The 144,179-nt window shown below is 34.2% G+C and overlaps 8 protein-coding genes and 1 pseudogene across 10 annotated transcripts; 3 read left to right on the plus strand and 6 right to left on the minus strand.

Moving 5' to 3' along the window:
• Positions 1 to 15,938: 15,938 nt before the first annotated feature.
• Positions 15,939 to 17,160, minus strand: LOC114381557. The gene is made up of 4 exons (XM_028340831.1): positions 16,905 to 17,160; positions 16,679 to 16,764; positions 16,196 to 16,588; positions 15,939 to 16,103 (listed from the first exon to the last, which is right to left on the minus strand). The coding sequence occupies exons 1-4, from the start codon at positions 17,158 to 17,160 to the stop codon at positions 15,939 to 15,941; spliced, it is 900 nt and encodes a 299-aa protein (XP_028196632.1).
• A 5,547-nt stretch (positions 17,161 to 22,707) lies between these two features.
• LOC114380766 (aldehyde dehydrogenase family 3 member H1-like) lies at positions 22,708 to 29,378 on the plus strand. 2 transcript variants are annotated; one of them, XM_028339807.1, is made up of 10 exons: positions 22,708 to 23,084; positions 25,170 to 25,238; positions 25,316 to 25,412; positions 25,526 to 25,732; positions 27,260 to 27,375; positions 27,477 to 27,581; positions 27,660 to 27,832; positions 27,934 to 28,024; positions 28,368 to 28,517; positions 28,946 to 29,378. In XM_028339807.1, the coding sequence occupies exons 1-10, from the start codon at positions 22,833 to 22,835 to the stop codon at positions 29,174 to 29,176; spliced, it is 1,491 nt and encodes a 496-aa protein (XP_028195608.1). In that variant the 5' UTR covers positions 22,708 to 22,832; the 3' UTR covers positions 29,177 to 29,378. The 2 variants fall into 2 exon arrangements, with proteins under 2 accessions (XP_028195608.1, XP_028195609.1); XM_028339808.1 differs by lacking the exon at positions 22,708 to 23,084 and adding an exon at positions 23,525 to 23,569.
• A 12,945-nt stretch (positions 29,379 to 42,323) lies between these two features.
• Positions 42,324 to 46,210, plus strand: LOC114381154 (aspartic proteinase Asp1-like). Its single transcript, XM_028340339.1, has 9 exons — positions 42,324 to 42,709; positions 43,294 to 43,411; positions 43,503 to 43,729; positions 44,193 to 44,426; positions 44,533 to 44,671; positions 44,786 to 44,980; positions 45,062 to 45,134; positions 45,302 to 45,389; positions 45,475 to 46,210. Exons 1-9 carry the CDS (start codon positions 42,525 to 42,527, stop codon positions 45,578 to 45,580), a joined length of 1,365 nt encoding a protein of 454 aa, XP_028196140.1. The 5' UTR covers positions 42,324 to 42,524; the 3' UTR covers positions 45,581 to 46,210.
• LOC114381153 (kinesin-like protein KIN-7C, mitochondrial) lies at positions 45,609 to 76,982 on the minus strand. Of its 2 annotated transcripts, XM_028340337.1 has the most exons (26): positions 76,574 to 76,982; positions 76,304 to 76,401; positions 72,490 to 72,579; positions 70,824 to 70,876; positions 69,896 to 69,961; positions 69,766 to 69,819; positions 68,817 to 68,876; positions 65,845 to 65,923; positions 65,504 to 65,571; positions 65,050 to 65,112; positions 64,841 to 64,945; positions 56,683 to 56,787; positions 56,472 to 56,579; positions 56,239 to 56,385; positions 55,849 to 56,031; positions 55,487 to 55,657; positions 54,969 to 55,205; positions 54,712 to 54,852; positions 54,507 to 54,623; positions 49,310 to 49,360; positions 49,168 to 49,215; positions 48,854 to 49,096; positions 47,965 to 48,696; positions 46,601 to 46,690; positions 46,007 to 46,073; positions 45,609 to 45,922 (listed from the first exon to the last, which is right to left on the minus strand). In XM_028340337.1, the coding sequence occupies exons 1-25, from the start codon at positions 76,828 to 76,830 to the stop codon at positions 46,053 to 46,055; spliced, it is 3,387 nt and encodes a 1,128-aa protein (XP_028196138.1). In that variant the 5' UTR covers positions 76,831 to 76,982; the 3' UTR covers positions 45,609 to 45,922; positions 46,007 to 46,052. The 2 variants fall into 2 exon arrangements, with proteins under 2 accessions (XP_028196138.1, XP_028196139.1); XM_028340338.1 differs by lacking the exons at positions 48,854 to 49,096; positions 49,168 to 49,215; positions 49,310 to 49,360.
• Positions 76,983 to 93,899: 16,917 nt separating this feature from the next.
• On the minus strand, positions 93,900 to 104,790 carry LOC114382467 (protein CELLULOSE SYNTHASE INTERACTIVE 3-like). Its single transcript, XM_028341913.1, has 8 exons — positions 104,637 to 104,790; positions 104,260 to 104,525; positions 103,612 to 103,708; positions 100,320 to 103,389; positions 96,877 to 99,421; positions 95,476 to 95,930; positions 95,020 to 95,136; positions 93,900 to 94,623 (listed from the first exon to the last, which is right to left on the minus strand). The coding sequence occupies exons 3-8, from the start codon at positions 103,668 to 103,670 to the stop codon at positions 94,462 to 94,464; spliced, it is 6,408 nt and encodes a 2,135-aa protein (XP_028197714.1). The 5' UTR covers positions 103,671 to 103,708; positions 104,260 to 104,525; positions 104,637 to 104,790; the 3' UTR covers positions 93,900 to 94,461.
• Positions 104,791 to 119,850: 15,060 nt separating this feature from the next.
• On the plus strand, positions 119,851 to 125,722 carry LOC114381558 (annotated as a pseudogene).
• Positions 125,723 to 130,514: 4,792 nt separating this feature from the next.
• Positions 130,515 to 131,877, minus strand: LOC114381559 (protein MAIN-LIKE 1-like). Its single transcript, XM_028340832.1, has 3 exons — positions 131,653 to 131,877; positions 130,869 to 131,539; positions 130,515 to 130,776 (listed from the first exon to the last, which is right to left on the minus strand). Exons 1-3 carry the CDS (start codon positions 131,875 to 131,877, stop codon positions 130,515 to 130,517), a joined length of 1,158 nt encoding a protein of 385 aa, XP_028196633.1.
• A 6,994-nt stretch (positions 131,878 to 138,871) lies between these two features.
• LOC114381560 lies at positions 138,872 to 139,489 on the minus strand. Its single transcript, XM_028340833.1, has one exon. The coding sequence runs from the start codon at positions 139,487 to 139,489 to the stop codon at positions 138,872 to 138,874; it is 618 nt and encodes a 205-aa protein (XP_028196634.1).
• Positions 139,490 to 141,772: 2,283 nt separating this feature from the next.
• Positions 141,773 to 143,581, minus strand: LOC114382543 (NAC domain-containing protein 2-like). Its single transcript, XM_028342041.1, has 3 exons — positions 143,320 to 143,581; positions 142,795 to 143,069; positions 141,773 to 142,441 (listed from the first exon to the last, which is right to left on the minus strand). The coding sequence occupies exons 1-3, from the start codon at positions 143,483 to 143,485 to the stop codon at positions 142,076 to 142,078; spliced, it is 807 nt and encodes a 268-aa protein (XP_028197842.1). The 5' UTR covers positions 143,486 to 143,581; the 3' UTR covers positions 141,773 to 142,075.
• Positions 143,582 to 144,179: the final 598 nt, after the last annotated feature.

Below are 144,179 nucleotides of genomic sequence, written 5' to 3' on the forward strand. Positions count from 1 at the left end.
GTGCGACTTCCATTCCGTACACCAACGAAAATGGAGTTGCCCTAGTTGATGTGCGCACTGAGGTTCAGTAATCATGCAACATGAAAGGGAGCATCTTGTGCCAATCTTTGTATGACATAATCATCTTCTGAATGATCTTCTTGATTTTCTTGTTGGCCGCCTCAACTGCCCCATTCATCTTGGGCCTGTAAGGCATGGAATTGTGGTGTTGGATTTTGAAATCCTCACACATTTCCTTCATCATCTTGTTATTCAGGTTGGTGGAATTGTCTGTGATAATTTTCCTGGGCAACCCATATCGGTAGATTATCTCCTTCTTGATGAATCTAACCACTACGCTCCTCGTCATGCTGGAGTATGAAGCAGCTTAAACCCATTTGGTGAAGTAGTCGATCGTAACCAAGATGAAGCGATGTTCGTTCGAAGCCCTGGGCTCAATGGCTCCGATCACATCTATCCACCATATAGAGAAGGGCTAGGGCACTGCCAATACGTTCAAAGGCATGGGCGGAGCATTGACATTGTTCGTGAATGCCTGGCACTTGTGGCATTTTCTCACATGGATGCAAAAATCGTTTTCCATAGTGAGCCAGTAATAGCCTACCCTTAAAATCTTCTTGGTCATGGCATGCCCATTAGCATGCATCCCAAAGGATCCTTCATGCACCTCCATGAGCATTTGCTCGACTTCCTTGGCGTCTACACATCAGAGCAAAACCATATCATGATGTCATTTGTACAGGATACCTCCGCTTAAAAAGAAACTGACCGTTAACCTCCGCAAAGTCCTCTTGTCATTGTCAGAAGCCCTCTGTGGATACTCCTTATACTCTACGTACCACTTGATGTCAAAGTACCATGGCTTACCGTCTTGCTCCTCTTCTATCAAGCATTAATGCGCAGGCTTGCCTCAACATCTGAACTCAATGTACGACAAGTCTCCATGTAGGGTTAGCTGAAACATGCATGCTAGAATGGCAAGTGCATCAGCCATCTGATTTTCGTCTCTGGGAACATGATGGAAGGAGACATCGTCGAAGAACTTGGCCAGTTTCTTGATGTAGGCCTGTTAGGGTATCAATTTGTGATCCCTAGTTTCCCATTTTCCCCTCAGCTGGTGAATTACCAAGGCCAAGTCTCCATACACTTTGAGCAATTTGACGTTAAAGTCAATTGCCGCTTGGATTCTGAGGGCGCATGCCTCGTATGTAGCCATATTATTCGTGCAATCGAAACCCAATCTTGCCATAAAGGGGATTCATTGATTGTCGGGAGAGACCAAAGCCGCCCCAACCCCATGGCCTAGGGCACTTGGACACGCCGTCGAACCACACAATCCACTTATCCATGTCCTCATCCTTCACCTCTTCCTCGAACAGGGCCATGATGTCCTCATCTGGAAACTCCAGATGCATGGGCTGGTAGTCATTGAGGGGTTGTTGAGCTAGATAGTCCGCCAAGGCGCTTCCTTTTATCACCTTTTGAGTGACATAAACAATGTCAAACTCAGACAACAGAACCTGCCATCGAGCGATCCGTTCGGTGAGACAGGGTTTCTCAAAAACGTACTTGATTGGGTCCATCTTGGATACCAACCAGTTAGTGTGGCTTAGCATGTACTGCCTTAGACGATGGGCCACCCATACCAAGGCACAAAACGTCTTTTCAAGAAGAGAGTAATTCATCTCACAGGCAGTGAACTTTTTGCTCAAGTAGTAGACGACCCATTCTCTTTTTCTGAAATCATCATGTTGTCCTAGCATACACCTCATTGACTCATCCAACATGGTCATGTATAGGATAAGGGGTCTCCCGGGCATCGATGGCATAAGTACAGGAGGATTCATAAGGCATTGCTTGATCCTTCTGAATGCCACTTGACAGTCGTCGTTCCATCGAACGGACTGGTTCTTGTGCAAGAGTTTAAAGAGAGGCTCACAGGTAGTGGTGAGTTGCGATGTGAACCTTGCTATATAATTCAGGTGCCCCAAGAATCCTCGGACCTGCTTTTCAGTGCGTGGTTCAGGAATTTCAAGGATGGCTTTCACCTTGTCGGGATCCACTTCTATCCCCTTCTAACTTACGATGAAGCCGAGTAACTTTCCCAACTTGACCCCGAAGGTGCACTTGCCGGGATTCAATTTGAGTTGGTACTTACACAGTCTTTCAAACAGCTTCCGCAAGTTTACAAGGTGTTCCTCCTCGGTTCTAGACTTGGTAATCATATCATCCACGTAGACTTCAATTTCCTTATGCATCATATCATGGAATAATGCTACCATAACCCGTTGGTAGGTTGCCCCGGCATTCTTGAGTCTAAAGGACATCACCTTATAATAGAATGTTCCCCACAAGGTGACAAACATAGTCTTCTCTATGTCCTTCGGCGCCATCCTTATCAGATTGTACCCTGAGAACCCGTCCATGAAGGAAAACAAAGCGAATTCGGCTGTGTTATCTACAAGGACATCAATGTGTGGCAAAGGAAAGTTATCCTTTGGACTGGCTCGGTTTAGGTCCCGATAGTCCACACACATTCATACCTTCCCATCCTTCTTAGGGACTGGCACGATCTTGGCCACCCATTCGGGGTATCGAGCCACAGCCAAAAAGCCAACGTCAAACTGCTTTTTCACCTCTTCTTTAATCCTTAAGGACATTTCGGGCTTCATTCTTCTTATCTTTTGTTTTACCGGGGAACAACTGGGATTCAGCGGTAACCGATGTTGTACAATGTCAAGATTCAAACCGGGCATATGTTGGTATGACCAAGTGAAGATGTCTTGGTAGCTTTGTAGCAAAACCACCAATTCATCTCAAACCGGTGTAGTCATGCCAGTACCAACCTTTACCTCTTTCCTTTCTTCGCCAACACCCAAGTTCACGATTTCCGTCTCTTCTTCGTGTGGCTTCATCTCTCGGTCTTCCTGAGCGACCATCCTTTCTAGCTCCGGGGAAAACCCCATATCTTCATCTTCTCCATCCTCGGCTTGGCTTGCTATTCGTTCAAAATCAACGTCAAGGTCCTCGGTATTAGTACCTTCACAGGACTCATCGTTGGATCGGTACCGTTTAATCGCAATAGAAATAAACATGCAAATGAATGAGAAGGGGTGAAGGTGCAAGAACAAATGAAGGAAAGATCTTATATTATATATCTTGATAGGAAAAAGACATAACGCCCTAACAGGGAGAAAACCCCCACAGCCTAGGCCCAGCTGCAGGGTTAAAATTAACGAATTACATTATGTCCGCCAAGGAAACTTTGGGTTGTTCAACAACTTGCCAGTTTCCTAATTGGAAATCAGGAAGGCACAACTGTACCCAGTTTGAACGCTCTTGGGGGGCTTTGTCATGTATCATGGCAACTTGCTCTTCGCACCTCCAGCTCGCACTCACAAAGCTCTTGCTGACGTGACATGGAGGGGCCTCTTTCGCTTGTGGCCTTTTCTGTTGGCCCATGCCCCTGCTTCTCCTCTCTAGGGCGCTTCTTCTTACATCAGCATGCATGGGCCTATAGCCTAGCCCAAACCTTCCGTGGTTTTCCTTGAATTCCACCAAGTTGGCCACATCGTTGTTGCTCTTTCCTAAGCCCATTCCGAGCTTATATCCATGCCCTAACATCACACGGGCTACCATCATCGCAGCGTCGGACATGCGGGTCGCATTGGGAGGGATTCCATCAAAGCGTTGCACACTACCTCAAAGGATTGAAAAGCCGTCTCCAAGGATTCTTCCGCAGCTTCAACATACAACATAGAAGAAGGGCAGCTTACTAGAATATCCTTCTCCCCCGAGATGATGACCAAGTGCCCCTCTTCCACGAACTTCAGCTTTTGATGGAGCATTGAAGGGACCACCCCAACCGAGTGAATCCACGGCCAGCCTAAAAGACAGTTGTAGGTTGGATTAATGTCCATCACCTAGAAGGTAATCTGGCAAGTGTGGGATCCAATTTGAACTGGGAGATCAATCTCCCCTATAACATTTTTGCGGGTGCCATCAAAAGCCTGTTCTATCATGGAGCTCAGTCTTAGATGTGACACGTTGAAAGGCAGCTTGTTCAATGTACTCTTAGGCATGACATTAAGTGATGAGCGGTTGTCGATGAGTACCTTAGTCATAATATGGTCCATACACTTGATGGACACGTGTAGGGCCCTATTGTGTCCCTGCCCTTCGACAGGGATCTCCTCCTCAACAAAGGTGAGGTAGCTATTAGTCGTGATATTGCTGATAATGTTATCTTGGGCCACGTGGGCCTCATTCAAAACTTTAACCAGCAACGCCCGGTGAGGTTCAGAACTCATGAGCAGCTCTAACAGACATACCCTAGTTAAGGTCTTGTTGAGTTTCTCAATCACTTTGAACTCACTCTGTTGAATGATCGGGAGGAACTCGTTGGCTTCTTCCATGGACACTTTCTTTCCGCTGAAGCCTCCTCCTTTCTCAGCAAATCTCCCGACCAGGACATCCTCGTTCAGAGTGGGGCTCGCTTCGTTGGTCTCTTCTGCGACCACCTTCGCTTTTCCTTTGGCATCCGTGGGTCACACGAATGGGTCAGGCGCCGCAAAGATGCAACCGCTACGAGTCACACCACTTAGGCTGGTGATGTTGGTAACTTTGACAGAAGGTAGGTCAATGCTAGTGGCCTCCTCTTTCTTTTCACTTGGCTTCTGAGAGGCGTATCTCCACGGGACCGCCTTGTTGCTTCTATAAGGGAACGAAATAGGTCTACTACCCGGGATAGGTCGAGAACCTCGGGGTTTCTGGGAGACCACATCCCTGGTGAAGTGTATCACCAAAGGCTTGGGTTTAGCGGGGCTTTCTTTGTCCGCTAATTGCATGCACACGTTTTGTTCTCCCTTGTTCTCTTCACTGATCTCAAACCGGCCTTGGTCCATCATTTGCTGTAACAACTCCTCCACCGTTGAACATGTTTCCATGTCATGTGATGCATCCGGATGCATCAAACAGGGGTCCCCTTTGTGCCCATCAAAGGAAACCATGCCCGCCTCTTGCAATGCTTCAAAGATAAACCTTCTTGAGGTTACTACGTCCTTCATTTGCTTTGGCCTCTCTAGCCCACGCGCCTCTATTGCATTTACCACCGATCCCCCATGATTGGCAAGCAGATTTGTCTTCACATTCAGGCCATCTTCTTGGAATGTTAGCCATCCCGCGTCAATCAAGCTTTGGACCTTATGCTTGAGGGCCATGCACTGCTCGATCGAATGCCCGGAGTACCTCCGTGATACGCGCAGGTCGCGTCGGGGTTGTACCACCTCGGGAAAGGAGACTGGTAGATTCTTCTGTGGGTTACCACTGCCAACTAGTTGGCGATTAAGGATGGAAACAAGTTCCCGTATGACATCGGAGTTAGTGCAAACTCTAAAAGCTTCTTCACTAGAGGGATCCTCCCCGAATTGGAACTTGTGCCAAGATTGAAATCGCCGACGAGACGAGGCCTTGCAGGAGCGGGGGCTTAAGCGGGGGCTCTTTGTGGTGGGGCAGATGTCCTTTGCTGGACGGGTGCCGAGTTGAAGGGGTTTTCCGTGTGGGCCAAAAAGCTCAGATGGTATTGGGCATACTGATGAGTATTGTGAGGGGTTAATTGGGGTTTTGGCTAAGCAGAAGCCGAGGTTACGGCGTGAGCATCCCCTTCTTTCCTCTTTGCCCCAGTCAGCCTAGATCTTCTATTGCTTGTGCTGGTAGGGGCGACGTAGTCGAACTTCCCCTTTTTTAGGCCTACCTCAATCCTCTCGCCCGCGAATACTAGATCCGCAAAGCTAAAGGGCATGTAGCCTACTAACTTCTCATAGTAGAACACTGGGAGAGTTTCTACTATCATGGTGATCATCTCCCTTTCCATCATGGGAGGTGCTACCTGAGCCGCCAAATCCTCCATCTCTAGGCGTACTCTTTGCAAGATTCATGCTCCTTTTTGCATATGTTCTGGAGCTACATTCTATCTGGAGCCATATCAGCATTGTACTGATATTGCCTAACGAAGGAAACCATTCGGTCCTTCCAAGAATGAATCCGGGAGGGTTCCAAGCTAGTGTACCATGTGTTCGCCGCCCCGGCTAAGCTGTCTTGGAAAAAATGCATGAGCAACTTCTCATCCCTTGAATACGCCCCCATCTTTCAGCAATACATTTTTAGATAATTTTTGGGGCAAGTGGTCCCTTTGTATCTGTCGAAATCTAGTACCTTGAATTTGGGAGAGATGACATCCGGTACTAAACATAAATCGGTCATATCAACAAAAAAGTAATCACCAGACGCTTCGACCGCTCTTAATCTCTCCTCAGTGAGATTAAGTTTTCCTTTTCCTTCCACTATCGGTGGTGGTCCCCCTACGTAGAAATGTAGTGGTTGTATCGAGCGGGGTTGAGAGGCTCCCACAGTATTAGGCTGAGGCATAGCGTGGAACGCTGGTCCCTTGGTGGAGAATGGGGGGTACAAGTCGACGTCAAGTTAGGCATGCTCCCGAGGCTCTTCGCGGGCGACCCCTATAGGCTGGGGAAGCTAACCTTCGAAGGTTATGGGAACGGCATGATCCACGTTCTCATGCATGGTGGGCGGTGTGAAATTGGGGGGTAAGCCATAGGGGTAGGCATTTATGTTATACCCTAGATGCGGGCCACCAGTGCTCCCCAATATCTCTCCTCCTTGTCCCCCCATGTTTGGGGCAGGTTGATATGCTTGATTCGTGGCAAACGAAAGATTAGGGTCTGCCTCGGTGGCGGCAGTCGTGGCCGCGTTACTTTCTATCAATCTTTTCATGCTTAGCATGGCTTCCATCATGGAAGCCATTTGGTCTTTCAAGGCCACCATATCGTCCTTCATCTGTTCTTGCACCTCGTCTATGTCACCCATGACTCTAGTCTTAGACCGGGTTCGATAGGGGTGCCTTAGAGCGCGTTTAGTTATGGTGTTACTTCCTAGAGGAACAAAATGCGGTGAGTAATGTGACAAAAAACTAAACATGAATGCATGCTAAAGATAAGTTGTCGAAGTATTGGATTCACACAGAGTTTTAAACACACAGGATTAAATAAACCTCATTTTATTAGGGAACAAAAAGGGTTTATCTAATCAAAATCAAAGCGACAATACAATTGCCTTAGCGGCTCCTAATTATGTGGGCCATTAGATCAATCATGTGTTAGCAATAATTGAGGAGCCCGTGAACCTCCTCGGGAGTCGAGTACACATTCGCCATTGCCTTGGCCTTGGCTAACAGTCGGGAAAGCTCTTGACTCCCATTCAAAGTAAAGGCAAACCTGTCCATCCACATCATTGCTTCTCTGTGCAAAGAATCGATCACCCTTTCCCTTGCTTCCCTTTCCGCTTGCAGGACTGATACCTTAGCATACTCGTCCTCTAGCCTTTGCTCATGAGTCGCTGCTAGGCTTAGCTTTTCCTTGTACTGGTCGATGATGGCCAACATATTTTCTTCGGTCTTGCTTAACTGCTTGGACAAGCTTCTCTTCGACCTTTGGCAAGCCTTTAACTCGTCTTTCAAGATCATGCCTTTGACGAACGATTGATCCTTTCGTCTCTTTGGAGCTTAAGCTCACTGCTGCTGCCCCATAAAGCTCCTCGGAACTTGTTTTAGCCATGTTCTTCCTTTCGGGCCCTCTTGGTTTCTCGTTCTAGGGCTTCGGCGGTGGCCATATTGATGTCCCTTAGTTCATCATACTATTTCCAAACTTTGATGGCCATTGATTTGAACTTCTCTTTGACTACTTGGGCTTTTTCAAGTTCCGCCTTTAGGGTTTGCACTTCCTCACTCTCCTCCAGAGTTTTAGCCTCTTCCTCTCTTGCAGCCTTCAGCTTTGGGAGCCAACCCAACTCTTATGTTCGGACTATCAGCCACTTATGATAGTCGTTGGTGATCCCGTTGCTACTTCCCCTAAGCTCCTTATCTTTACTTTGTACTGCACCTCATGCCTTGCGGACTCCTTGAAGTACTCTCGCATTGGGGTCACTAAAACCCCGGGCGATGAAAGGCGTGATGCTTTCCTCCAATGGCGCTCCTCTCATGGGGTAGCTGAGTTGTCTTATGGCGAGGACGGGATTATAATTGATACAACCCCTTTTTCCCATCAAGGGAACATTTGGAAATCCTTCGCATGAGAACAAAACCCTGATTCTTCCTTCTTTCCAACAAGGGAACCAATTAATGGATGCCCCTACCATGCTAGCCAAGAGTTGCTCCTAGTTTGCCTTTCCTTTCTCGGTGCATAAGCGGTTACCTTTCAGTGGATAGGTGGGCTTACTTTCTTGGTGAAAAAGGTGCAAGACAAGCCACACATATAGAGTCGGTGTACAACAAATAATTCTTGCGCCGCTCTTTTCGCATCTTCGGTCGAACGTGTCATAGACATCGGCCAAAATAACAATGACCGGGCTTTCCTTGCTATGGTGATAAGCAAGGAAGGCATCAATTGCGGCTAGGTCCACTAATCCCTCCATATTTGGAAAAAGGACGACACCAAATATCAATAGTGCGAAGGCATCAATAAACGAGGCCCATTCCCCTTGATCTGCCAATGTCTTCGTCTTTCCCTCCAAATGTTTCCTTGGTATTCCGACTACCTCGTTCCTATTTTGCTTCAAATGGTCCAACTCTTGTACCATGATCTTACCTACCTTGGCTACTCTTGCCATGGAGGGATAGAACCCCAAAAAGAGATATGGCTTTCTTCCTCCCAATGGACATCCTAGGATTTCTTCAAGTTCTTCCACAGTCAGTACTAGCTAGAAGCCCCCAAACTTGAAGCACCTTAGGGACTGATCATAATAATGAGTAAGGGATGTAATTTCTTACGCGGAGACTTCTACCATAGCTAGGTCCCAAATCTTCCCATAGGTCTTGCAGAAGGCTTGACGTTGGAGCTGACCCATCAACTGCCCCAATTCTCGCAAACTGGTGACCTCTAAGCTTTTGATTTTGACTTGATAGAATCTTCTCTTAAGCAGAGGTGTTTGATTTGATCCCATTTTTACTAGAATGAAAAGTTCTATGAAATCAATACTTCGATATCCTATCATGGAGGAAATAGGATGAATGCATGAAGGGACGTTTATGCTATGCATGACACAAATGCATTTTACAGACACGAGAACCCAAAAGATCATCTTTTCTTACTTGCAACATTTGGCAGCACGGTGCCCCATGTATGCATTTAAGAAGGTGATACGGACCTTCCGACTTCCTGTGACAAAATGACGAGACCAAATGCAATGCGTGACGATGCAATACAGATATAAACGCGTAAAAGCACATGGTTGATAGCACAAAAGAGGAACGTACAAGCATGGCAATATCAGCAAACAAACATACAGCAGAGACGCACATGAGCATGACATTAAAAAGGTATGCATGACAATGTTAAGGAAAACAAACATGCAGCATGTCCGTTTCGTACCCCTATTTCAGGAACCTAAATGGGAGGAACTAAAAGGCATTTTAGTGATAATTCCCAAGGCGGTTATATTTAGCTTTCAATGGTTTCTAGAAATATTGTTCCCTTTGATATCAACATTGTGGCAGTAAGGACTATCAGCAACAACATATCATCAAAGAGAAAAACTCTAGATGAGGTTTCACTATCATCAAGCAAGTCAGAGACTTAGCATGACCATAGATTCACCTTCGCTTCCTATGTTCCCACAGACCCAGGTATAGGGCCCTTAACAACTCACCGTGCGTGTGAAAAAGTGTAGGTGTTTGTGTGCATCAAATGAATAAATCTTTATCTCATGCATACATTAAAAAAGAAACACTAAAAGCATCAAAGAGTTATATACAAGAACACAAGGGAAATAAAGGGAAATCAACAAAAGGGGAAGTCATGATAAAACATTACACAAGATTAAATGGCCTAACTCTCTAAAAACAATCCCCAGTGAAGTTGCCAACTATCGCAATCTACCCTTCGGCGGGAGGGCGACGCGAGGCTCATGGGTGTGTCTTCCAAGGAGGGAAAACACGCGAAGTCGCCACCAACGTTTATTTGAGGAAAACATCCGAAAAAATCAAAAGCGGGTCTACAAACTTTAAGAAGAAAAAAAAGGTTCAGGATTGTTTTTACGTATGGGGAAAGTATTAGCACCCCACACGTCCGTCACAAGGGATGATAGCCTTTAATAAAATGTACAAAATCATGAATTTCAATTTTACTTTATTTTCCCTTTTTTATGTTTTTTATCTTTTTGGGGTCGACAAAAGCGGGGCTTTTGCTCCTACGTATCATCAATTGCGATGAGGAACTCAGACCTATGTAGTTCTTTGAAAAAAGCAAGAAAATTACGTGAGGTGTTGATTTTAGACTTTTAAAAGGTTCATTTTAACCATTAAAAGTAAAAAGGACCATTTAAGGCGTTGGACCTTGAAACGGTTTCAAATGACCATTTTACGGGCAAAAGCTTGATTTGTGAGTTGATTTTAGCTTTAGTTTCACTTAGCTATTTCTCAACTCATTAAAAGAAAACTTTCAAAGTAAATGTCCGGTTGAAACTTATTTATTTTTTTATTAACTGAGGTTACAACATGAACGATTGGTCGAATTTTATTTTAACGATGATTAAACGAGATTACAACACAAATGATCGGTTGAAATTCATTTTAACATTAATTAATTGAGGTTACGGCTTAAACGATCGGTCAAAACTCGCTTAAAACGAAGAAAAAGAATACCGAAAGTAGACAAGATGAAGATGAAAACATACAAAGCAAGAATGGACCCCTAAGGGTGCATAAAATGAATTCAAAGCTTCGAAATCAAAAATTAACCGGTTGAAGATCGACGAACGATGAAGAACGGAAGAAAGATTGTTCATGGAATTGGTCACAAAAATATTACGAAAGCGTTACGAAAGCGTTACGGAAGCGTTATGGTAGGCGCCAAAATAAGGGAGGAGCTTGCCGCCCAAGTGAGCTCAGCTCGCCCAGGCGAGCTGGTGGCTTAGTTCAGAAGCAACCTTGCTCGCCTTAGGCGAGCTGAGCTCGCCCATGTGAGCTGGTTGCTTCTCCCCTAAGTTATCCAGTGGGCCCAGGTGGGCCCAAGGGCTGAGGAATGTTCCAGAATGGACCATTTTGCCCCTACATCGAGTTCCTTGCCCATTTCTTTCTGAAACATTGCGAAACCCTATGGATCGTGTAGTGATCGCTGTTAAGCAGCTCAACTCGGCTGGAAAAAATCCCTATGTTGACAAAAATTGCACCCATTCTGAGTATCTTGCTCATTTCTTTTCATAACGTCACGAAACCTTACGGATTGCGTAGCAATTGATGTTAAGCAGCTCAACTTGGTCGGCGAAACTTCGCATGTTGACAAACAGTTGTCCCCGGACGAAATTAGGGTATGACAAAATGCAATGCATGAATATGATGAATGATAAATGCAGGAATGATATGTCCATTACGATGCCATGAAGAGATGCATGATGCGATCAAGGAACAAGCCAGAGTGAGTTTGCTATGTACCCCCTAATTTAGGAACCTAATGGAAAAGATCCAAAAGTCCACTTATAGTGATAACTCCCAAGGGTACTTTCGTGTAACTTTATTGGTCTCTAGAGATATCATCCTCTTAGATAATACACTATGGCGATAGGGACTGTTAGCGACAATGCATCACCAAAAGAGGAAAACTCTAGATGAGGTTTCCCTGTTATCAAGCGAGTCGGAGACCCAGCATGACCATAGATTGACCTCCACTCCTTATGGCTCACATAGACTCGGGTATAAGGCCTAATATCTCAACGTGTGTGTGAAGTGTAGGTGTCTATGTGTGCATAGAAAAAATATTTCTAACTATGAATGTAATAGATAGGTAGACACACACCAAACACAACAACATAGCAAAGGTTATATACAAATATGGACAAAGCAAAAGATAAAAGGGAAAAGGGAAAATAAATAAAGAAAAAGTCACGATAAAAACATTGCACACTGATTGAATGACCTAACTCTCTAACAATTCCCCAGTGGAGTCACCAACTGTCGCAACCTACCCTTCGACGGGAGGGCGAGGCGAAACAAAATGGTGTGTCTCTTATCATGATGAAAACGCATAGAGTCTCCACCAACGTTTATTCGAGAAAAACGTTAGAAAAACCAAAAAGACGAAGGTCTGCGAATTTTTAGAATAAGGGTTCGTGAGTTGTTTATGCACGGGGAAGGTATTAACACCCCACGTGCCAGTCACAAGGGATGACAACCTTTAATCGAGTGTGCAAAACATGACTTCAAAATTATGTATTTTCCCTTTTTATGTTTATTATTTTTTGGGGGTCGACAAGGGTGTTGCCCTTGCTCCTATGTATCCTCAGGTACGATGAGGAATTCAGACCAACGTAGTTCTTTAAGTCTGAATGTTTATGTGTTACATTGATTTTATGTTTTTTTGAAAGATTGATTTTAATTATGAACAAAAGTCGTTTAAGGCGTTGGACCTTGAGATGATGTTTTAAGCTTTGAAAAAAAAGTGAGGAGAGTCGTTAAGGCATTGGACCTTGAAACGACCTCAAGTGATGTTTGATGAAAAACAAAGAGAATTGTTAAGGCGTTGGACCTTGAAATAATCTCAAGCAATATTTGATGAAATGAAGAAGTTTATGAGTTGGTTTTATTTTGGTTTTGCTTATTAACCTTCAATCCTTTTCTAAGATAACTTGCGACACTAATGATCGATTAAACTTACTTTACAAGAAGAAAATGGGATTTCTGATGCTAGAAGAAGGAGATGAAGATGCACAAAACAAAAAAGGACCCCTAAGGATGCATAAATCACATTCAAATCCTTAAAACAAAAACTAACCAGATGACGAATGAAGAACGATATAGAAGTCGATTACGGTCACAATTCGGTAGTGCCTCGACCTCGTTTTTCCCCTCTTTCTTCTTCTTCTCTCTGATTTCTCTCAATGCTAGACCTTGGAACCCCTTACTTAGCCTTCCTCATGCCTATTTATAGCAAAAGATGGCATTAGGGGTCATGGCAGCTCGCGCCAGGCGAGCTATTGCTTCATCCTGAAGTAACCTTGCTCACCCAGGCGAGCTGGTTACTTCACCCTTAAGCTATTTGGGGGCCCAGGCGAGCTAGAGGCTAGCTTGGGCGAGCCAGGGTTCAGAAAAAACTTAGAATGACCCTTTTGCCCTCCCTTTTGGGTATTTTTCGCATTCTTGATCAAAACATCGAATGATCATCTGTTTCGCACTGTAGCTGGCGTTCAACACCGTAAGTCAACTAGTAAGGATCAAAAGATCAACAAACGATAGTCCCCGAGCGAAATTAGGATATGACACCTTCCAATAATGAGGTTGTCGTGAGTGGGCAACCAATTCTTTGTTAATCTCCCCACGAAGTCGAACACAACCACATTGTTAGGAATAGGCAAAGCTCAAAGATTCCTATAGAAAACTGAATCAATTTCAAAATTTTATATCATCCAGTTTAGTCTTTTGTATTTAATTTACATAAAAATTTATTTTTAGTCTTTCTATATAGAATTCTCACAAACGACATTAACTTGTGTCTAATTTGAAAAATAGACTACACTTTTATTTTTATTTTTTCAAAAGAACTTATTAATATGTTTTTCCAAACACATCTAACCATAACTTTGAAGGATTCCATTTTGTCTTTATTTTTATTATCATTCCTCAACAATTGTTGCAAATTTTTTCTTGCTTCTTATTTTGATTTTGTTTGTTTCTTAAATGTTACTTCCATGAATTCACATGGTAAATAAACAATCTATTTTCAATGTAGAAAAAAACGTCAATCTATTTCATGAAACTATTGAGACTAAAAATATATTTTTCCTTTAAAAAATAAAACATATAATGTTGAAAGTAAAATAAAATCCTTGAATAACACTAAAAGAAGAGTGCTAACACTTAACAACACACATTGTAATACATTGTTTCTAACACATTTTTTTTATAATTAAAATTTATTAAAAATACAAAATTACAAGAGATATTCATTAAACAAAAATAAAACTCACAAAAATTTAATGAATTTTAATAAATAATAACTATATTTTCAAAAGAGTGTATTGCTAACAAGGTGGACATATATTAGATTGGAACAAATTTGTATTTCCTCCATGCCTAATTATAAGTCTTTTTCAACTAATTCACACCCCTTAAGAAAAGTAGCTATCTCATTAAATTTGTCAATTATTTGTACTATCATTTCAAAATTATCTTTTTATTCTCTATCTATCCACTTATTTATTTCTCATTATTGTTTAGAGAGAATAATAAATTAAGAGTATGTATGAAAAAAATAATTAATGCATCTAAAAATTAGAAAAAGATTCTTATGAAAAGAAACAAGAAAATTTTGGAAAATCATCTTATAATTAAGGATTGAGGGAGTAACATTTTTTATATGATCAAATCAATTTTAATTTGTTTGATTTGGATCATAAATTTTGCCCAATTTGAGTTAGCAATCTGATTCAAACCAATTTGATAATAATCGATTGGATCAAATGAGATCATCAAGATTCCATTATAATTAAATTTATTTTTATGTAATTAATATAAAACAAAATAAATATTATTAAAATAATAAAAATAAATAATGAAAGTTGTTTAAAAAAAGTAGAAACATGATTCTAATAGTATGTAATTTAATATATTTAACTAAAAAATTGTTTTTTAACTACTCATTTGTATGAAACTTGTTTCATTCTAATTAACTTAAAGATAAAACCATGTCTTATATTATAATTATAATAATAATTGACCAGTAGTCTTAAAATAAAAACATTACAATAAAATTGGACTAGTTTTAAAAAAATATAAAAAATAAAACATACTAAATAATCAAGTGGATTGGATTAAATTATATTTTCAAAAGTGAATCTAAGATTCAATCTAAACTAATTGGATTTATAATTTTTCAATCTAATCTCAACCAACGATGCAAATCAATATGATTTTTTTTAATATATATTTAGAATGGTTCAGATTCATCAGCTTATCAAAATAATCCGAATCCAGGACCATCCCTGACTAACATTATCATTTTCATAACTAGAACAAAAATAAAAGAAGAACCTACAAGTAACCGTTTCTTCAAAAAAGAAACCTACAAGTAACCGGGGTAGGAACTGTTGGAGCACCAAACGATTCCAAAAATCCAAAACTCCCTTAAAAAGATTGAACCAAACGTGATTAGGTTCGAAGGATCTAAGGAAGAATGAACATTGAACAAGCAACTTTTGGCCATAACGACAAGCAACATTCTTGTCCTGCCACGTGCTTCCAGCATCGTGTCACCAACACCCTCCGCTCAACACATAACACATATCAAATAGGTGTTGCTAGGTGCACCCAGCGTTATTGCTGGTGCACCCAGCATCACTTAAAAATGCCAGAAATGCCCCTCTAATGTTTCGTTGTGTGGATCAAGTTAATCCGTGGAAAGACTCCTGCGGATCAACTTGATCCGTGTAACACAGGCGGACCAAACACGGATCAAGGTGATCCATGAGTTTTCCATGGATCAACTTGATCTGCAAGCGTTACACAGATCAACTTGATCCGCGAGTTTTCCACGAATCAACTTGATCCGCAAGTATTACACGGATCAACTTGATCCGCGAGTTTTCCACGGATCAACTTGATCCGTGTTTGGTGACCGAGTTTTTTAAAAAAAGTTTTACTTTATTGAAAGTTAATTTTAAATGAGATTTGTAATATTAGTTTAACATTTCTAATTTACTTACTTTCATTCATAATATGTCGATGAATTTCGAATGAATTTGGTATAAATTTCGGATCAAGTAATTTAAACATAATTGACAAAATAACACTAATATTATTAATCAAAATAACTTAAAATATACAAAATGTTAAGTCAAATACATTGTAAAAAACTAATGATATCTAAAGTGTGAATAAACTATTGTTGATCCGTGCGCCGCCTATGTCGAGATCTCACATACACATTGCGGTCTTCTGTGACACCCCTGGCAATCCTGAGACATTTTTGGATGACCTCTTCATGTGTGGATGTGTCAGGCGCATTTAGATGCTGCTCCAACGCCTCCGCGATCGCATGACAAGCCTCATGTTAAATAGAAAACAAACGAATTATACAAATTAGTATTAAAATAATTGAAGTAAATGGCATACATCTAACCAAATAGTAACACTTACCACTACATGTCTGGGCTCGTCCGCATCAGGATCCATATGTGTTGATGTCAGTGCTGCCTCATGAGGGATATGACTGGGTTGCGTCGCATATGCATCTCGAGGAGGATCCGTCTGTGGCGCAGTCATGAATGGATGCGATATGACAAAAAACCAGTCTATGTAGTCAGGCGCACACTGACCTGGCACAACACATAGATCACCTGTTACCGCCAGATGGTCTGAGTAGTGCGTCCAAGTATCGTCCACGTCATCATATGACACCCATGAATGGACAGGGTGTGCATGAATGCACTGGACGTAGCCAAACTGGCGCATAACCCTCTCCGATCTGTATCTGACAACAATAGGCCCCCAGCGGAGCTGTCCCGAGAAGCACGAAATCATATGAAAGTCCTGCACAGGTCAGTGTGCCGCATATGGCATCCAGCAGACATCTGTGATCCTTAGATGATCCAAGCGCTGCCTATACGTCGTTGTAGATACCTTCTTCACAGTCTTCTTCGTCGCAATCCACCGACATGCATGTGGTGACACCTCGTCGTAGTCCGAATCAGCATTGTAGTCCGCAACTGACGAAAAGTGCTCGTATATCCAACACTATAGGGTTTACACAAAAATCATACATGTTAATTAAATATACACTCATTAAACCATTGATGTAAGTAAATTATGAAATACATGTTAGTTACCTATAACAAGGTGATGTAACCAGCAAGCTGTCGGCTGGTGCTGAGACTGGCATCATTAAGCTTATCGTACATATGGACGAGGCCAGTAGCTCCCCATGCATACCGCCCAGCAAGAGTGAGGTCACGAAACGCCTGTAAGTGTGAGACATGAACATGGGTTGCACTCTTATTAGCAAAAAGAGTGCAACCCAAAAGATGTAGAAGATAAGCACGAGCGACCGCTGTCCAGTGCTGGGTCTGACATCTGCGCTGGTATACGTCTCGCAACCACTGCATGCGTACATATGGTCCACCACATTAGCCTATCTCGGCCATGACCACCTCTATTGAGACCATCAGTAACTCAACCAACAGCACCACCGCCTCTTTAATCTTATAAATACATGTCCAGACCATACGCTGCCCGCAACATGGTCAACATACTTTGTAAGCACCGATGGGTCCCTGGGTCCACCAGGAAATCCCACAGGCTAGTCCTCGTCAGTCTCTGCACCGGTATCCTGTGCGTCAGTCTCTGCACCGGTGGCCTGTGCGGCAACATCTACCATGGACTCATCCCTAGCTATAGCAACCTCTGCCTCTGGTACCGCAGGCGAGTCTGCGGGTACCACAGGCACATCATCATCAAGAATGACAAGTACCCGTCGCCTGCGTGCCGATGCGGTCGGCCTTTGGCACTGGGGAGCACCGTCAGTATCATCACCATCCCCTCCTCTCCCCAGACCTCTGGCACCAACCCTACCTAACGCACGGCCTAATCCTCTAGTCTTAACCATGATCTGCAAATTTAGAAATTTAGAAATTTTATTTATGTGTAGATTTTTATCTATTTTTAACATATTTTAATTAGATTGCACTTGTATTACATTTGTTATGCTAAGATGTTTTCATGCTATATCATGTTTTTTTTAAAGTTAATTGTCTAATACAATGTTGATCAAAGTTGCTCTCTTTTATAGCTAGTTCCAATATTTGGTTTAGTTTCTATCCACCTTGATCAAAATTGTCTAATACAATGTTGATCAATGTTGATCAAAGTTAATTGTCTAAGACCATTGAAGCAAACATTCAATATTTGCTTTAGTTTCTATCCACCTTGATCAAAATTGTCTAATACAATGTTGATCAATATTGATCAAAGTTAATTGTCTAAGACCATTGAAGCAAACATTCAATATTTGATTTAGTTTCTATACACCTTTGGCAGTTGGTTATTGTGTCAATATCTTAAATAGTTGCAAATTATAGCAAACATTATTGACTGACTTTGGTTATAGGATATTCTCTTATCAACTTAGAGTTGTATGCTTTATTTGGTTTCTAGGGAGTAATATATCACATGTGTTGAAAAACCATTTCATATAAACTCCATAATATCAATCTCAATATTTGGTTTAGTTTCTATACACCTTTGAATATGTGAGTTCAATTCAGTTTTATTATTGTCAATAACCCTATATTTAGCATGTGGTTTAGTGTTGGAACTTTCACTCAACATTTTGATGGTGGAAAGGCTTAAACACAAGTGAGTGAAGTAGTTATGTGTTGTTTGTTAGGTTTCCTAAACTCATATCTAGCTAACTGTTAACTCATTGGCAAGTGTACCAAATCATCACAAGTAGTAAAGTTCTCGGAAGTCCGAGTGTCGAATCCACAGGGACTTTGTTTGTACTTAGATTAATGCAAACCCAATTTAAAAGCAAGAGATAAGAATTTAAAATAAAAGATAAAGAAAGATAGAAGATAAAGTAAAGAAAAGATAAGATATTTAAAGATAAAATTAGAAGATAAAAGAAAAGATAAAAGATTGAAAGATCAAAATAGAAGATAAAATATTTAAATTGTGATATGATAAAGATAACTACTTCTACGAAATTCAAATAAAGGAGAAATAAAATCTATATAATAAAATTGCTAAAACCTAACAAGTCTAATCAGCCTAGATATATGGATTCAGGATTTGTTTGTTATCAATACCAGTGAACTAATTATGCCCCACATCTATCCATCTACTTGCCCCTGATGCCTCACGATGACAAGCCTACCTTAATTATCTATCTTCCAAATGGCCTTTGCGAAGACTCAATAACTAAGATGCATTAGGATTACATTCTAGATGTTTGCTAAAGCATGGGCATTGGGGCATTAAGTCATGCTAACCCAATAATTTTTTTCTTTTATTGTTCTATTAAGCGTTACCCTCTCCCGAGTGGCCTAACCCTTAAAATCGATTCACGCATTCATTCCTTATCCCTAATTAGGCTTTACCCTCTCCCGAGTGGCCTAAAGACTAACAGAAAACAAAGTTCGAGATGCAGAATAAGCAAGAAAGAAAAGCAGATAAAAGAAACTGGAAGGAAAAAAAAACTCTAAAAGATAACCCGATAATTTCCTCCTTTTAGTGTTCTCTTAAGCGTTACCCTCTCCCGAGTGGCCTAACCCTTAAAACAGATTCAAGTATTCATTCCTTACCCCTAATTAGGCTTTACCCTCTCCCGAGTGGACTAAACCCTAACAGAAAGCAAGTTCAGAGATACAAGATGTAAAAAGAAAAAACGGTAAATAAAGAATCTGGAGGCAATTCCTCTTTTTATTGATAACTCTTGAAATACTCCATACATCATTGGCTTTTTAGGCATGCCAGGCCCTAGCTAAGGGGATTAGTCACTCATGGTCATAAGGGCTTTACAATGAGAGGAGGGGTGAAAGAAAGAAAGGGAGTAAATGAAACCCCTAGGAGAGGAGGTTCTGTGGTGGTGTCTGTCCCTTGGACTGGCTCTCTATTTATAGTTGCTGAAATGGGCTTTGGGCCTTCGTAGGCGCGCTTAGCGTGACACCCCGCGCTTAGCGCGTGTACATCCTGGCCCGCTTAGCCCGTGACGCGCGCTGAGCGCGCATATTGGGTTGGACCTTCTTCAAATTTTCTTCTTTTCTTTAATTTTTCTGCCATTTTTGCTTGTTACACCTCCAATTTTTATATCTGCACCCAAAAATTCAATTTAATTATTTTTCTAACTTTTAATCACAAATAACTGCTAAATAATTAATTTCAGGCCAATATTTGACTAATTTTCTACTATCAAAATACAATTATTTAGCAGTTATCACTAACTAAATAGCTCCTCATGATCCAAGAAAGAAGAGTCAAAGACAAACATGGCAATTTTCAGAAAATATTCATCAGAGCAATTTTTATAACATACAAACAAAGATGGCAAGTGGTGTTTATTACCTTCAAATCTTTAAATTTAAGCTTGTGGATCAACTTGATCCGCATGTAGCACGCGGATCAACTTGATCTACGTTCTTCATGCAGATCAAGTTGATCCGTGTACACAAAAACCAAATGTGGATCATCATTTGCGGTTCATCAAAGCATGCGGATCAACCTAAATACCCTAGCGGATCAACCTATCTACAGTGGCACAAAAGTACCAGAAAGGGAAATGGTGCTTACCTCGACGGTGGACGATGGCGAAGCTCTTCACGACAACCTCCTCAATGCACCTCACGAAAACCTCTTCACGACAATAGTGGTGGGTGAAGAAGAAGAGGAAACTCAAGCGCTAGTGAAGAAGAAGAAGAAATGGCAACACGGGTGAGGAAGAAGAGCAGAATGCCAAATGCGGGTGAGGAAGAAGAAGCAGCGAGAAGGAGAGAGAGTGAAGCATTTTTTTTTAAAATAAGACAGGGGTATTTAAGTCTTTTTGCTTAAAGTGTTCGGTGCAACAACAATAATGTCGGGTGCACCTAGCAACACCCATATCAGATTGATATTTTTAAGATTAGTATTTTTTTTCTATTCATTATCAGGGAAGAGACACACTCCATGCTTCTCTACATATTTTAGATAAATAAAAAAAGAAAAAAGGTTTAGAAATTAAAAAAAAGTAAGAAGAAGAAGTAACTAATTAAAAAATAATGGGACAGTGGTTAAAAAAAAGAATAAACTGATGAAGGGTAAAATTGTTTAGAAAATGTGTAGAGTAATTTTTATCATCTATAGATTAATAGTTATAGATATAATAAAAATATTTTTTTACATTAAAATTTATAATAAATAAATATTTATAATTAAAATTCACATTAAATATCTTTAAATATATAATATATTTTAAGTTTATAATGAATCATTTATACTGTGATATAAGATTATTTTTACTACTAAATTAAAAAATGAAATTTAATTTAAAGATAAAGATAAGAAAAGAGAGATTTTTTTGACAGAAGATAAAAAGATAGATGAAAATGAATAGATGGTTAAGAAGACGAAATACACAAATAAAGATAGAAAAATGGTTGTTTGGGATAGTAAAGAAATAACTATTTTACCTACTAGTGTGTAAAATGCATACACAAAAATAAAATATTGAAAATGAAAGTTAAAATAATATATTAAAATAAAAATAAAAATAATTATAAAATAAATTAAAATATCACTGTCAAAAAAATTTAAATATATAATTTAAAATGCATTAAAATAGAAATTAATAAAACCATAAATATGTAAATTGAATACATCTCATTGAAATAAATATATATTAAATGACCTAAATAAAATTTAATAACTATCTAGAAGAACATGAAGTATATTTGAATATAATAGTAATTGCCAACATAATGAGTGAACGTAATTTAAAAATAATTTTCTGTATTCATATGGTCTAATACCTGATTAATGCATGTAGTCAATATTTAGAAATATATAAAAACTAAAATAAATCTTGAAATCTGTCTTAATTAAGAGATCAAATAATAATTGTATTTTAAAACATTTAATAATCTGTCATGTTCTTATGCTAGCTCACATATTTTTTTTATGATGTGAATATGTATTTTTTTTTTTGTCTTAAACACCTTTGGTTCATCATAAAAAATATATCATCGTTAATCTGAAATTTGATCGAAAAATAAATAAAATCTGATTAAAAATTATTTATGTCAAGGATCAATATCAGATAGAGTTAAAATAATTTAATCTTAATTTTAACACATTAATCACTTATATTTTATATTTCAGGTTACATGTATTGTATTGAATATTGATATTCTTATTATGAATGAAATACAATAATTCATTGTCTGAAAAAATGTATTTTAATTTTTTTTACTTTCACGCAATTTTTGTCATTATTTAGTTAATCAATAAAAAAAAATCACAGCAATGAAATAAGAAAGCATACCATTGAATCCTCAATATCACCCTGTCATCTGTTCAAAGCATGATAACATAGAATATTAAATTGCTTTAGAATAAAGAAAAGCATTCCAGTTTAACAAACATATAAAAATACATTTATTATTCTCATATTAAGATAAACGCACTAGTTTAATTTTATACAAGTATTTTATTCCGTGAGGACTCCTTGTGTCACATGTTAAAAATCATCTATACCAGAATAATTTGTATTTAATTTTTATTATATATAAAAAAATTTAAACCAACAACAGTCATATATCACAAACAAATATATGATTGAATGAACTAGAAACATCGGTTGGTTGTATGAAACCCAAGACCAAAATATTAGTGTTTTGTCATTGTACAGCAATTTTATTTTATTAACTATTATCATTAATTAATAATTGTCCTTTTTTGCACAAAGCCGTTCCCTTTGGCTCAACTCCAAAAACCAAATTATTCCTCATTTATATATTTTAATTTAATTTTATAAATTTTAACTCAACTCTAAAAATTTACTCAAAAGTTAAAAATTATCTTTAATTTATATATTTTAATTTAATTTTACTTTTAACCAATCTAGAACTTACCTTTTCTCAGTAGTATTTGGCAAGCTATAAAATCGGAAGTATTCCTACTTTCGAGAGTAGTAACACGCCACGAATCACGATCCATCATCACACCACTCAACTCTGCACGGCATAATCCTCTTTCTTTTTTTCTCTGTTTTCTTTACTTTCCTCTTCGCGTCGTTTTGTCCGCGATAATGTCGTCGACGCCGCAGGACTCTGTCAAAACGACGGCGTCGGCGAAGAACACCGCGTTCGACGCGGAAGCGGCGTCGCGGCTCGTGAATGAGCTTAGGCGAAACTTCGCTTCGAACAAAACGCGCAGTTACGAGTGGAGACTGTCGCAGCTCAACGCGCTCGAGAAACTCGTCGTCGTTCACGAGCAGGAGATCGTCGACGCGCTCCGAAACGACCTCGGCAAGCCGCCACTCGAAACCGTTGCATACGAGGTCTCGTCGTTTACACTGTTACTCGTTCGCGTTTTGTTTATTTTTTATATATATATTTTTGGTTTGACTTCGGTAGTGTAAAAGGAATATTCCGAAAAATTTTCGCAGGTGCATTTTGTGATAGAGATTTTCTGCGGTTCATTTATTACAGTGACAGAGTGTGTCATCTTCTCAGAAATTCTTTCTGAGCAAATAACAATCTTATGTTATGTTATGCTATGTGTTTGTGTGTATGCTCAGTGTTGACGTGTTATGTTTTGCTTTTTTATTTTTTTTGGATACTATTATTTATTTATTTTTAATTTTAATTTTTTTGGGAAGGGAATTTCTGTTGAATTAAATTGGTTGGTTATTTGTCTGTGTGGATTGCGGTTCGCGTTTCTTTGCCAATGGTGGTGGAAACGTTGCCGTTTGGGGGATTGGATTTGGGGCCTGGTGGTTTGGTGTGAGCATTAATGGCGCGTTCTTTGCGTCCCAATTTTAGGGTGGGCCAGTGTTGTGGGCCTCTAAATTTGCCTTTGAATCTATGATATGTGGCTTTAATTCATGGATTTTGTTAACGTCAGCACTTATGTTAGAACGGTATAGTGAAATTTTAGTAAGTGTTGAGTTTAATATGCATGCAGTCCTCTTTCGTGTAGACTGTGAATTAATCAGCAATTAAGTTTATTATGACTTAAAAAATATATAATAAAAATTAATAAATTTATCATGTCCGTTTAGTAATTGGGTGAGTACATGTTTATTCACAATTGTTCTGTTTCCTAATGATAACTTTTCATTTTTAGTTGGTTAAACTAACTGAATTTATTGCTAGTGCCACAAAATGTATAGCAGTCAAGGTGTTGACTTAAACTACTGTCACTGAATGAGTTGTTTCAGCAAACTTTGTCCTTGATCCCTTCTGGCTTCTTTTTTTTTGAAACGTAATTTTTTAGTTTTTGTGATTTGTGTTGTTTGAAAAATGTTAAAAGGTACACTATTTTTTGGGTGTATGGATAGAAGGAAGAGATAGATAGACAAAAAAATTGAGGGAAAAAAAGAACGAGAAACTGTTATATGTGAGAAATGCAGAGAGACTTGAGAAGTAAAATGGGTGAAAGTGAGTTATAAGAGAAGTTGAAAGTGGGATTTTCCTTTTTAGTTTATCGGAGACAATTCCATTCTTTCACGAGGTTGACAAATGTGATTTCAGTTTGGCTGTGAGATGCCATTGGCTATTATAGTATATAACAGAATTTACTAAATGACACATGCCCACCTAATTTGGTACTTTTCAAGGACAATTCAATTCACACATTGTGTGCCTGTTTAAACAGGAAAATATATGCCAATCAGGGTTAGCTAAACTGGTAGGAATGAAATGTAAAAATGAAAATGGTTTAAGTACCTATGTAAGCTGTCTACTGAGACTTGTGGCATGCCTAGATTGTAAAATAGTGCACCCTCACTTCCCACATAAAACTGTTTGGTACCAAAAAATGAAAATCTTTGCATTTGGAGAAGATCCAGGGGTCTTGCTGTTTACGACGTTGTGTTTTTTAGTAATGCCAAATGTATGGCAGGCAATTCATAATACAACTCTCAAAATTGCAAAACAATTCATTAGGTTTATGCATGTTGAATTGGTTATTTCTAATTTCAAATATTTGGATTTTGGCATGTTAGGCTCCTCAGTCCTGCCTAACTTGTTTCTCCAAACTTCTCCACTTGAGTTTGAATGTTATTAAAGTTTATAAGATTTTGTTAGGTTGATATTTCTGTATGGATTGGAGATCTTTGATGATGTGCAACCAGTGGTCCTGTGCACTCAGTTATTAATATCCCTTGGATAGGAAAACACACTAAATCTACTTTATCCAAGATACTGAAAATTTCATTACAGATTAACGTAAGACGTAAAATTTGCTACTAAACAAACATTTTGAAGCCTTTAATAAGGACATGAATCTGAAAATGTGGAATGAAAACCCATTTGCCTGACTATTGCTTTTTGAAGGATTGGTATAATAATCAACAGTCAACACAATGGTTTTAAGTATGATATTTTCCATCTTCTTGTAACTGGGGTAGTTTGTATTGCAGATTGCTATGTTGAAAAACTCATGTAGAATCGCACTCAAGGAATTGAAACATTGGATGACTCCTGAAAAGGTATACATTATGTGAATTTCATTGCTGACATTGTTTGGTACTTTTGATTTATCACATGAATTTCCCTTTTATTGCAGGTCAAAACTTCAATCGCAACTTTTCCTTCTTCAGCTGAAATAGTATCTGAACCACTGGGGGTTGTGTTAGTCATCTCTGCATGGAACTACCCATTCTGTATGTTAATATTTAGTTGGTATTGTTTCACATACTTTTGAGCTGACATCTCACCTTTTTCTTTCCTCCAATCTCTGCAAAATCTATATTACATTCTCTGTCTATCTTTCCAGTGTTGTCACTTGATCCAGTCGTTGGAGCTATTGCAGCTGGTAATGCTGTTGTTTTAAAACCATCAGAAATTGCTCCTGCCACATCATCACTGCTGGCAAAGCTTATCGGAGACTACTTGGATAACTCATGTATTAGAGTTGTTGAGGGAGCAGTTGATGAAACATCTGCATTACTGCAGCAAAAGTGGGACAAAATTTTCTATACAGGTTCTTGTTTGTCACTCTTCTGTTTTCTTGGTGGTTCTGAATCCTGAAATGACATTGACAATTTTCCTTTCTTTTATATATAGTGGCATGTTAACAAGTACACTGTGTAACATACATTTTTTAACAGTCTTTATTATTTGGTGAAATTTCTGTGAGTTCCACTAAATGATGCAGGTCCCCCATGGATTTCACCCGATAATGAAAATGTTTTGAAATGAGAATTTTGATATTCCTTTTGGATAATTATATTCATATAAGTGCATTATTTCACCTGACAAAAATAAAAAGAAGTAAAAGTATAAAAATATTTTTCTCATTCAAGTTATATTCATAATTCCTAACTTAAGGATCACAATTAACCAAGTTATGTCGGCAAACTTTTCTGTTAGGATACCTTATTCCGTATGATTTTGATTTTGTTTTTGGTTGCTGAAGATGTCAGTTTAAGTATAACATTTGTTCTTTAAATTCCTAAAAATTGACAGGCGTGCTACAAAAACTTGAATGTGGATTTTTTTCATTGTTAGCCGTTGGATGGTTTGCCACATGCTATTCTTAATGACATAATACATGTCCAATATTGCTTGTTTCTATAACCTTAATATGTCTGTTAAGCATGAATATCTATATTCTGTTTTAGTTTGGTGGATAACAAGGGAAGCATTTAACTTTTTAATCATTAATATAGGATTGTGCAGATTATGTTTATACTTTGTAGGCTTCATAGGCATCTAATCTTGGAATGCTTCTTTCTTTTCTATTATTTGGAATAGAAAATACTTCATTCTAAATAATGATTGGCAAGGTTGGTATGGATTGACGATTATAATACAGCTTGAATACATCTGGGATGTTACTGTTATTGGTCCTGGAAATAGTTCATGCAGATTACAATTTTGAGCAGTATCTCTTACTCATGAAGTATCTTTAGAGGCATATAGCCATATAGCTTGCTGAATCACATGATTCACATCATTACTCAGGTTCAGGCATGATATTTACTTGGGAAAGCAGGATAGGAATTTGTTGAGCAACATAGGTGTCTCAGTGGATGATAAGATAATTTAAGTATAAAGCTTTTGAAAAGCTGTATCTAATTGATACGTGACAGGAAATTTGTATGAGATCATCGCTTATAGGTAGTATGGCACCTGACAGTGCTCCAAACAATATATGCTGTAGGATAATTGATGATTAGGGATATGTTAGTCTTGAGTCTCTTGAGTCTTGGCCATTATTGTATTAAGTTTTAAGGAAGACAAGGAATAAGGTTATTGTCTTAATCTATGTTCAATGGTTGTGAGTTGTGACCAAATGCCCTTGTACTTGTTTTGGACTTTCAGTTGTATTGACTGTACTTCTATATGTTCCATATTGTTAAGACTCTTAGTGTCAGTCTTATATAAGAAATCTAGTTTGTTATAAATATACAAGGATCTGATGCTGGATTTTCTTGAATGCTTGTTTTATTACAATGATACCCAGGTCTGATAATATTCTTTACCTAAGTAACTGTTGGATTTTTAGGTAATGGACGAGTGGCACGCATTGTGATGGCTGCTGCTTCAAAACACCTAACACCAGTTGTGCTGGAGCTTGGAGGAAAATCTCCAGTTGTTGTTGATTCAAATATCAATTTAAAGGTATACCTTTGTCCTGTTTTATTTTCATCAATTACTTTCCATCACTGATCTCTTGCAATCTCACTTTTAAGATTAAATTAGTTTGAATTTGAATTGGCAAGGTAGCAACAAGACGAATAATTGCAGGAAAGTGGGGTTCTAATAATGGGCAAGCCTGCATTTCTCCAGATTATATTATAACAACTAAAGACTATGCTCCCAAGTTGGTAATAAATTTTTTCCTAAGTGTTATTAGAATTCTAAATTTGTTGGTTTGTTCAGTGTTTGTTTCCTTCTATTTCTAGGTGGATGCGCTAAAGACTGAATTGGAGAAATTTTATGGAAAGAACCCATTGGAATCAAAAGATTTGTCCCGTGTTGTGAACTCCAACCACTTTAATCGGTTGACAAAGCTCTTGGATGATGATAAGGTTTCTGGTAAGATTGTTTATGGAGGCCAAAAGGATGAAAACAAATTGTAAGTTCTGTATATGCTTTTGGGGGTACTTATTGATGAAATCTTGATTTAGTGAAATACAATAAGATCTTGACCCTAGTATTTCTTTTTCTCAATTTCAGGAAGATTAGCCCCACTGTTCTATTGGATGTCCCACGGGACTCTTTGATTATGAATGAGGAGATATTTGGTCCTTTACTTCCCATCCTCACGGTAGGAGTTAAGACACCATTATACCACAATAACTGTTTTTTGTGAGATTTTCTTCAAAATCTCATTGGTTGCTTGCTGTTACAGTAATGAGTACTATATTGAAACAAGATATATATAACTTTTATGGTCATGCCCTGTGGGGAGAATTTCAATTATGTCACGTGCAAAAATCATCAAAATAAACAGCTGCTAATATTTTGTATACATTTGAAGATCATGAAGCCAATTGTTAAATCAACCTTTCTGGTGATTGTAAATTGTAAAATGTTTATCGATAAATTAAAGCCACATCAATCAAAATGTTTCATTTTTATTTTTATCTTTTTTCATTTGCTTGAAACAGGTTGACAAACTAGAAGAAAGCTTTGACGTGATCAATTCAGGACCCAAGCCTCTCGCTGCATATATATTTACAAATAACAAGAAGCTCAAGGAGCAATTTGTTATGACTATTTCAGCTGGTGGTTTGGTTGTTAATGACACTACTTTACATGTAATTTCTAGTCTACTCTTGAATCTCTGAACCTGTGTTGTGTACCTCTGATTCTTATATGCAAACAAAACAACAGTATATATAGGTGATCACTAAAATATGCTTCAAGACTAAAATTAAATTTTGACTAAAGGCCATGTGATAAATTGTATTATTGTACAAGATTAAAATTAAAGAAATCGTGAAAATAATTTCTTATTGTTTTTTCAGGTTTCATTTCTATAGTAAGGAGCATCTATTAAATAAAATGTGTTGTTTGCTCCCCATGCATTTGTTTTTATTGGTTCATATTGAAACGAGTTTCTTCAGATTAAATGTAGTTTTTCTGTCTATAGATGCTCACAATTTTATTTAATGTTTTGAAATAATTTCAAGTGTGAACACTATTCACCCGTGTTTCTATTTTCCATCTTTTTTGCCTGGTGCAGCTTGCAGTTCATACTTTACCATTTGGTGGAGTTGGTGAGAGTGGAGTGGGTGCATACCATGGGAAATTCTCATTTGAAGCTTTTAGCCACAAAAAAGCTGTTCTCTATCGCAAATTTATTGGTGATGCTCCAGTAAGGTACCCACCATACACAAATACAAAGATGAGATTGCTGAAAGCTATCATAGGTGGTGGCATACATGGTATTGTTCGTGCCCTGTTTGGTTGGTGATAGTCTTTGATTTTAATTATATTGGAATCTTGATGCTGTAAATACGGCTTTTATTTTGGCTTCCTTGTATTTTAATCTCCAGTTATTATTATTATTTTTATGTAATACTCATCAACCTTGACTTTCGGATGATAGTAAATAAGCATGTATTGTGTTGAAGATTAGATAAAAGATAGAGAAGAGCAGGTATATTTTTGAAGGATGCATAGCTATTATTCATTCTCTCTTTAAATAGAGATAGAGCTAAATATACAAAATAAAAAATTCCTTATTTTTAGGCATGACTAAAACAGTTTCTAATATGATAAAAACAAAATCATAACTCTTAGAGAATATATCCTAAGCAACAAACAATTTTAAAATTTAAAAAATTAGCTAAAACGTCTAAGTATGCAGCTATTGTAGGTATAGTTTCAACAAATCTCCTCCTTGCCTCAATAGTTGCAGACACCTAGTTTATTTCTTAAAGCTTCAAATCTAGCTTTTGGAAGAGCTTTTGTTAAAATATCTGCACTTTGATCTTCAGTTCTGCAGTAAATTAGTTTGGCTTCACCTTCTCTCTGTGCTTCCCTTAAAAAAAAACTTGATCTTGAAATGCTTAGTCCTGCCATAAAAAACAGGATTATTTGAAATGGAAATAGCTACTTGATTATCAACAAGAATCTGTGTAGGCTCCTTTTGTTCCATATGTAAATCAGCAAGTATACGCCTTAGCCAAATAACTTGATTCACAACTGCAGTGGCTGTCATATATACTGCAGTGCTTGTAGCCTTTGTCCACAGCTTCTTTGGCAACTCCTTTTTATACAACATACACCTTGTCATCTTCATGATATTTCTATTTTTTTCTCTCACTTGTACCATTCTGTTGTGGGGTATACAGTACAGTGAGTTGGTGCTCTATGTCAGCTTCTTCACAAAATTTGTGAAAGGTGTCATTTGCATATTTCTTCCCATTATTTGATCTTATTATGCGTAACCTGCAACCTCTTTGATTCTCCACCAATGCTTTATATTTCCATAATATGTTAGTTACCTCAGTCTTGGATTTAAAGAAATAAATTCAACAAAATCTGAAATAATCATCAATAAATGTAATATAATATCTATTACCATTCAAAGATGTTGTTCTCCACGTTGTTCTCCACGTTGTTTGAGAAAATGGTAATCTAATTTGTTTGTCATATTGACAAGCTACATAATCAGACAGTTTGTCTTCCAACAACGACACACCTTTCACCTAGGCATGTTTCTGCATGTATAAAAGTCTTGCACGGTGGAAATGTCTGAGCCTTTTGTGCCATAATTCAATGTTGTTGCAAGTGTTTGAAAAAGCTATTTGCTCCTCCTCCATTAGATTTAGAGCATAGCTTTTGGCCCTCATTTTCACCTTAAACACATTTTTGCCTTCTGCATCCTTAATCAAGCACCATTTGTCTTCAAATATGACTTCGAAGCCCTTTTCAACTAGCTGTGTCACACTAAGCAAATTTTGGTCAATGTTAGGCACATATAAGACATCAGAGATATGTTTCAAACCTGTTAAACTTTCTATAGTAACAGTTCCTTTTCCTTTGACTGAGATGAAATCACCATTTCCAATTTTTACTTTAGAAACAATGGTTTTGTCAAGCTCTTTAAAAAGCATTTGGTCGTTTGTCATATGATTTGTATAACCGCTGTCTATTAACCATGAATCACTGGAACTATTGCTTGTAGCAAAACATGTTGCAACAAAGAGTTGCTCTTCTTCTTGTTGCTCCATGGACACCTTTGCCTCCTCCAGTGACTTGCAAATCCGCTCTACATGTCCCAACTTACCATATTTTATGCACTTGATGTCAGGCCTCCACCAACATTTTTTTAGAGTGGTTTGTTTTTTTGCAGTGTGGACAAGGCGGAAAAGTATCATTTTGTTGCTTGTTGGAGCTTTCAGCTGGTTTCTTGTTCTTCCATTTGTTTTTCTTCTTATCTTTGCCTCCTCCTGAGTTTTGTGCTTTTATATGAAAAACACCTTGTATTACCTCCTCATGTCTCATCATTCTCCTCTATTCCTGTGCCTGGAAAACATTTACCAATTCTCCAAGGGTGATATTTGACAAGTCTTTTGACTCCTCTAATGCTAATATTTTAGATTCATATTTTTCAGGTACAATAACAAGTATTTTTTGCACTATCCTTTCGTCAGGAAAATCCTTACCAAGGAGACGTACCTTGTTTGCAATACTCAACAGTTTGTCAGCATAACTTTTGATAGTTTCTGTCTCCTTCATGCTCTGCATCTCAAATTCTCTAGCCAAGTTAAGTACCTTCATACCTTTGGTTCGATCACTACCTTGATACTCTAATTTGAGGTAGTCCCAAATGTCCTTCGCAGAATTCAAATTCATAATTCTCGTAAATATGATTTTTGAAACTGAAGAGAAAAGACAAGCTTTGGCTTTGGCCTTTCTTGTCTTCCTCTCTTTGTGATTCTTCAGCTGAACCACTGTAGGATTTTTAGGCAATGGCCAAACTACATAGTCTTCTTCTATTGATTCCCAAAGATCTAGTGCTTCAAGATAAGTAATCATCCTTGCAGCCCATAGTTCGTACTCCTCACCATCAAAAACTGGTGGTGGAATTATGTGTTGTGTTTTCTTCCATTATTGTTTCTCTCAACTCATAGATCCCTAAGATAATGGCTCTGATACCAATTTGTTAAAGATTAGATAAAAGATAGAGAAGAGCATATATATTTTCGAAGGATGCATAGCTGTTATTTATTTGCTCTTTAAATAGAGATAGAGTCAAATATACAAAACAGAAAATCTCTTATTTTTAGGCATGACTAAAGCAGTTTCTAATATGATAAAAACAGAATCATAACTCCTAAAGAATATATCCTAAGCAACAAATTTAAAATTTAAAAAAATAGCTAAAGCATCCACGTATGCAGCTATTGTAGGCCCAGTTTCAACATATTGCTATTCTTTTTCTTTTGCCATATGATTGTTTTAAGATGCCCTGTGGACCTTTGATTGTTTTGTCCTATCAGATGTCATGCTAATACTGATATTACATGTGTTGTCATATTTCTAGCATGTCATTTATGGTGTGTTCATTTACAACGAAAGAGGGTGAACAATGGAAGACATGATCAGTAAAAAGATGAGACTCGCAATGTTACATTCTATTTTACTTCAAAACTTTCACTTCAATTTATTTTTTTTCTATTCTTTTCCATCTTACCGAATGAACCCTTAAGGAAATATGACTCATCCAATATCATAATAGCTAATCCTGGTTTTGATTGGTTGTGTTTCACCTCTCTTGATACCATGTTCAATAACTTGTCTTTTGAGAAGAGTGTTTTACCCATTTGGTTCATAAATGTCTTATAAGTCTTAAAATAAGTATTATTTTAGTTTTTCAATGATTTATTAACTTTTTATTTATATTCCTAATAATGATTAGCAACAAAATTTATTAATGAATTAATGATGATAAAGTTAATGGTTTGTAAAAAAATCTATAATGACATTTATTATGAATAGAGTAATTAAAATTAAAGTATAATATTCAATTGGGATCTCTTCGTGTGTGTATGGAGATAATATCATTTGTAATAAATTTTTGTTTTTTTATAATAGATATTTTAATTAAGGAAATCTAACGTAATTAATTAAGATGTTCAAGTTATTATAAATCTTTGATATTTATCTTTGATTTTTATGTAAAAATAATAATAATAATAATCATCTTAAAAATCATATATTAAAAATCTTTGATATTTATGTTGAAATTATTTTTTTATAAATATTATCGTGTACAGTGAGTCATTAAACTCTATAGTTTATTGATTGTATTTACAAAATTTATATAATATAAAATTATTTAATATTTCATTGCTATATATTAAATGATGCATTACATTTGACCGAAAAATTATTATTTTGCACATAATGTAATGCATCAACATACTCCCAGTAGGACGAATCACGTTTTGTTGACGTTTGATGTTTGGTCATCAGTTTCTTCTTAACACCTTTTGTTTTTATCTTTTTTGGAGGAGCACACATAAAGATTAGATTAGGGTAGACAATTTCTCGAAGTTTACTCTTTAGAGTAACTCAAAAACATCAAGCTCTTCAAACTGTTTGGATATGGTTTCCATCCTTTCGATTATGCTGACTTCGAGCTCATATAACCCTTGGTCTGAAAAACTTAGTCTCCGCCAAAACATTTAGATTGTGTCAAGTGGTATGGTACCAACAACATACCTAGATAGTTCACATGCACATAGAAGACCATGAGTAGTTTTCCTTATACATCCACAACGAGCAGAATTTTTGCCAGCATAATGTACACACTCAAATTCAACAGCATTTTGGTTTAAAGACCGTGAGTAGTTTTCATTATACATCCACAACCCGTGCCTACGTCCAGTCCCCAAGCAACCCACGGTTCTTGAGATTTCCAATAACCTTGTAAAATCCTTTATAAGCAAAGATCCACAAGGGATGTACCCTCCCTTGCTCTCTTTGAACAACCAAGTAGATGTACCCACTACTTGAAGCGAACCACAAAGGATGTACTCTCCCTTGTGTTCACTATAACAACCAAGAAGTTACCCGCTTCTTACACAGAATTCTCAGACGGTTAGTTCTTTGAATTAAGTGTTTGGACAAAGAATTCTCAAACGAATAATTCTTTGAATTCTTTGTTTGGGGAATCAAAAGAATTTTCAGACAGATAGTTCTTTGAATTCTTTTGGCAAGAGGGAGAAGGAAAGAAGAATAAGAGAATTGAATAAGCACAAGTTTTTTGCCCAATGAACTTTTCTTGACAAAGTAAGTATTGAACAAAAACTCTTAGAAAGATGTTGAGAAATGAATCAGAAAGTTCTCTTCTTAGAATTCACGCCATGGTCACATATTATAATCATTTGATGGTTCAGGTTAAAAGTTTGTGACTCTTGACAATTTCTTCAAAACTAGTCACTTTAAAAGTTGTGACTTCTTTTGAAAAACTAGTCACTTTAAAAGTTATGACTCTTTTAAAAACTGGTTACTTTAAAAGTTGTGACTCTTTTTGAAAACTAGTCACTTTAAAAGTTGTGACTCTTGAAAAAATCTTCAGAAACTAATCACTTTAAAAATTGTGACTTTTGGTAATTTAATTTTCAAAATAAGTCACTAGTAATCAATTACCATTATAGTGTAATCGATTACACATCAACAGATGTAACTCTTCATGTTTAAATTTAAAAATCAAAATGTTAAGAAACACTGGTAATTAATTACATATATTGTGTAATTGATTACACAAGTTTGAAAATATTTTATTACAAGTTGTGACTCTTGAAATTTGAAATTCAACGTTCAAAAACATTGGTAATCGATTGCATGCCCATGGTAATCGATTACTACTTTGTAAAACAGTTATAAAACTGTTTGGGCTTCTGGTAATCGATTACTGCCTTATGGTAATCGATTACCAGAGAGTAAAAACTATGGTAAAAGATTTTTCTTTGAAAAATTCTTTTGGACAAATTATGTTATTCAATCTTTTCTTTTGAAAAAATCTTTTTATACTTATCTTGATGATTTTCTTGAAATTCTTGCATATCTTGAGTCTTCTCTTGAATCTTCACTTGAATCTTGATTCTTGATTGAACGACTCTTTTATTCTTGAAACTTGCTTGACACTTGATTCTTGACTTGAGTCTTTAGCATCATCAAAATAAACTTTGAAAGCTTTGCTTCCACATTAATCGGATTAGATTCAATTCGATCCAAATATTTTAAAAACTCAAACTCAAAATAATAAAGTGAGATTAAATTATGGATTGATGTAGACCTTGAACACCGATATAGGAAATGGTCGGATACCTGATCATAGGTTTGCCCAAATTCTTTACGTAACCTTTCTTTAATTCATTAACGCGTTGATTTCTTTAGTTAAACTAGTCATTACCCTTTAAGTAATACAAGGCAAGGTAAGGTCACATTAAACTATCCTTGAGATGAAATTTACTTAGTTAACTAAATATTTAAAATCGTGACCAGCTTCGATATCATTCGAAAAGAGACATTCTAATCCGTATTGCATCATGGGTCAACCAAATAGTGGAAATAATTACTGAACAACTTAGTTGAAAAACTAGTGAACAACTTCTCGAATTCAAACATTACATTAACTTCAACATAGTGGAAAGAAATAAAATTTGCATGAAAAACTCAGAAATAAAACTTGCATTCAATCATGTTGATGCAATCCTCCCTAAGAAAGGACCTGTTACCAGAGCCATGTGCAAGAGACTCTAAGAGGATTGGGCTAGAGCTAATGAAGAAGGCCTTAGGGTTCTCATGAACCTTAGGGTAGATTTTTGAGCCCATGGACCAAGGTTGGGTCCACTCTTCTTTGTAAATATTATAATAGGTTTTTTTCTTCTTTTGGGCCTTGTATTTTGGCCATTCTAGTAGTATAGGGTTTTAGCCTTGTATTTCAGGGCATTTTGAGTAGTCTTTGTAGTAGAGACTTTTTTGTATTTTCATGTATTTTGTCATGGGGGTGAACTTAGCTATTATAGGGGTGTGTGGCTAAGCTCTAGCTTCTCATCTCAAGGAGGTGAGCTTTGCTATTAGAGAGGTGTGTGTAGCTAAGCTCTAGCTCCTCAAGGAAGTTTCTTAAGGAGGTGAGCTTAGCTTTTAGAGTGGTGTGTGTAGCTAAGCTCTAGCTTCTCAAGGAAGTTTTCTCAAAGAAGTTTCTCAAGGAAGTTTTCTCAAGAAAGCTTCTCAAGGAAGCTACCTAGTCTATAAATAGAAGCATGTGTAACACTTGTTGTAACTTTGATGCATTAAAGTCTTATGAGACACACTTCAAAGTTTCACTTCTCTCCCTCTTTTATTCCTTCAATTTCGTGCTCCCCCCTTCCCTCTTTCTTTTCCTCCATTAAAGCATCATCTTCAAGCTTCTTATCCAAGGCACATTCTTGGTGGTGAAGCTCCTTCTTCCATGGCTTATTCCCTTGTGGATGGTGTCTCCCCTCTCCTCTTCTCCTTTGCCTTCCGCTGCATCTCCATGGTGGAAAATCACCATTGAAGCTCAAAGATCCAACCTCCATAGAAGCTTCACAAGCAAGCTTCCATCGCATGTCACGAGATAGACACGTCATCTTCCATTTCCATTACCTGTTTACTAAAAATAGCTAAAATTTCTATTGGTCCAAATTGTTTCCAATAGTTAGACTGTACTAAGACCTTCAGCACGTCATCGTTAGTTTTCAGCTTAATAATTTCAAATTTGATAACTTTGTCTAAATACTCAAAATGACCTGGTTGTCAAAAAAACAATCGTCTTACCATTTGTGATTCATGAATACCATGAGGGGGAATCCCTTGAGGTGCAACTTTTTTTATCAAATCCTTCAGTTCATCGATGGTACATCTTGAAGCAATGTCAATTTTTTTTGGATTTTTTCCTATGAATGCGTAACCTACAAAGTTGTTTTGGCGTGACATGTTCCACCTCCCATTGTAATAAAGAAGGACATCATAAGTAGGGGTCATAGTGCCTTCAAATAAGTTTAATATTTCATCTGGTGTTCTACCAATGGTGCATAATAACTCAATCGGTCCAACACACGAAAATTGATGATTACACATTAACATTGTGTTAACATCATCATCATTTTTCAATTGCATACATTAAAAGCGAAATTGGTTACCTGTATCTATGAATGGCTGTCGGTAGTAAATTTCATCCAAAAATTATTTGTCGGTTAGCTGGAGGGTATTGTGTATTCTGGTTTTTAGCGTTGCAAAATCACAAGTGTTTGGTACTCGAATGGGTACTGGAGTGGAAGTTTGAAAGTAAACACCACTATTGTTGTGAATAATCGATCCATTTGAAAAAATAAAACTCAACCTTGAGTTGACAATCGTCTGACTGCTAGTTTCTTCCAAAAATGCCATATTTTCTTATAAAAATTAGGAGAGAATGTGTGATTTTTTAGGGTGTTGGCGTGTCTCATATATATAGATAGTTTTAACTAACATTGCTTCACTTTTTTTAAAAAAATAGAGACGCGTGCAAATGCTTTGTGTTTGTGTTTCCAACTAAACTAATGTGGTGTCAAGCTGTATCGTGCATCAGAATATGTTGTCAAGTCAATCAATGTCGTATCATGCTCAAACTTTAATACGCATGCATTTGACAATGTGTTGTCAATTATGACAACGATATATCATACATGCGTAATTGATTTTAGTTGCACCAACTAATTTATTTCTTAACGCAATAATTACTTAATAATTAAGAATAAATGTCTGACAACAAATTATATCACATAATTAATAAAATTAGATAAAGAAGTGTTACAGTCCACAACAACGATGCATGTTCAGTCTTCATTTAGGTCGACATAGTCTATTTTCAACATCAGGAAGCTTCTGTACTACTACATTCTACTAATATATGGAGTTGGCCACTGCTTTGCCTGAGGATGAGAATTCCTAGACCACAACAATGCTAGAGGCGGTAAAGGACAACGGTCTTTCAAATAAACCTGTTGTAAGTGAACAAACATTATTAACTCAAATGAACACAAATGATTGCATAAATCTAAAAATTAGATTAACTATCTTCAATGTACCTGAACAAAATGATTTTCAAACATGTGACTGATGCATATAATGCGGTGCACAGAAGAATCTGGTGGTGGTTGACTTCTAAGAGGAAAAAATGTCATGCTTTGTTGTTGGGACAACGATACAAGGATTACATTATACCTTGATGCAATGATATATCCCATCTCCGTTACATCCATCCACTTATCCATACTAACCTGAATCAAACAAAATATACACATCAAACAAAATATCCACGCTTTAAAGTTTGTTCTAAAAAAAAACCAAAACAAAATACCTTGAAAAACCCATCAACAAGTAGAGACAACCTTAATTCTTCAAATCTCTCTGTGCCACCGAAGAGGTTGATATAGTCATCCGACCATTTGCCAAGTTCTTTAATCAATTGGTTGCGCACCAACGACCAAGAATCTTCGCCCATACCTAATAAAGCGGCAATGGCTCAATATCTACAATTACCGTCCGTTTTCACATCCACAATGTTGTCAATGAAACCCTGTATAAATGACTCAAATTGATCCAACATCGGGATGATCCTTGTTGGCTTCGATGGGTCAGAAGATGATGCACTATGTTTCACTGAAGAGTTGCTATTTTGAACAGAATGAAAAACATCAACATAATCCCAATAAGACGGATCACGCTTTGTGGATCTTTGATTTTTGTTCATCGGTTTCTTCGGTGTACCTTTAGTGTTGACCTTTGACAGAGGAGGACATATAGAGTTTACATCGGGGCATGCAATTTCTCGAAGTTTAATCTTGAGAGTAACTTTACCACAAACATTAAGTTCCTCAAATCTTTTAGATTTGATCTCGATCTCTTCTTTGATGGTGACTTCAGCCTCACATAACCCTTGGTCTGAAAAACTAAGTCTCCTCCAAAACATATGGATTGAATCGAGTGGGATGCTGCCAACAACATACCTAGATAGCTCACATGCACAAGGAAGACCGTATGTGGTTCTTTATCACACAACCACAAGAAGAAGGATTCTTGCCAGCATAATGTACACACTCAAACTCAGCAACAATCTCATTTAAAGCGTACCTTGAAACCATTTCAAGAAGCCTCTTGTATAAGATTTTTTTAAATACATGTCCAACCACATGTATACTTGTTTCAAAGGATGCTTTAATTTGAGTGTGCTGCAGCGTGATCATGGTCATGGCATCCCAAACACTACATAGGTCTCCAAGACTATTATGTAATACTCTTTTTAAAGCCCTATGAGCAGATTCAACCCTACATTTGAAATATACAAAAAACAGTAAAAATATACTACAATTAAATTCCATGAATTAATAAACATTACTAGAAAAATTGTAACATTTTAATACTTGTTTGTTGTTGTGTTGCCTAAGTGCATCACCTTATTCGTCTAGGCTGTAATAAATTTTTCATTGTGTGAGATTATCCTTGTTTCGTTAACATAGTCAACGAACATTGACCAAGGTGAATAAGTCATTTGAAACTTCTGAAGGCACTCAGCGAACTACTGTTCAAAAAGACAATCAACCAGACTACCCCAGGCATCCATGACATACTCCCAAGCATTTTTTTGACCAATTAAGGATTTGCATTTGGCCTTGACATTCTTGTTGATGTGAAACTTGTACAACAAGTTTGTACACTCGGGAAAAACAGTTTTCACTACATTCATCAATACTAGGTCTCTATCAGTCACAATAACTACAGGGAGACAATCACATCTTAAAAATAGACCTCGAAACCGTTCCAAAGCCCATACAACATTATTAACACGTTCACCCTCCAAATATGCAAACCCAACAGAGAATGTCATCCCTGTTGGTGTCACCCCAACAATGTCAAGTAGTGGGAGTCTGTACCTATTTGTTTTGTAGGTACTGTCTATCAAAAACACCAAATGACATGCATTGCATAACTTTACTACATCAGGGTGACACCAAAATAGATCATGTACCACAAATTCATCCTTTAATCTATGCCAACGAATATATTGATCACGTTCAAGAAGTTTCATTAGATGTTACATTTCAGTATCACCTCCTCTAATGGAAGAACGATATGTACTTTTTGCATTGTATATTTGTTTGATAGTTGTGCAACTATTGACATTGTGCTCCTTCAATATTAGTAGGATGTTTCTTGGTTTCACCATCGACTTTGTTATATCAACAATAATTGTCTTCTCATCCTTAGTCAATCGCCCAGCGTATGGATGTTCAACTAAAGACTTGGCCAATTCATGATTATGAATCCCACAGATCAACTTCATCATCCAACCTTGCCCTCCAATCACTGGTTTCCCACGAAGCTTGAAGGGACAACCATATTTCCTACTCCCAATGGCTCTTATAACAAATTCTTTGTTCCTACACTTATACTGACCATTCCTTTCACAACCAATTAACACAAATGAACTTCTTCCTCTACTACCAGTATGTGTGTCTGACCTCATAATGACTGCAGCAAATCCGTTTTCATGGGCAACCGATCGAGCCTATTGCAAAACATAATCTCGGGTACCAAAGACCTACAATGCAACCCAGACAATTTATTTTTTATACAAAACATAAATTCAATCAAATGACTCAAAATAATGAACATTATTACCTGAGAAGTATTAAAAGCATATGAACAATCAACATGTGGTTCATTCACACCTCATTCTTGTTCATTTTCCTAATCCATATCAACTTCTTGAGACATTGTATTATCATACGTCCATTGATCTTCATCCATCTTAACAACAAATCAAAAAATTATACATCATACACAAGTCTACATAATCTTTTAAAGCACACCATAGTAGCAAAACTAAAATTAGTCCCTCGTAGTACTTTTTATCTAGTCATTAACATCAAAATTTGATAAATATCATAAAAATATATTAACTACATACATATTACCAACTTATACAACTACATTCAAAATTTATAACTAAATAATTTACTTAAACTAAATACAAATTTTGCACCTAAATAATTTCAATTTTTACTTATACTTTATTTAATTTGCAATAACTAAATAATTTATAAATTCTACAAAAAAATTACACGACAGGGACTACAAAAACACAATAATAAAATTTTTTAGGAAACATCTCATTTAACATAAAAAATACTTCAAATAAATAAAAATTTTGCACCCTAATTAACAAAAAAAAAATAGAAAACTATAACTAACAACTAATTTAACATTTTACTAGTTAAAATAAATTCAATTATTGTACCTAAATAATTTAATCTTTTACTTACACTATAAATAATTTGTAATAAATAAATTATCCACAATTTCAAAAATATGTAATAAAAATTAAACATATTAATAATGTTATTAAATCTAAATTTTTCAAAATTTAATAAATATTCTGGAAAAAAAACAATGCATATGGATGTACTACATCTGTATGCTTCATACGGATGAACTTCATCCGTAAGAATCATACAGATGTAGTTCATCTATAAGCTTTATGCAGATGAAATTTATCTGTAAGCTTCAAAATACAACATATGGATGAAGTACATCCGTATAAAGCTTACGGATGAACTACATCCGTATAATTCTTACAGATAAACTACATTCGTATGTTATAATTCTTGGTTATGGATGTACTTCATCTGTATACAACTTACGGATTAACTTTATCCACATGTTAATAATACTAGATCTACTAGAACACCAGTTACCCAGAAAAGCTAGAAAATGTGTACCTCTGTCGAAATAAAACCAACACCGGTAAGACTTTCACCTACACCGAACCGCTACCTCTCTCAACACTTGCAAAAACGACCACCAACGAGAAAAAACACACCACAATAAAAAAAAAAACCCAAGCTTTCAACACAACAAAAAACACAGAACGGGTGCCAATATAAAGAAAAAATAGCGAGGAACATTATTGGAATTTTCAAAGTGTGCTGGGTGCATCTAACAAGTCCCTTAATTTAAGTGCTGCTCCACCTACCAAATACTATTATATAAAGGTATTTTCATGTCTACATGTATGGATCCAAGCTCACATTTTTATACATCTTTTACAAAACTCTGACTTTAGCAGCAGGTGATTGTAGGTTCTGCTCCTTAGGAGCAACAAGCCCACATTCCTTATGCTACTTGAAGCATCCACCATGTTGGGAGGAACCAAAAATATCTCTAAACAATTAATAAAGAAATATCAAATAAAATAAATTAATGTGATTTTAGGTGAATTTATTATATTTGATTTATCTTAATCTTAGAAAAAAATGTATTATTTGTCGATATCTATTCATTATGTTAAATTAAAATATAATCAATAAATATAATTTACATTATATAAGTTATTTGTAGAGTGTAAAATTGAAAAGTAAATAAATAAAATAAAATAATTAGATCGAAACTTTTTTATTTAAATTTAAATATATTTTAAAAGAAGTTGACAAAATATATATTTTTCTTCATAAATTTCATATTATTAAAGAAGCTAAAATAAAAAATCCATTTCTAAATAAAGCATTAAATAACGTTGGTATCTGCCAACTGCCCCCACCCCCGACCAAAAACAAGCCAGAAAATAAAATAGACACACCGCAGAGAATGCTCTATTTCAGTGTCCAAAACTCCTTCCCTTTTTTCATTTCCTTTTCGATTTCATCATTTGTTTCTGAGACACCCTTTCTTGAATCACTGCACCCTTTTTCCCTCTCTCTCAGAAAATAAAGTTTTTTTTTCCAAGTGAGGATGTTAAAATGAAAGGAATAATAGCATTGCACACGCTTTTGCCATTTCTTCTATTTTCTGCCATTTTACCACTCCCTTTCTCAGCTCAACCCCGCAACGCCAAGAAGCCCAAAACCCCATATTCTGATAATAATCATCATCGCCTTTCCTCCTCTGCTGTTTTCAAACTTCAGGGAAATGTGTACCCTCTTGGGTATGTTGTGATTCTACAATAATTGTTTTGTTTTATTCAAACTTTATCATCAAGTAGTAATAGTATCATCTTGCTTTTATTGTTAATTTTTTTTCTCTCACTTCTTATTTTGTGTAATTGAATGTTTTTTTTTTTTTGGATAACTTTGTTCTAGTCATTATATTTGTCTTCTGAGTTGAGCTATGTTAAGTTTTTGAAACATTCTTTTATCTGTCTCCTATACTTAATAAAATGGAATTTTCAGTTCTTATAGATTTGATTCCTGATCTAGTTTTCAGATTATTATCAAGTATATCTGCTGTTTCATTGAGTTTCACCTGCCATTCAATTTCTAATTTATTTAGAGAAAGAATAAAAGTTAGGTTTGACTGAGGCTCTTAACTTTTTTCTTGTTTTTTTTTTTATTATTATTATTTGGGGGGGATTGGACTCCATCTCACAAAAAGTCACTTTTTTCTTATACATGTTTTGGAAGAAAAAGAAAAGGAAACATGGTAGTTGAATTTCTAAAGTGAATTGGTTTTTCTTGTTAGGTTTAAATTACACGGGTTCCATGAAAAATATCTGTATTCCTCTTTATGCAGGCATTACACAGTGTCTCTCAACATTGGCTATCCCCCCAAGCTTTATGACCTTGACATTGACTCGGGTAGTGACCTTACTTGGGTTCAGTGTGATGCACCATGTAAAGGTTGCACCAAGGTATGCTTAAACTTAGATTAGGCCTTTTTCTGAAGTATGAACCATAACAAATCATTTTATCTTGTTATTTACGTGGTGGCAATCTTTGCAGCCTCGCGATCAACTTTATAAACCCAATCACAACCTTGTGCAATGTGTGGACCAGTTGTGTTCTGAAGTGCACTTATCAATGGCCTATAATTGTCCTTCCCCAGATGACCCATGTGACTATGAGGTTGAGTATGCAGATCATGGATCATCTCTGGGTGTGCTAGTCCGGGATTACATTCCTTTTCAATTCACCAATGGCTCTGTGGTGCGCCCTAGGGTAGCCTTTGGGTAAGTGTTTTGTTTCCAATTTCCATCTTCATGAGTGACACTGGTGGTATCAACTACCAAGGCCTGCTTTGGATAAACTTACCCATCAGTATTAATAGGAGAAGGAAACAAGAAGGTAAAGTGGTAAAATGAATTAAATTTTTCCCATAGCCTAAAACTAACTTATGCACTTAACTTTTATATTAGCTCTCTCATCTAACACCATAGTTGATTTTATCTTCTTATTTTCTTCTTTTACAAGTGTTTATAGTGAAGTTTATTCAAATGGGACTTAATTAGATAATTTGTATTGAAGTTGTGATGTAAAAAAAAAATATGGTGAAGTTATGCTTCAGTAAATAGAGCAACAGGACAGAATTGATCTACTCACAGGAAAAAAGTTACCATGACTTCAACTTGGAGCTAAAGTTTTCCATTCATCTTTGAGAATAATTAAGAGTTTCTTTGTCTGATGAATGGCTAGGTGCGGATATGATCAAAAGTATTCTGGTTCTAACTCCCCACCTGCTACGTCAGGAGTCCTTGGCCTTGGGAATGGCAGAGCAAGCATTTTGTCTCAGCTTCATTCTTTGGGTCTGATCCGCAATGTTGTTGGCCACTGCCTAAGTGCACAAGGAGGAGGGTTTTTATTCTTCGGAGATGATTTCATTCCCTCTTCAGGAATTGTTTGGACATCCATGTTGTCGAGTTCTTCGGAGTAAGTTTTAAAAATTGATGCCATTTGTTCCTTCTGAGATTTTTTTGTTTCACACTTGCATCATCTGTTGCCGTTCATGAAAAGTTGCCAACAATCATTGCTTCAGAAAACACTACAGCTCAGGACCAGCAGAACTGGTTTTCAATGGAAAGGCTACTGCTGTTAAGGGTCTTGAACTTATCTTCGATAGTGGGAGCTCTTACACATACTTCAACTCACAAGCCTATCAAGCTGTTGTTGATTTAGTAAGATAGAAACTAGAGAGAGGCTCAATTTTCATCATCAATCTCGTTGTCTTATATGGCCTAAGATATTTAGTCAGCCATCTTAAGTTAATAATTCCTTGATCCATAATTCAGGTAACTAAAGATTTAAAGGGAAAACAGTTGAAAAGAGCAACTGATGACCCATCACTTCCAATTTGTTGGAAGGGTGCAAAGTCTTTCGAATCGTTAAGTGATGTCAAGAAATATTTCAAGCCCCTAGCATTGAGCTTCAAAAAAATCATGAATTTGCAGATGCACCTACCACCAGAATCTTACCTTATTATCACTGTGAGCACCTTTTAAGACTGAACAACTCTGCCTCTAGTTAAGGAAACAAATGAAATTGTCTAACATGCTGTCCTTTACCAGAAACATGGCAATGTCTGCTTGGGGATTCTAGATGGCACTGAAGTAGGACTAGAAAATCTGAACATAATAGGAGGTAAGGCATGCCAATTTAAAAGAGTATAAAAAATTCCTTTCTCTTATTTGATTATTGTTGGAAATCAGGAATAAATGTCATTTATTAAATGTCATTTATTATAAATGACATTTATTCCTGATTCTCAACAATTTTTTTGATGGTAATATGCCTTTTATTGCTCTCAGACATCACTTTACAAGATAAAATGGTGATTTATGACAACGAGAAACAGCAGATTGGATGGGTTTCTTCAAATTGTGATAGGCTTCCCAAGTAATATATTTCTCTTATCATTTCTTATATAACTGTGAACGCCAATTAGTCTTACAAGGGAATATTTTCATGTTCATTCAAACAGTGTGGATCGTGATTTGGAAGGTGATTTTCCACACCCATATGCAACAAATTTGGGTATCTTTGGGGACCGTTGCCCTGCATCATATGAAGAAACAGGCTGTGAATGAATTGCTAGGGAAGGAGGGTGCTTGGATGTACATTAAATAGCATGTATAATTCCATATAGTACAACATATATATACATAGATATTTTTGTCACCTTACAATATTTTATGCTTCATAAGCTACATTTTGTGAATTTGTAAATGATAACTTCCAAACGATACAAGCTACAGTTACTGATCCTTGCTTGAGAAAAAATCATGAAGCTGAGGGGCCTCAATTCCCATCAGTAGCAAGTAGTTATTCGCCTAAACTAACTGATTGGCCTTCACTGCTTCCATGCACCAGCACAAGGATGATTGAGAGAAGATTGCCAGTATTTTGTGAAGTTACAAAGTATAATGTACCTGAAATAATAGTGCATATTAAGTTAAAAGACCCTGGATTAGGTACATAATTTCATGACTGTACTTTTAGGAATTGATACCAACTTCAGAAACCCCGTGTACGACAGTCACAGCAGCCAACAGCATGATGCTACAAGTTTTGATTTGCATACTGCAAGTTGTAAAATGTAAAATAACATTAATCAGTCATGACAGTTTGTTCGCAAGAGATTATAATATTAGGCAGAATATAACAGACACGCAGGTATGCTGGTCAAAGTTGAATAAGAAAAAAGGATAGCATGTGCATGTCACTCGTTTTACTTCCCTCCAGAAATGCCACTTCCTTTTTCATTAACTGATAAATAAAAATCTATAATTTGGAATTTAACTTCTTATAGGGGACTTGTCTTGGCATATACTGCCTCTTATCACATTGAAAATTAATAATATTGATATTCATAATTTTAAAATATATCTAGTATCAAGCAGAAGGCCTATAGGTAATAAGTAATAACTCATCAGAAACAGCATCTAAGATGGAGTAAATGTTTACATTTCCTGGATATAAATGAACATAAAAATTGACCTCAAAATATATATTAAAATTTTCACGGGCAGAAGAAAAAATCAATTTGTTTCATTAGGACATGGCAATGGAAAATTATTGTTGAAAGGCAGGCAAGTGAGAGATGTCACCTTAGCATGGCAAATCTTTGTTATTGCCTCAATATGAAGGTTTTGAAGTTCTTCAAGGGCCATAACATCCAGACCAGCAATATCTTCACCCTATTCCATAGTTAAAAGTGCTATCATTTGCAATTCTGTCTTCACGAAGAGAAATAAAAAAAACAAGTCTAGGCTATGTGATGCAAGATGCATGACAACCTACGAAATTAACCCTTCTGTGCCATTTATGATTTCTACTCTCCAAAATGCAAATCTATTGTGAATGTATATAGAAGATCGCAACAAGGGAGATCAGGTTCGAAAAACCCAAGTAACTAGCAACCTGTCTATAACTATTCTCTATGGAATTTGATCTTTCTACACAGTGGAACAGTATCCTGAATTTTCTTTTTCTAGTCTTCTTGGAAGTTGGTACCCTAACCCATATTTGTTATTCCTGTCTTTAAAAAATCCTACCTATAGCTATTTCAGAACCTTATGGTATGTTTGGGAGAGATGAAATGGAGTGAAAAGGAAGGGAAACTTTCAAAAATTAGTGTAGGTCCACACCTCCAACACACTACTTTAATTCAAATATTTTTTCTCAATTTCATTCCACTCAATCAAACACACCGTTAGGCTCTGCTAGAGATTTAGCTATTAGATTCCAGATATTTAAACAATTATGTTTTGCACTTTTTATATTCCTGCTTTCCCTAATTCAATGTCTAAATTCCAAAAAAAAAGTAGAATCCTAAAGCCAGTATTCACTTTGAGGTTAATTCTTTCAGACCCATATGTAGTTGTGCTTGAAGTCTGATCTATCCTTGTTGAAAGGTTTATGCTTAAATACATTTCTGGTCCCTGTAATTCAATGCCTTTTTGATTCTCATCCTTGCAAAATGTGTTTGTTTTATTTTTCCATCCTTAAAGTGCTTTAGATAACATTTTTTTCACTGTTCAAAGGGCTATCTGAAGCACTTTAAGGACAAAAAACAAAATAAACACATTTTGCAAAAACCAAATTAAAAAAAAAATTACAGGGACGAAAATGAAAAAAATGCTGGGACTAAAAATATATTTAAGTCAAAGGTTATCTATGTTTTTTTACTAATTATATTTCTTTGAAAGAAATTACTACTATTTGTATTAATTACAGTCTAATAGAACTTGCTATTTAGTTAATCATATCATGAGTACATCTCATTGATCTTTCCTTTCCAGTCTACCTTATCCCAATTTTCTCTTCATCATCTCTCTTCTAAAAAGCAGTCACCTAAACTCATTTTCTCACCCTTGATCTTACTTAAGTCAGGAAGAAATTCAATCAATGCAGATTTATGTTATCATGGAACATAAATGAAATATGAAATGTGATCATGAGAATGAGATACCTTCAATATAGAAATATGACTTTCTAGTTCTTTGCATCTTCTTCTTTCTCTTTGATAATTAGCCCTCAGTTCTTCTAATGCAATCATATCTTCCATGCTCCCTAAAATTTCACCCTCTTTGTATTGTTTTCTATGAGAGTAACCATTAGATGTTGGATGCCCATTTTTAACCTTGGTTTGCACATCATTAGTTGACTTGTCCTCAACATTAATCCCAGACTTTTTCATCTTTGACACCAGCATCCGCATGTTTGTAAGCTCATATTCCAAATCTTGTTTTTGGTGTTTTATTTCATCAAGTGTACTTCTTAGGTCATCTTCTATTTCAACTTTCACAGATAGAGCTGCTTCTAATGCAGCTTCTCTTTGGAGTCTAGCATTAAGGTCCTTCTGCAAGTCCTCAATAAGAACTTCGTTCCCCAACTTTTTCGATTTCCCATCTCGTTGAAAACTATTATTAATATTTTGCTTGCAATCATATGAAGATGTTGGAGAAAAGTTTGAATTGCAAGAGGCTTCCTTTGCAGCTTCCAGATCACCACTCAGTTCTGCATTTTCATAAGTAAGTTTAGTCACTTCTTCAGCAAGGTTTCGGAGTTCAACTGCTGCAGCTGCTGCCAACTCTTTTGCATATGAAGCTTCCTCTGCAAGTTTCTGGCTTTGAATTTCAAGCCCATCTTTCTCTTCCACTAATCTCACATTTTCTTGCCTTAAATTCTCCACTTCTGCTACCTGCACAATTGAATGCAATAGTAAAAAAGAAAACCACTCCTACTGAAACACAAACAAGCAAAAAAATCTAGGAATCCGTTCTCAAATTTATCTATTATGCCAATAATAGTTTAAGTTTACTTCTGCAGAAGGTGCCAGAGAGAGAGAGAGAGATAACCTGCACAAGAATTTGAGAATTTATAATTGAATCATTACTTCCTTGCTTGGGGTGTGCTTGAGAAACTATTGCATTCAAGTTTTTGACTGATTGTGCTTCATCAGTCTTTCCTAATATGTCTCTAGAACAGTCAGTCTCATTATCAGCAGCGCGCTGATGATAAGTTGAGGTTTTATCCAGCAACAAATTTATTTGTTTCTTTAGTGAAATAATTGTCTCTTGCATCTCAACGTTTTCTGAATTCTGTAGAATTTTAGCAAATGTCAGGAATTGCAACAAGTCCCCTTAAAAGGACATACAATTGTGTAATATACCTTCAACTGCAGTTGCTCTTGAAGTATCCTGTTATCTGCAGACTTGATCTTGAATGCTCAATCAATATGAGAGAACAACTTAGTACTCAGATTTATGCTAGCTAAATGCAATTGAAACCATCAAGAGGACAAGACAACCAACCTCAAGTTCAAAAATTTTTTCATTGAGCTCAGTGGTAAGCTTGGATAGAGCCTACATTAGAAATTGAAGTTATGTGTTAGTTGATTTTACCCATAAACTACACCCCAATTTTTATTTTAGATAAAACAAAGGAAGTTCGTCAATACATAACAAATTTGCAATATAAGCATCATTAAGAACCATTCAAAAAGAAGAGTTATCGCAAATTACTGAAAGTCAGAAAATTCTACAAAAACCTGTTGGTTAATTTTGAAAATCGAGATAATCCTGGATAAATCTGAAGTCGTGTATAAACACTTTCAGATTGAATCAAATTTCGGGGTTCAACCAAAATTGTTCAATCGGATAAAATCAGAAGATTATAATTCAAGAGTTTTGTTTTGGTCTTGTGAGTTTTTCACACGTTATGCTTTCTGAACCAGGATGATTATTTATAATCAAAGAACAGGTGGTTATTGGCGGTTGATGGAAGTTATTTATTTTTAAAAATTGCCGTTGATGGAAGTTTTAGTAACTTCCATGTAACTTCCAACCGTTGATGGAAGTTTTAGTAACTTCCATGTAACTTCCAACCTTTGCCTAAACCGAACATCTCGTTATTACATTAAAACAAGCGTGCACTCTTATTTTAACACAATAAAGAGATCAATTACACTAAAATGTCCAACAAACCTCCCCCATTTTAGTGTAATTACCGATCAAATCACCAAAGTCATAACATACCACAAACTACTGCATAGATGAAATATCGTGACGATTGAATTTCATCTTAGCAAATTACACGTTTCAAATATTCGAATATCAGGGTGTCACTAAGGATTGAACCCTTTCTATTCATAATGAATACATGAAGATAATTTGCACAATAGTTTATAACATTACTCTTGCTCGACACTAGTTTTACTAGCCTGTGTCCCTATCCTTCATAAGCATATCAAAGCCAAGTCCCAGCTTCTTGAAGCGGCTAAACTTCATGCTTATATAGGTAGTCCTTTTCTTTCTTGCACCTGCAAATGCAATTTTTCAAAAGAACCATTGAGAAGTTATACTTCAACCTCCTTAACTTGCAGAACCGAACACATACCTTTTGGGACACTTTCGATGATGTGTTCCAATCTCTACATGTTAAGCTTTCCACATTGAATTCAGCACCCAATGTCATATTAGATGGGAATTGGGTATCTTAACATAAGAGATTTCAGATGGACTTTAATCCTAATCCCACAGCCGACCTTTTCACGAGATCTCTACTTAACCCTTTGGTTAAATGATCGGCCAAATTATGCTGAGTTCTCACAAACCTACATCCCCAAATTTTGAGATAACTCAAATTTGGTGTCTTTTGGTGCCAAAGTTCATATGGGGTAACCTTATTCCTTTTGTTAGGAATTCGGTTCAACAAGTAACAGGCTGCCAACATAGCCTCACCCCAAAATCCTTCACTTAAATCCGAATAGGATAACATGGAATTCACCATTTCTTTCAAGGTTCTATTCTTCCTTTCGGCTACACCATTTTGTTGTGGTGTATAGGGAGCTGTAGTTTGATGTATTATTCCAGTAGATTGAAAATAAACCGGATCATAATACTCACCTCCCCTATCTGTACGAAGAGTTTTGATTAGCCCATTTTGATGAAGTTCTACCTCTTTCTTATAAATTTTAAATTTATCAAGAGCTTCATCTTTTGTATTTAATAAATATACATAACAATACCTTGATGCATCATCAATAAAAGTAACAAGATATTTTTTATGACCTAATGATAGAGTAGCATGCAAATCACACAAATCACTATGAATAAGGTCTAAGACTTTAGTCTCACTTTTAACATCCTTAAAAGGTTTCCTAGTGATCTTGGTCAACATGCAAGTTTTGCATTTTTCAATGTTCATATCAAAAGGAGGAATCATACTTGTTTTTGACATATCTTTTAATCTTTTGTAATGAACATGTCCTAATCTAGCATGCCAAATTTCTGATTTTGTCATATTAGTTATAGAACTACACGAGGCCATACAAACAGATTCATGAACAAAAGGAACATCAATGTTTAATTTAAACATTCCATTACAACGATAACCAAATCCAACAAACGAACCATGTCTTGACAAGATGTACTTGTCACTTTCAAGTACTTGCTTGAAACCACAATTATTTAAAACCATACCAGACAATAAGTTCTTACGAATACCAGGTACAAATAAGACATTATCCAAATACAAACTTTTTCCGGAAGTAAAAACTAAATTAACACAACCTAATCCTAGGATTGGTTCAGTTGCAACATTGCCCATCTTCACAATAGAGCCATCATCGATTGGTCTAAATTCCTTGAACCAACGACGATCTTTGCACACATGGCTTGTTGCTCCCGAATCAAACCACCAAGCAACGTCATCATCCTGCACATAGAATGCATCAGATATTAGTGATACATAATTCGAATTCGTATTCGAATTAAAATTATTCACTACAATCTGACCTTGTTGCTTTTCAGGATCATTAGACCCACTTGGACCAGCCTTGTTCTTTCCTTTGAACACCCGGCAATCCCTCTTTAAATGACCAGGTTTCCCACACTTCCAACATGATAATTTTGTCTGTTTGTTTGGACCTTTGTTCTTATTTCCTTGAAATTTTCGTTTGTTACCTTTAGCATTGTAATTTTGCTTAACTGTTCCACTTTCCTCTACCATATTAACGGAAGAGGAACCTGCTACGGTTTTATCATTGACTTTGTCAATTTCCTGAGCCCTCAGCGACTCCTCAATCATGAAATGACTACCGAGTTGAACCAGAGTCAACTCTTCCTTCATATGTTTCAAGGTATGCTTGAAGTCTTTCCAAGAAGAAGGCAGTTTATCAATTATAGATGAAACTGCAATGGATTCATCCATTTTCAAATCATGTTGAGTAAACTGACCCAAAATCCGCAGCAGTTCATTATATTGCTCCATAACAAGCCTCGAATCAATCATTTTGTAATTAAAGAAATTACTAACTAAGAATTTGTTACTTGAGGCATCTTCTGCCATATACTTGGATTCAAGAGAGTCCCATAATTCCTTAGCAGACTCAACATTTTGATAAATATCAAAGAGAGAGTCAGACATACCGTTCAGAATGTGTCCACGACAAATGTAATCGTCGTTCTCCCATTTTGAACGCTTCCTTGTTTGATCCAGAGTTTCGCCTTCCATATACACCGGCATCGGTGTACTCAGCACATACACCACATTCAATGTTGTCAAGAGAAAGTGCATCTTCTTCTGCCATCTTCTGAAATCCTGCCCTTCAAACTTGTCCAACTTCGCAAACTTGCTTGTCATCTTCGAACTATCGTTCGTCATCTCGAAAGATTTGATTCAATCTTTTGTTGGTTAATTTTGAAAATCGAGATAATCCTGGATAAATCTGAAGTCGTGTATAAACACTTTCAGATTGAATCAAATTTCGGGGTTCAACCAAAATTGTTCAATCGGATAAAATCAGAAGATTATAATTCAAGAGTTTTGTTTTGGTCTTGTGAGTTTTTCACACGTTATGCTTTCTGAACCAGGATGATTATTTATAATCAAAGAACAGGTGGTTATTGGCGGTTGATGGAAGTTATTTATTTTTAAAAATTGTCGTTGATGGAAGTTTTAGTAACTTCCATGTAACTTCCATGTAACTTCCAACCGTTGATGGAAGTTTTAGTAACTTCCAACCTTTGCCTAAACCGAACATCTCGTTATTACATTAAAACAAGCGTGCACTCTTATTTTAACACAATAAAGAGATCAATTACACTAAAATGTCCAACAAAACCTTGGGTCCAAAAGGTTTTATTTTTCACCCAAAAGAAAAAAGTGGGGAAGAATCTCTCAACAAGGGAGAGGACAATCAAATGATAGGTTAGGTTCTCATTTGTCAAGTATAGGACCCTGTAAATACCCAATAACCCAAACAAAACAGCAGAAGTAGTCCCCATTGCCCACCTCAATTACCGGGGTGCTATATGAAAATATCTTAGATTATGGTCAAGGATTAATTTCCCTATTTCCTCTTTATTTCTTAGAATTGGTCACATTCCCTTATCACAATTTGTTTCCCTAATTAGCTTAACTAGGATTATGATTAATATAAATAAGGGTTAGTGTTCCAAATTTTACAAAGAGATCAATACATCTATATACTGCTGTCCATCTCAGTTAATATCAGGGTTGTCAATAGTGTGCAATAGTGGCGTAGAGGTGCATAGTGCACTGCCATTACACTTCGCTGTGGCAGTTGTAGTGGCCGCAATAGCAGCATTTATCGGCATTATAGCATCACTATGCTGACGGTGTCCAAAATCCAGACTATGGTTAGAGGGGCATTTTAAGAAGGTAATTTTGGTCATCTATATCCTAAAGACTCAAACTCATTCACTCTTTTTTTCTCTATCTCTTTGGTTAGACGTGGTACCCTTTGTTACTATTATTTATTTGTATGTTTGCTTAAGAGCTAAGACCTATAAATTTTCATTGTTAATTATGAACATGTCAAGATTTTTTAGTATTTTTTTAATTTTTGAGCATTTATATGTATTTAGTATGAATTATATAAACTGTATAACAATTTATTCCAAAAAAAAACAATACTGAAATATTAAATAAACAAGTCTGAAGTGAAGTGTTAAAAAGGAAAAAACAAGTTCAAAGACTTAACTCCAGAGCAAGAGATGTCAAAAAAAAAAGGGGACAAGTCAGTAAAAAGAGGTGATTGAGGGCCACAAAACATAATGTTGGATGTGAGAAAGCAAGGATGAAATGACGATGTGGTGGTTGATGATGACAATTACTAGTTTGAGAAAGAAAAAAAATCCATGAAGCTTAAATAAGAGATAAATGATCAGGTCAAGTTTTTTGAGTGTTTCTTTATTACTGTTCTTGAATTATATATACCTGTTCAGCATGGGTTGTAGCACACTGCATTAAACATAATTCTGTTTTTGTTCATCATGGATAATATGAAATATATACTCTGGGATTTTAACAATTACATCTATAATGATATATGGTGGTATTAAACTTCTTATCACAATGCAAATTCATATAGCATGAAAGAACAGCCAGATGTTACAAGTTTTGAGATAGAATTCTTTCAATTGTCTTTCACCAAATATAGCTGCCTTTATAAGGTGGTCTAAAGTAGATTTTAGTTTCAGTTACCTGAGACATTTCACTGTTATTTGGTGCATGTCCTATTGATCCAATCATCCGTTGCTCTAGGATACGGATTTGATTCTTCTTTTGGCTAATTTCACCCTTCAACTTATGCATGCCCTCCTGTCATTATCACCAAAATAATCCGCCCAGTTTTATTATGAAATATTAAAATTGTTCTATGTTTGTCAATCTTAAATAAAAAGCTCACTTGTAGTTGGATATCTTCAGGCTTGTTAGCTGCTTGTTCAGACAGTCTTTTCAGAGAACTAATACAAAATGCCACCTCTCCAGCCAACATTTTTATTTGTTCACGCAGAAGATCCATTTGATCTGTAACAGTAGTTCCAGTCTGCAAGATAGTCATTCAACACAGTTATGGTTCACATCCATGAGATTCACCGGTTTCAAGATACATGTATCATGTGCCTTTCCAGCAATATGAATCACTAGTATTTGAGATCTCACCGGAGGAAGTTGATGACCTCCAACAGTTACACTGAACAAGTCACCTGCTTGAGTTCTTCCTGGAAAAGAATTTAGAGATGAAGCATTATCCTTTCTTCTGACTGAACTCCTTCGTGAATCTTTCATGTCATGAAGCATAACTCTGTTCGGAGTTAATTTTGAAGCAGATGCAGGTGACCCATTTCCAGAGCCCTCACTATCAACATTTGGCGATAATCCATCAATATTATCAGGTTTCTGTGTCAGTAGCAAATATTGTTGGTTGGATAACAATATACATAAGATACTAAATTCACATAAAATTTATATAGAGCAATACCAATTGCCAAATCCTAATCCACACAAAATTCAGCTTGGCAGAAAGTCCCTAATCTTTAGTGACCTATTATTTATGAATTGGGGTTTTTGTATATTATTATTTTATACATTGATATTAACTTCTGTACTTATCAATCAGTTAGTCAATTATTTCAACATAAAATTAATATAGTTCAAATTAAAAAAGGAAAACAACTTACTCTCAGCTTCAACCAACCAAGCATTCCACGCCTTTTGCTTCTTTTATAATCCTTCCCCAATTCATCTAAATTGGTAATGTCATCCTTTTCTTCTGGTGAAGGAACTGAAGCATGGCTCCCTGTGTCATCATTAATCCAGGTCTCACGTTTTCTATCTGGTAAATATGCTAGCTGCATTCAGAGAAAGACAAACATTTGTCATTATCACAAATAGTATTTACAATTTCACTGGCCATTCCAAGAAACTGGAAATTTGTATCTGAAAACAGGACATTAATTAAAAGTCGGGACATTAAAAGATCAAATTCCAAAGCATATAATTGACTGCTGCACATACTAGAGTACCCTTCTGAAAAACACACCTCATCTTCCCCAAAAGAATGCCTTCGTCTATGACTGGGCCTTTCTGCAATGCTTGATGACATTGCATTCTTTGTAGAAACTAAGATTAATTTGGTTAGTCGCTGAATTCTTCCCATCAATGCTGCTTTAGCTTGTTCCTCCTCTTGCAATCTCGACTTCAATTTGGATTGCCCAGCTTCAAGCTATTACATAATGAAGAAATGCTTATTATGGGGAAGTGAAGGAACACCATGCCAAATAAAGATATCAGTTTTGATATGCAGTGAGGAAAGTAAATATCATTGGGTTAAGATTCAAGACACAACATTTTATTCTGGCATATTATAAAGTCTCCCACCAAGTACAGTGACACTTATTAGATGATCCAAGATATATGCATCAGCACAAACCTGAAGCTTCAAAGTAACCAGATCTTCTTGTGAAGATGCGGCCATATTGGGATTCTCAACCATGCCACGCTTCAACTGCTGCAGCTCCTGCTTTAACTCAGAAATTTCCTTCTGATACTTCTTGATCAGAGATTTCTCATCCATAATCTAGCACAAGGGAATCAGCTAAAAGTTACAAGCATGAAATCACTGTACCAAGTGGTTATCATTCTCAGCATTTCACATAAACTAACCTTATTTTGGGAAGCTTTAATTTCAACATGCTTACTCCGGTGTGCAAATTTTAATGTGTTGTGTGTCTCTTCACTACTGCTAGAAGCAGGAGTAACTGTGCAAATGAGCTTCAACAACCAAACCATAGTGTCATTTTCAAACATTAGTTAGCCATGCAAAATTTTTTACAAATTACAACAAGCAGAAAATTCAAAAAGAAATTGTACTAACAGAAATCCGTCCATGGCCACTAAGGGATGATTGTAACAACCGAGTGAGCTTTGAATCTCGATAAGGAATATGAGTTGCCTTTCCATCTGTTAATTTAGCAATTACCTGCAATGCAGAAACAAGATAGAGAAATTTAATTACTTCACTTAACAAAATTTGAGAATGGGAATGTTACACACCATAAGAACATCAGTGCATCCATGAATAGTTCTTTAAATGTAGAGAAAACTACAAGCTGACAGCATAAATGCAACCAAGATTAGTCAAGTAAAGCCTTATGTGTCTATAGAATTAATAGGCAGATTATTTGGCATTATATGTGCAGATTTGTTGGTCCTTTAAACCAGCATATCTAGCATGATTATATAGCTGTAATTGTGTAATTATATCCTTAATTAGTTAGCCCAGCTGCAGGTTACCATTTATAGCTTTTTAGCAAACTTTAAGGCTAGAAATCAAATTGTATCATACTATTTAAATGAGAATTCTCTAACCTTGTGTTTGGATTGGAAGTTTCAAAATTTCAGGGAATTTGAAATGCCTAGAATTTGAATTGCTTTGATTTTAATTTCTTTCATTTTTCAAATGCTTTGTTTGGATAAATCAATTCAAATTTCTTCAATTTTAAATTCTTTGTTTGGACAGAGCAATTCAATTTCCTCCATATGCAAAATTTCAATTTTATATTTTAAATAGATGAAATTTTAATACTAAACTTTATAGAAAACAAACACAATCTAATTTTGAAATATTAATTAAAAAATATATATTTTTCAATTTTTAATAATTTAAAAATACAAAATATTGATAATTTTAACTAGGGTTGTTTTGTCTAACCACAACCAGTGATGTTTTTAAACCGACATCAACCAAGGCTATTTTTCGGTCGACATCAAATAGGGTTTTTTTGTCAAAGTATGCCGGGAATATTTGTCAACTGATGTCAGCCGGGACTATTTGTCGGCTAACGTTGGTTGAGTATATTTTTCAGCCAATGTTGGCTAGGTTTTTTTACCAACGTCGACTAGGGTTTGTTTGGCTGACACTGGCTAGGGTCTTTTCGAATGACATTGATCAAGGCTATTTTTAGCCAACGTCAGCCTAAAAAATCCTAGCAAGCGTTGACAAAAAAATCTACCTAATATCGGCTAAAAAATAGCTTGGTCGATGCCAACCAATAGAACCTACCCGATGTCAGCCGAAGAACATCATTGGTCAACGTTGACCGAAAAATTCCTGGTCGAAGTTGGCTAAAAAATAGCCCTAACCAATGTCAGACAAAAACCCCCACCCAACATCGGCTATAAAATAGCCTTGACTAATGTTGGCTAAAAAATAGGTTTGACCAATGTCGACCGAAAAAACTCTAGTGGATGTCGACTGTAAGAACCTAGTCGATGCCGACTAAAAATAGTCATACCCGATGTCGATAAAAAATACCTAGCTGGTGTTAGCAGAAAAAACTCTAGTCAACATCAACCAAAAAACCTAACTAATGTGGTTAAGAAATAGCTTTGGCTGATGTCAGCCAGAAAACCCTAGTCGATGTTGGAAAAAAAAATCTTAATCAATGTCGGCTAAGAAAATCTAGTTGACATCAGGCAAAACACCCTAGCAAACATCAACTGAAAAATAACCTAGCCGATATTGGCTAAAAAATAACTTTGGCTGAAAAAACCTAATTGACGTCGGCTGAAAAACCCTAGTAGGTGTCTACTCAAAAGCTAATTATGACCGATGTCAGTAGAAAAAATCTAACTAACGTCAGCCAAAAAAATCATTGGTCAACATCAACTAAAAAATCATTGGCCGACGTCAGCAAAAAATTCTTATAATTGACGTCAGTGAGAAAATAACCCTAACCAACATCATCTAAAAAAAATCTTAGCCGATATGATAAAAAATAGTTTTGGTTGACATCATACAAAAAAATTCTGACCGAAAAAACCTCAGCCAACGTTAGTGAAAAACAACTTATGTCGATGTCAACCGTAAAAACTTTGGTCACCTGTAGTTGTGAGTGTTGAGCGAGAAACGGTCGCGAGCAAGAACGTGATTTAGAGTGAGCATCTCTGAAAAAAGAATTTCAAATTCTACATTTTTTAAGAGAATTTGAAATCTTATTGTTTTAGTCAATCAAAATGATTCATAAAAATATCAAAAATTAAGTTTCATTTCAAATATTCTATCCAAACAAGCTATTTTATAATGAATCATTTTAAATTCCTTGAAAAAATAAATTCCCCTGCTGAATTGATCCATCCAAACACAATTTTCACCCCAATTTCTCTGAGCTTGACATGGTATCAGTCTAGGTATCGATCTTAACCTATTTTTTTTTCGCTACACTCCCAGTTCTAGTCTCTTAAGCGGTATTGTTCACGTCGCAGTACTGTTCACAGCAGGGTTATTGTTCAAGTCGATCTTGGTTCTGCTCTCGATTTCTCCAGTTTCTTGTTCTTTCTCCTCCTGTGATTTTTCTTAGCATCATGTCTACTGAAAAGTACGATGTTCTCTTTGTTTGTCTTAATGGAAAGAACCACTCCACCTAGGCATTCCAGTTCCAAATCTTTGTCAAAGACAAGGAGCTATGGGGTCATGTTGACGGAACTCATCCTGCTACTAACAAAACTACACACAAGGAGGCACATGCCAAATGGGAGGTCAAAGACGCACAAGTCATAACTTGGATCATAGGCTCTGTTGAGCCTAATATCGTCCTCAACCTTAAACCTTTACCACGACAACAAAGATGTGGGGCTACCTGAAGAAAATTTATAACCAGAACAACACTGCTCGCATGTTCCAACTTGAACATGAAATTGTCATTTTTCAACACGATAGTCTCTCAATTTCTAAATTCTATTCTCATTTTATGAATCTTTGGGTTGAATATACTGACATTATCTATAAAGATTTGTCAACTGAAGGACAAACTGTAGTCCAAAACGTTCATGACACCACAAAACGAAATCAATTTCTTATGAAATTGAGATATGATTTTGAGGGCATTCAAACCAACCTAATGAACCAGGCTATTATCCCCTCCTTGGATGAATGCCTAAATGAACTACTTCGTGAAGAACGTCTCCTCACTCAGACAAACATGGAACAGCAGAAATTTGTCTCCCTTCCTGTGACGTATGTAGTACAAGGCGGACCTCGAGGACGAAACGTGTATTGTCCAATGTTTTTGCTACAAAAGCCATGAACATTTTGATTTCCACTGTCCTAAAGTTTTGCAGTTACTGCAAAAAAGGTCACATCATAAAAGAATGTCAAATCAGACCACCACGGAGAAATGCAACAGCCTTCACTGCCACTGTTGGCTCTTCTACTACTCCTGTTTTTGTGGATCAAAATCTGCCTGCTTCTATGCCAACTTTAACCCCTGAAATGGTTCAACAAATTATCATTTCAACATTTTCTGCTTTGGGTCTTTGAGGTAAAGCTTCTTTACCTAGCTCTTCTTGGTATTTTGACTCTAGCACATCCAATCACATGACCAACAATGTTGTTGCCCTTACCAATGTTACAAATTACTCTGGTAATTTGCAAAGACACCCTGCAGATGGAAATAATATACCTATCACAGCAATTGGTGATACTTCCTCATCTCTTACCAATGTTTATGTTTTCCTTGATCTCACCAATAACCTTATTTCAGTTGGTCAATTAGTTGACAATGATTGCAAAGTTGAATTCTCAAAATCTGGTTGTCTTGTGCAAGATCAACACTCATGAAAGATGATCACGAAAGGGCCTAAAGTTGGATGTCTTTTTCCTCTTTATTCATCGTTGTCACCTTCTTTTTTGCCTTTTATTTCTAGTAATTCTGCAACTGTTAATTTCCAATTATTGCATAAGCATCTTGGTCACCCAAATTCCAATGTACTTCATGACTTATGAAATCCAAAGCTCTCGGCAATAAACATTCCCCATCTTTTAGTGTTGTTCAATTTGATTGCAATTCTTGTAAACTTGGTAAAAGTAAAATTCTACCATTTCCAGTTCATCAATCAAATGTAAATCAGCCTTTTGACATAATTCACAGTGATTTATAGGGAATCGCACCTATAACATTACAAGTATTTTATCACTTTTATTGACGACTATAGTCGTTTCACATGGGTCTTTTTTTTTTGCACTCTAAAGCTGAAGTATTCTCTGCATTCAAATTCTTTTATGCCTGTTTCAAAAACTCTGCATTCTAACAATGGAGGGAGGGGGGGGATACACCTCTCATTTGTTTCAAGAGTTCTTGCAGGCAAATGATATATTATCTCAAAGTTCGTGTCCTTCTACACCCCAACAAAACAAGGTAGTTGATAGAAAAAACCACCATCTTCTTGATGTTGTTCATACCTTAATATTGCACTCCTTTGTGCCCTCCTGTTTTTGGTGTGAAGCTCTCTCAACTATTATCCACCTTATTAATTGGTTGTCCTCTCAAGCCTTAAATAATGATTCCCCTTTCTTAAGGTTATTTGGTAAGCCACCTAATTATTCCACTCTTCGCACCTTTGGTTGTGTCTACTATGTTCATCTTTAGCCACTAGAACACACCAAACCCACAGCTCAATCTGTTAAATGTGTTTTTCTTGGTTACTCAACCCATCAAAAAGGTTTTATATGCTATGATCCTCATTTACATAGGATTCGAGTTTCTAGAAACGTCATCTTTCAAGAAGATACATATTTTTTTGCTACTAACCAAGACACTCACTCTTCTACATCCAAATTTGTTTTGTCATTGTTTCCTAATAGTTTTGTAGAAGAACAAGCTTGTCCTACTTTCATGGTCTACCAAAGACGTCCGACTGTTTCACAAATTCATCCTTCAATCCCTCCAAGGCCCTCCCGATCATTCTTTGGCTGCTGATCCAGCACTTCAACTAGAACCAGCCCCTTTACATTGCAGTACTCACATTCGTAAACCACCAAAAAAGTATGATTTTTCTGTACCTTTATCTTTGACAACAACTTTAGCATATGCTCCTATTCCTTCTTCATATAAACAGGCAATGGAGCATAAATGTTGGCAAGATGCTGTAGAAATTGAACTTCTTGCACTAGAGGAATATCAGACATGGGATATTGTTCCATGTCCTCCATCGGTTAAACCTCTTGGCAGTAAATTTGTATTTACTATAAAATTGTGTTCAAATGGATCAATAGATCAATACAAGGCTAGATTGGTTACTTTTGGAAATAAGCAATAATTTGGCTTAGACTATGAACAGACCTTCGCACTAATGGCCAAGATGACTATTGTGAGGACCATTATTGTCATTGCTGCAATTGAATCTTGGCAAATTTATCAGTTAGATGTCAAAAATGTCTTCCTTCATGGAGACCTCAAAGAAGAAGTTTACATCAAACTTCCTATTGGTATGCCCTCACCATTGCCTAATACTATTTGCAAGCTAAAATGTTCTTTGTATGAATTAAAACAGGCACCAAGAGTGTGGTTTGAAAAGTTTAGAACAACACTACTTGGCTTTTCCTTCATCTAAAGTAGTTATGGTCCATCTCTCTTTCCACAAAGGACCTCAAAAGGAATTGTGATCCTCCTTGTTTATGTGGATGACATTATCATCATTGGCTCAGATCAAGAGGCTATCACTACAATCAAAAAAGTTGTTGCATACAACTTTCCACATGAAAGATCTTAGATAGCTCACTTATTTCTTAGGATTAGAAGTACAATTCCAACAAAAAGGCATCTTTGTCAATCAACACAAATATACTCAGGATCTAATTCAACTAGTTGGTCTCACCATTGAACTATGGTTGACACTCTCATGGAATTTAAAGTCAAGTTAAGACATCATGAAGGTGAATTCCTACAAGACCCAACTTTATATAGAAAGTTGGTTGAAAGTCTCATTTACCTAACCATCACAAGACCTAATATCTCTTTTGTTGTCCACACAGTCAGCAAATTCATGCAAAATCCTAGACACTTACAACTGTAACACCCTATTTTTCGTAAAAAAAAAATTAAAAAGGTTTTTTATTTTAAAATAAATTGAGTTTTAAAAAAAGATGGGATTTTTATAATTAAATAAATAAGGAAAAATAATTTTATTAATTAAAATAATGGTTTGAAGGAAAATAAAAAGGATATTTTATTTATTCATTGATAAGAAATAAAATAGAATTCTTGTTTATAAAATAATAAAAATAAAGAAAAATAGAGTAAATAATAGGCTGAGCGTACCTGATTATAAATAGAGACATATTAGGTCAGTTTTCGGAATAACGATACTTCTCTACGCTTCCTCTTAATTTCATTTTTTGCTTCTTCCTCTTCCAGAACCCTTTCTTTTTCTCATGACATAGTATCACATTGCTTATAGGCTTAAGTCTTAGTATAATTGTTGCATAACACTTGCTAATTGTCTATTATGAAATTGATGAGTGTTATTATGTCTTCACCAGAGTGTGTGATTTATGTGTAATATGATTGATGATTGAAAAATGAATTTTAAATGATAAAGTGGTGAAGTAACGGGGATTATATTAAGTTGAGCTAGGTTATAAATACTTCCATAATTTATTTTGTTCATGTCTTTGTTTATTTGTATTTTTTTTAGAAATGTGATAACTCACTCTCTGTGTGTTATTTGTGTTTGGAACCTGTGATAATCTCGAACCTTGTGTTCATGGGAGCATATGACTATGCTAGAGGACGTCGGGACACAATGCTCTAATAAGATGTGACATTGAGGATGATTTTTTATTTTAATTGTATGATGTTATTTTATTTTTTTATTTTACCTCACTGATTTAACAAAATTTCTTTTGTAAATTTTGACGACTTTGTTCTGAGCCGGATATGTTTTTAATAAGTTTTATTTGGTAATATTAAAGCGAATGGGATCCTTTTACTCACATAAACTCCTTTATGTTAATTGAATAAAATCATTTTAGTTAATTCCGTATTTTTATATGTTTTTGTTATTTATATGTACGTCAGGGTAGAGGTGTCACAACAACAGTACAACAAATCATTAAATATTTGTTGGTCACTCCCGGTCGTGGTCTCTTCTTTCCTACAGGTGCAACAATACAAATTCAAGCATACAACAATGTTGATTGGGCTGGATGTTCCAACACAAGAAAGTCTACTACTGACTAGTGTAAGTTTTTAGGAGATGTCTCTATCTCCTTGAAATGCAAGAAACAGGAATCGATCTCTAAATCCTCCAATGAAGCAAAATATTGGTCCATGTTTGCAACATGCTATGAAATTATTTGGTTACGGAGCCTTCTTTCAGAACTAGGTTATTCACAAAAAACACCAACTCCATTGCATGCTGATAATACAAGTGTCAAACAGATTGCAACAAATCTTGTATACTATGAAAGAATAAAGCAGATAGAGGTCGATTGTCATTCTATCAGGGAAGCCTATGACCGCAGAATTATCACTGTGCCTCATATCTCAACATTTGTTTAACAAGCTGACACCCTCACCAAATCTTTGACACGTCAACTGCATAATTTCATAGTCAGTAAATTGATGCTTGTAGATTCACGAACATCAATTTGAGGGGGGATGTCAATAGAATTAATAGGCACATTATTTGGCATTATTTGTGCAGATTTGTTGGCCCTTTAATCCAACATATCTTGCATGATTGTATAACTGTAATTGTGTAATTATATCCTTAATTAGTTAGTCCAACTATAGGTTACCATTTATAGCTTTTTAACAAACTTCAAGACTAAAAATCAGATTGTATTCTCCAAACAAGAACGCATAATTTTCACCCCAATTTCTCTAAGTTTGACATTATGGTATAGATTTACTGCACTCAGTGATGCCCTCCAAACAAGTGTTTAGAGACGAAGGGACTCATTAAATCACTCACAGGGCATGGGGGCAAATAAGGATTTTTAAAGGCTAAGAAATGATTGATGAAGAAAATCAAACAAAACTCAAGAACAAATTATTACCAAAGCTATTGCTAAAGAGGGGGAAATTGTTATATTTAATAGACTAACCTCAAAAGTAAACATTTGAAATGACTACAATAATATTGTGCGTAAAACGAAGGAAAGAGAAAAACTAACATTTAAAACTAGGATCACAGCTGGTAAAAGGAGTTCAAAAAAATTTAAGACAAGCAAAAATTTGGCATAATATTACCGTTCCAAGAGTTAGCAAGCTTTTATTAATATAGGAGCCTTCTTTCCTCCGCAAACCAGTTGTTTCGGTTTTAGAACTTTCAGACCCTGCAAGATCAATTAAGTGCTGGAAAAGAAGGAAGGAGCTTTTAGAAGTGGTAATAAACAAAATGCTGGATGCATTTACTGGAGCAATATAGTAATGAATAATCCTGGTCTTATCAGTATTACCAAGTGGGACAATGTCACATCCTCTTCCCCTATATTTTCATCTCGGGAACTGCTTTCAACAGTCTGAAAGAAATAATGTAATCAGTAAAGCAGCATGAGCCCCATAAAGAAATAGAAACAACAACAAAGTACAATCCATTAAGTAATGATTGATGAAAACACATTCATAATGAATAGCGTTTAACATATAGCTACTCAATGCAACTAATTTTATGTTATACCATAGTTATGTTATGCCTTGTTTCCTATGAATTTTAAAATATCTAATATGTTCATGTATGTCATCAATTTCTAGCAAGGACTTTTGGTAACAGATAGAAAATTTTATTATTATAAGACCATCAAATGTTGAACACATTTTAAATTTAAGCCCACTAAACAGAATTTTGGAGTGTTAAATGACAAAGAACCATGCATTCAAATCTTAAAATATATGGAGATTATCTTGGCATACCAAGGTGAAAATAGTGTGGCTTCGACTGCTGACTAGATTGAAATTATTTGAACCCACATGTCTATGCTCTGCATTATTTCAGAAACTAGACATTAAAATGCATGAATTAGAAGAAATAAGAATCTAACAATACAAGACCAAAGAAAATATAACAACCATAAACGACTCTCGAAAGCAGGTCATAAAATTTGCAGTAGGCAGCAAATTTTAAGTACAAAAGATGGTCATGCTTCAGTAGGAAACATAAAGCATTGTGAAGGAAAAACTTAGAAATGAATGCTACAAATGGTCTAAAATGAGAAGAAACTAGAAAGGGAAGACAAACATAAAGTTTATTATACCTTCGCCAGTAGCAATCAAAGAAAGGGCATGAGCAGGGGATAACACAACTTCCTCTTTGATTCCTTCAACATATGTACCCTGTCACCATTATATATACCTTGTAGTCTCATTATATGATTCAATTAAAACGCATATCAAGCTGCATATCTGAGATAAGAACAATAACAACCAATAGATGTTTGTGTGTAACAAACAATATTGCTAGCAACACACTCTTTTTAAGAATCTTCAATATTGGGTGTGGGTTGTAACACTCCAGTTTTCCGTAAATAAATATATCTTGATATTTATTAAGTATCTTTTTTGAGTTTTTATAATTAATTAAATTAAGTAAATATTTTGGAGTGAGATATTGGGTTGAAATTGAGTTTTAATGATTAGTCATGTGGATAAGAAATTAATAGTTTTTAGAAATTAAATAAATGAAAGAAAAAGATTTTTTTAATTAAAATAAGAGTTTCATAATATTAAAAAATAAATAGAGTAAAATAATGTTTTAAAAAATGAAGGGGTGTTTAATTGGTTATTTACTTAATAAAAGAGTAAAATATAATTTTTTTTATAAAATAATAAAATTAAAAAAATAGAATAAATGATAGGCCCAGTAAAACAACGATGTCGTACTTGTTAACCGTTGGATCGTCCTGAAATTTGGACATCATCTTCGGAACTCATTTTCACACATTCTCGTCGTTGGGATTTGTGAAATAATGATTGTAGAGAAAAATATGCCCCTTGCACAGACAGTGAAATTGAGACTCCAATCATTTCTCTTTTTCTCTAACGCTTGGGAACCCTAGTAGAACAACCAGAGAAAAAAGTTGAGAAATCTTAGGGAACCGCTAAAGACGCCCCTATCGCTGTCAGACTATACACGTGAACCCGTTTAAAGGTAATGAGTTGGGGATTAGAATGAACATGTCTAGAGATCCCTATAAGATCAATTTTGGGCTATTTTGGACTGTTTTATGAAATTCAATTTTGTTCTCATGCTTTTCATCGTGAACTGACTGTGTTTAACAGACCCATTGATGTCCCGATGCGAAATTATTATGAAATTGTGGTGCTCTATTCTCTTGTTCCGTGCTTTAAAAATTTATCTGTGATTATAATGTGTGTCTTTCTCTTGTTTCTCGTACCTATAAAATATACGTTTGATTGTTTTATTATCGTGAATTGAGTGCGCATTTAGTATATTTGTGTCATGAAATATCTACTTGATTTTAATATATTATCGTTCAATTAACTACCAACAACCTCCTTATTTTGCTTATTGATGATGGTCGGAAAGATTTTTATATAATACTTCATGATACCATGCGAATGTGCAAGGTTGCGCTCTGCTCTTGAATCAATTGGATAAGCATAAAGTTATATCAAGAATAGGACAAAATTTATTAGATTAGCATGAGAATTAAATTGTTGGAAACATTCTTTGTCATGTTTTGGTCTCATAAGCTTATTACTTGTTGATGATTATAACACGTATATATGTATATGAATTGTTAAAATAAATTAGGAATTAATAGTTCAAATAATAATTAAATTGAAGAAAATTAATATATTAAGATTCAACCATAAATACTTTCAATGCATTTTTTAGTTTAATTATTTATTAAATATTTTTAATTTAAAATAACATAATTTGATTTAATATATACATGTTTTGTGTCATGTAAATATTAATATTGTGTGATGTTTATATGATTCATGAGGTGTGATAACATGTTGTTTTGGGATTATAACATTGTGCGGTGCTATCTCGGATGTTTTTGGGACCCAAAGCAAAAACTAAAAAGGGACCCCTAAACAATGGAAACGTATTTCATAAATAATTCATCAAAAAATTTCATGAATTTATAAATTCAACCATCATAAAATAATACACAAAACTCTTATATATCAAAAACTTCACCAAAATGAAGTTAATAAAAAAAATATTTTTTTTTAAGAAGTTGGGAGGCCCCCTCAAAATGGGAGCTTTGAGCCGTCGATCACCTTAAGTTGTGACATCGGGACTTAGGGTTTTATGTTGTTTTTATTATATGTCAGTTTGAGATATGTAGTTGAACATGATTTATTTTTATGTTTCTCATTGGAATTTCAATTGTAATACTGGTACGGTCTTTGTTTGAAGCTGGAACATATTTTTATATTCTTACCGATAAGTTATAACTTGGTTAATCGGCGAATGTGAATCTTTTACTCTGTTGAGAAGTTTTATATTAAGTTGTGAAGTAAATATTTTTAAATCACTCCTGTTATTCTATGTTTCCTTTCACTATATGTATATCGAGGTAGAGGGTGTCACATAGATATCAAATATGGTTAGCTTCTAGCTATTACAACTGAAGTAATTACAGTAAGAATTAAGTTTTAAGTAAATTTATGATTTATATTGATATCGAATTGAATTAGGATCTCTTTCGGCAGAATTAGGACTAAGGTTGTCAAAATCAAATTAGAATACACCATACTAATCTGATATCCTATTAATCAAGTGATTGGACACAGGTGATTAATGTATTGAAGTTAAGGTTGAATCATTCGAATACTACCCGAGTTCGATCCTTGGCATAAACAATTCTTAATCAGACTTCACTTACCTCCCGGTCGAACTCTAGATTAACCAGGGTCTCTTTCCCCTTATGAACAGGGTTAAGACAAAAATCTAATATCCTATTATTCAGAGTCTCAATTCTCTCTTTTCCCCTTCCCTATTTAAACCTTATAATTTCAACAGGCAAACATTCAGACATTCAGAGTTGAAGATAAATTCGCCCTGTAAAATTCACCGAGTGAAACTTTTGGCAATGAGAACAAGGAGCTAGCAACATAGTGTGCTTTAAAAAAAGGAAAGGAAAGCCAAAAGACTCTTGGATAAGCAATTGCTGACATGAAAAACAAAAAATAAATAATGACAGTATGACCGCTCTTGACTATCCAATATTAATTTAAGAAGTATAAATACCTGAACATCCTCTCGTATTCTTAGATTCTGCCCAGTTGGATCCAGCAAGTCATTAATGACCTACAATAAAGAGCACATAAAATTGAAAAGTGATACTCATTAAGATATAGATACATATGACCAAGGATAGATGATAGATTCATGCCTGAAGGACTAATCTACATAGAAATTTGAGGGAAGGGAAGCAAAAAATAAAAAGAAATGGTTCCAAAAATGAGGCTTGTAGTTGCAAGTCAAATTGGAGACATTGTGCCAAAAGATATTTAAAATAATTCCTTTTTCAAACACCCTCTTATGTTTATATTCCCTAACAAGTAACAACTGATGCAACCAAGATAAGTCTTGGCCAAAATTATTTTCAGTCCATCGCAAGCAGCCAAAGATTATTTCATTTATTTGTCACTATAACGTTGACTGCACAAAGCCTATTGGCATCTCCATTTGCAATGGAGTTTGTGCAAAGCAATTTTTTTTTCTTTTTCTTTTTTTTCTTTCGGAAAACTGGGTTCCAAGTTCCAACAGAGGTTTTATGTGCTGGAAAACATGTAACTTCCATTTCATCTGTTAAACAAACAAGCACTAAATGACTAAATAACTATACTATTCATACTGTTAAAAATCTGTTTTCAAACTTCCATGCTTCTACTTGTATAATAGGATCACTCTCACATAATGTTCCACCAAAAGTGTTTGATGACAATGGCCGCCATCCTATGTCACTTGCAATCATTTCATATGAGTTTATGTCATTCCTGCATTTAAACAAACTTCATTTTTTTATCCATTTTTATGCAATAACTAATCTAGATTGTGTCCCTCATATCCTGCCTGGGCTATTCTCAGACAATAGTGAAGTTAATTTGGTCATCAATCCAAAGATGAATTCCCACAATCTTGGTACATAAAGATGAGAGCTCAATAAAACATAGCATTAGTACATGATGCTAACCTCATTGTAAATCTCAAGATATGAGACGCGTAATAAGAATTCTCGTCCAGGAGTCTGAAATGACAAACATGACCTGTCAAGGATATGAATGGATTTCAAGTCCAGTCTGGAAAATTTTTTAACTTTTTACCTCCTGTATAATACTAAAGACATCCTTCACTGCAAGTGGGATAATTCCAGGTGATTTTTGCTCCCCCTGGGAAAAATATATAGCAAATTTAGAAAGTATACAGGTCAGGAAACAGAAAATAAAATTTTTAATTTCGAAGCAATGCCCCAGCTACTCTAGTGTCAACCAACTAAAGTCCTTAAAGACAAAGGAGGACTATTGATCTGCAGAATGATCACCTTACTTGAAAGAACATTGCTTTTATTTTTTGCTAGGGAAACAGCTCATGCTAAATTCTAGAAGAAAATTTGAACAAGACATTTTGTATTAGAGGAGTAAGGGGCAAGATTAAATAATTAAAGATTTAGCACTATCTTGTCATACGTATGACCTGACCTCTTTATCTTTAATCCCTAACATTTCTGTTTCTGGCATCTATTTAGATATGCTTTGAACTATATTGCTTCCCTGTGGCTGTAATAGATGATTCGGCAAAAGTTCATTGTCCATGGAAGATGTACCATTTTGTTTGATGGGGAATATTTGGTTGAAAAATATAGACATATCTCTTATCAGAATTTGAGTTTATTGCCTTGATTCTATGTTTTTTCCTTTTTGGCTCTTGTTAATATAGTGTTCATTTTATGACTTATTATTTTCTTAAACTCCTAGACTCCTACTCCCCTAGTCCATGCTGATGCATATATATCACTCTCCAACAGTGTGAATTTTCATTATGGGACTAGATTTATAACTGTTGGAAACCACAAAATAGTACACATGCCCGCTCCACTCTCCAAATTGTCTAGATTTATTGTAACTTAGGTCTTGGGGAATAGAGTTAGAATTATTAACTTAATTATTCCTTCTTGTAAATTGCATCTTGTATTTATTTTTCCTATGTAATTATTCTGTATATATATTCCTGGGCTGAGTGTCTTTCACTTACATGCATGGTATGAGTCTTTCCACTACTAGTAACACCATATGCAAAAACAGTACCTGCAGATCATCAAAGCAACTTTCAGTCAATATTGTGTTAGGTGTCATGTTAGGTTTGTGTAAGAGAGAGAGCTTACCAACGTATTTTGCTAGAAAATAATATGATTCCACCTCAGAAACAACATTAACATTTATTAAGACTAAACTAATGCCATATTTGGGAGGGACCAGCATCCCTTCTCATAAAAGTCTAATTATGAATAGGCCAAATTGTAAATTTGGTCCCCTTTTAATTTTTTATCCGCAATTTTGGTCCCTTATTTAAAAAAATCTGTAATTTTGATCAAATCCTGAATTTTGCATATGTTTTTTTTATCACTATCTCCATTCCTTTTATAAGAAACAAGTTATAGTGTAAATTATGACTTGTTTCTTGTAAAAAGGAACGAAGGTAGTATTATTTTTACATTTTAATTAATGAATTATTTTTTACGGTACTTTAAGTTAATATATTAGATCTAGGATTCAATTAGACCAAAATAAAAGATGCAAAATTGAGGTCTGAACCAAAATTATGGATTTTCCAAAATAAGGGGGCCAAAATCAAAGAAAAAAATAGAAAGACTAAAATCATGGAATAGAAATTAAAGAGAGACCAAAATTACAATTTAGCCTTACAAATATGAGTTGCAGGTCAGGCTATTTCATGGTAAAATGAAGCACTACCATGTTTATTTATGCCAAAAGAGTGCTAAGGAAAATAAGGTTGTGTAGTATCTTGACCTTCATCTCTTTTGTAACTTGTAAGTAATCAAGAGGAACCAAAAAAGTAAACAGATGGGGAAAGGAACCATAGTCTCCTTACTTTGCCATGAACTATAGTTGTCTCACGAGTGATAACTAGCGTACCTCATTGTCCAGAGGCTCTTCGCTATGCGAAGGTATGGGGGAGGGATATTGTACGCAGCCTTACCCTTGCATATGCAAAGAGGCTGTTTCCGGATTCGAACCCATGACCAACAGGTCACCAAGGCACAACTTTACCGCTGCACCAGGGCTCGCCCTCTAAAAAACTTTGTACCCCATTGCCCAGAGGCTCTTCGCTATGCGAAGGTATGGGGGAGGGATAATGTACGCAGCCTTACCCTTGCATATGCAAAGAGGCTGTTTCCGGATTCGAACCCATGACCAACAAGTCACCAAGGCACAACTTTACCTTAGTTGGAAACAATTGAGAACTTGTAAAATAGGCAATCTTACCTATATTCTTCAACCATTAAGTCTATCACCTTATGTATCAATATGAGCCAGAAAATAGGTACTTGAATTGTGCTATATAAGTATGTTTTGCATTGTGATGTGTATACACTGTACAGTATTCAAGCGCAAGTGGAACAGGAGTTTTATTCTTAAATTTGATTTGATTATATACTCCAACCAAGTCACCATCATCAACTGAGATTATTAGTATTCAATTGCTCATGCAGACAGCTTACAGATCATATACACTAAAGTATGTTAAAATTAAAACTCAAAGGAAAGGACGAATAAATGAATAGTCAAGCCACCTATTCCAATCATTAACTTACAACAAGCCCTTAATCCATTAATTTCTTCCTCTTTCAAAAAGACAATCTAATATACACAAGTATAACTAACAGAAAAAGCATTACCGTTAATCCCTTCCATAGCACCACTGACAACATGCTGAGCAGCCACATCATAAACATGCCGAGTTGTTGTTGCAGGCCCAAATACCTTGTCTGTGACACGAAAAATATAGTAACAAGAAATGCCATAGAAAGAAAGCACAAAATCAACCAGTAATGTACTCTGCAATTGAGTAATGCTGGTTTGACACAATTCAGAAGCCACAAAAAGTCTCATGTCTCACCTGTATGTTTTTACTTTTTACCATTGACACAACAGCTTTCTGAATTAATGGAACAGATAAAATGTTCTGACGTTTTGTAATTTAAAGTTGTGATTATAGCCGGATTACAATGTAGTGTAACTTAAATTGTTCTATGAACTAGCGTCACTCCAAATATTTAAAATAAAAAGAAAAGAAACTATAATATGTTAAATATATTAGCACATGTTTTGAAATGGATTCTTTTTGACAAATAATAATTTTTTATAATTCTCTTAAAAAAAACTTCCAAAAAAGTTATTTTTTCTTAAAATAAGCTAATTTCAATAAACAGGTAAAAATAATTGTTTTTTTTCTTCTTTCAAAACAATTTAATTTAAACATGCACAAAAAAAATACTACCTCATCTTCATCTTTAGATATTTTAACCTTCTTTTTTATCCCAAAATAATTGATGTTTTACAATTTCAAAGTTCAATTAATGTTTTTTTCTCAAATATATCCTTATTTAATATCCACTCCTAGTGGTATTGGCATCAAAGATCAATGCATTAAATAAGGACATTTTAGTCCAAATATTATAATATCTTACTTCCATTAACTATTTATTAATGTATATTAACCTTAAACATTTAAAGATATGAGAAGGAGGTAGTATCATTTTCTCAAAAATAAACTAATTTGAGCACGCACTTAATGAATGGATGGTAGGATTAACATAAATAGAAAGTGAGCAGAAAATTCAGCTCACCCCAAGATGTTTTCACTTTCAATTTGTATAGCAATTAACTAAGCATTAAACTAATTTAAAATATGTTCAGCTTAATAAATTACTTCTTCAATAAGATTTTATTAAATATGAGCTTAATCCCAGGATTAACGGTGAAACTTAGTGAAATATGCTACGAAGTACGTATTATTCAAATAAGTTAAAATATAAATCTTATAAGAAAGTAACAAGTCGTTTTTATAAATTTAAATAAACTTTCAAACACTCACTTACTTACTTAACCCATAAGTAACCTACCAACATTCAGAATTCTGATACTTGGTTAAGTATAAGAACATTGTTGATTAAATCAGTTCGATAATCCATCAATTAACATATATTAGCTTATAAACTGAAATAGAACACTTTCATCAAGCCACACGAAATTGCCATTTTCCCAACATAAATCCCAACACCCCAACTACCTGAGCCAAGCCAAGTGGCACATTTACATATTTTTATTTGTTTCTCCTTTTCGAACAAAAGCATTTCAAATGAAAGAATGAACGTATATAATTACCAAAAAATGCTATATAATAGTAGTAACTAGTAATAATAGAGTTTCAAAATAGCGTATGCACTTAAATAATAAATAATAAATAATAAAGACCTAAAAGTCATTCCTAGCATGATTTCTTATTAATCCACATTATAGAAAATTTTAATGTGTGTACAAAAAGCTTACACTCATGGTGCATAATAAAAAATTGACTAAAATATGTTTTTAATCTTCGAAAATATGAAAATGTTCGGTTTTCGTCCCTGCAAAATTTTTGGTTTGTGTTTCATACTTGTATTTTATAAATGTGTTGTTTTTTGGCCAGAAGTCATACTCGGTCAACTCCAAGCCTACCTGTGCATTGACTGTGCAGGCAAGTCGGTCCATTAGCCAATTAAATATTGACACATGTTAAAAACTCTTTCTCTCCTTCTTCTTCACTGGAAACTCCTTTCTTTCTCCTAAAGAAGAAGAACTCTTTCTCTCCTTCTCTCCTCTTCTTCGCCAGAAACCCCTTTCTCTCTCCTCCTCCTCCTTCTTCTCCCTCCCACCACCTCACTTACCCTCTTCCTCATCATTCAGGTTACCCTCCATCAAAGCCACCTCCCAAAATGACCCCCCCTCCTCCAAACCCTAAACTCATTCCTTTCCCCCATTGTCAAAACCACCTGCATCCTCATCGTTGCCACCGCCTTACTCATGCGTTTCCACCACACCCTGCCATCATTGTTGCCCTACTCACTCCCCCTGCCCCTGACACTGACACTGCCCTCACTGAGGACGAAGTCGAGAGGGTCCTCGAAGATCGTCTCAGCACCAACCCTCACGACACTGACACTCGCCATGCCCAGGCCTTCTTAGTGCCCTTCTTCTCGTCCCTCAATTTCAACATGCGCGACCACACCATGAAGGATCCCGCCATGCAGATTGATCGCCAATTGCAGGTGCATTCGAAATTCATTTAGAGTATGTTTGGATAGAGTATTTAAAACAGGGAAAGTAATTTAAACAAGAATTTAAAATTCTTTAAGATAAAATTTGGTGTTTGGATATTTTATTTGAAAATTTTTAAAATTTAAGAAATTTTAAACAAAAGTTTCAGTTAACTAAAATTAAGGAATTTTAATTCCTGACTAAAAAGGAGAGGATTTCAAAATTCTCACTACTCTCATTGGCTCCTCCGATCCTTCCTCACACTCTCATTGGACCCTCCCTCACACTTTCGCTTGACCCTCCCTCACTATCACTTTGGCAGTTTCGTCGCTCTCTCTAGTTCGTTGATTTCTCATCTCTACTTTTTTTTCTTCTTCTCTAATCTAGGGTTTCTTGAATCAGATTTTGTCATTGGTTTGTGTTTTTTATTTTGTTTCTTAATCTCGATTTCAATTCATTGATTTTGTGTTTTTTATTTGTGTTTTGTTCCATTTATTGTCTCTTTGGTGTAATAGCATGGTTTAGATTCAAAATAGTCGTGCACATAAACACAATGCTCCCCCCCCCCCCCCCCCCCCCGTCGGTGGAAGATCTGGCATCATTGTCGTCGCTAAACATGGCAACGGAGAAGTGAATCGAGGGGCTGGTGATGAAGGTCGGAGAGAATCTTTTCAATTTCATGCAATCATTTTGCGGTGTGGATGGGTCAAAATTGGAACCAATTTTGAAAAAGAAAAAAATTAATTTCTTTATCCAAACACAAAATTTTGAAAATGACAAAATTTCAATTAAAGTATTTAAAATTTTTGAAATTTTAAATTGTCTCATCCAAACACACTCTTAATTTGTGAATCATTCCGATGCGAGTTAGTATTGTACCCAGAGGAAGAGAATGAGAGACGGTAAAGTTGGAAAATTTGAGATTTCTGATTTGGGAGTAAGGATTTGGCTTGGCTACTTAAAGATGGTGGGCTTTTGGGTTGGAGGTGGTGGTTGTTTGCTTCAGGTGTGGTGGTGATGGTTCAGCTGGTGGCTTGTTTTTTTTTTTTCATATTTATATACAACTTGTGGCAGTTAAAAAACGCCACAAACTATATTACTGTATTTTTTATCTTTTATACAATTTGTGATGAGTTTCAACCTCATAATTCGTATTTTAAATTTTAAAATAAAAAATAATATCGTTTAAGATTAGATATAATCGAACCGGGCTTGAAACCAAAAAATGACACATTTATAAAATATGAGGACGAAAATAAAACAAAAAATTTTCCAGGACGAAACCGAATATTTTCATATTTCTAAGTATTAGAAACATATTTTAGCCTAAAAAATCAAACCCTTTTTAGTGTGTGAACAATTAGTAATTACAAATTAGTAATAATTAGAGAATAAAAAAATAAAAATACTAACCAAAACCATAAGCAACGGAAGGATTGTACTCATTTCTGACTATACTGTCTCCATCCGCATACCACGCCACCTCGTCCCCTTTATTAATTTCTCTCCCACTAACCAAAACACGCACAATAACCGCAAAATTAATTATATTAATAATAACTAAAAAAACTAACTATTTAACCATTAATATTGGCCTTTAAAAAAAACTAAAAAAGCATACGAATTAAAAATAAAAATAAAAATAAAAAATACAGTCAACAAGTCGTTAATGAACTTTTATACCTGAGGGGACGGAACCGGACGGTGACAGTGACATTCTCCTTCGCCTTGCTGACGTCAGGCGCGGCGGCGGTAGTCACCGGAGAGACTGACGCCTTCGACGAAGGCCTCGACGCGGCAGAGGAGGACGGCCTCGAAGCGGTGGAGGACGACGACGGAGTGGTAGGTCTTCCAGCGGGTTTGACGGCTCCCGCCGGCGACTTCCTTGAGCGGAGCGGCGAGACGGAGGCTCTTAGGGAGGAGCGGGCAGCGGAAGACATTGACGGAGAAAGAGAGGTGAGAGGTGGAAGAAGGTGTGAGAGAGAGTGAGAATTTGAGAGAGAGTGAATGGATCACGTGCCGGCCATGGAAATGCAGAGACTTTGGAGTTTGGACTCTGTCTTCTCCCTCCAAAAAGGGCACAATTTATTTTGATTTTTTAATTACTTTTTAGTGTCTTTTAAATTTTAAATAAAAGCCAAACTTTAGTCCCATGATGATGATTGTGTAGGGAAAAAAAAGGATTATTTTTATACATTATATTATTGATATAAAGTATTTATTATTCATCTTGATTGTTTAAGAAGTTTGAATAAGTTTTATTTAGATCAATTATACGTTAAAAGAATTAATTTTTAGATGTTTCTTATTCATAAAAATTAAAAAGAATATAAAAAATTTATAATAATTCATATATATTTTTCAATAGATTGAATTAGATTTTCTGATATAAGTTTTTAGATGGAATGTGATATTCATACAATAATTTATATAATATTATTTTTGGGTTTATTTTTTTAATTATTATGGCATATAATAAATGAAATAAAAAAGATAGATTAAAAAAATTAGAATAAATTATAATAATCATCCATGAGATTTTTTAAAATGGTACAAATATCTCTTTTTTTTATCATCATAATAACATTTCTTGTGAAAGTACTAGTGTAATATATAATTAAAGGATAATATGAGTTATGCATTAATAAGAGAATAAAATAATAATTTTATCTTATCATTTAATCATTATCGTTTAACTTGTTTTAAGATAATAATTTTAAAGATTAACAAATTTATTATATATGATGAATTATAATTGAATGATTATACAAAACTTTTTAGAATATCATTTTAATAATCTTTTTCTATGCTAATATAACATATAAAAAAAATTCACTATAATGTTTTTGGAAATATTCATATAAAAACAGAAAAAGGAATAGTGTGACGAATAATTTGAAAAAAGTTCAAACATGTATTGCTCAAAATATCATTAAAAATTTTATTTTTTGAAAAATTCACTACTATTTTAGTATGTTCATAAATTTATTTGTAATTGTATGTATAAATTTTATTATAATTGAAATTTGTAATAATAAATATCTTTAAATATATAAAGTTGTATTTTAGATTTACAATCAATAATTGAAATAATAATAGTAATCATAATAATATAAGGTAATTTTTAAATACTAACCATTTTTTAAAAAGTATCAAAATTTAATTTATAGATAGTGATAAAAGATAATAAATTGAAATAAATACATAATTAAGAATATCAAGTATATACAAAGCAGGTCAATCTCTACTTTCTTTTCCCATTTAACTAGTCTTGCATAAAAAGGATTACCTATATCTATAAAAATAAAATAAATGTAATTTGAAATTGTAATAGAGAAAATTTTAACTAATTGTTAGTTAAGTGTGAAATACATATCTGTTTTTTTTTCTTATCAATTGTGAAATACATCTCTAAAGCATATAAGAAAAAGAATATTAAGAATGCTTAATCAAGAGCATAAGAAGACTCGTAGTTTTTTTTTTTTTTTTGAGGAGAAGACTCATAGCTTAACACTATAAATTGTGTTTTTTTTTTATATACAAATTGTGTATTTTGTCTATTCTATGCTAAAAGCAAAATTCTTTGAACTGAAATTATCACTGTATAAATACAAAGTTAAGTATTTAATAAAGTTACATATTTATATGTGAATTAAAGATTATTAGTTAATTAAGGTAGAAAATTTGCATGTTAATTGATCCACACATTCGATTACAAATTATGTATTTTTTGGGATAATTTCGTTAGGGTTCTGTTAATCATTATTTTTAAGACATTAATTAAATAATATTAAAAAAGTAAATATTTTTATAAAAATCATAAGAGAACGTAAAAAAAAATCATGAATAATGTAATTTTATATATTTTAGTTAAAAAAATTAATTTCTTAATCAATACTAAGGATAGTAATTAACATTTTTTATTATGTTATTGTTAAAAATATTCTTTAATTTTATCAATAATTAATATCTATTGAGTTTAATAGAATATCATTTTTTTGGTATGGTTTTTATCATGAGATCTAAAAAACTTGTTTAAGAAACTGGAATTCCACTCCATTTAAATCAATAATTTATTGGTTATAAATTGCATATCACAATAAATAAATAAATAATGAAATTTTTTTTAAGATAAATTAAGAGATTTAATCTTTAAACAATAAGTAACGATGAATTATTTTATGGGGGTGAAATGGGAGTGTGGAGCCAGGACAACACTCAACAGTGGTTTGTGGTGTAAGTGGAGCGATGTGGTATGGTAATGGCGCTATTGTTTGTTTAGAGAGTGTCACTGAGTGAATGTTGTTGGTTGGTAACATTGGTATTCGAGCTTTTCTGCCAAAATAGATTTTAAATTCTGCTACACCACAAGACCCTTTGTCTGTCATTAATAGACAAATTGACCCCTTCAACTGTACCAATAAACAAAATATTCAAAAACTAATTATTTTATTTGGTTGTACGTTGCCGGAAACGGACATCAAGGTCTGTCGCGTTATTTTTGGAAAGCATATTATAAAAAAAAAAGTAAGAATGTAAATCTTAATTAATATATTAATAAAGAAATCATGTTTATAGGAAAAAAAATAATAAAAATTGAAATTTTGAAAACTTTTTTTCATTTTTAAAAATCATTTTTTTCCTTTTTTTTTCTTTACTCAATAAAAAAAATATTTTTATACGTATAACCTTTCTTCTTTATTTTCTTTGCTTCCATTTAAACATGTATTTATCTTCTATTATATTTATAGGTAATCTAATTTAAGTTTTAAAAAATTGAGATTAACTCCTTTACCAAAGTTTTCATTGGAAAAAAAGTTTATCCTTCCTCTGGCTCATGTAAATTCAACATCCACTCGAACATATTTTTTAAGGGAACATTTTTTTAAGTGATTAACGATAAATAAACATGACAATATAAAATTATATCATTATTAATAAAAATTACTTGTGAAGCGACATTAATTATATTAAACATTTCAATAAAATTATATTAGTTCAAATTGAATGATTCAGGTATCATCTTATTATTATCAGAAATAATTCTTAATCAAATTTTACTTATTTTATTATTAAATTTTGATTAGTCAAGATTTCTTTTTAATAATGAATTGGGAGTTAAAACAAAAAATAATAATCTTATGACTATATTAATCACTTATAAAATAAAATTAATTATCCATAGACATTTCAATATTAATTGCATCATTAAGTGTACACAATTATCTTCATTTACTTTTGACCTCTTACAAAACTAAGTTAATTATATTTATACACATAGTAAATCATACATGATAGTGAATAACTTCGTGATATTACTAAGTAATATTTGTGAGACAAAGTTAATTAAAATTATATATCCAAATAAATTTATAATATTAGTAACAATATTTTGTTTTCTTTTAAAAAAAGAGAAATAGTCATTTTTATCACTAAATGTGTAGAGCGCGAATAAATTTGTCCTTGAAAGATGAAAATTTAAATTTTAGTCCTCAAAAGTAAAAAAAGTGCGACAAATTCATGCATATGTTAACTTTTGTATGTTACCGTTAATGAAAGAGCCTACACGATACAAAAGGACGAAAACATAAAAAAAAATTGTTAACATGATTGCTGAATAAATTAGACCAAAATGTTAGTAAGTTATTATTGAACCAAAATGTCATTAAGCTATTATTGGACAAAAATGTCAATAATTTTTCATTGCACCAAAATGTCAGTAAGTTACCGTTGGACTAAAATGTCAATAATTTTCCATTAGACAAAAATATCAATAATTTTTTTGGACCAAAATGTCAGTACGTTTCCATTGGACTAATTTGTCAGACCTCAAATTTTGTTTCATATAATTTAATCTTCATTTCCTCTTTTTTTTATCGTTGCAAGCATAACATTACAATAAATACTTAAAAAAATAAGAAAGCAAGCAAAAGTTAAAACAAACATAATAATAAGCATAATTTGTCCGTTGTTATGAAATTACTAATGTGACAGTATTTTACTCAAAATATGAGACTCAAACAAAATGCACAACTATTAAGTTAATCATTACAAAAAAAATGAGACCCAACTTGATTTTGTCACTACCTAATGTTGTTACAGTATAAATTTTCCAAAATATCATTCTACCAATGTACAAAAATAAACATTATAACTGTGTGTCAATCATTACAAATTTATCCAAATTATAATAATTAGTCAGAATCTACTATAAACAAAAGACAATCATATCTCATATTTCACTTATTCGAATCTTGGCGGCGGGGAAGCCCTGATGTGAGTATGAAGCTCGTGTAATTCGGTTGGTTCATCCTATGAGATAATACATCTGGAAATATAATTCAAATTGGTGCTGAAGGCCTAACCAGAGGTGGTCTAAACATAGTTGATAATGGTGGAGCTGTGGAGGTATGAAGCTTGTTTCCTACAACAATTATAAATAATGACTAGTTATGCATAACATAATTTAACAATAACTAATAAGTTATATGTAAAAGTCACTCACATCACTAGAGTTGGAGCACTTTGAGTGGTAGTTGGAGTTGGAGCACTTTTAGCATTAGGAGTCGGAGTATTTTCAACTTGAGGAGTAGATTGAGAGCAGTTAATCTCATCTTATAAATATGTAACATCTAATATAAATAACTTATAAGCAACAATAAAAATAATTAATCAAATTTTAAAAAATATGTTATTGGTGTTGTTGTGGTTGCATTTGAGTTACAATATTTGTTAAAGTAATTATGTTTATTATTATATTTGTTCTAACTTATGATTGTTTTCCTATTTTTTGAGTATTTATTGTAATGTTATGTTTGTAACGATAAAAAGGGAAAATATAAATATTAAATTATATTTTATTCTTAAATAAAATGAAATTTGGGGTCTAACAAATTAGTCCAATGGAAATGTACTAACACTTTGGTCCAAAAAAAAATTACTGACATGTTGATTTAATGAAAAATTACTGACATTTTGATCCAATGGTAACTTATTCACATTTTGGTCCAATGGAAACATACTGATATTTTGGTCTAAAAAAATTACTGATATTTTGGTCAAATGATAACTTAGTAACATTTTGATCAAATCTATTCAACATTCATGTTGGCCATCATTTTTGTGACATTTTCATCCCTTTGTGTCACATAAGCTATTTTATTAACGATAATAGATGAAAGTGGATGAATGAATTTGTCACATTTTTTTTCCACTTTTAGGGACTAAAATTTGAATTTCCATCTTCCGAAAACGAATTTGTCAACGTTCTACACATTCAAAAATAAAAATGGTTATTTACCCTTAATAAAAAGTAACAATATTTTTTTATGCAAAAAGTAACCATATATTAATAATTGTATTCAATTATATTTATTTATTTATAACTAGTAAAAATAAAATTAACCATATACACACACGCGATAAATCACATGCTATAGTGGACACTGGGTTGAAAAACTCAATGGTTCGTTAATTGAAACTCACTTTTTTTTTTTGTGTATAATGATGATAATAGAAATCAAACTTATGGCCTTATGTATCCAATTTATGCACTAGTACAAAAGTGACCTTCCACATCGCGCTATCTACATCGGTTATAAAAAAAATGATGTAGTACATGATGTGGTGGCATTTTTATAAAACCACCTTTAATGTGTATGTTACGAAGGCGGTTTTATAAAAACCATCTTTGTTCATATATAGACTACTACGATTTTTTAATCACCCGTCTTTGAAGTCATGCGATTTTAATTTCATCTAATTTCACTTTCGAAGGTGCATACCTTGTTGAACGTGACTGCTACCCTTAAGCTTGTTGTTGAACGTACATCTACATTTTCACCAAGACCTGCACAGTGCCATAAGCTCCATTGTCACCTCGTTCCCTCCACTGTGACCTTGATAGTGTGCCACAAGCTCTGTCATCGTTCGACACTCCCAAGGTCTTGATAGCTAGTGGATTCTCCTTCACTCCGTTGTGGCAAGTATTGTTTCTAGGTGGCTCTGGCCTTCATTTAGTAAGTAGCAATATTTGATTCATGCTCCTTAATATAATTTCTTGTTTGTTCGTGCTCCTTTATTTTGATGTATTTCATATTATGAATTTGTGTTTTTTAAACCCTAAATCTACTTAGTAGAAATTCTTTTTTCACATAAATCCCTTTTTTACCCAGTAATCATTATGCCTAAAGAATGAAAAGGATCCTTATCTACATTCTCTTACACTTAGCCAGAAATTCTTACATTTATGTTGTTACAATGATGGTGTTGTTGCAAACATTGGGAGAGTCATTTTAGGTCATTAAGCTATGTCCATATTTTATCGTGGTGGTTGTTTTGAAAATTCAGCCCCTTATCTCTCACAAAGTTTGACATTCATCATTAGAAGTCTTGTAATAGCCTTGACTGAGTTCAAACTTTGTAGGTGATTATAACCTCGGTACATCACATACAGATCAAAGGTCTGTTGTAATATGTAAGTACAAAGAGTTATTTTTTTGCTTAATTTGCTTTTGTAGAAACAAGCTTCATGATGATGATTCAAGTATGAATCAAATAGTTTTGATGATGACAAAAAGCCCAAAAGAATGACTTCAAGATTGAGTCAACAAGTTCAAGATCAAGATTAATTTCAAGATTCATTAGAAGAAATCAAGAATATTCAAGATTCAAGAGAAGTTGATTTCAAGAGAAGATGAATTCAAGATTTAAGAGAAGAAATCAAGAAGACTTCACAAGGGAAGTATTGAAAAGGTTTTTTTCAAAAAGCAAACTTAGCACAATTTTGTTTTACAAAAGAGTTTTCTCAAATTTTTCTAAGTTACCAGAGTATTTACTCTCTGGTAATCGATTACCAGTTTCTTGTAATCGATTACCAGTGATAAAATTTGATTTCAAAAAGCTTTTAACTGAATTTGCAACATTCCAAATGATTTTTAAATGGTGTAATCGATTACAATATATTGGTAATCGATTACCAGTGTATCTGAACGTTGAAATTCAAATTCAATTGAAAATAGTCACATCTTTTCATAAAATGCATTGTGTAATCGATTACATGATTATGGTAATCGATTACCAGTGACAAGTTTTGAATAAAAGGTCAAGATATGTAACTCTTGACATGATTTTCTCAAGGTTATAACTCTTCTAATGGTTTTCTTGACCAGACATGAAGAGTCTATAAAATCAAGACTTTGACTTGCATTCAATAATCTTCTTAAACAACTTTTGAGAAACCTTTAAAACCTTTACTACCTTTACAATTCTTTCCTACTTATCTTTCTTCTTCTTCTTTTGCCAAAAAAATTTCTAAGTTTTCTGTTTTGCAAACCTTGTTCTTCTGCAAGTGAAAATTCTGCAGAAAACAAAAGTGTGCTATATCTTTTCATTCTTTTCTCCCTTTGCCAAAAAAAATTCAACAAGGACTAATCGTTTGAATTCTTTTTGTGTCTCTCTTCTTCCTTATTCAAAAGAACGAAGGACTAACCGCCTGAATTCTTTTGTGTCTCCCTTTCTCTCTTTCCAAGAGAATTCAAAGGACTAATTGCCTGAGAATTCTTTTGATTCTTCCCTTTCCCTTAAACAAAAGATTTCAAAGGACTAACTGTCTGAGATATCTTTTGTTTCCCCTTACAAAGATTCAAAGGACTAACCGCCTGAGAATTCTTTGTCTTAACACATTGGAGGGTACATCCTTTGTGGTACAAGTAGAGGGTACATCTACTTGGGTTGTTGTAACTGAGAACAAGAGATGGTACATCTCTTGTGGATCGGTTCAAGTGGAGGGTACATCTACTTGGTTGTTCAAAGAGAACAAGGGAGAGTACATCCCTTGTGGATCTTTGCTTGTAAAGGATTTTACAAGGTTGAAAGAAATATCAAGAACCGGTGGTTGCTTGGGGACTGGATGTAGGCACGTGTTGTTGCCGAACCAGTATAAAATTCTTGTGTTTGTCTTCTTCTTCCCTACACTTTTTAATTTCCGCTGTGTACTTTACTTTTATGCTTTACTTTTGTTTAAGTTACATAACTTAGTAGTAAAGCCTAATTGAATCTAGTAATATTAAGAAGGATAAGTTTTTAATTAGTCAAGGTACATTAATAATTAATTCAACTCCCCCTTCTTAATTATTCCGAGGCCACTTGATCCAACAACTTTATGTTTATTTATAGAACTTTTGGTCAACCCTTTTACCCTAAATGTAGGGCAAAAGGAAAAATTGCATTTTATCCCATTGTTTCTTCTTGTGAGGCTCATAATTGGTCATTCAAAGATCAAAGATAAAAAAAATAAGGCACATTCTGAATCAAATGAGTGTTTTGTTTGGCTGCTGCAACTTGTACACTTATAAAGTTAGAATTCATGTTTGACAGTGTAATCTATTAAGTTAACCTAAGTATACCCTTTCAATTTTTGTTGGCTAGATCAAGTTATTGTTGTATATATTGCAAGTAAATATTGTTACTTGTTTCCTTAATTAATTGGATAAGCTATGGTTTTAGATTTAGTGAAAGATGCAGCTATATATGATTTCTATAATTTTCAATCTAATAGCCATATATAGTGGAAGGATGAATATCATGAACATGCATTATGTGTGAACTCTGGTCTCCCACAACCTAAGCTGATGTTGAAACAATAGAAAAACAATTTGATAATGGAAGTATAGTAACCAGAGATTGGCATTTGTCCTAGCACATCATATCCATGTCCCCTTCTCACTGTTGTTGGCATGTGATGAAGTTGTATCTCTTAGAGAAAGTGACTTGCCACTATGAATGCCTAAAACTGTTGTCCAACAAAAACTTTGGGTTGGATTTATTATGGAAATAACTCTTACTTACACTTGAGCCTTGAAGACCCATGACTTTGTTGGGCCCATAACTTTTGGGATCATTTTTTGTTTTTCATCATGTCTTTTCACCAGCAAAAGAATGCATGAGTCTTTAAGATGAAATTAAATTAAACAAAAAGGGATGCCTACAACTTAGACCTCTCCAATTGGATCAGGTTGTAGAATACTAAAGTGACATTCACATAATATATAGTACTACTATATACTCTTTTTGACTGTGGAGCTACCTTGCTATCTCAATCATGAACAATGATTTTTTTTTTCAGTATTCTTTTAACAGTTTCAGTTTTACATTTCAAATAGGCAGCATCTGCCTTTTATGCAGACATGCTTAAGTTAGACAGTGACATGTTGATGTGGTTGTGGAAGTTTCGTCTTTTGGGCTTCCCTAGCATTTTCCATTATGATTGTCATGTCTAATAATGACTTTCATTGTTAGAAGCATAATTGCTGGTTACATGTGAGGATTAGGTAGTACTAGCTTAGTAACTAATACTTGTAACAAATTATCTGCAAGTCCAAATTTAGAGAGATTGGCATTGTTGCTATTAACACTATCAACCATGTACTACCTGTCTTGGTTTATCATAATGTTGATAATTCAACTCCTCTATGAATAAAGAACTTCAGCCAATGCATGTGCTTCAGCTTCTTTTGCATGAGTGGATCCCATTCTACAATTTGTTTTTGCTAAATGACAAGCACCATTACTATTTTCGATGCATAAGCCATATTCGAACAGACCTTGGTCTTGGAAAAATTCCTGCATCACCACCACATGTTAATACAACAATGTTTTCCACTTTTCATACACATTGCATGAGTTCCCAACTCATACAATATCCCATAATAGATAAGCTTCTCAATAAGAATTTATAAGGTACTTAACAAAGAATAAATGTCAGCAGCCTGAGGGACTCTTCTAAGAAGGTTCTTACATAACAACCATTTTAGAATAAGTCTCTTCTAAGACGATTTTTATGTAAAAATCACCTTAAAATGTGTCTATTCAAAGACGATTGTTATGTAAGAACCGTCTTAGAAGAGACTCATTCTAAGACGGCTCTTACATAATAACCGTCTTAGAATGTGTCTCTTCTAAGACGGTTCTTACATAACAACCTGCCTTAAAAGAGACATATTTTTTAAAACGGTTTATTTCATAACCATCGTGGTATGTCAATCACTTTTAACGTCATTAGCTTCAAAGATGGTTCCACAACCATCTTTAAATGTATATTATAATCATCGTTAAAATTTGATTTTCTAGTAGTGATGATTGTTGACTAGTATAATATTACTGTATTTTTTTTCTTGCTGCAAAGTATTATTATATTCATGTTTCTAATCCTAGTCTATTATAAGTTTTTTTACCATTGCAATTAGCGTTTTTGCTTTCTTGGTGGAACTATGAGTTATCCTCATAAATCTTTGATCATTTGAGTTGACTGCAAGTGTAATACTAATCTTTAATCTATAGATTACTCGCATAATATTGTTAAAATGATTTAAAATAATAGTTTAAAATAATTAAACATTTAAACCTATACATATATAATAAAAATTACACTATTTTAAGAAATTAAAAAAAATTACAATAAGTAAATTTAAAACTATTAATTATAAAAACATAAAAATTTAGTCAACAAAATATACACATAAAAATCAAGTACCTATGCTTAGGGGTGGGTATAGAAATCAATTACCTATTTTTAAGTGCACAAATGATTAAGAACTCGATTTGAAAAAAATATAAGTCCCACATTCGCTAAAGATAAAGCCATGTAAAAGTATATAAGTGAGGGACAATTCTCACTACTTGAGTTAACTTTTGGAAATAAGATAGACCTAAACTCACATTCTAAAATTCTAAAAGAATGAACTAGCATTTAGCATTCGGAATATGTTAGATTTAAATCTTTTTACTATTTATCTCTTATTGCATTACTGCCAAATTTTATGCATTATTTGTTCGATTTTTCTAACTTGAAGTTCATGACAATCAACATTTGAAGAATAGAAGAGGTTGACAACTTCATATCCACCAATAAAGTTACACTTTACATTTAAATTTGAAGTCCATTCCAACACTTCTCCTAAAAGGTCTTTTGCTGGCAATTTTCCAGAAGCAAAATCTCATCGAAGACTAAGAGACATGAAAAAAGAAAAAGTGATGGAAGATCATACAAACATGTGTGATATTGCTAATTCTTTAAAAAAAATGGTTGAGGTGTGTTTGAAATGAACACAACAGAGTTTATCAAACAAAAAAAGAGAGTGCTAGTGTTAAAGATATTTTGGGCACAATTGGAACTTGGAATGACATAGGTGTTAGCAAGCATGCCTCGTGTATGCATGCACCTTGTTTTACTTTATTTTTTTAAGCCATGCGTGCACCTTGTTCAAAACCGTTGTACTTTGAAAATTTATAATGAAGTTCCTTTTTACAGACGCAAGGAAATGTCACCTCAAATTGTGCCGCGGTATTCCCTTGGTTATTAGGCTCTCGAATTTTATGGTAATGGGTGTTTATATTTTTTTTTTGTTCTTTATTCTTTTTGAGTATCGTGTTTGGATGGCTTTGACTTTTTAGGATGTTATAGTTATATTATGTGGTTTTGCACATTTTTTGGATGTCTCAATGTGTGTGAGTTTAAGTCTAACTCATCAATTTATAGAGGCCAGCCAAAGTCACGGTGCATTTAAGGCACTTGCACACTTGTAGAAAAAATTTACTAGTCTCCCTCAGCCTTGTAGCTTGCAGTGTAGGCTATTGTTGAAAGACTCTGAAAATGTTTTTTTTTTTCACCGTGCAGCTTTTGCCAACAAGTTGTGCAATTGTACGCATTATAAATAGAGGGCTTTGCAGATGGTGGAATGCATCGAGCATAAGTAAAACAAAGCTTCTGCATAATTGTGAGAAAATAGTGAGAGAAAAATTAAAGTGTTGAGTAAATCCTAAGTGTGGAAAAAATACACTGGGGTGAATATCAACTTTATAACTCTTTGGTACCGTAAAAGTACAGTGTTAGAATAGGAGCAGATTTCACAGAAAATATTATATTGTATTTCTTGTGTGTCAAAGAGAACTGAGAGAATATTGTAATATTATTTGTTCCAGTGGAACATTTTTTGGAGTTTGTCCCGTGATTTTTTTCTCGGTATGGAAAGGTTTTTCACGTTAAATATTAGGGTTCATTTTTATAATTAGATTTTCAATACACCCCTCTCAGGTTGAAGAGTAGACATCTCGAATGTGCATTTGCAAATGATTTGATAATGACCCGGTAGCAGTGGCCCGATAGGCCCAACACCCAAAGAAGAATATTTCCACATGCTACGGAAACTATATTATGTGGTTTTGCAGGTTTGATCCCGATCATGGGCGTTTGAGCCTTCAACTATAGTTAAAATATTGTTTGTGAATTGTTGTTATTGATTTATGGTTAACTTATTTTATCCTATAATGGACATGGTTGAGGAAACCAGTTTTTGTAACTGTTTTTTGTGTACCAGTTTTTAGGTTGTTCTATTTTTTATTCCCTTATCCAGGATTTTGTGCTTTGTGATGATGTTTTGACCCTGCCTTTTCAATTAAGTTGAACTTTATTACGATGTTCTCTGATAAGGCATTCCCCTTGTTTATCTTTGGCCGGTCGTATACTTTACATTTGCCTTTAAATTCACAAAAATAGGTTTTAGACCTCTCTGTATAGAAAAGGAGCAAATTTTGTTTGAACTCTATCATACATTATACCAACTAGATCTTTTGATTTTTATTCCTTCTATCCCGTTAATCCTTAAAACAACAAAATCAAATTAATAATATTTAGTAAATGGACCAATATAATATTAATATGTTTACCACAACGACCATGACCTTGGCCTCGATGACCAACGAAATTAGAGAAAAAAGATGAAGATATGGATGCTGTTTTGAGAATCAGATCCAAATAAGACCCCTGGAGAGGGGACCCAAAATATACATTCAATAAGCTCTTCCAAACATCATATGTTTTCTGGGGGCAGAACTGCATCGTTAATTTTGGTTCAATAGATACCCCCAGTGATAAAAATAATTGGATAAATAGCTAAATTTGTCCTTGAAAGTATGATCTAGTGATATGTTGATCATGGAAAGATGAAAAATATAAATTTAATTCTTAAATGTCTAAAAAATACGATAAGTTAGTCCTGTCATTAAATTTATGAGATTATTTTGTCATTAAATTGCAACATTCAAAAATCAATTTGACATTAAATAACAAAGTTTAGGGATCAATATATCATTAAATTGTCTGCAAGATTAATTTATCTCACTTTTTACACATTCAAATATTAAAGTCAACTTGTTAGCACTTCATACTTTTTAGGAACAAGTTTGACTATTTACTCGATAAAAATTGGTTTCAGCCTTGTTGCCATTCATCTCTCAGCAGCAGCATTATAAGCAGTCTTATCACTGTTAGCAAGTATCCATTTGTTAGTTCAAGTGTGAAGATATATTCCATTGCATTGCTTTTTCACATTATCCAACATCTTGTTTGCAAGAATTTGTGATGTATTAATTTTTAGTTGGAGATTTGTGCTCGTTAAATTTCAATATAATGACGACTAAGGAAATTAGGAAGCTTTAATTGCATTTACCAATAATTTGAGTTTATACAATTAGTGTTTAACTCATCTAGTAAATAGTTTATATGCAAGATTGGACCTCTTATGACTGTTGACTTTTATATACAACTAGACGTTGACCTGCGCATTGTGTTGCTAAAACGTATAATTGATTTTCAGTGATCATATGAGTATCTTATTCTTAAGTTGTCTGATAAAATATATGTTGCCAATAGGGATTGACTTGCATAGTCAACCTACCACTTAAGATAACTACTTGATTTAGGTTCAGATTCATGAGATCCCCAATAGTAGTAATCTGTAATCCCACTGAAATTTCTGGCTGTTTGGTGGATAGTGCTGGTCTTGGAGTGGAGAGAGCCTTCCATCACCTCTCCTCACCAAAAATAAATATTACTTGATTCTTAAGATTCATTTTCATGTATATCTATATAAAAAATCCTGTGCAAATGGATATATAATATTGTTTCCTTAATTCTAATAATGGAACCGTTATTAAACTATAAACTAATTGGTTCTTCTAGTTGATTAGTGTGGTCAAAATATTACATTAATGTTGTGTTATTGATTATTTTTGTGTTTCTCAAACATATAATATATCTATAAGGCTAGCCATTTTCTTTTTTGGTCAGCATAACATTTTATTCTCATGATCTACCTTGATAATGGGTTTGAATTATAATATTGGAAGGCATTGATGTAACTCAAACTTGGTACTCAGTTGGCTGAGTAGTGTGTAAGCCCCTTAGTACTTGAGTTCAATTCATATGAATCAGAACAAAAAGTGAATCTATTTCTTCTTAAATGCTTTTGCCCCTGCTACGGGAAAATCAATCTATTATCTTGTTATTGAGAGTAGTAACATTGTGATTCAATTTTTGGCTAAGATGATTATCACATTGTAATTTGACCAGACTTGATGTTGAAGACAGTGGCTTGGCATCAATTGTTCTACTCAATAATGATGATATGTCCCTTAAGCAAAGTCTTGGATTCAAGTTCTGCGAATGGAAAAAACATAGTTGGAGGAAAGAATCCTAGTAAAGATGATTAGTCAGATTCTTTGATGGAGATTAGTTATGGATAAAGGTAGTAGATATATGCTCCGTACCAATAATTTGGTAACCAAAAAACAATGATAATATGTGGGAAAGGCTATGAACATTATTCCGGTTGTTTCTAAATTTGATTCAGCTTTCTTAGATATGTAAATCGGATACTCTATCTGTTTTTATTTTTCAAATAAAGGAATAATTATACCTGATGTGCTGGATCAAACTACATTTTGGAATGAGTACTATAATGTTTCAGAGACACCCTCTCCTACTCACACATGTGTAAGGACTACGGAACCATACAGTTACAGGTATGCATGTTCAGATCATTGCCTCCAAGACTATAAAGTACATACAAGTAATAGAAAGAAACAAGGAAAGAAGCTAGGGTGATACTTGGTGAGTTGGTGAAGTCTTCACATGACAAATAAAGTACATACTACCAGTGTTTTCTGATTAGAAAGCCTAGGATTTTCATTCAAGGACAAAAGATTAAGATTGCCGGCAAAAGATTCTTAAATAGTTTTATTGAAATTCTCCAACTTTGTTGACTAGCAAGAATATATCACTATTAAATTATATATTTTGGATACATGATTTAGTGATCCATTGATAATATCTATTCCATGATGTATATATGCAATGTATTTGTCTTTAAATATGTCTCGTATTTTTGTGTTTATTCTGTTGTCAACTAAATTGACCACAACTATATAGTTAGTGATGCCTTTTTTGGGAGATGAATTGCTCTTTTTCTGATTGAAACATTTTATGCAAGTTTTTCATTTCATATTTTAAGAATGCTTCTAAAAGTCTTGTCCTTTGGAACTTGGATTGTATGAGGAAAGTAAAGCAAAATAGAATATAACAAACTCTAATGCTTAAACAGGACACATCATTTCTTAAGTAATTGTTCCCTTTATTCTTCTCATTTTCTTTTTCTTGGATCCAAAAGCTTGTTATTATTCGTATTTCTTTCTCAACTATCAATTTGAAATTCTCAACTATGGGAACGGTGTTATCCATAATTATATGCTCAATTATGTTTGATTTTATCAGGTGGATCCTAGATGACATTCAGCTGCTTTACAATTTGTGCAGTCAACACATGGCTTCTCTGCAGATAACAGAAGAAGCTGTTTATCTGCACTGGAATCCATTGCCAAAAACACGAGCAAATATGATACTAGCTTGTATGTGTTAAAAAAAATAAAATCATACTAGCTTCTAGATGAACAATTTGCAGATATTTTTACAAAAATTAGTTTTTTCTTTACTCATAATGGTTTTTAACATTTCTAAGCAATTTTGTCAATAAAACATTTCTAAGAAATATTTTGCTTTCTTTTTTACTTGAATTTCAGTTAGGTGATAGTCGATCTGCAATATGGGACTCTTTTAAGTTATTATGACTAAGCCTTGGCCCCGTAATGCCACTGTCCTCTTGCCCCACTCTTTCTTCTCTAAGGGTGCTGTTTCCTCTTTTGTTTCATCTTGCCTTTTAGGGCATGTGCAGCTTCATACCCTGAAAAATTATTACATTCACAATTATTAACTTTTTTTGCCACATTAACATTTTTGATTAATGTGTCAAAGAGTGGCTCGATGCTTCTTCACTTTCTATTATCTGCTTTATATCTACATTAACAATTCATGTTCTTTTTCTTTTCTCAAATAAACTATTTCTAATATGTAAATCCTGAATCACAAGCTATATCATTGAAAATTAAGCTCACATTCTAGTCATTTTGATTGATGTGTGGAAGAGTGATTCAATAATTCAATTTCTCACTTTCTTTTAACAACTTTATGTCATACTTGGCCACAAATTATGCATTGATGGTGTAAAATATGTGTTGCAAACATACTTTGCCATTATGCTTGTTTTTTAATCTAGATTGATTAACCTTATCACATATTTTGATTGAAAACAAGTTATACATCGATAATATAAAATAGTTTTACATTATCATCTAATTAAAAATTATCATATGTAAAAAGATTATTGATTTTTACACTAAGATATGGTGGCATGGTGGTGATGGTTTCAGTTGAAGAAGAGAAAGAAGGTAATGATATGACGATGACGTGACAATAAAATATCAGTTATTAGGTTTAATGATGTGACACTTTGTATGTCATGTTATTACTCAACAAAATGAGATTAATGGCAGATTTGAAACAATTTTTTTTTCAAGTAATTATTTAACAAAAAATGAATTTTAGATAATAATTTGAAAACAATTTATTTTTCAGGTTTCAGGTATGAAAAATATGTTAAAGCCAAAAAAATGAATAGTAGCTTAAGTCTTGCATAAAAGTTTGACGACAGAAAATGATGGCCAGGGTATGGAGCTCATATATTGAGAGATAAATGACAAGAGGGAAATTTGCAGGAGGATGCGAACCATTGATTTCAGAAAATGAAAAAAATAATGATAAACAGTTATGCACTTATGCTTATCCCTAAGAATTAATATTCAAATAGAATTTAAACCTACAACAATGTGCATGGATCAATTACATAAAAAGGGAATTGTTTATTGGGTGGGGGCCAAGGTGGTGAAAAAAGAGCATGTTCCCGACACAAGGGGACAATGACATATTGTCAGTTTATCATCTCTTGTGGCTTACAAACATAAAACAAAGCCACTTTACAGCAGAAGCTAGTGTACATCCCAACATCAAAGACTTATACCAAAAAAAAAAAACTTTTGACAAATTTAATTAAAATGCCATTTTTTCCCTATGATTCAAGTTTCTAATATACCTGTGGACTGACCTGTACAATTGCAAACATTTTTTGACTTTACCGTGGGACCATCCTTTTCAAACGCTTGCTGCCTCTAGACATTTATAATTTTAATTTACAGTTACAACTGAAGCAACTTAATCTGCCAGACTACAAAATTGGATCATCCAAAATGTGCGGATAATTACAAGCAAAACCATTTCCAACATCTCATGCATGTTGCAGATTACCTTTCTATGCTTCCACCCGAAAAGTAGCTTGCTATACTTTTCAAATGTCATCATTGGAAATCCTGTTGGACCATATAATCTCAATTTCAAGTGTTCGGGAAGAACCATCTTTGTTACCATCATGATTAAGACTGAATAATCCACTATAAACCCCCTCTGATACAACTTTATCAATTTGGATAGTGACTCTTCCAAGAGTTGTCTGGAGAAAAAGCACAACACTTCCAGTGAGTATTTAAAGCAATACAGATTTAGCATGTGCTTGGTTGAGTAAGGTGAAAAAAAGGCAAAAAGAATATTATTTTCAACCAAGAATGAAGCATATTTTATTTTCCACCTCAATTTTCACTGACTCAAACGAGATAGACCAAGTATTTCACCCTCAGGCAAGGTAGAATAAAGAATAAGAAGGTAGTGTTATTGACAGAAATAGATAGGGATCCTTCCAGATATCAACAAAGTAATACTAGTATCCATCATACAAAGAAATGTAATAATTCATCCTTTCAGAAAAGGAATAGGTAATCAATCACTCACCACTTACCACACAGAAAAATAGAGAATGAGTAAATCACTTACGGAATAAATATCTAGTTACCTTCCCAAAAGTATTCTTGCTTTTGCATATGATGTGCAGCTTTTGGCCCTTTGGAGGTACATCAAATGCCCAAGTGAATCCTTCTTTCCATTCTGGAGAAGTATTATGATTCACCACCTAACAGAAGCAAAAGACATAAATGATATTTGTAATCTTCTATGATAAAATTTAATCCTCATTAGAGACAGCAGACAAATCAATTAATAACTTCTTCGTAAATAAATTTTGGCAACAGAAAAATAAATCTGCAGTTTGCCATATGAAAAACAAGTGACTCACAGTTAAATTACACCCTATATGATTCAATCAAGTGGAATTCTATAATCAAAACTGAATGCTTTTTAAGTTGCTGAAAATTTGAGAAGTTGAAAATTATGACAGGAATGCTAAGTGTAGGGTACTCCTTGAACTACAAATATTTTAAGTAAAATGATTTCAAGATTTTGATGGCAATACCTTGGTTTGTTTTGGAGGACCATTGCCTATTGTTAACCGGCAGAATGCATTAGTGCTTCCCATAGTTTGTTTGAGGTTGTTTCCACGCTTAATGGTGACAGTCAAACAACCTGGTAAGCAGTGCAGAAGAGTATCTGCCCTCTCATGGAAGCTAGGAGGGCAGGTTTTCATGAGCATTTGTAAAATGGGGATGGCTTCAGCAGCAATCATAGCTTGAGACTTAGCTATATCTATTGGCATAGTTGACCAAGATTGCCTTAGCAAGCAAAATGTGTCAAGTACAGAGTCCTGAGCCGCTTCACCACCAGATTTAAGTGCCCCTACCAAATGAGGAATGCAAAGAGTTGCTGCTTCAGATGTGTGGAGCTTAGGGAAGTTCATGAATATCACATGTAGAGTTCTCAAAACCTCCTCATTGATTGTGGCGGTTGACCATAACTCTCTTTCCAGTGCAGCTGCATAACAAAATATTTTTCGATGAAATGTAATTTTTTAATAGATGTAAAAGAAAAGCATTGCAATAACACCCCAATCTATGTGTGAAAATTTTATTTTTCTTATTAATATAAATTTAGGCTGCGTACAAGCCCTGGTGCAGCGGTAAAGTTGTGCCTTGGTGACCTGTTGGTCATAGGTTCGAATCCGGAAACAGCCTCTTTGCATATGCAAGGGTAAGGCTGCGTACAATATCCCTCCCCCATACCTTCGCATAGCGAAGAGCCTCTGGGCAATGGGGTACGAAGTTTTTTTATTAATATAAATTTAGGATTGATACAGTGAAAAAAAAACTATTTGAATTGCAGTCACACAGCAGAAAATCTTTAGACATCATCCATTTCTCTAAAATGAAACTAAAAGCAGAATATACGTTGAACAACATATATACTAGGAGAGAAAAGAAAACAGGATTGTACTCATTGACAATTTCAAATTTCTCTGAAAAACATCCATTATAAATAGTAACTTGGTAATGCTTGTAAAAATCTCAACAAATCGAAACTTGATTTTTTTTTCTACTTCCAAAAAGTCCAAAATGAAACATAGGCTGAATCACAGGTTGAAGACATCTTTTCAAATTCTAATAATATTGGTTCAAACAAAAAAGTTAAAAGAAACATTTAAAATAAAAGGCATTTCCCATAATCAACAACTACAATTATTTCTCAAAACATGATCTTGTAAATTAAATAAACATCAACATGAAGCTTTTATACAAGAATGAGATTGATCCATTAAACAATGTGCAATTAAATGAATTTGTGTGTAATCCATTAAACAAAAGACATAATAGACAATGTAAAAAAACATGATTAGAGCTGAGCCATGCCAAAAGTAGTTGCTCTAAAAGTATGCATAAGTGTAAAGCATGGAACACTGTCAATAGGGACAATTATGATGTACCTGTCAAAGACCTGATCAACTCATTTGACACATATTCTTGCAATGTATGGGTAGAAAACAAAAATTTGATCAGTAAAGCGGCTTGTGCAGCAACTTCTGTGTTTGGAGACAAAAGCAATTCCTGAATCACCAGTATGCCCCCAGCTTCTGCAACAGCTCGTCTATTGGTCCTGCTGTTCATGACAAAGTTTTGCAATGCACATATAGCCACCACCTTCATTTCTTCAGTTGGCTGATCTTCAAGTAAACTAATCAATGCACGACATGCAGAAACAGAGGCACTAGATCTAGCATGTCCTTCATGCTGGGAAAGATCTCCCAAAGCCAAAGCAGCAAGAAGCTTGCCAGACTGTGATCTGGTTTGCGGATCCAATAGATACTGGGACAAAGGTGCTATAGCATACTTAGACACCTTCATCTCTCGTACTCTCACATTGTTAAATAAAGCTTCTAGTAATCTACCAGATGCTTCTTCACAATGATGAGATCTTAAAAGGTCCAACAGAGCATCTATAACTCCAGCTTCCATCATCTGCTCAGCACTTGAAGCATCGCTTCTGTCATGAACTATTAAAGCATTAAGGGCTATGCTAATTGTACTCTCAAGTGTTGAGTGCAAAAGTTTCACAAGAACCACCACAGGAACTTTAAAATAGTAATCAGCATTGGAATGTAATACGTTAGAGAGAACTAAAGCAGCTGATTCCCAGAGTGCATGTGGTGGCTGAGGGTCTTCTTGAATAATAACCTTTGCAAGCTCAAAAATACCTCCAGCATCAGCAACTGCCTTTGGCCAACTTGTGGAAATCTTTTCCAATGCTTTTATCGCTGTTTGCTGTAAGTTTAATATTCCAATTCCTGCAAGCTGTACGAGGGGCACAACTGCATTCTTTGTTGTAATATCTTGCTGAAAATGTTCCTGTGCAAGAAGATGAGATAACAGTTCCGTGCCAAGCTGCTGAATAGCTTGGGATGGGGATTCCAGAAAAGAAATTAAGGGCTCAATAACTTGGCTTGGAGTAAGCTTCAAGGTTGCAAGACTTTGCGGTTTCTCCAATATATTTACAAGTGCTTGTAAGGCACTATGCTGTCCCCATAAGTTGAAATCTCGGCGGAGCAAAACATGGAAAAGTGGTTCTACAATTTTTGCAGCATCTGAACTTCTTGCAATTGCGCTGCTATTAGTTAAAATGCGAAACAGCTCAGCTATTGTGGAGCATAAAGAGCTAGGTGCTAATTGTAGTAGCTTGAGACAATTATCAATAATGCCAGCTTTCACCATGTCTAGTTTAATTGGAGTCCTGTCTTTTCCCAATTTGATAAGAGTAGATATGGCGGCCTCTATAAGCTGATAGTTTGTACCAGAAACCAAGCTCACAAGGAGATACACAACATTGTAGGCTGCTGCAAGCTCTACCTGTTGTTCATCTTCCAATAATCTCTCAAAAGCACAAACCCCGGATTCTATTGCAGTCTCAGAATCAGACTGCATCAGTGATATAAAGGGTTCTAGGCATTCTGAGGCAACTGGATCTGCTCTGATCTTGCTATTGCCAAAAAGAGCAAAGCAGAGTTGGGCAGCATGGCTCTTCAGTTCCAAAGATGAAGCAGAAGACAGTATTTTGTATAAACATTTAAGTGGGTTTCCTTCCACATCAAGAAGAAGAGATACTTTTGAAGAATTTCCTGAAGTTAACTTGATCAAGGCCATGAGAGCAGCCTCCTGCTCATTACCTGATGTTGTGTTAAGCATGTCAACCAATGGTTGAATGCCCTGTTTAGCTAATTCTGAGTCTCTAATGTTGTCGGCATCAAAAAGTTCATGAAGTGCTCTTGCTGCACTATATCTAGCATTTCTTGATCCAAGACGCAAAACAGCTATGAGTTGGTTCAATGAATTAGTTGATGCTTCATGTTTAATAAGGTCAGAATTGGAAAATAATATTCTCAATAACTCAGAAATAGCCGCCTCAGTTGAGTCTTGAGGACTCAAGGACAGGTATTTGTTCAAAGCTTCCAGAGCTCCAGCTTCAGCCAAGATTAATTTATTGCTATCACTTCCATCTGCAATGCATATCAAGAGTCTAACAGCAACTGGTGGAGCAGTAGGCCTTTCTGGTATTGGTCTCAGGAGATCCACTAAGAGGGGTATAGATTTCCTGGCGGTAGACCCCAATTTTACATCTTCAATTTCAAAAAGGTGATCCAAAACAACTTGATCAGGGTTTTGTACCAAAGAAAATTCTTCTGATAAAGCCATGAGATTAGGCATATCTGACTCTACATGCCCAATAATAGTTATCAATCCAGCAACAGCACCAGAATTCGCAATGGCAAGATCTATTCCCTTATTACCATTACAAACAAGACTAGCCATAGACTGGGCAGCAAAATATTTATCAATTACTTCATCAGATCTTAGCAGAAGAGCGATAGAAGGTATAATGCGCATTGTGACAGGAGATAGAATGACATTTGCATCTTGAAATAAAATGGCCAAGAGCAAGGCATTAATCCATGTTCCTTCTGTATCCTCATATTCTGCCTGGCAAAAGCGGTAAGGCAGGAAATCTATTTAATTCACCAACTTAACTCATGCCATGATGAAACAAACAAAAGCGACTAGGCAATTGAGATATGTAGATCAGTAACACAAATCAACAACCATACGACCTAAATCTAGTATTTGGAAAAAAAACAGAATGTACAATGTACATTAATTGAGCCTTTAATCTTTTCAATCTTTACTAATCATTTCAGAATTCAGTCTTAAGCTCAAGCTTAATAGAAATAAGAGGGCCTGAAGTCCAAATTAAAATAAAATTAGTTATAATTAAATTCAAAAGGAGGGAAAAGAATTCTCAAAAAAGGCATTTAAAAGAAAATACACAGTTTCGAGAGCACATGTTAAAATTATGAGATAAGGAACTTCTATATTAAAATTTAAATTTATATTAATAAAAAGTTTAAAATCAATACATATTTTTGTTGATTCATGTCAGGCTAGGCTTAGCTTGGAATCTTTTTCCTGCTAGAAACTGGTTGGTGAATCTCCAATTCTAAGTTTTGTTTGGTGAAAACTTCACTTATTTCTTTACACTGAAGTTTTCTGAATGACTTTAAGAATTAATATGCTTCAATATGCCATTCATCAAAGATGTTCAATTAAAAACACAAGTTTTCTTCATTGTTCTCTTTCTTCCCAAATCTGCTTCTTTCTTACACACTATCCAAAATTTGATCCACTAATAATGAATTCTACATTGCAAATAGATATTTTCCAGCAAGCATAAAGCATTGCCATCACACAGCCTGAGATGGCACATTTCAGTATTTGCTACTTACAGGTATGGATGTGAGTACCTACACTAAAGAAGAGGCTAGACAGAAGATAAAGAGAACTGATAAAGGAAGCTTTAATAAAAAGCATAAATGTAATATACCTGTGGATTTGAAGTATGTCTTGAAAGTTTGTCAGAGAGAGCTTCAAGTCCACCGGCTTCCATAATTGTGAGCTTGCTCTTTATATGGAAAGAAGCAATAACTGAAAGCAACCACATGGCAATAGTGCTTCCCAAGGCAGTGGCTGGATCAGGAATATCAAACTCATCGACTTCTTGAAAAGAACTTCTCTCCATAAAACCTTTAGAAGCAACAACTTCAATTTCTAACAAAGAATAGCTACAACTCTGCTTTATCATTTCAACTAAAGAATATATTAATGGTTTTAGAAACCCAGAAGCATCAAGTGAATCCATTGAAAGCTTTTTCTTCTCCTTTGCAGCACAAATTAGTAAGGCAGAACCTCCAATTTTTACTTCTAGACTGGAGGAGTTCATTATTCTATTAGCCAATGAACCAATGGATTTGGAACTAGCAGATAACATATCACCAAGAACAACTGGCTGATCCCCACAAAGTCTTGATAGAATTTTAATTGCTTTCTCTTGCACAAGGGAATGCCCCTCAGCCAGGCAGCAGACAAGAAGTTCTAAACTTGATGGCATTTCAGCCAGAGCTGACCATGGAGGGTAAGTGTAGTTGACCCCCTGTTTAGTTCTGGCTAGCAGTGCAATTACTTCTAAAGCATCTGCAGCATCAGTGCCGTCCATATCCATAGCTCTTAAGGAATCAACAAGTGCAAGCACAGTGAAACGACATTGAGTGTTACCCTTGAGAACATCACCTACTGGAAAATGCTTCAATAATTGATGAAGTGCACGAGATGCATTTTGTTTACCTTCCAAGGTCCCTTCTGCCAGAACTCTTGCTAAAGCTGAAACAACATCTTCTGCTAGAGCCTCAGCAGCAATAAAAGGATCAAAGAGAAGATTGGCCAATGCAGCAACAGCAGTTTCAGCAGCATCAACAGAGGATGTTTTAGCTAACTTGATTAGTGGCTTGACATCACCCTCTACAATATAAGACATTTTATTTGCAGCCTTGTTCTTTGTTGGACGAGACAGAGCACTTAACACTCGAGCTGATTGAGTGGCAACAACTTGAGTTTTGCTAGTCAAAAGTTTCATGCAAGGAAGTACAATCTCATCAGTCGCAAGACTATCACAGATGTCTTGTCTTGCAATAAATAAATCAGCTAGAACTGAAGCTGCATATTCTTGGGTTTCCTCATTTGATGAATTGAGGACCTGAACTAGAGATCTCAAGCCTTTATTAGCTGCAGAACCCTTTTCAAGGAGATCATTCTGCGAAGCCATAGTAAGAACATGACCTAAAACTCGGATTATGTGGGCTTTTGAGCTTGGAGAATCTCCTAAGAGTAATGCCAATAGCTGATTAATTGCGGCAGAATCAGCTACTCGGACAAGCTTTGTGAGTGCCATGGCAGAAGCTTGCTGTCCTTTTGGTCCACCACTCTTAAGAAGCCACAAGAATGCTGGGATGGCTCCAGCACTTTCAACACAAGCACGAATATCTTCACTGTGACAGCACAAACTCCACAGAACATTTGCTGCTTCCTCTCTTGCTTTCTGTGATCCTGTCTCCAACAACTGCACCAATGGTGGAATCCCTCCAGCAGCAGTGATTGCCCACTTGCTGTCATCGACCTGGTCAGTTAAGATTGCTAGCAACTGAACTGAGTACTCTTGATGCTGCTCACTGGATAATCCAAGCAATGATATTAGTAATTGGATACCTTCTCTTTTTTTAATGGCCTCCCATACTCCAATCTTATCACAACACAAGCTTGTCAATGAAAGTATCAGATACTCTTGCACATCAGTGGCAGCCATGGTTATAAGTCCAATCAGAACCTTCTTTGAATCTGCCTGAATGAGACACTTTGAGAGACAGACATTTCCATATAGACTAGCCATAGCCTCAAGGACACGCTCTTGAATTAGTTTGTTGTCCTGAGGCTTTAAAAGAGTTACTAGAATATCCTCTATCTGAGTTGCATCAAAATGTTTCTCATCAACATCAACTTTTTCCTCAAAGACCATGAGTGTATAAGCAAGAGCGCCAATTATATCACCAACTGGTGCATCAGGGCGAGGAGAACGTGAAAGTTCTCCAAGATATAGTATTAAAGCAGACATGCCACCACAGATATTGGCTAAAGCTCGAGTTGCATGCTCCTGCAGAGCCTGGCCACCATCACCTTGCATACACTCATTAGAAGGAGCAACTATAGCTCCAATAAGGATTGGAATACCATCTGCATTAACAATGACCTTTTTAGCCTTGGTAGACTTTGAAGAGAGGACCTCTAGGGCATCAGCAGCACTAGCTCTTACAGAAATGTCATTTTCCTGACCAACAAGCTGAAGTAAAGCTTTGACTGCTCCAGAGTCTATTACTTTGGGGATGCTATCACTGAATGCCAGCATTAAACGTGCCAATAGAGAAGCTGCATTTGACTGAGAAACAGCATTATCTGAAGACAAGAGCCCTACTATGATATCCACGCCTCCAGCTTCTAATGTAGCTTTCCAGTAGCCGTCTTTGTCGCCACAAAGATTTCTTAATGCTCCAGTAATAAAACCCTCCACAATTTTGTCTTCCTTGTTTTTTGGATTTAGTTGATTCCATAAGGTTGGAACTACACCTTCTGTAACAAAAATTTTCATACCAACATGATCATCAGAAAGACCACCTGAGGAAACTTCATATATCGCTTCAGCTGCTGCCTTCCTGGCATCGGTGGATTCATAATTTAAAAGAGACAATAATGGTGGGATACAGCCACCAAGAAGTACTTTTAACCTCAAGTCTTCATCTTTGCACAGGACACTGAGAGTGGAAGCAACATTAACTTTTGCAAGAGGGGTTCCATTTCTGAGAATGCTTATGAACAATGGCATGGCTTGGGCATGAGAACCGATGATTGCTCTAGCATCCTTTCTTCTCCTGGCAATACCTAGCAAGCGTGCTGTAATAGTTTCTTTCTCAACTGGTGATGACAAGTTGGCATGCAGTTGCTCCACAAAATTAGCAACTTTTGCCATTGTAGATTCTGGATCATCCATTCCTGTTGCCTCATTAAACTCCCTGCATACATTTAACTTCCACTTGTTAGCACTTTTACTACTTTCACATTTGTAAGTGAAGGATGTACAATCAAACTCAGCCAAGTCATAACCAACCATAAACTACTTTTACTTACTAAAAAGTTTAGCACTCATTCACCACTAATGTTATTTCTAGATTTTACATCAGACTTTCATCAACAATAAATTCCTAACTAACGAGGAAAAAAACTAAAATACTGACCCAGGCTGAGAGGCAGAATAAATGGACTGCCTCTGTTCATGAGAGGGAGACTTTGACATTTGCACCAATTCGCCAGTTTACCCTCCTTGCAGGACACCTGAAAATTTACACATTCTAAAAATTAACCATCCCAAATTGACATACAACCAAAAATATATAGAAAAAAAAGAAGCCACATAGACATCAGAAGGAGATACATTCAGTTCCTCATGCAAGACCAGTTGACAGAACCGTTGTTTAAAAACATTCATACCTGAGTGAAACCTACTTTAGTAAAACAAATCACACACTACCAATTGCAACAACAACAATATTTGTCTAGATAGCACCGCATCAAAATGCCATCAACAATCTACAATATTTTACACTAAGGCCAAGTGATCCAAAATCCAAAGCACCCAACCAACATCTCAGTTCCTAAGTTCCACACATTACACTGAAATCCACGACCACGACCACAATTGTGGCTGTATCCGCTGCATTTGTTCGCAATTTCCCACAATATCAAAATACACTACAGAAGGAATTTAAAACTTTGGTTGAAATGCCACATTCCACAAAACATTTCACAACTCATCACACTACAGAGGAACACGTTCACAAGTAAAAATAAGAAGAAAAAAAATCCACTGAACCAAAAGAAGCTACCTCGCCGGAATGCAAATGCCGCAGAACTCCTCCCTCCTCGCGCTACCTCCAATGCCGCCACATCCTCAATTCACTTCGAATTTCCTGCGAAACCGATCCGACGGAGCGAAAAGCCTGCGAAACCGACACCGGATCAACCGCGGAACCGAATTCAGATCTTCGCGGTGAACAATTGAACGAAATCAGATCCAACGAGCACAGATCGGTTGCAGAAGCTAGGGCACAGCGAGGGAGAGAGAAAACAACGAATCGAATCGAAGCGCGCGCTGAAATTAGAGAACGAGAAAATTAATTAACCAACCACGCTCCACACATTACACATATTTATACCTCGAAATTCAGAACGCGGAGAAGGAGCTGAATGAATGAGAACTAACGCGAAATGGAGGCACAACGGAAACAGAGGGAAACGGAGAGAGAGAGAGAGAGAGAGAGAACTGAGAAGCGTGCGTTGTAAGAGTGAGTGAGTGTTTCTCAGTCTTTTCCTTTCCTTTCCATGGTTTTTGTTTCTTCTTCCTCCTCTTTGTGAATTTTGCTTATTTTCTTTTTTTTTTTAATTATGTTATTGATTCGAAGTCCACGCATTATTAATTTTAAAATTAACTTATCACTTTAGTGAAATTATGTATTTTTTTTCTTCCAATAGGTTTGAATTGAAATTTTATTTAAGAGAATTAAATTTAATATCGTTTTAATCAATGATTCATTGATTTTTTATTTCTTTTATTGTGGTTGGAGGATTATTTATTTATTGTAATATTTTTGACGGCGTGTAGCATTTTGGGGGTAAAATACGTGTCCGAATCCGGTTGTACTTAAAGTCTGAATGACAGTTGCTTCGCCCATATTATTATTGCGCCTTGCATTGCATCTATGACTACCAGTCCAATTTTAACCAATTTTCTTTTTCTTGCTTGGGATTTGTGCAGTTTTTAGTTTTTATTGTCAGTGTTTTGGTTCCTGTTTTTCCTCGTTGGTTCAGACATCAGCGATCAGAGTGTGTTCGGACATAACTCAAGATTCATCCATTAAAATTAAGGTTTGAATAATTTTTTTCCTTAAATTTAAGTTTATTTAATTTTCTTTTTTTCCCTCTTTTACAACTTCAAAAAATATTCTTTTTAATCTTTTTTAGATAAAAAGTCAAAAAATTGTATATTTAAACCGCAAAAAATAGTCAAAAGAGAATTTAAAAAAATTTGGATTTAAACTGAAATATATATATATATATATATATATATATATATATATATATATATATATATTAACAACTTTATTTAAGTATTCTAATTAATAAATTATTTTAAAAAATTAAATAAACAGTGATTTTAATCAATTTACAAAATATTATTATGTCATTAATACTTACATAAAATAAAAAAGAAATTAAACTACATCATACATACAATATATCCAAATAATTCTATTTATTATTTATCATCAGAAATTTAATTCTAGAAATAATTTAATTTAAGAAATTAATAATTTAAAATTAATAATGCAACTATTTTCGTGTGTAATACAATTATTTCTTTCCAGTAATTATTTCTTAATAAGATATTAAAAAAAGATGGACAAATTGTTAAAAAAAGTAAATATATTAAAAAAAGATATTATTTCTGAAACTTATAAGCGTAATAATTTTCTATTTCTATATCTGGTTATCTTTTCCATTTTTATAAATTTATTATTTATTATTGTAATTCAATTTCTTTTTTAAATTTTAAATACATTCTTTCTCCTCTCCTTTATATGCTTACTTCCCTCTTTTTATTATCTGATTTTTTTCTCCATTTTACGTATTTTACGTACAAAACAAAAAAAAAATGATCATGAGTATGAATAATGTTGATGTCAAAGCAGCTTGCTGATGATTTGACAGTTTTGTGGTGGATTTTTTTCTCATATTTTGTTATGTTTTACAATATTATTCATATTCTCACATTCTTTTTTTTTTATTCTTTTACTTTTTCGTCCATATTATTTCCTTCAAATAATCATTCTTATTTTATTGATAATGCAAGAAATCTATATTGTGATACTAGTCATCCCTCTCTCATCCATATGAAAAAAATATAGAAATTACTCCCTTCCAATGTTTTCTATGTAACATATTAATTTTGCTCTTTATGGATTATTTGGACATAAAAAAATATATGCACTATTTATTATATATAATGAGAGAAACTTATTATTATTATTATTATTAATTAAGGTAATTAAAGTAATTATCATCATTATATATAATTATCAAGGTGGTATAACTCGTGGATAGGATAGGATGTGTGAGTATTATATATTTTACATTGATACTATGTTCAATTTTTAAAAATAAAAAAATAATTATATATAATTAAAATAAATAAATTATGCATGTTTATTTGAGAACAACAATGTTGTTTGGTATGAAAATCATATGAACAAAATACATAAACAATAAATATTGATTGACAACATTTTTAAATAAATATTAATTAAAATATGTAAAAATATAAAGATAAATTTTATATATATATAACAAAAAGAAACACACGCGTAAATTTGACAAAAAAAAATTATGGAAAAAAGATCATTTTAAAATTATTACCTTAACAATCATATCAGGATATTTTCTTATTAGTTGATAAAATAAACAAATTTATGCAGTGAATTGAAATTCAACTCTTGAAAAGATTTATAATCTAAATCCCTAAACATCAAATTAAAAATACCTTGCTAGTTACTAGTTAGTTATAAAAGCACAAGAAGATTCATCCGCAACCATGCAGTCCAAGACATTGAAGCCCACTTGGGAATGAATGATATAGTAGCACGTAGCAGTAGATTGTATATAACATGCAAAAGTCACAGAAACTATTATACTAGAATTGTACCCAGAAGCATATATATATGTGTGGGTTCAAACGCAGCTCTGCTTGTCTGAAATCCTATGCGATTTGAAACCCTTTTTGGTCAAAGTTTCATTCCACGATTATGAGATGCTTGCTGTCGGTATTGGAACAAGTATTTCTGACACAAGGAAAATAAAGAGTACTGGGCATTGGCAACCAACATAATGCCATCTTTTCCTTTTACTTTCAACTTTTACTATCAACTATTTACCACACCCAATGCAATACAACTATTTACCACACCCAATGCAATATTTAATATTCCACCTAGAATGTTACTTATTATTCTTCTTTTGGTAATTTTATTTTTATTATTATTATTATTATTATTATTATTATTATTATTATTATTATTATTATTATTATTATTATTATTATTATTATTACGTAAAAACATTAATTTTCATATACACAAAAAGTCCTGCACATTTTATATTATTTTTTATATTTTTTATTGTTCTCAAATATTACTTCTTAAATATAGTCAATTCTAATTTAAAGTTAATTTTTAAAAGGGTAAAATATATTTTTGTTCTTTCCCTTTATCTTGATTTTTATTTTTAGTTTCTCATAATGATGTGATCTTTATTAGAAGCAAATCGCTTGATATAGGCTACTGAGTTTTTGCATAATACTACTTCCGGAAAGCGAAGATAAGTCAAGGTGGACGCCATAAGTATTATCATGATAAGTTCGAGATTAGTTCAGTGAGGAACACAGAGAAGTTCTCACAAAATTTTTATAAAGGCCAAAAGTCTTTCTATTGAAAATAAAATTCATACATATAGAGTATCTGATCGAAAATATAGGAATAGACACGAGCCTTTAAAACAGTTTGGGCCAAAATTACAACCAAAATAAATTATAAATAAAAAATAGAACATATATATATTTGGTATGAGTGTCTATGCTTCTGTGAACCTTCATCCTTCTCGACTTGTACCTTATTAAATGTGTTTGCTACTATTTATTGGAGAGTCTCCACGCCTGTTTGGTCCTCTGATCATAAATTTATGTATTTGGACAGTTTTTATTCTCATCACATAACTTTTTTTTTTCTGATTTATTCCCTCGTAAACTGTTTCATTTTGTTTGTTGTCCCTGTGATTAATTTCAACTACCAAAAGATGACATGGTGAGCAAAATTTGCGTTTGAAAATTTTTTGTTTAAGTTTCTGGCTATCTTTAATTGTTGAAAATATTTTGCTGGACTAAAACTGCTGGAAATGTTGCAAAAATAATAATAATATGCATTTAGAAACTATGTAGCAGTGGATTTTTTTTTTTTTATAAAAAAACTGAATAATTAAATCAATCCTGAACATCATATATTTTATGAAACCACTAGAAGTGTTATAAAAATAAACATTTAGACTGTAAAATTATTTGTATCAGTTAAAAGCTTCCAGGAACTTATTTTAAAAAAATTCACAAGCAGTTTATGCTGCCTACATCACCACTTAACAGTTAAATTTAATTAATGTCAGAAACTAAGAACAAAATAGAATAATTTATGAGGAACTAAAAATAATGTAAAAAAATTTATGAGTATCTAAAAATAAAAATCAAGATAAAACAAGGGACAAAAATATATTTTCCCTTTTAAAAATTTGAATTTTAAGACACAATAATGTAAAAAAAAAGTGTATTAATTCAAATATTTTATATTACAATTTCTTCAACTTTAATTTTTTATCTCTTTAATTTTTTTTTACCACCTATTGACTTGTTTAAATTTTAAAAATTGAGAACTTAATTGACTAAACAAAAATAATAATAAAACAAAAATCATACATGATCCAAACTAAAAAGACGAAAATTATAATTAAGACAATTCTAATTATGTTATGTTTTGTTAAGATATATAATTTTATCATTATTTTATAATGAAAAAAATTTCTCTTATATTTTTTTATGTAAATTTATATTTTTAAATTTAAAAAATTATTAAATATGAAGAATTTTTTCTAGCTAGTTACAGTACATTTCTTTTTATAGAACAATAATTACTATCAGAAAAATGCTTATTATTAGTTAGTTGCTAGCCATATTGACTAATTGCTACTTATATATTGGTTAGTATACACCAGACAAATGGTCTACTCCTGAACGAGAGTTAACATAGAGGATTTAATAATGAAAGTAATTTGTATATTATTAGTGGAATGGATCTAAATAAAGTAGGTGATTATTTGGTGAAGTAATGAGTGGAGCCCACAAAATAGAAATGTAGCAGACAGAAAAATTAATGAGAGTACATGACCACTGTATCAGTAAACAGAGGTCGTTGTGTCTGAGCCGTGGTTAATATTATAAGGACATTTAGGGGTGGGACGAATTGATTGAATTTGGATGGTTGTGGAGAAAATGACACATGCTTGGACTCAGAAAGTGTGTGAATAGCAGTGAGGATGATCAGTTTTTTCTATTATTATTATTTATAGCACAGGTCTGTTTCAATGGATCCATGAGAATCTACCATGCTCCCATCTGCATGTGCCTTTAGGGCACCTATCTTGATCCCTTTTATTATTATTATTATTGATATCAAGATGGAGTGCATGTTTTATAATATATGCAGATCATCAATCTGAATGGCTTATCAAGATTTTTTCTAATTTTTGTAAGACTACAGTACTGGTAATTTTTTATCAGACAATCTTTCCACAAGTCAAATATAAAATTGTCTTTAAATATATAATTTAAATGTATATCTACAACTCAAAATCCAGATTATTGCTGGTTAAACTAAAAAAAACTTCATATAATTAATGTCCTCAAGGATACATAGATAATTTTCTTTCTGATCATGCCGAAACCTTTTTGTCATCTTCTGGTGTCCTTCGAATGTCGATGGAATGATTAATTACAAAGATGTTTCAACGCCCAAGTAAGTAAATATGATAAAAGAAAATAATAAAATTAGTTAAACTTGAACAATTTCATATCAATTCATTTGCACCATTATGATAATGTCTTATTAAGATTAATTAAAGCATAAGATCAATTACTGATAAAAAATATAAAATTAATTTAACTTTTTATCAATAAATATTAGTTTAAAAGAATTTGAACATGCAATCTCATTTTCTATCCATTCTCTTTACATGCTTAAGCCCCTTTTTCCAATCACCAAACCAACATTAAATTTTCACATCTTTAGCATATGAAATCCCATTAATTTAATCTTTTTGATTTTTTAACTGTTTGGTTAGTATTGATTTGGCTTTTTAATCCACTTGCTTCGGGTCGTGTACAGAGATGTATTATTCTCCTGCTTATATAATTATCCTTTTCATGTGCTGTTTTGTTTTTTAACTGATCTTAAAATAAATAAATCTTTAATTTTACATAACCTGATCTATATTTTATATATAGTTTATAACTATTAATAAAGGCTATAGAAGTTTAGATTTCTACAATTTTTTTTACTGAATTACTGCTAAACTACATATTCTCATTTTATATATAGAATTAACTATCCATTTCTACTTTCTACTCATCTCTCTCTCTCCCTCCCTCCCTCTCCCCCCCCCCCCCCCCCCCTTCCCTCTCTCTCTCATTGTATGCTTTATTTTTAGAATTGAGTGCCTCTCTTTTCTTTGGTATTCATAAGAATTGTTTCCTCTAAAGTAATTAAATGTAAGGAAATATATTTATTATTAATTTGAATTAAAGTATCTTGTAATAACCTTAATTAACTTTAAATATTTCGTGAATTAATTAAATTTAAATTAATGACAATTATAGTTTTACATTTTCGTTCTTACATTTATATTAACTTTGAAAGAATGGAATCCATAATATAAAAACTCTTTTAAAAAAATAAAATTAATAGCTTATGAAATAAAAAAAATATAACTACCAAAAAATAGAACAAAATATCATCTCAAATATTATATGATAAGTCAAATGCTTAAAATATTTTTGAAACTGGAGACATTTTATATCTTGAGTACCTTCTTTTAAAAACAGAAAATGATATTTTTAAAACTTTCATTTTATTTATTTTTTCAATTTGTTGCTTTAATTTTTTTAATATAAAAGATAGCAGGCTGAATAAATTTTATATAATATATGATAAATAAAGTTTTATTTGATTTTAAAACTTCAATGTAATTTGGATTATTTTATTAAGTGAAATAAAAACTATTTTTAATGAAATAACTTAAAATTAGTAAAAAGTTAATTTAACTAATACTATTGATATTTAGGTTTAACTATCTATTAGCATGCACAAACAATAGATTCATAAGATGATGATACTTAAATTATTAACAAGTCAAATGGACGGCGAAAATTTTTTTGGGTTTGTCTAACTTAAAAACTGAGTGTATGTCTGTATAGAAGTAGCATGTCAAGTCAAAGTATGAGAACTTGAGAAGAATTAATTGCGATCATTTAATATTATATTGAATGAGATAAATATTGTATCCAAATAAAATTCATCTTGATTATCAATGTATATTTGTATGGTCAATATTAGTTTATTTTCCCTTCTCACTTTCACTAGTATATGAATCTAGCTTAAAATGTGTTTCATACGTTGTTGATATTGTTCTTATGGTTGTTATTAAATTAATTAAAAATATGTTGTGCGGCAAGTACTTCATAATTAATGAACAATTAATAATTAACGTTAATGAAAATAATTGACTAAAAGAGTGATGATGAGATGTTAACTCATTGGAAAGTGCACCGAATTGTCTTAGGTAGTAAAATATTCGGAAGTCCGAGTATTGAATTCATAGGAACTTTGTTTGTACTTAGATTGATGCAAATCCAATTTACAAGCAATAAACAAGAAATTTAAAATAACGGGCACAGAAATATAAATTCAGACTGTGATAATATTGGACTTATCCTGTCTTATTTGCTTAAGATGCATTATTTTAGATCTTTTTCTATCAATTTGGTGAATTTTTTCCTACCCACATCTGTCAGAATACTTGCCGCTGATGTCTCACGATGACAAACCTATTTTACCTATCTATCTCCCAAATGCCTTTACAAAGACTCAATACATAAAATGCATGAAGTTCTAATTCTAGATGTTTGCTTTGATGCATGGGCATAATGCAATCACTCTATGTCTAGCAATAATTTTTATCAAGATATCCTTTCCTTTTAGTTCTATTAGAAATGATCCTTTGTCAAGCGATTAATCCCTAAAATTAATGCATGTAAGACCTTTCTTGTATTTCTATTAAGGATTATCCTCTATCAAACACCTAAACCCTAAAGATAATGCAAGGATGAATGATACATGAAATTAGAATAAGAAATGATAATAGGAAAGAAAACACCTGTTTGCATTGTTAAATATGAAGTGTACAATACATCTTTTGACTTTTTAGGTCTGTTAGACCCTAACTAAAGATTTAACCTCTCATAGCCATAAGAGTCTTACACTTGAAAAGAGGTTTAGAAACTGATGGGAGAAGAGATGGAAAAATGGCATAAAAAGAAAGATTTCCCCTATTAGAGATACCCAAGCTTAAGATGTATTCATTAGAGAGTTTTAAGTCTCTGGAGTGGTGTATTTTCTCCTTGGCTTGACTTCTTTTTATAGTTATTGGAGTGGACTTGGGCATGATGCCAAAAATCTTCCTTATTCATATTTTTTTGGATCTTTTTCACTTTTAATCTCTCATTTTCATATCTGTAAGTCATAAATAAGAAAAATATCAATTCCTAACATTTAAGCCAAAAATAATTGATAAATAAATATTTTTAAAGATATTTTAAATATATTTTTATTATTAAAAATAACTCATATTTAGCAGTTATCAAAATCCCCCAAATTAAAAACTTTGCTTGTCCTCGAGCACAAACAAAAATGAGAGCATGCTTTGAATGCTCCAACACTTTTAATAGCTGCAATTTTTAATATTCCCTTAGTTGGACCTTCTTGCATTTTCCATGATCTTGCAATGGAAGCACAAACAAATATTGAGATATAATTGGTTAGTACCAAAAATCAATCAGGTCGGCTTGCCTCACTTTTTCTCACAAGGCTTTAGTATTTTTCTTTGTGCACAAGTGTCTAGGGTGAGTGTTTAAAATTCTACGACCTGCAATTAATGTTCCCAATTTTGCACTTCATCTCAATTAAAGTTATTCTGCTTACACTTGGTGGATGACTAAGGACTTTTATTGGCTTGTAATGCGACCTGTCTAATCAAAGAAATTATGATTTTCCTGGGATTTCAAAAATTAGGGTTATAAGAGAGCATTTATCCTAGAAAAACTTCCACTTATTCTACCTAGGCTTATTTATTTTTCAGCCTCAATTTATTGTTTTTTTTAACAACACTTATGGCACCTATTTATTTTCTGCCTTTTTTTTAACAACACTTATGACACCTATTTATTTTCTACCCCCCCCCCCCCCCATTTTTTTGAAACATTAGGCTTACAAGCTTTTTGAGGGTGCCTTATTGTGTGCTATTTTACCTTCATGAGACAATTTTTACCTTAACCCTCCCCCAAATTAGGGGCATATCATGACTAAAACCCTTATGCTCTCTTAAACCCTAAAACAAGGTAGAAGATAATTAAAGTAGGCTTAGGGGTTTTACAAAAGACATGATTATCATTTTTGGCTCAAGTAAGGTGTAAGGGATAAATTTTTATCAAAGGTTTGCTTTTTGGCTAAGTGGTTGAAAATAAGAAGAAACAGAAACAGGGCCTTGATCACTTCCACCTCATGTAATTAATCTAATAGTCTAAGAATGACGCAAAATCAGGAAAATAAAAACAGACGCTCTCTCACAAGTTAGTCTTTTCTCTCTTTGTTGTGATTCGTACTCCACTACTTGAACTAACGCTTGCCTTCATGGAACCAACATTTTCACAAAAATGGTATGCATCATTTCAAGTGTTTAAGTCCTTCAGAAAAAGTTTTGGCAATGACTTCATAAATATCATGCAATCTTTATTCAATGACTGAATTTAAACTACTAGAATTTAATTGCTGAAATTAAAATGCACAAAATCAAAAATAAAGAAAAGAAACAACACAACTATCCTAAAAAAAACACAATGCAATTAACTAAAAGAGAGATAGGGTAAGAAATCTTGGGTTGTCTCCCAGTAAGCGCTTCTTTAATGTCATTAGCTTGACGGGTCAAATGCCTTCAAGGTGGCATAAAGGTCACATAGAACTCATCTTCCTTGCATTTTCGCCTCTTAGCTATAGACTCCATGAAACTTATGTATTCTAGAAACACCTTCCATATCATTGCAAGAGAAGTGTTGGTGGTCAAGGAGAGAATGACACTTAAAGATTTATCATGTTCTCCATGCCTTTCTTCCTTGATAATCAGTTGATGAGGAGGGGTATTGACTTGGAGAATACTTTCTCATTGAATTTCTATTTGTGAGCACTTCTCCCATTGTTGTGCTTTCTCCTTACTTTTTTCTTCATCTTTTTCTCTTGAATCATGCTCTTCTACAAGGCTTTCCTCTTGAGCTTCAACCTCTACAAAGTTTTCTTCCCTTGTGGCCATAAATTTAGCCACTTCTTTTGCTAGCTTACCAACTTGAATTTCTAGACTTTTAAATGCTTGTTGAGTAGATTTAGCTGATTCCTTGAATTGCATCAACAAATTATCCAGATTAGAACTTCTTTCTTCTTCATGTTGATTGTAGGGTTGTAACTCTTGCTCCCACTGACAATTTTCCATGGAGTAGCTCTTGCCAACACGAATTTCCTGATTTTGCGTTGAGTTTTGATTGGCTTTAGAGCTAGCATGGTATGCCACGAATTCCGTAAACATACTCTCAAGATTAAGAGTTGTTTCTTCTTCATATTGATTGTAAGGGTGTAACTTTTTTCCCCACCAAGAGTTTTTCATGGAGTAGAGATGACAGTTGCCATTGAAATGCTCTCCTCCACAAAAATCACAATTTACCGATGGTGAGTGACTGACCCTTGATCATGCGTTGTCAAGATACTCAATCCACCTCTTAAAAAGATATTCAATATTTAAAATGTCTTCCATGGATCAAGTTCTTCTGAGGTTCCACCCTGCAAGCATAGACTCAAAAGAATTTATTTTTTTAAAAATAAAATAAAATAAAATAAAAGTGAAAAGATGAAAATTGATTACTTTAAAATTGGAATATGCAACAACCAAGTACGAAGAACAAAGTCACCGGCAACAACACCAAAAACTTGTTAACTCATTGGTAAGTGCACCAAATTGTCTCAAGTAGTAAAGTACTCGGAAGTCCGAGTGTCGAATCCATAGGGACTTTGTTTGTACTTAGTTTGATGCAAACCCAATTTACAAGCAAGAGATAAGGAATTTAAAATAATAGGTACAAAAATATTAGAGATAAGATAAAGATCTAAAAGAAAAGATAAAAGATTTAAATTAAAAGATGATAAAGATAAAAAAGTAGAAGATAAAAAAGATAAAATAATAAAAGTAAAAGATAAGAAAAAATAGAAGATTAAGATGAAGATAAAGAAAGATAAATTCAGACTGTGATAATGTTTGACCTAGTATGCCTTATTTGCTTAAGATGTATTATTTTAGATTTTTCTTTATCAATTTGGTAAAATTTTTCTTACCAACATTTGTTAGAATACTTTACCATGATGTCTCACGATGACAAACCTATTTTACCTATCTATCTCCCAAATGCCTTTGCAAAGACTCAATAGATAAAATGCATGAAGTTTTAATTCTAGATGTTTGCTTTGATGCATAGGCATAATGCAGTCACTCTATGTCTAGCAATGATTTTATCAAGATACTCATTCCTTTTAGTTCTATTAGAAATTACCATCTGTCGAGCGACTAATCCCTAAAACTGATGCATGTAAGACTTTCCTTGTATTTCTATTAAGGATTACCCTCTGTCGAGCACCTAACCCCTAAAGATGATGCAAGGATGAATGATACGTGAAATTAAAATAAGAAAGGATAATAGGAAAGAAAACACATGTTTGCATTGATAAATATGAAGTGTACAATACATCTTTTGACTTTTTAGGCCTGTCAGACCATAACTAAGGGTTTAACCTCTCATAGTCATAAGAGGCCTTACACTTGAAAAGTGGTTTAGAAACTGATGGGAGAAGGGATGGAAAAAGGACATAAAAAGAAAGATTTTCCCTACTAGAGATACTCAGGCTTAGGATGTATTCATTAGAGAGCTCTGAGTCTCCTGAGTGGTCTCTTCTCTCCTTGGCTTGACTTCTTTTTATAGTTGTTGGAGTGGACTTGGGCCTGATGCCAAAAATCTTTCTTATTCATATTTTTTATATTTTCTAGATCTTTTTCACTTTTAATCCCTCCTTTTCATATCTGTAAATCATAAATAAGAAAAATATCAATTCCTAACATTTAAGTCAAAAATAACTGTTAAATAAATATTTTTAAAGATATTTTTAATATATTTTTATTATAAAAAATAGTTCATATTTAACAGTTACCACCGAACTTCACCCACTAGCACTCCTAACCTTGCCTCCTAAAATACTATGAACTATAATAGTTGAATCAATTTGTAGTTCAACATCAAGGAAACTTTTAGTTTAAGTAAGTCACATACCTATCAATGCTCCCCAAAGCTTAGGTTTAATGATAACAAATTTTCTATTCGAGAATTTAATTAGTCATCTTTAGATATTTCTTTTTAATCATGTTATTTTTCTCGAACTTAATAACTTATGTAAGTCGGTGTAATGTTTGTATTTGCTGTTTGGTTTTTTCAAAATTTATAGTGTTTATTTTTCTTTTTGAATAAATATGCAAATAATTTGTATATTTAAGTAATTTATATAGACGTTATTACCAAGTGCATAAATCAATTGACACGTTGTTATTTTAACTTAACTAACTAATGTTATCAAGTTCAAGTTTTAGGTATGTATTTATATTAAATATTTGAAGAAAAAATTATGTCATTCGTAGTGATCTTGCTCGAGACTTGACCACGATTGCATCCCATAGAGAATATATGTGGTCTTTAAAAAAAATTAAGATTGATGACTATACATTGACAATGTCAAATAATTTTACATTGTTATTTAATCGCAAGTCATCATTGATATGACTTTTAAAATGACCATTGTAAAAATTAATAAACTTATTGTACATGATAGTTTGCGATAGGAAAATGATGATATAATTTTTTTTTATACTATCTGTAGATAATCTTTTTTTTAAGACCAAATGATTTATTTGGTCATGTATCTTTTTTTTTTGTTCAATATGATCTTTTAACTTTAAAAAAATCCATTTTGATCCTTTATGTTTTTTTAAAAGGATCAAAATGGTTCTTTTGTTCGTGCAAACTTAACTCTGTCAATAAAATAAATATATTGACAGCTAAAAATCATCACAAAATATAAGTTGTTTTCCCTTTCATCATCCTCCTCCCTCATTTTCTGCCATCTTCATCTCCAACTCAACATACACTACTAAAAAAAATGAATTTTTACAACATACCTTTGACGACGGTCGCGACAAAACCGTCTTAGTAGGATAGGCGATGACATTTTTATAAATATAAACGCTTCTAGAATGACGGTTACTTATAAGACCATCTTAATAAGCTAGGTTGTGGCCTTTTTGAAATTAACTAGAAGTTATTTAAAACAGTTTCATTGCAAAACCATCTAAGAAAACATGGATACAAAAACGGTTTTTGAAAACCGTCTTTAAGTTTAAATATATATCATGCACTCATCACTCGTGCTCATTACTTTCATTTCAATTTCACTCTCTCCCTCTGTTTCTCTCTCCGAATGTCGTGCCTCTCCTCTCCCTCCAGCGTCGACGCCTCCTCCCACTTTGTTTATTAGGTACAATACAGTCCCCTTTGGTTTCCAACTTGAACTTCAAAATTTGGGCTCTTCTAAGCAAAAAACTCTACTCGCAAATCTGGGTTTTTTTTTTCAAATCTTAAATGTTACTTGATGAGTTGCAGGTGCAAAAGCAAAGAGAGTGAAAGTGGTGAAGGGAGATTTTATTCCTGTGGCTAATGTGGGAGCTTCCCAAAACAAAATTCTTGCTGACATAAGCAACTTACCCCAACAACCAAAGCAACACATCTTTGTTGACCACCATCTCGGGGTATATAGATTATACCTAGAAACATAAAAAAAAACATTTTTATTTTAATTTACTTTTCAAGTATTTGAGATTTATAAATGGTTCTGAAAAATTTATGCTTTGGGGTTTTGAATTTTACTATGTCTTATGGTTATTGTTATCTTGTGTTTTTCTGTGATTATAGCATTTAAGTTCTTATACTTGTTATGAATTGCAGGTTATGATAGTAAGGTTAATGGTCTAGTCTTGTGAACATACATCTGAATTTTGTCTGAGTTTATTTAACTTTCAATGTTGAAAAAATTGTTTATAGCTTAAATGTTTTTGTTTTTTGTTACTTGATTCTATTGTTAAATAGTGATGGAAACTTTTCCCTATTTCTATTGCTTTGTTTTATGATTGTAGGCAGACTTTTCTAGTAGAGGATGTATGGAATGTTAACTATGGAAAAGGTTGCACAAGCTCAAGCACATAACACTTTTTTATATAGGTATATATGTGACCCTTGGTTTTCTGTTTGAATTCTTCTGTCAGAAAGTTGAATGTGCAATGGAGAGAACAATGGGATGATAATTTTAAGGATAATTATTTTCTTTGTATTGATGTCTCCTTTGGTAGTTTGTTGTGTTGTATATCTTATGTATGTATATTGGACTTCTATTTATCCAGTTGCATCTAGAGTCCTGTACTAACTATTCATCTTGTTATTTGTTAGTCTAAATAGAACAAGGTTATTGCACAAGTGAATCTTTTATACCATTGATCAGTAACTGGAGGGAGAACATGCAGTTCTCATATGGAGTAATGAACATAACAACGTGATTAGTAAGATGTTAATTTTTAATGCATTAAGCTAGCTATTGATTTTTACATTTTTTCTTTATTGTATTTGAATTTATGTTTTATGATAATCTAAACATACTTGATTTTTCATTGTCAATTTGAATCATTTTAGGCTGTCTCACTCTCAGAAATCATGACTGCTAAGAAGCCATTAAGTCTCATTTGCAATTTTCTAGTCTATAACCTAGTTGAGTAGAGTTACCTTCTATGGTTGAGTTATATTCTTAGTTCTCAATTGCATTGTGTATATTTTCTCTGTTATTTTGCAAATAGGGTAATAGTCATTTTAGTTCCTAAAAACATGCAGTTGTATATATTGTGTAATACCATAAAATTCTTGACTTTTAAAAACCATTTGTAACTGCATACCAACTGCCTAATTTTGTACTTTTTATGTTTTCTCTTTGTTTACATGAGACTTTTATCTTTGTTATAGTTCTAATATTTATGCCACTATTAAGAATATGTGTATTATTAATGTGCTTATATGCACATTTTTCATGTTAAATTAGATGTGGAAGATACATAGAATAGCTTCACCGTTGATTAAAAAAATCATATCCCTAATGAGTTATCATGTACACACTTATAATACCCACTTGTTTAATGCAACGTTCTTACATTTGTCGCATTTTGTTTTCATATTTTATTTCCCCTCTCGTTCAACATTTGACCAACTTCTGCCACTTGTGGCTATGAGGTAAATTGGATATAATGTTACATATAATCGTTTATTTTCTTCTATTTAAGCACTGATTATATGGTGATCACCATTTCACCATTTACACCATGTTGGAACCCTAGAATTTAGAATTGTTGCTAAGCCTGTATCTAGAATACAGGATGCATTAGCAAGGGACCTTAACTCCTACTTCTTTCTAGCTTCTTGCACTGGCATTGACACATGCAAACATGAAGTGAGTGAAATGATATACACCCTTTGGCCTATGTTTTCTTTACATTCTATGGACATTCATGTACTCATGGAATGCTCAATGTGAGACATATAAACTGTTGGAACAAGTGGCCTCGGAATAATTAAGAAGGGGGGGGGGGTTGAATTAATTATGAACGTGTCTTGACTAATTAAAAATTTATCCTTCTTAATGTTACTAGATTCAATTAGGCTTTACTACTAAATTATGAGAAAGTAAAGAATAGAAACAATAACTTAGACAAAAGTGAAGCGGAAATAAAAAGTACACAACGAAAAAGTAAAGAGCGTAGGGAAGAAGAAAGCAAACACAAGTTTTATACTGGTTTGACAACGACCCGTGCCTATATCCAGTCCTCAAGCAACCTCTTGAGATTTCCTTTCTTTGTAAAAATCCTTTACAAGCAAAGAGCCACAAAGGATGTACCCTCCCTTGTTCTCTTTGAACAACCAAGTAGATGTACCCTCTACTTGAAGCGAATCACAAAGGATGTACCCTCCTTTGTATTCACTATTACAACCAAGAAGCTACCCGCTTCTTACACAGAATTCTTAGACAGTTAGTTCTTTGAATTCAGTGTTTGGGAAAAGAATTCTCAGACGGTTAGTTCTTTGAATTCTTTGTTTGGGGAATCAAAAGAATTCTCAGACGGTTAGTTCTTTGAATTATTTTGGCAAGAAGGAGAAGGAAAGAAGAAGAAGAGAACAAAACAGAAGGATAGCACAGTTTTTGTTTTTGCAGAATTTTCCTTTCTTCAAGGAAAGATTGAACAAAAACTTAGAATGAATTTGGCAAAGGTTTTGCAAGAGAAAAGCATTGGAAAGTTCTGTGTAATCAAATGTGTTTTTGTGTTATTGTATATTTAAAATGCGTGCCAAGGTCTTATATTTATAGAACCTTGATACCTTTTGAGAAAACCATGTTAAGAGTTATAACTCTTAATATTTTCTTCAAAAACATTCACTGGTAATTGATTACCATAATGGTGTAATCGATTACACAATGTATTTTATGAAAAGTTGTGACTCTTCACAATTGGATTTGAATTCCAACATTCAAATTCACTTGTAATCGATTACTAATATAGTGTAATCGATTACATTATTTGAAAATCATTTTGGAACATTGCAAAGCACTGAAACCAGTTTGAAAACCATCCTGGTCACTGGTAATCGATTACTACCAAATGGTAATCGATTACTAGAGAGTAAAAACTCTGGTAACTTAGAAGATTTCAGAAAATCCTTTTTAAAACAAAAAATGTGCTATTTGATGTTTTTTTTCGAAAAATACTTTTTACTACCTACTTTGACTTGGCTTGATGCTTCTTGATTTCTTCATTTGATTCTTGAATCTTTGAGTGGAATCTTGAATGCTTGATTCTTTAATCTTGAAACAACTCTTTGAGCTTTGGCATCATCAAAACATCTTGGTGAATCATCATGGTAGCTTTGCTTCCACATAAACTTATGCAGAAGTTTTTCTAGTGAAATGCCTACTCATTTTTATTTCATGTCAACAAATTTATTGTGAGGTAGTTAACAATGGTGGATTGCCTCGAGAGCCTTACCAATTCAAAGTCGCATATGACAAGCTTGTAATTGCATCAGGATCTGAGCCTTTAACTTTTGGTATCAAGGGAGTAAAGGAAAAATGCTTTTTTCCTACACAAAGTGAACCATGCTCAAGAAATAAGGAAGAGACTTCTCCTTAATCTGATGCTTTCTCAAGAAATAAGGAAAATGCATCACATCTATATGTCATTCACATATTCTATTCTGAGTTCTCTTTATTTTCTCCTCTAATTCACTTTTAATCTTTCTTTTTCTTTTAATATTATTCTTCAGCAGGAGCCATTTAAAGTTGTTATACATCATTATATTTGCAATTGTTTCACTTTGTTTGTATTAATAACTCTGCAGTTGTCATTTTCTTGCTGAAGCCTACATGCTAAGAACATTTTCATGTAACAGACATATCAAAAGAAGAAAAGAAATGCCTTCTGCACTGTGTAGTTATTGGAGGTGGCCCTACAAGAGTGGAATTTACTCGTGAATTGAGTGATTTCATCATGAGAGATGTTCAAGAGTGTTAGACAAGTGGCCTCAGATATCTTAAGAAGGGGGGTTGAATTAAGATATTCCAAACTACTTCCCTAATTAAAAATCTATTTCACTTTCTATTCAAGTTATAAATTCCCTTAACAATGAACTTCTTAAATATTGATTCAATTAAAACAATTTGAATATGAATATAAAGCAATAATAAATAAAGGAGTTTAAGGGAAAAGAAAGTGCAAACTCAAATTTATACTGGTTCGGCCACACCCTTGTGCCTACGTCCAGTCCCCAAGCAACCCGCTTGAGATTTCCACTATCTTGTAAATTCCTTTTACAAGTTCTAAACACACAAGGACAATCCTTCCTTTGTGTTTAGAATTCTTTTACAACAAGAGACTCTTGGTCTCTTAATCCCTTAGAGAATTAGAAGGAGAAGAAGAATGAATCTCTCTAGAAAGAGATAGATTTTACAGATTGAGCACTCAAATAATTCCTTAATGAATTGCAATTGAATTGGCCAAGGAATTCTTAAGAGGATAAAATGATTTTGCTCTTTGAGAGGATAAACACTTGTTGTTCTGAAAAACTCTGAGCAAATTCGTGTTATAAGTCACATATATATAGACCATTGGTGGTCATGAAAAAGCCCTTTGAGAAGTTGTGACTCTTAGAAAGATTTTACTGAAAATCTTGTTTGGTAATCGATTACAAGATTTGTGTAATCAATTACAGCTTTTAAAATTTGAATTAAAACGTTTATTAACTGTTGGTAATCGATTATCAAAATTGTGTAATCGATTACACAGTCTAAATTTTGAATTCAAATTTTTAGTAGCTGTTGTAAAGCATATTTGGCCACTGGTAATCGATTACATCCTCTGGTAATCGATTACCAGAGAGTAAATCCTTTGAAAAACACTTTTTAATTTAAAATACTTGGTCAAACCTTTTGCTAATTCAATTAGGAATTCCCTTCCTAATATACTAGTGATCATCTTGATGTTGTGACTTGTATTCTTGAAGTACTGTCTTGAAGTTAAACTTGAAAAGCCCATTTGCATCAATTGCATCATATCATCATGATCATCATCAAAACACCAAAGGCATTTGCATCTACAAAGAGCACTATATTCATGTCAAAGATTACATTCACGTCACACTCATTGAGGTTCCTAGGACCTAGCTAAATTCACTTCCATATAGGAAAGCCTATTGTGTGAGTTGAGGTTAAAATCGGTATACTTAACCATTATGATGACTTTTTATGATTAGGCAAATGAGATATTGTCATGCTTTAATGTTAGTGTACGACAATATGCAATAAAGCACTTAACAAAGTGATGTAACTCCATGTAGAGCTTGTAGGCCTTGGATCTTCTTCATCAATAGATTCTTTTGCTTCTTAAGGATCAATGGCAGTGGAATGGAGAAGGAGAAAAGGTGATTGGAGACGCCACTTCAAGGAGAAGATGAGTCAAGAACAAGCTCACCACCATAGGAAGTCATGCTTGAAGGTGGGAAAAGATGAGTGGATGGAAAGGGAGAGAAGGGGCATGAAATTAATGAGGTCTGAACTTTGAAGTATAATTTCTTCTCAAATGATAAAATTTGAAAAAATATATACACAAGGTCTCTATTTATAGCCTAAGTGTCACACAAAATTGGAGGAAAATTTCAATTTCTATTCAAATTTCACTTGAATTTGAATTTGAATTTGTGGAGCCAAATTTGAAGCCAAAATTTCACTAATTATGATTAGTGAATTTTAGCTATGGTTCAACCCACTAATCCAAGATCAAGTCCAAGATTCTCTACTAAGTGTGCTTAAGTGTCATGAGACATGTAAAGCATGAAGGACATGCACAAAGTGTGACTATATGATGTGGCAATGAGGTGTAACAAACAAATGCTCACCTCTCCCCTAGGATGGTTCAAAATTTAATTGGATTGGGCTTCTCCCAATTCAATTAAATTTCTCTCCCAACACACACATCAAATAATATACTTAATGCATGTGAAATTACAAAACTACCCTTAATACAAAAACTAGTCTAAGTGCCTTAAAATACAAGGACTGAAAAATCCTACATTACTAGGGTACCCTCTCTACACTATGCAACCTTAAATACAAGGCCTAAAAATAATAAAACTCTAATCTAATATGTACAAAGATAAGTGAGCTCATATTTAGCTCATGGACCCAAAATCCATCCTAAGGCTCATGAGAATCCTAGGACCTTCTCCTACATCTCTAGCTCAATCTTCTTGGAGTCTCCTAACTATGATTTTGGTTATGGGTCCCATCCTTGGAAGGATTGTATCATAAAGGTAAACCTTTTGAGTTTTGACCATATATTTTAATCTATATAGATTAGCAACTAGCTCATGGTTTTAACTTTCAAGTTTAGGCCTGATACAGTCAATGTTTGTTATATCAGTTGAGGGTCCGTCTTATGTGGGGTGTAGTGAAGATGGTGCATCTCAAAAAGATAATTTTGAGTGAGGGAAAAAAAGTTCCTTATGGCCTCTTGGTTTGGTCCACAGGGGTTGGTGCTTCTTAGTTTGTGAAAACAATAGATCTTCCTAAATCTCAAGGTGGAATGTATGTGTGCTGCCTAAAAATAAAAAACATTGTTGGTCAATTGTGATCTCCATTTAATTGATGTTGTTGATTGATGCAGAATTGGTGTAGATGATTGGTTGCATGTTCCCTCAATGGAAGATGCCTTTTCCCTTGGAGATTGTGCTGGTTTTCTTGAACACATTGGAAGACTTGTGCTTCTAGCTCTAGCTCAGGTTAGCCTTTACCTATTTCATTTCTACTAAATGATATCGATAAAGTGACCAAGAAAACAACCAAATAAAGTTAAACCTTTGGTGATCTATAATGTCCTTGTATCCAATGAGAAAAATTCCAAAGAGGATATAATGGATGTACTTGCCAATTGCAGTTGACATCTATTTATGTATACTCCGGAGCACGGAATGATATAAACATCTTCCTGAGTGCCCTCTTGGTAGTTGCTCAGGAGGCCTACTGTGGATGTGTTTGGATATACTTTAAAACCACGTTGAACGAAAAAATCACACTTTCCAAAGCAATTATGTTGTAGCTTTCGTGTGAGTCTTTTGGCATTGGTTTCATCTAATTCCCTAACACACACGCAATATATATTGCTATGTACTATCTATTTGTAGTGTTAAATTGTTCATGTGACATTGTGCACATAAAAAATAGTAGTTACCACCAACTAGGCATTCTAGTCACAATACATTTCCATAAAGTATATTCCACTCTATGCTGAAAAAACTAGCATCAAGAGTCGTTCATGTCCCATGAACTTACCAATATGTATTTGGTTTATTACAGGTTGCTGGGGAATCAAAATGGAGGCAAGGCTTATTCTGCAAAAGACAATGTCTATTATAGGTTTCTGGAATATGATTCCCTTATTTTTAAATTTTGACCTTTGAGGGTATCAAATTGGGTAGTGGGTGTAATGGCTTTAGCTCTAGTATTAATTAATTGGGTAATGGGTGATTGCATGTGCTTTGAACCACTATAGGTGAATTTTGTAATTTACTTCTAATCAGGTCCTATGATGCCGACAATGGATTCCTTGCTAGTGTTATGAATAAAAGTAAGATGTTTAATTTTTTTATGATAATAATTTTATTATTTTAATTTTTTTAAGAAAATACATTTTAAGATGGTTTTTAGAAAACCATGTTAGAATCCAAAATTTTTACAATAAGTTAAGGTAGTATATAATTCAGTTGTATATATATATATATATTATTCTCTTTAAAAGTAAAAATAAACCAATTAAATTCTGTAAAAATGTACCCAAAAAAATAACTTCTATAAAAGCACTGTTTTTTTGTTTTTGTTAAATAAAATTACTTAATTTTAATATTTTTAAATTGCGGTTCATTCGACTTCGTCATTTCTTATTTGTACTATTCAATTTAAGTATGTTTTTAATTTCTAAAAATGTGATATTATTTTTTAAATTTAATCTTTATTTAAATTTTATTCATATTTAATCCTTCAACACTATAATAAAAAAGCACGTGTTTTCGCTTCTAATAAAGGTTTAAAATCCATTGTTTTTATTAAATGAAATGGTTAAAAGGTTAAATAAGAAACAAATTGAAAATTCCAACATTTTAGAAAATAAAATATATTTAAAAGTATTTTTGTTTCTACGTTGACTACAACAGTTAAAATATTTTAACCCTCCTACTAACAACTAGCATCAAAATGTTTAGGTCTTTGAGTTTGAGGTGCAATCATGAAGAGTACAGAGTTATTTTAGCATGCTTGAAAATGTAAGGTGAAAAATTTAGGATATATTTTTACTTCAAGGAAAAAAAAAGTGTTTCAGGTGAGAATGCATTCAATTTTCAAGAGATTAGAAAAGAAAAAGAACAAAATTATCGGTTAACAAAGATCCATGATTACTTTCATACCTTGAAAAAATTGATAATGTTTTGCTTCAAGACAAGAGCACATATGTTTTACTAAGATTTATGAAGAATGTTATTTGGCACAAGAAAGGTTATTGCGTTCACGAATGTTAATCATTCACATGTCCCTTTGTTTCACAGTTAAAACGCACTAAACAAATGAAAAAAACGAAAACATAATTGATGAGTAAACGCAAACAGTTAGCCACTACTAAGCCCCTTTTGATTGATTTGTGTCTGCCATTATTTATTCTATGAAATCCATTCATTAGGTTTTGTCATTTTTCATAAAATGTATAACCACAATTTTTCTTTAAAAGCCGTTGTGTCCCAGAACACTGCTATTATTCATCGGTAGATTTTGACAAGTTATTTTGTCACAAGTTATTTTGTCACTATCGTACAAATAAATTGTTTTTGGATTTTTTTTCCTGTTATTTTTTCTTTTACACTTAACATATTTTTTATAATTTTAATATTATTTTTACATATAACTTAGGATTGACAATCCATAAGATCAATCCTTATAAGTTCATACAAATTATTCATTCAATCCGTGTTTATCTATATGGATGAATCAATTGAGCTAATAAACCAATTATGTTAAAAAATAATTAATATCTTTATATATAATGCTAAAATTTTTAATGTATATTTAATATATATAAGTTTACATAATAAATTTTGTAACAATTAATTTTGATCTAATAATGTATTTTTTTTATATATATAAAATTTAAATAAAAATTATAGGTTTAATAAAAATTTATGTATGTAAAAAAATACATTATTAGATCAAAATTAATTTTTACAAAATTTATTATGTAAACTTATATGTGTATTAAATATACATTATAAATTTTAGTGTTATATATAGCGGTGTTAATTATTTTTTAATATAATTGGCATATTAGCTCAATTGATTAGAGTGTCGTATTAATAATGCAAAAGTCACAAGTTTGAGACCTGCATGAACCATTAACTTCTATGCTCAACAAAGCAACACCTTACTAACGACTTTACACTTTCTTAAGGTTTCACACCAGGCCTCTGTTAGCCCATATTTTTTATGAGCTAAAAATATGCTCTAAATACGCATTAGATGTCGTCTTGAATTTTGAAGCGTATTAAAGAGCAAGAAGCTTGCCAGATTCTGTTGAATCGAAAAGAAATAAGAGTCTATTGAAAAGGATTCACAGGTTCAAGGAAGTATTTACAAAATACAAGGCTAAGACAAGAAAGAGGGCTTCGAACCATTGGGCGAATCGAGCTGGCATATGGTCGAATCGAAGTCAAGGCAACAAGATTTCTGGACTTAGCGCAATTTCTGACAAAACTTCACAAAATTAGTTCGACTTCGAGCAATATGGATAACCGTTCTAAGGAGCAGTTATGTGCATGCAAGGTGTACGTAGCAGGACACTTGGCATTAGGATAGTGTTCGACCGTTAGGGCAGTTTATTTTCGAATGTCTATATATAGCAGTTCTTTAGGCAGATTTCGAGGTCGCAAATCATTTCTACAAATCCTTATACACTCAAAGTACCCAGTGCAGAGAGAAACGAGTACGCAAGGAGAATGTATGATTGTGAACCATTTTAAGTTTATGTAAACTTTACATTTCAAGTGCAATGCAATTTACGTTTCACTTTATAATTCCTGCCTTTTAAATGGTTCATTCGATCGAATGAACTCGCTAATCCTTTAAATTCTGCAATTTACCTTTCCCTTGTCAAGTTACTTCCAGCATTTCGATTCTGTCAAAGAATTTTACTTTCTGCAAATCTCAAACCAGTGAATGTTTTTTGCAATGATGAACATTAAAGGCTTTACATTTAATGCAAACACACAAATGACATGCTCCTGAGATTCACTAGTTGATCTCGCAAGCAATTAACTTAGACTAGCGATTGTTTACCAAATTTCAGCGTAAACAGCCTCCTAACTACTCCTTGTAATTTTCCTAACTACTCTATATTCTTAAACAACTTTATACCAGACATCTCCTAAGAACTACAACAAGGGCGAAAGTCTCTCTTTATTCGTAACGAAAGTAACAACATGATAGGTTGTCAAGCAGTTTAACAAGGCATGATTGGAAGATGATCAGCGCATAACAAGATTAACACTCGATTGACTAGGAGGCAATAATTTTAAATTAAGAAGGATGTATTAACCAGGCTTTGATACCACTAAATGTGAAACTCTCTACCCTGATATACATATTTATATAATAAAATATATAGAAATGCAGAATTACATAAAACAATTTTATTCAATAAACATAAAAGAGTTCACGTGATTAAAAGTTTCATATTCGTGTCAATCACCAAATTAAAATCTTATCAATTAAGGGTATGAAAACATATTTGACTCAAAACAAGGATATTCAAAACTCTAGAGAATGAACTAAAGACTCAACATGTGAAAAAAAATAATAAATATGGGTTCATATGGATTGGCAATCCATATAAGCTATACATAATGGTATTTTTGGTTTTTTCCTCTCACTGCCGGATGTATGAGGAAATTTGTTAGGTGCAGGAAGAAAATTCCATTGTTTTCCCTTAAAAAACTCATAAGTAGAGGAGTGTTGCTAGGTGCACCCAGCATTCTTAAAAAATGGCAAAATTGCCCTTGCTTGGTTTTCCTCTTACGAATCAAGTTGATTCGGAAGTCTCTTACGGATCAACTTGATCCGTAAGATGAAAAATAATTATAATATACTTTAAAGATACAACATATTTATTTATAATATAATTAAATCTATTTTTTTATTTTATTAATTATAATATATTTATAAATATTGATTTATTATAAATAATTAATTTTTTAATATATTTTTTAAAATAAATTTGTTTAGAAGATGATATTAAAATACTTACTCAGTCCCATTATAATTATTGTTTAAGGTTATTTTATACATATTAATAAAAATCAATAAATACATAAAAGATAATATTATAAAGAATTAATCATATCATTATTAATATTATAAAGAATATAAAAATAATAATTAGTATTATATTAAAAATTAAAATACTAACTACTTTATAATACATTTTTTTTACATGATCATTAGTATAAGTGGGAAAATAGTAATTATAAGAGAATTTAAAAATATTAGTACGTTATATAAGATCTTAGATAACGAATGATGTCCATTTTTTGTTTAATTTTTTTTACACCCTTTTCAACTTCTTTATTTCAATTATATTTAAAGTTATATTTTAAATTATTTTTTATTATTTGGTAAACTAAGTTAACTAGACCATTTTAATAACACGTGTGTATATAGACACAAATGGAATACACAATCAATGAAAATAAATAAAACCAACAATACTCATGAAATGAGTTCATGTACAATATCTGTACATACAAGGAATATCAATGTAAAATATGTACATAAACTACGCCTGATCAGTGCGCCGCCTGCGTCTACACCTAACGTATACTAAATGGTCCCGTGTCACACTCCTGGCCAATCTGAGGCATTCTTCGATCACCTCATGTGTCGATGAGCCAGGCGTGACCACCCCTAGACTCAGATGGCACTCCAACCTCTCAACAATGTCATCACAAACTTCCTGTTACATACAAAACAAACTAATTACACAAATTATTATGCAAATATTGAGGTAAATGACATAAATTATTAGTATTACTTACCACTGCATGTCTGGGCTCCTCCGCAGATGTCGACGATGCTCCTGGCTCCAGCACGCGAGGGATATCCGTCTGCGGGGCCTGAGGGACGACTCGGGGCTGCGGGGCGTGACCATGGGGCAGAGGATCTAATGCGTGGCCTGATGTTATGAAAGGATGGGAGATGCGGAAGAACCAGTCGATGTAGTCACTGGAACACGCCCCTGGCACAACGCACACCTCACCTACAGGTACAATATGATCCTCGTAGTGCATCCACCTGTCGTGTATATCATCATACGAGACCCATGAATTGACAGGAGGAGCAGGAATGGTCTACATGTAGCCAAACTGCCGCATGACCCTCTCTGGTCGGTAATAAACAGCAACAGACCCCCAGCGCAAGAGACCGGAATAACATGATTTGACGTGGAAGTCCCGGACCTCCTGATGCTCCCCATAAGGGATCCAACAGACATCCAGAATTCGGAGTCGGTCCAGGCGCTCCCTGTACAACGGCGTGCGAATGCTCTTCACGGTCTTAGTCCTAATCAGCGGTGGACTCCACGACCAAGGGAAAGTGCTCGTAAATCCAGCACTACAGATGTAACATTCAAATTATAAACATTAATAATGAAAGTGTAACAAAATTTAAAGTTGAACATTGTTTAGCCTGAATGAATGAAAAACATATTTGTTACCTGCAGTAGTGTGATGTAACCACCAAGCTGTCGACTGTGGCTCATAGATGCATCGTTCAGCTGGTCGTACATATGAACCAAAGCAGCCACTCCCCAGGTGTACCTCTCTGTCATAATGAGGTCACGAAGGGCCTTCAAGTAGACAACATGGACATTGGTTGCACTCTTGTTAGCAAACAGAGTGCAACCCAGTAGGTGAAAAAGATATGCGCGAGCCGCAACTGTCCAATGACCTGCCTGGCATCGGCGCTGATATATATCACGTACCCATTGCAGGCGTACATACGGTCCGTGACACTGGACTGTCTTAGCCTTAGCAGACTCTGGAGAGACCATTAACAAGTCCACCAGCATTTGAACCGCATCGTCCACGTGCAATGGCTCAAATGCGTGTAAGTCACCAATAACGGGAAGATGGAGAAGAGAGGAGACGTCGTCCAATGTGACGGTGAGCTCTCCCACCGGGAGATGGAAACTAGACGTCTCCCGGTGCCACCGCTCCACAAACGTGGACAAAAGTCCCCGATCGTTGGTGTCTACCGAACACGCGATCAGAGGACTTAGTCTTGTACCAGCAATAAGTCCCTCAATGGCAGGGACAGACCTGCCTAAACTGTGGACCTTCCTCCCATGAGAGGATAGCTTCAATTCAAGACGCTCCTAAATTGAAGTATAAAGGAACGCAAAATTCGTTAAAATTATCATTTAAAGGAAAACTAATTTCAATCATAAAGTATAATTTACAAGTAACTAAAAATAACTAGTATAAATACCTCTCCCGTCCATACGCTGCAAGCAACGTGATCCGCATACGCTGTTAACACGGATGGGTCGCTCGGACCACCCGGAAATCCCTGATGCTGATCCTCAGCCGCCTCTGCGCCTACATCCGCTGGAATGTCCGCAGGAATGTCCTTCACAACAGCTAGTACCTCCATCGGGTCATCTTGAACATCTGGCGCAGGGATGACTGGCTCATCGACGTGATCCGTAGTCATAGCGACTCGCTGCCTCCGTGCGGATGCAATAGGCCGTCGACGCTGCGGAGCATCATCAAAATCATCATGATCTCATCTGCCCACACCTCTACTAGTGACCTGACCTAAGGCACGACCTAATCCTCTAGTCCTAACCATGATCTGCAAATGAGTACCGCAAAATTCATCACTCATTTCATTTTCTCAAATTTCAAGCATTTGGTTAACTCAATTCAATTACTCTAATGACCACTTGTTGTTTTATCATATGTTTTACTTATTAGAGAGAAACTTGCTGAGCTTTATGAATCTGACAAACAATGGTCAACAGCATCTCAAATGCTTAGTGGTATTGACCTTGATTCAGGAAGGTGTTGTTTTGTGTTTTGTTCTATTTTTATAATTGACCAAAGCTAGAATAGAACCCATTAGAGGATTGAGTGAAGGAATAAAATAGCTAACTTGAACAAGTGCAGAAGAAGACTTAAATTCTTACTAAAATGTACAAATTTGGATGACTCTAATAGAAGTAACCCACTACTTTAAACTAATTCAATTGCCATAACATGTTCACTTCATTATGATATCAATGTCAATTCCCTCCCTTGTTGGCTACCACAACTAGGACCATTCCTTGTTATACTGCTTGTGACAATTCCATCTAAGAACAATATATATTAATATATAGAACAATATTGATGTTCAGTCTGAAATAGAAATAAGAACAGCTAGTAAAAGTTGCAATCATTATAGGATTTGGATTAATTGTTTTCCTAACCCTCATAAAACTTTCTCTCTAAATGTTTTCTATATACACTAATTGATTGTCCTTATAGCATTCTATCTAGAAATAATCCACATTGACCAATATGTTTTTGTTGACCAGTTCTATAAAAAGCTAATAATGCCAGTCCTAAATATGTTGTGAACGTTGAAATTGAAGTTAGTAGTGTGACCACCGGATAATGATTCATGAAGGAATGATGTGTGTGGATAAACGAAATAGAATCAAACCAGGATTGATGTGTTTGATGTGTGTGGATAAACAAAAATTAGAAATTAATGCTAAGATAGTGTTTGATGTGTGTGGATAAACGAAATAGAATCAAAATATACCATTTCTCAACACAATATTGTGTTTTGTTCTATTTTTATAATTCACCAAAGCTAGAATAGAACCCATTGGTTATGTTCCATTTTGTAACTTCTATTCTAATATGTTTACCAAATGCTACCTAAGAGTGTAACACTTACCAAAATATGATTGGATTCCTAGGAATCAGCATTTAGGACTGTGGAAGGTGTTGGTGGGGGTGGCATCTTTGTGCCCGTGCTTACTCTAGTTGTGATTTTTATCTTTGTAATAATGAGACTAGTTTTACTAGCAATATTTGGTTTGGAATATTTGGATAATTTCATACAAGCACTACCTATCTCTTGGAATTTTTTAAATGAAGTAATTCATGCTAATCATTCAACGCCAATGGGTATTGTTGATGTATTTTTTTTTGTAGGGTGGATCACATCAGTCCGAAAGTAGCATCACATGTGGATCCACTAGGATTTTTATAACTCGTTGTAATTATAATACCTTTGGTACTCTTTTATTAATATATATATATATATATATATATATATATATATATATATATATATATATATATATATATATATATATATATATATATATATATATCCTATTTTGCTGATAAAAAAAATGTTAATCAATATATACTATTTGGATAATTCCCTAAAAAAGGATATATCTATATACATAGAAAATTTTATAGACCCATAAATGTAATCACTGATGTGTGTTTTATTCTATTCATCATATAAGGGGGAGCATCCTAACTAATATGTATGTCTACCAAAAAGGGATATTAGGTGCTAATCGGGACAAGATTTTTTTCTAATGTGTCCAAGAAACAACCAAAAAAAGCTAATTAAAGGGGGAGCATTGTCAGTAATTACAATGTTCAAGTTCAACAATATTGAAACAACCAAAAACAAAATAAGGCAAGCAAACCTAATTAAAGGGGGAGCATTGATTTGGTATTTTTTCAATTAAAATGAAACTGTTACTTTTACGGATCAAGTGATCCGTAAACTGTTTTTTAGTATTTACGGATCACCTGACCCGTAAGAGTCTTACGGATCAGGTGATCCGTAAATACTAAAAAACAGTTTACAGATCACTTGATCCGTAAGCCTCTTCCGGATCAACTTGATCCGTAAGAGGCTTGCTTACGAATCAGGTGATCTGTAAACAGCCCAGCAACTTCCCGATAGCGGTTTTCGTCATCGTCGACAACAATGGTGGAAGAAGAAGAAACGCGAAGGAGAAACGTACCTCGAAGAAGAAGCATAAATGCAAAGAAGAAGCTTTCCACTTGATCCCGGCAACAATGGCGGCAACGAAGATGAGGAAGAAGCAGAAACGCGAAGAAGAAGACTTCACTTGGGAAGAAGAGGCAGCGCGAAGAAGAAGAAGAACAAAGAAGATGCAGAATGAAGCAGAAGAAGCAGAACCGTCCGAGGAAGGAAGAAGAAGAAGCAGGTGCGGGAGAGAGAGGCGAGAGTTATTTTTTTTAAAAAATCTTGAGGGGCTTTTATGTCTTTTCCCACAAATTGCTGGGTGCACCAGCAAAACTATTGGGTGCACCTAGCAGCACTCTAAGCAGAGTTTCCAATGTTTGGGCCACCCTTCGTTGGTTTTGTGTAATAGTAACATTGGGCTTATTGAATTCATGTGTCCCCAAATTCTAGTCCATAAAAAATAAAGGACAATTGCTTTGTATATTCCCCAAATTACTTATTGCACTTTTCATATTACTTCCAAAATGATTATTTTTTACTCTTTTCATATTACTCTTAGAATAATTTCTGGAAATAATATGAAAAGTGTAGGAAATAATTCAGGAAGTAGAGAAAAAAAAAACACCCAAAATAAAGGTATTCTCGTTTGAGGTTCAACCTAAACTTTAGTTATTAACATTTTGTAACAATAAAATTAGAATTACACATATTTTATCATTTAGCTAATCACAATTTTAAAACAATACATAAATACAACTTTGATGGGAATTTCATCCTATGTAATTATTGTATTAGTTTATTAGAGTATTTTTGTAAAGTTGATTTTGGTATTAACAAATTTTAACTGTTTTTTAAGGATTTTTTTTTTTTACCGTTTTAAACTTAACTGGAATGTGTGTTCAAATTTGAGTTAGATAACCTACGTTAAAAATGGCTGTCATAGTAAACACATATTTCAATGCGAAAAATACATATGACAACAATAAACACAGATAATGCAGAAACTCTAAGTTTGCTTAGTTCTTTCAAAGTAAAATCCTGAACTTTGGATAAACTTTTTAAAACATGAAGGATTTTATTTTACCACGAGACCATTATCATAAATCAGATTTATACATATGTCACAAATATCTCAAATCAAAAGGTGAGAATATAGACTTTTCTCAAAATCTCTATTTAAGACATCGGTCAATCATGTTGGACCTTGGGAGACTAACTCCAACACTTAGATAATTTATCTAAGAGTGTATTTTATCAAAAGAATGTATTTTATTCTGCATAAAACAATATTTTTGCAGCAACCCCATAAGGGTACTTTAAAATGCTCGCAATCTTGATTTTTAAAAATACAACTTCACCAAAATATGTCAACACACATGCAACAACTTTATAACTTGAAAACGTGTTTGACAAGTCCAAAAATTATTTTTATGCAATATGTGAATCACAATTATGTTAAAAAAAAAACAAACTAAAAAGCACTTTGTCAACTCTCCGTAAACATGGAAATGGACGCTTTAACTCAAAAAGAATTAAAAAGTATGTAGGTTGATTGCACAGTAAAGGTAAAAAAAAAAAAGAAATTCACATAACTAATAATTCTTCTTGGCCAAATTAATCACATGTTCATGAACTAGTTGGTAATTTTTAATTAAAGGCACATTTAAAAAGTAATTAAAAAAACCTAATTAAAAATAACAAATAGTTCAAGAACCTGCATATTAGTGTTAACCTCTCCTTGAATTTATCATTATTGGAGTTTAAGTATATATTTTTCTTAACTCCACTCCTATTAAATTACCTAAGTACTTAAAAATAACATTTTCAATTTCGCAATTTAGGTTTGTAATAGCTTGAGATAAGCTAAAGTTGAGTATGTGAAAAGATTGCATGAGCAAGTGAAGGCTCAAATTGCAAAGAAGAATAAAAGATATTCCAAGCAAGCCAATAAGAACAGGAAGAAAGTGGTACTTGAATCGAGTGATTGGGTTTGGGTACACACGAGGAAGGAGAGGTTCCCTAAACAAAGGAAGTCCAAACTTCAACCTAGAGGAGACAAACCTTTCCAAGTACTAGAGAGGATCAATGACAATGCTTACAAAATCGGTATTCCAGGTGAGTATGGAGTAAGTTCTTCATTTAATGTTGTTGCCTTGACTCCATTTGTTGCAAGTGATGATTCTGAACATTTGAGGGCAAATGCTTTCCAAGAAGGAAGGAATGATGAGAATCCTAAAACTGCCCAAATACGGGGACCTATGACCAGGAGTAGGACCAAACAGTCAGTGCATACCCTCCAACAAATGGTAGCAGACATACTTAACAAGGCCCAAGTGAAGAAGGATGAAGGCTAGAGGCAGAGGAACTACTAAGAATATTAATTGTTGCTGAAGGCCCAAACTAATTTGAAGGCCCATGTCAAATATGTTCTTTTTTATATTTTTATTTTTTCCGTTGTCATTTTGGCCAAACTGATTTGAAGGCCCATGTCTATTTCTATTTTTTTTTTTGTTCAGATACACTATATGTATTGATTTTCGTTTTCAATAGAAGCACTTTTGGAATTTGATAAAATTTTGTGAGAACTTCTCTCTGGGTTCCTCACTGAACCAATCTCAGAATTATCAAAGTAATCCTTGTGACATCTACCCTGACTTATCTTCTCTCTCTGGAAGTGGCGTCATCCAAACTCTGTGACCTGTATCAAGCGATCTACTCCTAGTAAGGATCACATCAGTATATTATCTTGGGCTAATTACATGATGTATATTATTATGTAACTATGGTATTTAGGATAATTGTAAATCCTTGTTTTCATTACTCTCAACATATAAGTCTTTTCTGGGTATTTCAAACACATGGATTCCATCATATCCCCCGTTTGTCTCCTCTCTCAACAAGGTATCAGAGCAATGAATTAGAGAAGGAACTTGCATAGTTAAGATAACAAATCAGACAGCTATTACTAAAACAATAACCTAAAGTTTTTCACCATTTTGGGGTGATGTGTTGTGCCTACTCCTTGCAATCTTTTCAACCAAATGCTTTCTTCTATTATTCACAAAAAATACCTCAGTCTGTTTTATTTCCTTACAGATTACTCGACCTCTTTCCTCTTTAAGCCTATTACCGGAGTTGTGTCTTGAACAGTAATAAGTATGAGGACTTAATCACTGTAAATAATAGGTTCTTCCTCAAAGACAACATTCCTTGTGTTCTCTTCCTTCCCAAACTCAGCTTCCTCAAGAAATCTTGCATTTCCCGTATCGAAAAAGGATCTTAAGGTGGGATTGTAAAATTTATAGCCCTGAGAGCGTTCAACATAGCCAACAAAGTAGCAGCTAATTGTTCTTGAGTCCAGCTTTCTTTCATGTGGCCTATAAGGGCGTGCCTCAGCTGGACAACCCCAAATATGCAAATGTTTGATGCTTGGCCTTTTACGTCCAAAGTTCATAAGGGGTTTTGTTAACTACTTTACTTGGCACCCTATTAAGGATGTAAACTGCGGTCTTTAAGGCTTCTCCCCAAAGTGACTTTGGGAAAGAAGAATGACTAATCATACTTCTCACCATATCCTTAAGAGTTTGGTTTCTTCATTCTGCTACACCATTCATGCTAGGTTTGCCTAACATAGTGTATTATGGAACAATTCCACACTCTTTGAGGAAAAGCGCAAAAGGTCCTGGACGTTGTTCTCCTGATCCATCATATCTGTCATAGTACTCACCACCACGGTCAGATTTGACAGCCTTAATTTTCTTTCCAAGTTAAAGTTCAACCTTGGCCTTGAAAGTCTTAAAAACGTCTAGGAATTGAGACTTCTGATGCATCAAATATAGGTAACCGTATCTAGAGTAGTCATCTATGAACGTAATGAAATATTGTTGTTCATTCCATGAAGTTGTAGGAAAAGGACCACAAATGTTTGTATGCACTAGTTCTAAGACGTCTTTAGCTCTTTCGACACCTAATTTCCTTATGTTTGTTTATTTTCCCTTTATGCATTCAACACAAACCTCAAAGTCCGATAAATTCAAAGGGTCAAGAATTTCATCCAACATAAGTCTTTGAATTCTCTGTTGAGAGATATGGCCTAATTGCTTATGCCATAAGGTGGCTGGATTCTCATTCAACTTTTGTTTTGTACCATGTGAACTTATTTGCAGTATTTCATTATAGGAACTAACAACATCAAGCATGTAAAGATTATCAATTAAAGAACCAGAACCAACCATATTTGAATTTTGGTAGAGACTAACTTTATTATTTCCAAATGAACAAGAAAATCCAAATTTGTCCAAACTAGAAATAGAAATCAAATTCCCTCTAAAAACAGTACAACAAAAGTCTCAAATAAATCCAAATAAAATCTAATTTTTAACTGTAATGTAAAAGTTTCAATAGCTTCCACTGTAACCTTCTTGCCATCACCCATAAAGATGAACCTTTCATCATCACTTGGCAGTCGGCTCCATAGACAACCCTGCATAGTCATACTTATGTGAGTAGTAGCACCAGAATCTACCCACCAAGTATCTTTAGGTACAAAAGCCAAATTAACTTCAGAACAAACTAGAGTAAGAAATTTATCTTTCTTCACACGCCATGCGGCATACTTGGGACACTTTTTCTTCATGTGTCTTGACTTCTTGCAGAAGTAACAGGTAAATTCCTCATCCTTCTTTTGTTTCTTTTGCTAAGAAGTCTCTTCCGCAACATCCTTAGTCTTCTTCCTTTTCTTATTGTGAGCACTTTCAGTCCTATCTCTCTGCAGCCTCTCCTCCTCTTGCACACAGTGAGATATAAGCTCATTGAGGGACCATTTGTCCTTCTGAGTGTTATAGCTCACTTTGAATTGTCCAAAGTGTGCAGGAAGCGAGATCAAAACCAAGTGCACGAACAGGTCTTCACCAAGCTCTAACTTAAGTGACTTGAGTTTCGATGCGAGATTGGATATCTCCATAATGTACTCCCTTATGTTCCCTTTGCCTTTATACTTCATGGAGATGATTTTATCCAAAAGGTTACTCGTCTCCGCTTTTTCATTTTTGGCAAAGTATTGCTTAATTTTCTCAAGAAATTTCTTTGCACTTTGACCCTCAGAAATAGAGCCCCAAAACGCCTCTGGAATAGAGCGTTTCATGATCATAAGGCACATTCGGTTGGACCGATCCCACTTCTCAATTTTTACCTCATTAGAGGTTTCCGGAGTGGCAATGGGTCGTTCCGTCCTTAGTGCCAAGTCCAAATCTATACAGCCAAGAACAATTTCTACGGCTTCCTTCCAGGCCTTAAAATTTGTCTCATTCAGCATTGAGATAGAATTCACTTGGGCAATAACATTTGTAGCACTAACAATATTAATTAAAGAGAGAACAAAAATTAATAACATGTTCACAAATAATCAAGCAAGTCATATAAAGTATATATAACAAGACATGCAAATATTTCCCATAACAGATCCATCACTAGATACCCAACACAACATTAATTCTAGTCTTTGGACAGAGAAATTAATTTGTAATTGGTACTCTCAATGCAATGATCAAATATTGACAATTAGTTCTGTCAAATAATAACCTTTCTTTGGACTGACTATTATTCTCATGAAGAAAAAAACTTTATAATTGTCACATATTTATCATTGCATATGTTATTATTTGGCCAAATTGTGTCTTCCTTTGGGCCGAGCACAATTCTCATAAATAATTTCATACTAACATCCATGCAATTTAATTAAATCAATTTACACAATAGAGGTTACTTTGACAACATAATGGTTCAATCAATTTAATTAAAATTACCAAACACGCAAATAAATGAAAAGGATTCGTAACGGTTAAATTTGCACCCAATTAGGATAACAGTAAATATTTGAAAACAACATCATGGTAAACTAATTACGCATCCGAAACGAACATACCACGGCACTATCACAAATTTATACTAACCACAAGAATATCATAAACTATTAGTCTATCACCGATTCATGAAGGAAAAACAGTTGGCAAAAAAACAATAAATTATTCATATAAGACAAAAAATCATTGTCTTATTACTGATTCATATATATATGAAATTGTGTCATGTACAAAACATCATGATAATGACATACATATAGATTCACAAATCGCACACAATGACCTTATATAAAAATATAAATCCATGTGGCTTTTTATTCAACATAAAGAGTTTTCGAAAACCTTATATGTATAAAACAAAAAAAAAAACTTTCTTACTCACGAAATATATATTGTTCAAGAAAACCAACGTCAGATACGTAGAACTTTTATCCCAAATAGAATAATATGTAAGTACATACGACACAAACAAAAACTATGTACAAACCCGTAAATCAAATGCAAAGGCCTTTTATTCATTTGAAAAAAAAAAGAAAAACTTTACGACCATAACTTAGAAATTTGTGGGTTTTACAATTTTATTGATCAAAATAGTTTCTCCCCAAAATAAAATTAAGGTTCATATAACTAAAACGATCCAGATATAATACATATCAGACAACTTTAAATCCCAATAATCTAACAGTAATGGTGGCTCTGATATCACTTGTTGAATTTTTTAATAAACCTTATAAAATACCAAATGAGCACCAAAACACATTACATCAGATTATCAAGAGGTTTTAAGGAATATCTGAATCTATAGAGTTTGATCAACACGTAACGAAATCTTACCGTAGATACGAACAATTGATTTAATGACCTTCCTCAACCAAATCACCTTCTTCCTTATGGGACCATCTTTTTTTTTTCAGATGGGGAGAGGAGAAATTGTTACTTGATTTGGTGTATTGAAAACCATAATTATGCCTTAGGTTTTAACCTATTAGGGTTCTCATTATCCCCTAATAGATCATTTTCACTCATTAAGCCCATATCAATTTTTCCATTGACAGTCTAATAGGCTCATCAAATTAGATCACTTTATATTAAACTCAACTAACTATAAATAATTAATATAAATATTATAATATAATATATAGCCCATATTAATTAATTAATTAAGAATTATAAAATTCCTAAAAAAAAGCATTATTGTAAAAAAAATATTTAAACCTTCTAATTACAGAAATAAATTTGACTAGTGTAGGTTCTGTATGGTTAGTTTTTATAAGAGATGATTCGAGACATGGAATGCTATCTGGCCAAAGGCATTGCTGTAAATTATGAGATGCAAAAAGTTAATACATCATTTTTTCTAGTCCAAAAAACTATATGGTTTTAGATTATTTGTGATTGCAGGTTTCATCTTTAGTTCTCTTAATGTCTCCATGATCCTTCCTAGTAATATTAGTTTTAACTATAAAAGTTAAATAAAAATGACTTAATAATTTAGACACCTTTATAGCTTGAAAATGGTTGAAGTATCAGTTGAAATTATTGCAATCCCAGCAGTTACTAGAAGCATCTTTCTTATATAAACTGGCAATATGTACAATAAGCACGTGTGAAGATTAAGCATTGTATAGACACACATTAATATACTCAATGATTCAATATTAATATTACTCATAATTCATGTTGATATTTTTTTAAACATAATAGTAGTACGAAGTCATTTTTGTCAAAAAACAGTCTTCATCAAAACCTTAAAGACAAATAAGATAAATATTTTGTTTCCACACAATTTATTTAATATCAAACTATTAATTGCGACTAGATCATGTAAACAGTTGGATTCATCATGTTCATATATGAATGCTTCTCTTTTTTGTTTTTTTGTTTTTTTATAATAATAATCATCTACGCGCACCAGCACGGACACACTCACGGACATTCACTCAGTCTCGTGCTTCCATGCAATGCAGCAGGCACGTCAAAAATGCATCATGCACACACAAAGCAAAGAACGACGTCGTGCCGTCTCGTGCGTGTTGATTTCAGAAGGGCCTGGAGAGGTACATGAAGATATCCTGGAGCGGCGACATCTGATTATTCCCGAGAGTGGCATCCATGTAATTATACGAAAACTCGCTGTTGCCCTGCCTCTTCCGCTCGCTCTGCACCTCGCTCGCAAACTCCGCCGACACCACCTGCTCCGAACAGCTCGACTCCGTCGTGTGCAGCCGCGGCACCGAGTCGGAAGCCTCGAAGTACAGGCAATCCGCCGCCGTATACTCCGGCTTCACGTCTTCCATTTCGTAACATTCAATTTTGTGGACACCACTCGGTGGTGGCGGTGCTGGTTGCTGCTTCTCAATTGCACCTTTCTTGTTGTAAATTCGACACAGCACCCAGTCATCCAGCTGCATAATCAGAAACAACAATCATGTGCAAACATTTTTTTAATTTTCAATTTCTCATATCCCTAACTTCAATAGAGATAAGAAAGAACGAATAATTTCCATATGTAGGAAAGTAATAATTGGTTGGCGAAAACATTTATTATTGTAATTATTTTCCTTTTCTTTTTTCTGTGAGTGGTCCTTATCAACTTATCGTAAACCGAAGCTTCTCTGCGCGCTTGCCAAGGGGGGGGGTGGGGCCAGGTGTGATTCATTAAAGGGTAAAACGGTGATTTTCGAAAGGTAAATGTGCGTTGAAATGTCTATTATGTCCTCGATAGTGAAGAGAAAAAAGGGCGCATACTGGTATATACCCTTAAGCTGTTCTTTTTGCGAACCGAACGATCCACGTCGGCGAGACGATACTCGTGCATGATCCAGTTAGTTTTCACTCCCTTGGGCGCTTTTCCGGCGTAAAAAACCAATGCTTTCTTGATCCCAACAGGTTTCGGTTTGCCAACCGGTTTATCCGCTCCGGTTGCCTTCCAGTATCCGGTCCCCGCGGACCGGTTCGGCCGCGAACCGTTCGGGTACTTGCGGTCCCTCGGCGTGAAAAAATACCACTCTTTCTCTCCGTACAAAGCCATTCCTACATAACACAACACCAGAATATATTAAATTATTTATCAATAAAAAAAAGTTATTATCATTTATTTCAGAATTATGAGAATAATTTGTGCAAGATTTTAAAAAATGTGTCCACGACCAGCATCTGAATCATAATTGAGACGGCATCGACTGTATTTGTTCATAATTTGTTTCGATACAAACAAAAGCGATTAAATCGTAACACGATCATGACCGATATTTAAAACCTTGTTTGTGTATTGTTAATTTACCTGGAAGGTCCCATGGGTCGTACTTGTAGAGATCGATTTCGGCGATTATTGGAACTGCGATTTCTTGCGAAGCGCATTTGCGGCAGAGATAGTGAACGACGAGTTCTTCATCGGTGGGGTGGAATCGGAATCCAGGGGGTAAGTGGAGTTGTGTTGCTGCGGCCATTGTTGAGAAAGAAAATTGGGGGAAAGTGAAGTGAAAAGGAAAAATGAAATGAAATTGTGTGGTGGTGGGGGCGTTAGAAAGTTGGGACTGGAGAGAGAGGGGGGGTTTTATAGGAGGTGTGAAAAGAAAAAGGGGTAGAGTTTGGGTGGGGTGGTGACGAGGATGGACACGTATCGGACGTGGAATTGGGGTGCGTGCGTGTCGAGAACCCACACGAAGTGGGTTTAAGTCACTGCTTACGACATTGGTTTTGGAATGGGGCGCCCTGTCTGTCGGTTTGTTTTTCCTAGGGATTCGCATGATTTGATTCTTTGTAAATTTTAATAAATAAATGTTAGTATAAAATAATAATTCGGTGTATTGTTTTATACCAGTAATATCTTACTCGAGCAAAATAGTCTAAAATAAGTAGTATTTAAAAAAATTAATATTTATATACTAATAATATAAAATAATTTTATATAATCATTTAATTATAAATTATTGTTTTAAAATAATTATTTTAAAAATTAATAAATTTATTATACATAATGAATTATCATCATATGATTATATAAAAATTTTTGCACTGTCAATGTATAATAATTTTTTTTCTTTAAAAAAATCATTTGATGAATTATTTTATATTTTTTTACTAATGTTTATTTTATACCATGGATGATTAAAAAAAACTAATATAAAAATATATACATTA

This window comes from Glycine soja, chromosome 13 (assembly GCF_004193775.1).
Source record: "Glycine soja cultivar W05 chromosome 13, ASM419377v2, whole genome shotgun sequence".
NCBI classification, from domain to species: Eukaryota; Viridiplantae; Streptophyta; class Magnoliopsida; order Fabales; family Fabaceae; genus Glycine; species Glycine soja.

Coding starts and splice junctions, on each gene's coding strand:
- LOC114382467 (XM_028341913.1), bottom strand. CDS start 103,670: ATGTCAAAGTCTCCCTCTCATGAACAGAGGCAGTCCATTTATTCTGCC. Junction 99,422..100,319: donor GACATACTTCAAATCCACAG/GTATATTACATT, acceptor CGCTTTTGCCAG/GCAGAATATGAGGATACAGA. Junction 95,931..96,876: donor GTTGATCAGGTCTTTGACAG/GTACATCATAAT, acceptor TTTGTTATGCAG/CTGCACTGGAAAGAGAGTTA.
- LOC114380766 (XM_028339807.1), top strand. CDS start 22,833: ATGTCGTCGACGCCGCAGGACTCTGTCAAAACGACGGCGTCGGCGAAG. Junction 23,085..25,169: donor TCGAAACCGTTGCATACGAG/GTCTCGTCGTTT, acceptor TTTGTATTGCAG/ATTGCTATGTTGAAAAACTC. Junction 27,376..27,476: donor ATTCAAATATCAATTTAAAG/GTATACCTTTGT, acceptor TGAATTGGCAAG/GTAGCAACAAGACGAATAAT.
- LOC114382543 (XM_028342041.1), bottom strand. CDS start 143,485: ATGGCCGCAGCAACACAACTCCACTTACCCCCTGGATTCCGATTCCAC. Junction 143,070..143,319: donor CGACCCATGGGACCTTCCAG/GTAAATTAACAA, acceptor TGTGTTATGTAG/GAATGGCTTTGTACGGAGAG. Junction 142,442..142,794: donor GCAAAAAGAACAGCTTAAGG/GTATATACCAGT, acceptor CTGATTATGCAG/CTGGATGACTGGGTGCTGTG.
- LOC114381557 (XM_028340831.1), bottom strand. CDS start 17,160: ATGCAGTGGTTGCGAGACGTATACCAGCGCAGATGTCAGACCCAGCAC. Junction 16,765..16,904: donor CACCAGCCGACAGCTTGCTG/GTTACATCACCT, acceptor ACTTTTCGTCAG/TTGCGGACTACAATGCTGAT. Junction 16,104..16,195: donor ACGAGCCCAGACATGTAGTG/GTAAGTGTTACT, acceptor ATTTAACATGAG/GCTTGTCATGCGATCGCGGA.
- LOC114381153 (XM_028340337.1), bottom strand. CDS start 76,830: ATGTCTTCCGCTGCCCGCTCCTCCCTAAGAGCCTCCGTCTCGCCGCTC. Junction 65,924..68,816: donor GAATACGAGAGGATGTTCAG/GTATTTATACTT, acceptor TAATGGTGACAG/GGTACATATGTTGAAGGAAT. Junction 64,946..65,049: donor ATGTGACATTGTCCCACTTG/GTAATACTGATA, acceptor CTTCTTTTCCAG/CACTTAATTGATCTTGCAGG.
- LOC114381154 (XM_028340339.1), top strand. CDS start 42,525: ATGAAAGGAATAATAGCATTGCACACGCTTTTGCCATTTCTTCTATTT. Junction 43,730..44,192: donor CGCCCTAGGGTAGCCTTTGG/GTAAGTGTTTTG, acceptor ATGAATGGCTAG/GTGCGGATATGATCAAAAGT. Junction 44,427..44,532: donor ATGTTGTCGAGTTCTTCGGA/GTAAGTTTTAAA, acceptor TCATTGCTTCAG/AAAACACTACAGCTCAGGAC.
- LOC114381559 (XM_028340832.1), bottom strand. CDS start 131,877: ATGACTACGGATCACGTCGATGAGCCAGTCATCCCTGCGCCAGATGTT. Junction 131,540..131,652: donor GCAGCGTATGGACGGGAGAG/GTATTTATACTA, acceptor ACTTCAATTTAG/GAGCGTCTTGAATTGAAGCT. Junction 130,777..130,868: donor CTACTGCAGGTAACAAATAT/GTTTTTCATTCA, acceptor TTACATCTGTAG/TGCTGGATTTACGAGCACTT.
- LOC114381560 (XM_028340833.1), bottom strand. CDS start 139,489: ATGCTGAATGAGACAAATTTTAAGGCCTGGAAGGAAGCCGTAGAAATT.